The 126,785-nt window shown below is 47.4% G+C and overlaps 2 protein-coding genes and 1 non-coding gene across 6 annotated transcripts; 1 reads left to right on the top strand and 2 right to left on the bottom strand.

Annotated features, from left to right (window-relative positions):
* TRNAC-GCA lies at positions 5,444 to 5,515 on the top strand. Its single transcript has one exon. It is a non-coding gene; the product is annotated as a tRNA-Cys (tRNA).
* On the bottom strand, positions 25,360 to 92,250 carry HNF4A (hepatocyte nuclear factor 4 alpha). Of its 4 annotated transcripts, none has more exons than XM_013968895.2 (10): positions 91,769 to 92,250; positions 50,514 to 50,688; positions 49,343 to 49,437; positions 42,980 to 43,086; positions 41,948 to 42,103; positions 37,979 to 38,066; positions 36,943 to 37,098; positions 33,881 to 34,117; positions 29,603 to 29,755; positions 25,360 to 28,552 (listed from the first exon to the last, which is right to left on the bottom strand). In XM_013968895.2, exons 1-10 carry the CDS (start codon positions 91,815 to 91,817, stop codon positions 28,410 to 28,412), a joined length of 1,359 nt encoding a protein of 452 aa, XP_013824349.1. In that variant the 5' UTR covers positions 91,818 to 92,250; the 3' UTR covers positions 25,360 to 28,409. The 4 variants fall into 4 exon arrangements, with proteins under 4 accessions (XP_013824349.1, XP_005688631.1, XP_005688632.1 ...); XM_005688574.3 differs by lacking the exon at positions 91,769 to 92,250 and adding an exon at positions 54,870 to 55,149; XM_005688575.3 differs by lacking the exon at positions 91,769 to 92,250 and adding an exon at positions 54,870 to 55,149 and having other exon boundaries at positions 29,633 to 29,755.
* Positions 98,957 to 108,430, bottom strand: R3HDML (R3H domain containing like). The gene is made up of 5 exons (XM_018057899.1): positions 108,173 to 108,430; positions 105,002 to 105,120; positions 104,757 to 104,889; positions 103,433 to 103,548; positions 98,957 to 100,305 (listed from the first exon to the last, which is right to left on the bottom strand). Exons 1-5 carry the CDS (start codon positions 108,428 to 108,430, stop codon positions 100,173 to 100,175), a joined length of 759 nt encoding a protein of 252 aa, XP_017913388.1. The 3' UTR covers positions 98,957 to 100,172.

Genomic DNA, 126,785 nt, shown 5'->3' with positions numbered 1-126,785 from the left:
TTTATACTTTAGATTATACATAGAGATCAATGGGTAATACAAAATTATGTAGCCTTAGCAGCCCAGACTCTTTTTGTATATCTTTTTGTATACAAAAGGTCTCAGGTGATTTACATTATCTTCTGGCCAAGAGGCTTGCTAACACTTTTTGGTTCTCTTCCTTAATGAATGTTAATTTCGTTTCCCCTGAAGTGTTTTTCTTTAATCTGCATCTCCTTAAAGCATTAAAGTTACATCTCTATAGAATAAAGGCGCAGTGGGTTATAACAAAGAAGGTACTTAACTCAAAGATCTAATGTTGCTACTTGTTTTTCTATATACCAACTATATCAACAAGTAAAAGATATTAAAATTTGGCAGCAAGTATTGGCTCAACAAATGAAATCTTTAATCAGTCCTATTCTAATAATTTTGACTCCTCGGAAGCCCCTACATTCCTAGGATGTTTTAAGCTTCCTGTGCCTCCTGCGGTCAGAAGGCCTCAAACAATCACATGGGCAGGCAAGCTAGAAAGCCATCAGAGGGGTTTTTGGATTGAAACACTCTTTCAAATGCAGAAGACCAAAGCCTTGCGATGACTTTTTCCAGGCAAGCATATTCTTATTTTGGGGGGTACACGCTCAGGAAATACCAGGGGGAAAACCTGAGATCTGACTTAACCTTGCCCATCAGATCTCTGCCGCATGACCTTGTCATGGGTAGGATTCCTCACTCTGGCTCCCGGCAAAATTAGTTATTTATCAACAATTTTTTTTGATCGCCTGTTATGCATCAGGCCTTGAAGTAACACAATGAGCAAAAGAGCCAAAGCCCCTGAGGATGAAATATACATCCTCAGGGCTCTCCCGGTGCTGTCTGCCTGCTTTACATGGGCCTCTCATTAGTTATGTGGTATTGACGCTTTTGAACTGTGGTGTTGGAGAAGACTCTTGAGAGTCCCTTGGACTGCAAGGAGATCCAACCAATCCATCCTAAAGGAGATCAGTCATGGGTGTTCATTCCAAGGACTGATGCTAAAGCTGAAACTCCAAACTTTGGCCACCTGATGCGAAGAGCTGACTCATTGGAAAAGTCTCTGATGCTGGGAGGGATTGGGGGTAGAAGGAGAAGGGGACGACAGAGGATGAGATGGCTGGATGGCATCACCAACTCGATGGACATGAGTTTGAGTGAACTCCGGGAGTTGGTGATGGACAGGGAGGCCTGGCATGCTGCGATTCATGGGGTTGCAAAGAGTCGGACACGACTGAGTGACTGAACTATAACTATATAGTGTGAAAGGCACTTAGCATGGAGCCCCACAGGCATTACTGTTCCAGAAACAACAGCTATTATCCGGGTAGTAGCAATCTCTATGAGCCTTCCCAGGTGGTGCAGTGGTAAAGAATCCGCCTGCCAATACAGGAGATGCAAGAGACGTAGGTTTGATCCTTGGGTCTGGAAGATCCCCAGGAGTAGGAAATGGCAATCCACAACAGTATTCTTGCCTGGAAAATTCCATGGACAGAGGAGCCTGCGGGCTCCTCAACGGCTACAGTCCATGGGGTTGCAAAGAATCAGACGCGACTGAGCACAGCATTCTCTATGGCAACAGTGGCTCAGCAGCCCCATTTTACAGATGAGAAAACTGACGCTCAGGGAGGTTAAGAGACTGGCGCGAGGTGACGCAGCTGGTACTGGCAGAACAGGAATTCAGCGTCATATCCATTTGACTCTAAAACCCTCCTGGAGAATTTCTCTGTCTTGGGTTCTGCTTCTGGAGTCCAGATGTGAGAGATTCAAGTCCCAGCTTTGTGACCCTGGGCATGTTATTTGCTAGCTTCCATACTGCTACACAGAATTGCCTTGGGCGTCTGCAGAAAGCTCTCTGCAGATACAAACACCTCTGAAGGGATGTTGGTGGGGATCTGCAGTCAGAAAGGGGCTTTTGAATGTATAAGCTGTTCAGTGCTTAAATCAAAACCTGCCTTCCAGGGAATTCCCTAGCGGTCCAGTGGTTCCACTGCAGGGGGCATGGATTTGATCCCTGGTCGGGAAACCAAGATCCCACATGCTGCATGGTGTGGCCAATAAATTAATTAATAAGTCAATCTATTAATTTAAAAATTCTGATTATTGTAAAAAAACGGAAAGCCTTTCTTACATAAATGAACTTAAAGACGTAGAAAGATGCCTAGACTATCTTGTTGAGTATATTTAAAAATCCACTTCATGGGTGTAGCTGTATGTATGGAGCATGTGTCAGAAGGATTCAGTGAACAGTCACTTAGGTAGCAGCACTCATTCTGTGTGGGTGCTGTGCTAGGTCTTCTGGAAGTAGTGCTCCTAACAGCCTTGTGTGGCAGGTGCTGCCTTAGACGACCGTGCAGGCGGAGAGTTAACACTCTCTAGGCTGCCCAGGTAGCACAGAGCTGCCACCTGGATCAGGGCATTTTGGCCTCAGAGGCTGTGTGCTCTTGACCCCGTAGCTCTGCCAGTCTTGCCACTTTTTTTCCCTCTGGGTGGTAAAACGTCAGTGTTTTGAATTTTCTTCTTTATGCTTCTCTGCATTATCTGAGCTTTTGTGATATGTAGATTTTGTTTTCCGTAAAAACTAGATTTCTAATTTGGTGTCTTTAAGAGCTGTGGATGCTTCTAGGGATAAGCCACTCCCAGTCTTTTTTGTGGTGGAGAGACTGCAGTCCTTAGACCTGGAACCCACTGCCCAGTCCTGATGTCCCCCTGCAGGGCACTCTGACCCTGGGAAAATCAGTGTTTAGTCATCACCTTCCCCCTGGCCGCATTAGAGTAGGCACAGATGGGGACCGCAGTAAACGTCCTCTGATGCAGGAGGAACAGGTCACTGTGCCCTCAGGATCTCACTCCACCTCCAAAAGCTGTTCCCTACCTTCTCCCAGGACCCCAAGAATTAGTGACTGAACCAAGTCACTATAAAGTGCTAATAGTTTATAGGGTTTTTTCACACGGATCTTAGTTGCACCATGTGAGGTCTAGTTCCTGGACCAGGGATTGAACCCGGGCTCCTTGCGTTGAAAGTGAGGATCTTAGCCACTGGACCACCAGGGAAGTCCTCTAGTTTATAGGTTTTTAAAGAGGCAAGTGGCAAGAGACGCAAGCCACAACCAGATGGATGACTAACGGGGCCCATGGGCTGGGGGATGTGGCTGTCAGAGAGCCCCAGAAATCACTGCCCAGGATGGCAGGGGAGGGGCTCAGACCTCACCCCAAGAAGGGGCTGCTGGGAGTTTTCTGCCCATGACCCCACTCGTGACCCCAACTCCTATCACCCCCGCCTCAAAAAGGCTGGGCCCACAGAGCCATAAATTCCTGCTATCATTAGACCGTATCTCTCCGGCTCAGGCTATTTGCCAGGAGCCCTACAATTATTTTTTATCACTTAACAAGTCGTATAATTATTTTTATCACTTTTTTCTCACAGCAGGGCTACTTTTGCCTTCTTTCAGTTTGGAGTTGGGGGGAACCCGGCTCCCAGAGCATTTCACAGCGTTTCCTGGCTTTGTCCAAAGCTTTAGCGCAGGTCAGGGTTTGAACTCACAGCTCCTATGGGAGCTAAGTGGGGGCTTTTGTGAGGCCAGAGGCTTGGGAAGACTGGGAGGTGGAAACTGGGAGCCCTTGAGAGCCAGAGAAAGGCTTTAGGCTCAGCTACTTCCTGTGTGACCAAAGCAAGTCACTCAACCACCCTGTGCCCCAGTTTCTTCATCGGTTAAATGAGGAAGTGATAATAATACCCAACTCATAAGTCAGTACACATAAGTACTCAAACACTATGAGATTCAATTTAATCTTGAGTTGGGTCCTAGATTCCAAATTGAGACCCTGGCCTCCTGGATGACATAGGCAAGTCCCTTGCCCTCTCTGAGTCTTAGACTCCTCGTGTGTAAAATGGACATTATCTTGCCTGCCTCACTCTCTGCTCTCACATCTCCATCTATTGGCCTGAACTTCTTCAGGTCCTCAAGCCCCAACGCTCCCAGCTTTGCCTGGGTAACTCTATTATCATCCCAGGCATCCTTCCTTCTCCCCCTCCCTTCTCTTCTTATTCAATATATATTTTTTGAAGACCTACTGTCTGCGCAGACTGTGCCAAGTGGTAGAGAAGACAGGCAAAGTCCCTGTACTCATGACAGGGAGATAGAAATAAACTAAAAAGAGAGTCAAGGACCTCCCTGATGGTCCAGTGGTTAAGAATCCACCTGCCAATGCAGGAGACATGGGTTCCATCCCTGGTCCAGGAGGATCCCATGTGCAGTAAGGGCGACTAAGCCCGAGCACCACAACTGCTGAGCCTGAGTGCTAGTGCCTGCAAGCTGCAACTGCTAAAGCCTGTGTGCCCCAGAGCCCGGGCTCCACCACAAGGAGAGGCCACTGCAATGAGAATCCGGCAGATTGCAACTAGAGAGTCGCCCCCAATCGCCACAACTAGAGAACCCCTCCCAGTGCAGCCAAAAATAAAAAATTTTTAAAGAGTCAAAGTAAAACAAAACAAAACCCAAGGCAGTTACAAACGGTATTTAAACACTTCATAAAGGAGAATGAGAGCACCGTAAGAGGAAGTAAATGGGAAAGGTCACTTTCCAGAGAGGCCTCCCGAAGGAGACACTGCTGCTTAAAATTAAATAATCCTTGAATATGCACATGATATAAAATTCAAAGAGTACACAACATCACCCAGGATGGTTCTGCCCACCATCTTCCTGTCCCCAACTTTGCAGTCCTCCCCGGAGAGTCCCCTGTGTTGTCCATTGCTTGGGAGTGGCTGATTTGTGGTGATATCTGAATCGCAAGAACCAACAGATAGGGACTTCCCAGGTGGCCCCGTGGTTAAGAATCCACCTTGCAATGCAGGGGACGCAGGTTCTATCCCTGGTCAGGGAACTAAGACCCCACAGGCTTTGCAGCCAAAAATGCAAAACATAGAGGAGAAGCGATGTTGTTAACAAATTCAGTAAAACCTTAGAAAACGGTCCACATCTAAAAGTCTCAAAAAAAAAAAAAAAGAATCAGCAGACATTTGAAGAGGTAGGAGAAGAGATGTCCAAGCCGAGAGAACAGTGAGAGCAATGGCCCCAAACTGGACCTGCGTTACTGGAGAGAGGGGAGCAGATCAATGCGGGGCCTGCGAGCTGCAGAAGGAATTTGGATGTCACTCTCTGTGGCCTGGGTATAACTTTCGAGGTGGCTAAGATAGAAGTGAGCATCATCATCTTTTTTATTAATTTTAAATAAATAAATTTATTTAATTTATTTAAATAAATATCTTAAATAAATTTCTTTTTAAATTTTATTTGCTTATTTATCTATGGCTGTGCCGGATCTTTCTTGGGTCTTCACTGCTGCATGTGGGCTTTTAGTTGCAACAAGTGGGGGCTACCCTCTAGTTGCAGTTTGCGGGCTTCTCATTGCAGCGGCTTCTCTTGTGGCTTCCCTGGTAGCTCAGAGGTTAAAGCGTCTGCCTGCAATGCAGGAGACCCGGGTTCGATCCCTGGGTTGGGAAGATTCCCTTGGAGAAGGAAATGGCAACCCACTCCAGTATTCTTGCCTGGAGAATCCCATGGACAGAGGAGCCTGGTGGGCTACAGTCCACGGGGTCGCAAAGAGTCGGACATGACTGAGCGACTTCACTTCACTTCACTTCTCTTGTGGCAGAGTGTGGGCTCTAGGGTGCATGAGCTGGAGTAGTTGTGGCACACAGGTTTAGGTACCCCACGACAGGTGGAATCTTCCCACACCAAGGATTGAACCCATGTCCCTGGATTGGCAGGTGATTCCTTAATGGCTAGACCACCAGGGAACTCCAGGAGTGAGCATCTTCTGATTTGTGTTTCGTAGAAACACTCTGAGAAGAGCTGATTTAGGGGCCTGAGAGGGGCAGGGAGATGAGTGAGGTGGCGCCCATGGAGTTGGGGATGGTAAAGGTCAGGGCCAGGTTGGAGGGTGGAGGCAGTGAGGAGGGGTCCATCTGGGTTGTTTGGGAGGTCGGTGGAACCCAGCAAGGGTCCCAGTCATAGGCTCTGATGGTGTCTTGGCAGTGTTAGGAGTCCCCTTTGTGATTCTAAGATTAACTTGCACACTTATAACCTGGCATGGAGTGGGCACTTGGGACGTGTTTGCTGAAGAGATGATTAACGGAAAGAAAGGCCCTTTGTAAATGGAGACACGCCCTCTGAGAAATGGCTGCAGCCGCCCCTCCCCACTGCCTCCCTCCTTACATGGACACTCCCCTCCCATCATCCTTGTCCTTGAATCACCTCCAGACACATCCTGCTTCTGATAGGCAGGATTTTAGAAGCTCAACCTTCAGATTCTCGTATTTTCTTAGCCACGAAACCCCTTTCCCATGGAAGCCTGATATATAAATGAGACAGAAAGTTATTTTATAATTTCAAACATCCAAGAATCTGAGTAAAAGAAATGAAGGAAACCAACAGGATTCTCAGCAGTTATTGATATACAAATGATCCTTGAGAAAAATGGAGCCGTTTTATTGAATGCCATAATTTCAAATCAGTGCATTCCTGACAATGTGTTCTTTTTATATACCCAACAAAGAGCTCTCAGAGGCTTTCTGCAGGGAAACCCAGCCTCTGAAGTCAATTATTCCAGCATTTGGTTTCCTTTGTGTTCAAGCACAATCCTACTTCATCCATAGAAATATTTTCAAATGGCAAAAGTTTGTGTACATGTATGTTTCAAAATTTTTATATAATTAAAGTATACAGCATACATTTTTTAAAGAAAGCACCAAACCTAAGCGTACAGCTCAGTAATCCTCACGAGGAGAACACCACCATGTCCCTGGCACCCAGATGAAGACAGGGACCCTGGCCAGCCCCTCAAGCCCTCCTTGTGTCTCTTCCAGTCATTCACAGCTCACCTCTCTACAGAGTACCATGATCTTGAATCTTAATACCCTAGGTTATTTTGGTCTGTTGAACTTTCATAGACGTGGAATACGGGGCGTATTCGTTTGTATCTGGCTTGTGTTTGAGAGAGTCATCCGCATTTTTTACAGCTGGAGTGTATCTGTTCATTCTCATTGCTGTATAGCGTTCCATTGTGCGAATATACCACAATTTTAAACAGCGATTTTTAAAATGTTTAAATGTTTTTGCTGTATTATTATTTTTCTTTTTTTACTGGCGTTTAATTGCTTTACAATGTTGTATTTGTTTCTTCTGTACAACAAAGTGAGTCAGCTATATGTTACATATATCCCCTTCCCCAAATATGAAAGTTTCATGAATTTGCAAGTCATCCTTGCACAGGGGTCATGCTAATCTTCTCTGCCTTTTTCCAGTTTGGTATATGTGCTGCTGAAGCAAGCACCAAATAGTGATTAAAACAAAACAAAACAAAACAGGTCACTAGGGGTAGTGGGCAGGGACTGGGTCTGACCCACAGATAAGTTTTGGCTTATGCACCTAGTGTTTCTGTTTTGTTTTCACTGTCTTGGTTGCTGTTAAAAATCAATGTCTGGCCTCTCGTAGAACATCTGCAGTTGCTGGGCCCGGATCTCAAGTGCCTGGAGCTGAATCCCGGCTGCCCCTTGTCAACAATGCTTTCCGTTCCCATTTTGCCACAGTCCCCACCACCCCCTATTGCACAGGCCCGCCTTACCCACCGATATTGCCCGCCTGGCCCTGTAAGCATTTTATTTTTTTTTAGTTACATAGGACCTCTATTTTTTAAAAAATTATTTTATTGAAGTATAGTTGACTTACAATGTTATGCTAATTTCTACTATACAGCAAAGTGATTCAGTTATACCCATATGTATATACATTCTTTTTCATATTCTTTTCCACCATGGTTTACCACAGGATATTGAATATAGTTCCCTGTGCTATTCCGTAGGACCTCGTTGTTTGGTCCTGTAAACATCTGAGTCTTCCACTCCAGCTTTAATTTAGCGGAAGTGGCCCCCAGCATGCTTTATTCTGTGGTCTACACAACAGGCAAATCTGATCATTCAAGTTAGAATATAAATTGCCTCTACTGGGTTAGAATTTGGTGGTATACTTGAATGCTTAAAAAATTTAGGACTGCCCTGGCACTCAGCTGCTAAGACTACGCTTCTGCTGTAGGGGGCACAGATTCAATCCCTGGTCAGGGAACTAAGATCCCATAGGTCTCTTGGTGGTGCAGCCAAATATGTGTATGTGTATATGTATATATATACACATACATACACACACATATATATATTATCATTATTACTATTTTTTAAAGTTTTAAAATATATTTCATGATTATTGCTATTATCATTATTTCGTGCGTGCTGTTTCTTCAGTCGTGTCTGACTCTTTGAGACCCTCTGGACCATTAGCCGGCCAGGCTGCCTCTGTCCATGGGATTATCCAGCCAAGGATATTGGAGTGGGTTGCCAGGCCCTCCTCCAGGGATCTTCCTGACCCAGGGATTGAATCCGCATCTCTAACGTCTCCTGCATGGGCAGGCAGATTCTTTACCACGAGTGCCACCTGGTACACTCATTATCATTATTATTATTACTCAAAAGATCTTTTAAAATATACAGCTGACCCTTGAGCAACACGGATTTGAACTGCGTGGATCCACCTTTATGCAGATATTTTTCCACAGTAAATATTACAATACTATTATTGTATTCAACCCATGGATTCAACCAACCACAATCCATGGTTGGTTGAATCCATGGGTGCAGAACTGTGGATACTGGAGAAACCACTGCTATGAAGGAACCGCTTGGAAGGTGGGATGATCTAAGTTATACACAGATTTTCAACTGCACCAAGGATGGGTGCCTGTAACCCCGACTTTGTTCAGGATCAACTGTATTCAAATGTATAGCAAAGGCCATAATCATAAATATGATTCTGATGATTTGGAATCAAATCCTGGCTCTATTACTCAGGAGCTGTGTGACCTCAGTAATTGTGGTACCTCTCTGTGCCACAGTACAAAGGGGGATACTAATATTTACCTCACTGGGTTCTTATGAAGATTAAATGAACTAATACTTATAACAATGTTAAACAAGCATCTGACACATAATAAATATTCAACATATCTTAGCCTTTTATTATTTTTAAATTTTGTGGGCCGACCAATCATCTGGCCTGCTAAAGTGACAAACCATCTTAGTTTGCCCAAGACCTGAAAGGGCTTTCAGCAATCAGGACTTTCACTGCTAAAACAGGAAGGTGAAAGTCGCTCAGTCATGTCTGACTCTTTGTGACCCCATGGACTATATAGTCCATGGAATTCAAAAGTGGAAAAGTCCTGGGCAAAAAAGGATCAACTGGTCACCCTTGGTCTGCCTGACAGTGCCCCCTCACTGTAACATAACAGACTGGGGCTCTTACTTTAAAAAAACCCATTAACATAGCCATTTTATTTATTTATACTTATCTATTTGCGACTGTACTGGGTCTTCACTGCTGTGCGTGAGCTTTCTCTAGGGGCGAGCGGGGGCTACTCTTCTTTGCAGTGCTCAGGCCTCTCATTGTGGTGGCTTCTCTTGTTACAGAGCACGTGTTCTCTAGAGCACATGGGCTTCGGTAGTTATGGCACACGTGCTTAATTGCTGCATAGCATGTGAAGTCTTCCCAGACCAGTGACGGAACCCATCTTCCCAGACCAGTGACGGAACCCATTGGCAGGCGGACTCTTCACCACTGAACCACCAGGGAAGTCCCACCATTAGCATTTGGGGCTGAATAATTCTCTGTTGGGGAGAGGAGCTGCCTTGTTCATCGTGGGATGTTTAGCAGCATCCCTGGCCTGCACCCACTTGATGCCAGCAGCACCCTCAAAACCAGGCATGGCAACTGAAAATGTCTTCAGATGTTGCCAGATGTCTCCTGAGAAGCAAGATCTCCAGGTCTAGAACCACTGGCTCAACTGAGGCAAATTTAATGAATGGCGTGTTTACAGAGGTGTGGGCAGGCTAAGGGAAACCTCAAGGAGCAGTAAGGCACCCAAGGTCTAGAATGTGGGGAACTGATCTCACCCGCAGACCTACAGAATGAGAGAGGGAACAGTGTTGCTGCTCCTGGAAGTAGCTGGAACCGTGGAAGTGAAGCCGTGGAGAAATGCAGGCCCTGTCGAATGAGGGGCTCCATGGCACAGAGATCCATGCTTCTTGCTCATCCTGCCTGTTAATCTCCCCTTGATGGCTCTCTTTGGCAGAATCCAGTGAGAAGTCAGGAGGCATGGGGGCCTCCTGGTACACAAAACAGCTGATGAGGGTGTGTGGAGGTGCTGGATGGACAGACAGGAACCATCTCAGGGAGCAGCACCAGGCCTCAGACACTGGACATTTGAGTCCAGTCTTGTAAATTGCGTAGGAGTTTTCCAGGTAGAGCAAACCAGGAAAGGGTATTTCACCCAGAGGGAACAGCATGTACCAAGGCATGGAGTTACAAAAGAGCCTGGCTCCCACTTCATTGTTTATTTAATCATGATTGTTTGTTTGATCGATGGACTCTGTTCTAAAACACTTGAAAGGTACAAAGGCATAAAATTAAAAGTAGAGCTTCCTCCCACCCTTGACCCCAGCTGCCCAACTCACCTCCCAGAGGCCACCTTTCTCTCCAGGCTCCTCTCACTTCTAGAAATAGTCAGTGCAAATACCAGTTAGTAATGTATATGATGTGTGTCACAAACTCCTAATTTGACTTAATTTCACTGATGTTTGTGGAGCCCCTGCTGTGTGCAGAGAAACAACAGGTGGAGAGCTCTGGCCTTGAACTCCAAGCCAACCCTTCACAAAACACCATGCAGTTTTAGACACCTCACTCTCAGCTTCTAATATCCTCTTCCAGGAAAGGAGGGTCTCCAAGGGTCCTGTCAGCTCTGTGGGGTTTGCCCACAGTTGTGTAGTTCAACTGATGGTTTGTGAATTAAATGGAATTATAGCTGAACCTGGTAGCTCAGACAGTAAAGAATCTGCCTGCAATGGAGGAGATCCAGGTTCAATCCCTAGGTTGGGAAGATCCCCCCTGGAGAAGGGAATGGCAAGCGTGTTCAGTGTTCTTGCCTGGAGAATGCCATGGACAGAGGAGCCTGGGATCCATGGGTCCATGGGATCGCAAGCAGTCGGACAAGACTGAGCAACTAACACTTTCACTTTTTCAAAGCTGAACCACTGGCAAGAAGCAAATTGTAACGAAAGAGCCTTGGGTCTCTCTCAGGCCCACGTACGGTCATTTTGGGGAGATGAATGAGGTTTCTGTCTCCAAAGACATATTCCTGACTGAGCCAACAGAATCTTTGTCTAAGAAGAGAGTGCCTACAGTACTATAGCCTTGAGCATGGGCTGACTTGGAAGCTGGTTGGCTCCAACCATCTGGGTGGCACTTAGCCTGGCTCTGAGCTGCCCAGGAAAGACTAGACCCTGCTGGGCTACCCCTAGCTGGTGTGTGAAGCTCTCAGGGGAGTTTAAGATAAAAAGGAGGAACTGGGAAGGCCATCAGGCTACAGTTATAGGGAACCTGATGGCCAACTGGTATACCTGATGGTACCTGGAAGCAAGAAAACAAGTCTGGGCAACATTTGCCCAGCCAGAAGCCCAGAAACCAGAGCAATCCAGGTCACCAGGAGCAGACGAGAATAGGGCTATTCCCTACTTCTGTTTTTTCTTTCTGATCTGTCTTGTCACCATAAAACTCAGTTCTTTTCTGACAATACCTGTATTTGCAGCACATGGGGCAAAGTTGCCTACCACAGATGGACCACCTGCCTTGTTTTAGATGCTGACCACACACCAGCCCTCAGTTCCTGGCCACTTTGCAAGGAAGGTCTTAATGATCCCCCACTGTGCAAACAAGGAAAACTGAGGCTCGGAAAGGAGAGATACAGGGCACTGTGAGGTCAGGGATTGTAAATATATATAGTGATACCAACAGGCATTTTGTGTTGGAGAGGTATGGAGTTTTGAGCACAGAGTCAGAGAACCTTAGAAGTCCAGGAGGGCTGGGTTCATAGGTTACCAGTACAGTCCATACCCGCATCTGATCACCACACCACAGATTAAGTGTCTCTCTAGGGCCCATTTCCCTTGCATTCAGGCCTCTTCTTCTCTCACCTGGCATCTTGTTCCAGCCTCCTCCCTGGTCTCTCTTCTTTTCAAAGCTACAAGCAGCAGCCAGAGGCATTTTTCTAAACTCTAAGCAGACTGTGTCACTCTTTCTCTTAAAACCCTTCATTGGCTCCCTTTTGCCCTCGGGATAAAGTTCAAATTCCTTGACATGGCTTACTAAATCGTCTGTCATCTGGCCATAAGTCTCTTGCCACTCTGCCTCTCTCCAACACCCCCACCCCCAGCTCTGCACCAACTCGTACAAACCTCGGTTTAATTTACCAGATATGCCGCATACTCTCTCTCTCCCTAACCCCTGGACCTTTGCACTTGCTCTTCCACTCACTTGGAACACAGTGTACTCTAGCACTCCCTTTCTCTGGTTGAATACTCTCTCTCTTTTCCTAGCTCCTCTGGGAAGCTATTTCTGCTCACAGCCCTCCCAAGGAGGCTGGGTTGGTGCCTCCTTCCAACCCACAGTTGGAACGTCCACCCCCACCCACAGTTCTCGCCTACCTGTGTGACAGTTCACTGTGGGTCATATATGCCTACGTGCTTGCCTGTGTCCCCAGGAGCTCAAGAGGGAGGGCAGGAACAGGGATCATCTTTTCTCTGCCATGCCCCTGGCTCCTGACATTGTGCCTGGAAAAGAAGAGTCTCTGAACAAAAATACGTGTTGATGTTGTTCTGTTCTTAGTCATATCCAGCTGTTTGTGACCCCAGGGACTGAAGCATGCCAGGCTTCCCTGTCCTTCACTATCTTCTGGAGCCTTCTCAAACTCATGTTCACTGAGTCAGGAATGCCATCTAACCATCTCAGGAGGTGACTGAGGATGAGAGGATGAGATGTATTGATAGATGATTCATACTATGTCAGAATCAGAGAATCACAAAGTCTTAGAATCGTGGACTTGGTGAGACATAAACCTAAAGTCATATAATCACAGAATATTAGCAATACACAAACAGAATTCAAGAAGCTTAGCATCTCAATATTGGAAGAATTCTTGCATAGGCACCTTGCCCAAGGACTGCTAGTGAATTTGCTAACTGCTAAGTCACTTCAGTCATGTCCAACTCTGTGTGACCCCATAGATGGCAGCCCAGCAGGCTTCCCCATCCCTGGGACTCTCCAGGCAAGAACACCGGAGTGGGTTGCCATTTCCTTCTCCAGTGCATGAAAGTGAAAAGTGAAAGTGAAGTCGCTCAGTCCCATCCGACTCTTAGCGACCCCATGGACTGCAGCCTACCAGGCTCCTTTGCCCATGGGGTTTTCCAGGCAAGAGTACTGAAGTGGGCTGCCATTGCCTTCTGTTAGTGAATTTGGAAAGTCTTAATTGTGCCCTTCTATATTATTGAGTTTATATTCTTACATATGTTTATGTAATATTACATTTATACCTTTTGCATATTTATTTAAATGCATTCTTCTACAATATTTCTTAAGCACCTAGTTTTTTATTCATCAAAGTGTAGTAGACAGTTAAGGGCCTGTGCAAACCCTGCAAAAATAGTACTTCAGGTTCTGCTAATTAAAAATAAAAGGAGAAGAAAACAAAAGACAGTTTGCTATTTAGAAGGGATTCAATTCCAACTACCACAAAATATAAAGGACTGCAAAAGTCTATACCATTCCAACAACATATATAAGTTATTAAATAAAGATTTGATTTAAAAGAATATAAATGAAGCCTTTAAGCCTTTTCTACAGGCATATGATTTCTTATTAAAGAAAAAAATATGTAAAAAGCCCATTGGTAATTGCTTTGTTAGCATTTGTAGAAAATGCCAATTCTCTGGTGACAAACTCCACTAGGTTTAGCACTTAAGGTCTCTGCAGTTATAAACGTAATTTAAAATACTGTTAATTCTGTAACTCCATCGGTAAAATAATGTGACTTGGAATATGGCAGAAGAAGACACAAATTATCATGTTGTGTTTTAAAAGTAGCAGGTAGGTAGAACCAATGTATTTTTCAACTAATAAGTGTATACTCTTGGTATATATAAATTAAAAGTTGGTTTAAGATAGTCGTTAAAAAGGTATCCAAATATTTAAAGTATACAATCATAGTTTCTATAATGACAATGGGTATTCTGCTTTACACTGTGATTATAGAGGAAGATTATTGTTTTTAAAAATACGCATTTCACAATTTGGGGGTAAACAGTAATCTGAAGAGAAATAAGCAGTACATTATCATATGAAATATCTGAATTTCTTTGGTTCTGGGGATATCTTCTGAAAATAGCCTAAAGCTATGGCTATAACGGAGAAGGCAATGGCATCCCACTCCAGTACTCTTGCCTGGAAAATCCCACAGACGGAGGAGCCTGGTAAGCTGCAGTCCATGGGGTCGCTAAGAGTTGGACAGGACTGAGCAACTTCACTTTCACTTTCACTTTTTTATTAATCAATGCTTACTAAGCCAATCATTGTGCTGGGCAACTGTTTTTTTGTTTTTAATCTATGGCTGTATAATAAATTATCCTAGTTTGAAACAGCAAACATTTTTGACATCAAAATTTTTGCATGATAGGGCTTCAGGAGTGGCTTACCTCGATGGTCTGGGTCTTTCATGAGGTTGCAATCAAATTGGCAGCCAGGCCTTGACCGTGGCTGGAAGATCCACTTCTGAGATGGTGCACTCACATGGCTGGGAGCTGACAGGAGGCCTCAGCTCCTCTCCATGTGGACCCCACCACAAGGCTGCTTGAGCTTCCTTACAACATGGCTGCTGGCTTCCTCAGAGCCTGTCATCCAAGATGGCAAAATGAAGACCACCACGTCTCTTATAACCTCGCCTTCAATGTCACACTTTTAAATTTTCGCAATATCCGTACACAGGACAGTTCTATTCAGTCTGGGAGAGAACAACACACCAGTGTGCATACCAGGAAGTGGGGCTCGTTGGGGGCCATTTTGGAGACGGGCTTCCACAGCAGTGTTGAACAAGACTGACAGCAGACTAGAGCTGACAGTTTGGGCGGAAAGAATAGAGGAAGACAAATCGCTATACAAAGGAATAATTTCAGATCGTGGTAAGCACAATGACAAAAATAAACAAGATGATAAGTTAGAGCAAGGGTCAGCAAACTATGGTCACTGGCCCAATCTGACCTGCTGCCGACTTTTGTCAATAAAGTTTTATTGGAACTCAGCCATGCCCATTCACCTTCATACTGTTTATGGCTGCCTTCATTCTGTAACAGCAGATTTAAGTAGTTGCAACAGAGACCATCTGGCCTGCAATGCTTCGTCTATTTAGCTAACTTGGTCAGAGAAGGCCACTCCAAAAGGCAACATTTGAGCAGAGACCTGAATGGTTAAAAGGAACTGGCCAGGAGGAGAGTTGAGAGAATGTTCCAGAAAAATGGAACATCAGGGTAAACGCTGTGAAGCTATGAGATGAGAACAGTTTTGGTGTTTTGAGGAACAAAGGAGAGGCCAAGGGGTTGGAACAGAGTGAACAAGGGGCAGGGTGATAGGAGAGGATCTCAGATAAACAGTCAGGAGCCACTTTATGTAGGATGTTGGGGCCCAAGTGAGGAAGTTGGATTTGGTTCTAGGAATAATGGGAAGCCATTGGAGGGTTTTAAGAGGGAGAGGTTGGATCTGATGTGAATGGGAAGATGACAAGTATAATTTGGCCCCATCCTCTGAATAAGACAGCGCCTCTACTGCCCCTGTAAGCACAGCGGTCCCAGAACTTGTGGATCTTAGAAGATCCAGGTAAAGACCTTCAGTGTATTTTACCAACTACGTGCTCAGGGCTCGGCATCACTCTGGCCAGAAAGTCCTCTCCCTCGATCTGCTTGGGGTCTCTGATCTCTCATCCCAGCTTGCTTCTTCTGGATCTAGGACATCGGTGAAGTTGGAAAGGCCATTCAGTTTTGAGTCCTGGATTCCAGACTTTTCCTGACACAGGCTTACCTATGACCATGAGAGAATCAGGCAAACCCTCTGGACCTCAGTTTCCTCATCGGTAAAATAAGTGAGAGTCTGGTCTGCTTGGGGCAAGACAGGCGATTAAGGGTGGGGTTGTGCTGGACACATGTGCCATAGTTCTCGGTTGAGCCCAAAGGACGCGTATTGGCCGAGACTGGGGTGGGCTTGGCCAGGCTGAGGTTGCTGACTTGGGTGATGGGTAAAAAAGGCTATTGGTCCATTGGGCAAAAGGCTTCTGGCAAGCCCTCTCCTGATTAAATTTTGAACAACAGGGAAGCTTGCTGCCTCCCAGATCCCCTTAGGGATGGCAGACTTTGCCTGGGGGTGAGACTGTAGAGGGAGATGGGAAATCAGTGTCCATGTACAAGTCAGCTTTGGATATTAGACAGAACACAGGATCTGTTTATCAGAGAGAACCCCGCCCCGCCTCCCTTACTTAAACCATAACCTCTTTTATCCCTAGTTTTCTCACCTGTGAAATGGGTAGAGTCCAACCTAAGATGTTTTAAGGTTGTAAGGGACGCTAGCATTTTGTGTACTATTATGAAAGAAAACACAATGATGAGTAAGTTATGACATAATGCTTTCTCATCACTTAGAATTTTTATTTTATTTTTATTAAAGAGCTCTGAGACTTATTTAGATGTTATCTTTAAAAGCATACAACACCCTTGCACATAGATATAAAGGAGAATCTAAGTGAAATAAATTAGTTAAGAACTCCTAAAACTTCTTCCCAGTCAGCATCCAGCTCATCTAGATAGCTTTTCTGCACATCTTCTTTGTCCATATTTTTTCATGCAGTTTTGTCCTCTATTACTGTTGAAAGATTTGATCACCTATCACTCCTTGAAAGAATGCTCCACTATGGTCTTCAGGACTTTCTTCCAACCTGTTTAGTCCAACTCTGCAGGTTTGACCCTGGGGCTTTCTTGCTCTTATTGGAAGATGTCAGTGGAAAGTTTTTAGGACTCAAATGGTCCTTAAATCAGTGGTTTGTGAGGAATACACAGAGGGGGCAGTGGACCAGTCAGGACACCGGAAATGACGACCAGAACCAACCAAGTATGACCGCCACCTGATTTGACCAGCGTGATTGTCAGATATGATTGATTTAAAGACATATCCTAAAAAAATAAAAATAAAAAAAATATAAAGACATATCCTAACCTCAGAGATGTCATGTGAAAAAAAAGGTGCATTGAAGAATTAAAAAAAAAAAATTCACAGCCCCTGCTGCCTGTTGGGTTTCTGCAAGGATGAAGGGTGGAAAGCATGGGACCAGCTCTGCAGAAGCCATCCTTGGGCAGCTCTCAACTGTTCCCTGACTCTCCTGCCTGGGCCATCGCCCTAGCACGGCTGCTCAGGTTTATGGCGACAATCGCTGCTGCTGCCAGACGTGATCTCAAAGCCATAAAGGCCTTTAACAGTTTCACTCTCCCCTGAGATAAGCTCAGGGAGCCCTTCTCAAGGCCGGGGAGCAATTTCAGAGCCACAGGGGGAGGGGCCAGGGTTGCACAAGTCGGGGAAACGGAACAGGTTTTATGGCCCCGACTTCTCTAAAAACATTGTGTTCTCATATCCTCCGTTTGAACTTGCTGGTGACACCTCAGCACCTGGAGCACAGTGACATTCATTCATTCATTCATTCGACAAACAGAGAAGAGAGTGCAAGGCGTACCGCTGTGACGGTCTGTGTGGACCCAGGGCAAGTCACTTACTCTCATCTGTAAATCAAGTTCAGTGCACTGAACCTGCCTCCCAGCCCATTGAGCCAGCCACGTGAGACAGGGAGTAAGGCAGAACCCTCAGCACGCAGGAGGCCCGCAACCAACATTGCCTGAATTGCTTTCCCTCTCCATCGACATCTGTCTCACCAGTCCTTGGTCCCTTTTCCTCCTTCTTTTTTTCTTTTTTTTTAAAAAAAGTATTGAATTTGTTACAATACTACTTTTGCTTTATGTTTTGGTTTGGGGCTGCAAGACAGGTTAGAATCTTAGCTTCCTGACTAGGGATCGAACCCTATATTCTCTGCATTGGAAGGCTAAATCTTACCCACTGGACCACTGGGGAAGTCCTCCTTTTCCTCTTTCTGACCAGGATGGTGGAGGGACCCAGACTACAGTCACCCCTACAGCGCTTTGCCGCCTATACATCCTCTTTTAAACGAGTTCAAGCAACTCTGGCTTTTTTTCTTTCATCTTAAAAAAACTAAGGTATTAATTTCCATATTCTAAATCTGACTTCTTTTCATGCATGGCTCTGCAAGGTTTGGCGACTGTATATAGTGATGTTACCCCCACCACAGTCAAGATACAGGACATTTCCATCATCCCAAGACCCCGCCCCTATACTCCTTTGTATTTAAACCCCCAACCCAGCCCTAGCCCCTGGCAACCACAGTGTCTGCCCCAAGAGCTTTTGCCCTCACATCAAATCCCTCTCCTGCTTCTAATTTTATTTGCCAGAAAGAGCTCCCCAGGACCTTCTAACCCCAAGTGTTTGCCTGATTAGGGAAGGCCCAACAAGGATAATCTATACATCATAAAGTCAATGGCTTGGGACCTTCATTACGTCTGCAGAATCCCTTCACGGCAGCTCCTAGATTTGTGTCTGATTGAGAAGTATAGAGAAAGTGCGCAGAGACCAGGGGGCGGGAATCACCTTAGAATTTCGCCTACCCCACCAGCCTATCCGAGCTGTCATTGTCTCTCCCCTGAACCACCGCACAGACCACCGCTGGGCTTTTCTGCTTCCATTCTTGTTCCTTGGAGTCTGTGCGCTACGCAGCAAAGAGTGATCTTTTAAGAACGTGAAAGTGAAAGTGAAGTCGCTCAGTCGTGTCCGACTCTTTGCGACCCCATGGACCTATGTAGCCAACCAGGCTTCTCTGTCCATGGGATTCTCTAGGCAAGAATACTGGAGTGGGTTACCATTTCCTTCTCCAGGGGATCTTCCCAACCCAGTGGATCGAACCCGGGTCTCCCGCATCAGAGGCGGACGCTTTAACTTCTGAGCCACCAGGGAAGCATCAGATCACATCACTTCCCTATTGGAAAACGTCTGAGAGTTTTCATTCTCATGGCCCCACCTGGTCCTGCCCACCTCTCAGACTCCATTGCCTCCCACTCTGCTCCAGACCGGAGAAGGCAATGGCACCCCACTCCAGTGCTCTTACCTGGAAAATCCCATGGACAGAGGAGCCTGGTAGGATGCAGTCCATGGGGTCTCTAAGAGTCGGACACGACTGAGCGACTTCACTTTCACTTTTCACTTTCATGCATTGGAGAAGGAAATGGCAACTCACTCCAGTGTTCTTGCCTGGAGAATCCCAGGGACGGGGGAGCCTGGTGGGCTGCCGTCTATGGGTCACACAGAGTCAGACACGACTGAAGCGACTTAGCAGCAGCAGCAGCTGCTGCTCCAGACACATGGACCACAGTGCTCAGCCTCTAAGATGCTCAGCTGGCTCCTGCTGCCGGGCTTTTACACTTGCGGCTACCTGGCATTCCTTTCCCCCAGCCCCTCCTCAGCCTCCAGATCTCAGCCCAGATTCGCCTCTTTGGGGAGGCTCTCCCTGACCCCTAACATGATGTCATCGCATCCTCAGTACTTTCAATTGAACCCTTTTTATTTCCTGTTCACTCATTCACAATACCTTGTTTTATTTTCAAAGAACTTGACTGTTGGACTGTCTGACAGCTCTTGACTATTTCAAATTATCTTTTTAAAAGAGTAATTGCATTTTTCTATTTAAAAAATTATTTATGTATTTGGCTGTTCTGGGTCTTGGTTGCAGCATATGAACTCTAAGTTGTGGTATGTGGGATCTAGTTCCCTGACCAGGGATTGAACCTGGGCCCCCTGCATTGGAAGCACAGAGTCTTAGCCACAGGAACACGAGGGAAGTCCCTCAAATTACCTTTTTAAATGTATTCACTCAAGTACTGTCTGTCTGTTCCCTCTAGGAGGTAAATCTCATGAAGTCAGGGACTTTATCTGTCTTGCCCAACTGTGTACCTGGTGCCTAGAGAGCGACCCAGCACATAATGGGCACTCACTACATATTTGTTGAGTGAATGAATGAATCAACATTTCTTTTGGATTGGTCCCTTCCTCTACATCTCTTGCCTCCATATGGTACCAGCTTCACCATCTCTCACCTGGTCCAGCACCCGAGCATCTTCACTGGTCTTCTTGCTTACAGCTGCACCCCATCAAATCCATCCTTGACAAAGCTGCCAGAGTGATCCCTTAAAAAACACAGATCTGGCCACAACCTTCCCCCAGTCTCCTGTCTCCAGTGATTTTTCTATTTCTCCCAAAGAAATTCCAGTTTTCCAGTGTTTGAGGCCCCCACCCCCTGGCCCAGACCATCCAACGTGGCTTGCTTCCAGGTGTGGACTGAAGACTTAAGTGGGCATGCTGAATGACTTCAGGGTTACACAGAGATGGCATTCAATCCCATTGCCACCAAAGCCTGTCTCTTTACAAGTCTTCCTTCCTTTCAAAAACTTTACAGAGAACGTTTGGCTAGCACATCTCTCTAGATATTTGTCAGTTCCCCATTTGAAGAGGAAAGTGCAGAACTTTCCTTGGGTGATCCTCTCTGGCTCCACCTTGAAAATAAATCACTTTCTTTTTGCCCTAATTTTGCAATCATCGTCTATCTACACGGCAAAGTGGTACTGGTTTTCCATTTACATCAGTGATCAATGTAAAGACAATGCTTGTGAGTTGACTGAAAGAAAAAACAGGGGGAATTCCCTGGCACTCCAGTGGTTAGGACTCTGAGCTTTCACTGCCGAGGGCTGGGGTTCAATCCCTAGTCGGGAAGTAGGATCCTCCCGGCTTCGCCGTGTGGCCAAAAAATCATTAATTAAATAAAATCAGACTACCTTATTTAAAAAAAAAATAAAGAAAAATGGTAAGTAAGTAAGGTGCAGTGGTACTCGGGTGTGGAGGGGATGTGACGAGTACAGTGACTGCAGGCTGGGAAACACTGGTCTCCATCCTTCCTCCCATCCACGGGCTGCCTGCCAAAACTCGCTGCCCCATCTCTCTCCTCTGTGAACACACACCCATCTTTTCTCTGTCTCACCCCTGCCTCTAAATCTTCCAGCAAATGAGACTTCCCAGACTGCCGTCCTCCCCCCATTCAAAGGACCATCTCGCCTGCTGTCACTCTCTTTTGGCTCTTAATATTCAACTGCTTGTAATTTTTTTAAAAAATTGTTGACTGGTTTTCGCTGCACGGGGTCTTCATTGCTGTGCTCGCGCTTTCTCTAGCTGCCGCGAGAGGGCGCTACTCTTCGTTGCGCTGTTTAGGCTTTGGGCGCATGGGCTTGGCCGTTGTGGTGCATGGCAAGCATGCTCTGTTCATGCGGGGTCTTCCCACATCAGAGATGGAGCCCGTGTCCCTGTGTTGGCAGGTGGATTCTTAACCACCGGACCACCCGAGAAGTCCCTGCTTGTAATTTTCCCTTCTATAAGAGAAAATTGTAAACTAAGAGGGAGGCACCTCATGGTTCTAACCCTCTGTAAATCCCAGGATTCATTGGCACAAGTCTCTGCCCCTCAGTATTTGTCAAATAATGAACTTTTATCCGTTCACACTGCTTCTGTGCTCAGCATACAGTGACTGACTCATCGGCTTCCTCCCAGGTCCCATCATGGTGGTCCCTGGAGTCAGACAATGGACGTTTGAATCTCGGCATTGGGCCAGCTCTGAACCATGGACATATGCCATCCTCATTTGTAAAATAGAACAATAGGAACACCTGACTCAGGGTGTTGTCATGGGGATGAACATATGCCCAACAATGTTTGGCAGAGAGAAAGTGGTCAATAAATGTGGGTCTTGAAAGAGGATACGGTTGTAGCTTCTCCATCATTAGATAGTGGCAGAGAATCCGGTAAGACAGGTCTCTTGGATCTTGCCTTGGAATTTACAGATGACACGCTAATCCAAGAAGGGTAGGACAAAGGTGATCTGGGTTCCACAGAAGAGGAAGTAGGGTGGTCCCACCAGTTTGGGGTGATTGCATGGACATTCCTTTGGATGGTCACACAACCCATCACCCAGAGTCCCTCCCACTTCTTCCCATTTATTGAGGGATTCCATCTGGGATAAAGAGATCAAAGCACCCAGTGTCATGGCTGGGGAAGGAGCCTCTGTTGCTGGTAGGTGAATTCCCAATTCTTGAGGGGCCACGTGGGTTGGTTGAAGAAGGCTGGGTTTGAGTCCTGGCTCCACTGCTCCCTGGCTTCGTGCCTGGGACAAGTTCCTTCACCTCTCTGAACCTCAGTTTCATCACGTCTAAAATGATGATCATGGGATGTGGTGTTTGCCACCCGAGCTGATGTTTTGCAACGAAAATGGAAACCAAGCTTGCAGCTCGGGCTGCCCAGGCGGAGATTTGAGATTAACGGGGGCAAAGGGCTGATGAGGTTGGAGGAGCCAAGGCCAGAGGAATTTATGGCAGCCCAGGGTTTATGGTTTTGATATGGATTTATTAAGCACGCTCTAGGATTGCAATAGCCTGCTCTGTCCCCCACCCCCGCATCCATGCTGGCAGTGGCATGGATGAGGTTTCTGATGCAACATTCGAGAGATTACTTCCTGGTGCTCATGAGTGGAGGAAAGGCCCAGGGGATGGTAGGAGTGGCTCTGGTCAGGCTGCAGCGAAAGGGTGCTTTTGAAGCTGGAGAACTCAGTGGTTAGCTTCTCACTAGACAGGAGCTAAGTGAAGAGTCTACACTCACAAAGCCCCCCCTGAGCGGGCACTCTGTACACCTTATATACACAGCAGCTGTCGTAGCTCCTGTGATCTCATTCAGTTCAATCCTGACAACACCCCTGGAGGGAGGGATCATTTCCTTTTTACAGATGTGGCTCAGAGAGGAGTGACCTGAAAGTCAATCACTGAGATATGTGACTTCCAGGTCAGAGCTTTGGTCCCCTCCCTTTGTGAAACAGAAAGGGTCACCCTGCTCTACCGTCACCCTTGACCACACCTAGGCATCCACTGCCCAGCTATCAGCAAGCCTCCATCCCACCATCACTGAATGCTGTGTTGTGCTGGTGAATGGTGGACAATTGGCCGGCCAGGAAACGCCCTGAATTGCAATGTTTGCCATTTTTTGTGATGTAAATGCTTCCACCATTGCTATCCATGTGGCATTGCCCAACACAGAGTTGGAAAGAGCAGCTAAAAAATCAAATCTCCCAGGCCAGCTCCAGCGCACCGCTGAGCAAAGCAAGGCTGTGGTGGCCAAGGTGCAAGCCCAGCCTCCTGGGTTATCCAGGGACAAAGTGGGTTCAGAGCTGGCTGGGAATTCAAAGTTTTATATTGGAGTGCAGTTGATTGACAATGTTGTCTTAGCCTCAGGTGTACAGCAAAGTGATTGAGCTTAACATATACCTATTCTTTTTGAAGTTCTTTTCCCACTTAGGTCCCAAAGAAAGGCAATGCCAAAGAATGCTCAAACTACCGCACAATTGCACTCATCTCACATGCTAGTAAAGTAATGCTCAAAATTCTCCAAGCCAGGCTTCAACAGTACGTGAATACCAGATGTTCCATACTGTGAACTTCCAGATGTTCAAGCTGGGTTTAGAAAAGGCAGAGGAACCAGAGATCAAATTGCCAACATCTGCTGGATCATGGAAAAAGCAAGAGAGTTCCAGAAAAACATCTATTTCTGCTTTATTGACTATGCCAAAGCCTTTGACTGTGTGGATGACAATAAACTGTGGAAAATTCTGAAAGAGATGGGAATACCAGACCACCTGACCTGTCTCTTGAGAAACCTATATGCAGGTCAGGAATCAACAGTTAGAACTGGACATGGAACAACAGACTGATTCCAAATAGGAAAAGGAGTATATCAAGGCTGTGTATTGTCACCCTGCTTATTTAATTTCTATGCAGAGTACATCATGAGAAACCCTGGGCTGGAAGAAGTATAAGCTGGAATCAAGATTGCCGGGAGAAATATCAATAACCTCAGGTATGCAGATCACACCACCCTTATGGCAGAAAGGGAAGAAGAACTAAAGAGCCTCTTGATAAAAGTGAAAGAAGAGAGTGAAAAAGTTGGCTAAAGCTCAACATTCAGAAACATAAGATCATGGCACCCAGTCCCATCACTTCATGGCAAATAAATAGGGGAACAGTGGAAACAGTGTCAGACTTTATTTTTTTGGGCTCCAAAATCACTGCAGATGGTGATTGCAGCCATGAAATTAAAAGACGCTTACTCCTTGGAAGGAAAGTTATGAGCAACCTAGACAGCGTATTAAAAAGCAGAGACATTACTTTGCCAACAAAGGTCCATCTAGTCAAGGCTATGGTTTTTCCAGTAGTCATGTATGGATGTGAGAGTTGGACTATGAAGAAAACTGAGCACTGAATAATTGATGCTTTTGAACTGTGGTGTTGGAGAAGACTCTTGCAAGTCCCTTGGACTGCAAGGAGATCCAACCAGTCCATCCTAAAGGAGATCAGTTCTGAATATTCAATGGAAGGACTGATGTTGAAGCTGAAACTCCAATACTTTGGCCACCTGATGTGAAGAACTGACTCATTTGAAAAGACCCTGCTGCTGGGAAAGATTGAAGGCAGAAGGAGAAGGGGACAACAGAGGATGAGATGGTTGGATGGCATCACCAAGTCAATAGAAGTGAGTTTGAGTGAACTCTGGGAGTTGGACAGGGAGGCCTGGTGTGCTGCAGTCCATGGGGTCACAAAGAGTTGGACACGACTGGGCAACTGAACTGAATTGAATTTCCCATTTAGGCTATTACAGAATATCGAGTTGCGTTTCCTGTGCTATATGGTAGGGCCTTCTTATCTATTTTAAATACTTTGATTCTCTTTTGATAACAATGCTTACTTTTATGAGATTTCCTATGCCTGCTTGTTCCTCATTGCTGGCAGGTTGACCCAGGTCCCTGGAAGTGACCCGGAACAGGGCTCCATCTTAGAGCCTGATGGTCAGTGACAGACCCTGGAAACTGATGGTCAGTGACAGACCCTGGAAACTTCTTGCCATCACCTCCTCTCTTACCCCTCCCCTACTCTCTCTACATACTGAGCCGTCGGAATCAAGACACTGGATTCCAGCTCCCACCTCTCGAGGAAAATTGCTTCCCCTGAGCCTCATTTACCTCATTGATAAAGCAAGAGGTAATCATGTCTACCCTGCTTACCTTGAGAAGATGAAAAAACCATAACAGATATGAAAGCATTCTGCATATAGAAAAGAACTATCTGAATATTCTCATTCTTATTTCTAACACCTGAAAGGAAGACACTCATCCAAGGACTTAGAAAACATAGGCGCCATTTATTTCTTTTTATAAACTTTTGTTAAAATGCACAAGAGTAAGAAATCTTTTTTGCTTCTTTGCCCCGTTGGATGGCGGTGACAGGGGCTCTGGGGACAGCACAGGACCCGATGACATCCGCCATGGGAAGATGTTGATCAGTCTGGCGGGATGCCAGCCCACTCTCAGAACTGCTCAATGTGAATTTCTAACTTCATCACAATCAAGGCAAATCACAGAGCAATTTGGCAAAAGTAATTGGCTTGGTCATCACAAGAAATCGAGGAGCGTCCACTTCCAAGGCTCTGCTCCCATTTGTCCACCCTCAGGAGAGCCGTGTGGGTTCCAGAAGCTACTGAGAGACACCCAGAGAAGAGGTTGTCTCAGTGGAGGAATTACACGGTCCGTGCTTGCCCTCCAACCCTCTTTGAGTCCATGAGATCTTACGTTTTAGGATCACAACTCAGGTAGTGAAAATAAAGATTTTTCCAACGTGGTGGCCTCAGTTTAAAGTCAGAAAAGTAAATTCTCTTTGTGTTTCCTGCGTGGCAATAAAATTATTAAAGTGGCATGGATTTCTCCTCCAGGGAGGTTGATTTGGGGCCGGCAATTGGCCCCTGGCCCAGAAGATTGGCTACCGTTAAAAATCACAGCTACCCCACCCCACCCCACGGGAACTTCTTATCTCAGCTTTGTTCCCATGGCAGAAGTCTGGGCAACAGTGAGGCAGGGTGAGGGGGTCGGGGTGGCAAAGAGGGGCATGACAATGACCAGAAATGATCCCAGCTTCCCCACCTTGCCCCAGACCCATCTGAGTGCCCTGGATGGGGTTTCTGGGGGAACGCCCCCGGAATGAGGGGTGGCTGAGGGAGGCTGGGCTGCCCTGAGCAGGGAACAACCTTTCCTGGGACTGAGGACTTGGCTTGGTGGAAGGGGAAACCCCAGCTCTGACAGCACTGCAGATGTGATGATTGTTCTCGGACATCCCATCCCAATACCCTTCCTGCCTCTCTCACAAAAGGCAGTCCCTAATGGTAGAATTTGGGGGGCACTGGGGTGCTGCCTGCATCCACTCAGAAGCCTGCGTGGGGGGTAGGTAGTCAGTCTGACTGCTCACTCTCCTCTCTAAGCTCCAGTTCCAGGACACATCCCTTTAATTCCCACTAGCCAGTGGCACTTTCCAGAATTTTCACAAAGCCTCTAAAATTCTGCATGGATGAGTACTGGCTGCTCAATTCTGCGGTTTAATGGTTTCAGAAGGTACCCTGAGTGATGCTCCACAGAGCGGGTCTCAAACCCAGTTCCCCTTACCTCTCCCCCGCCCCTACTCACACCATCCCACGTCCGGAATGCCAGGTCACATTGGTCCCTCTCACAATGAACTGCTGAATGCCCCTTCCCCACACTTGGGGACTGAAAAGAAAAGGGGTCTAGGAACCACGACTTCTTGATGTTTATCAGCAAACAGGATTCTGGAAGCAACCTGGACTTTAGTGCAGCCTCAGGCCAATCTTAGGCCTGGGAGTGGGTAGGGCTTCTGGGGAGAATGAGGCTTCCAAGGCTGCTGAAGCAGGCAGGAAGGTTCTTAACTCAATCCCAGTAAGGACAGAGGGGGCCTTTTCAGAGATGTTCAACCTGAGGCTAAGAGTGCCTGAGCCTGGCAGATCTGGGATCAAATCTGGGTCACTTACTAGCTGTGTGAGTTCCAGAAAAATGATTTAACCACTGAGATCTCAATTCCTTCTTCAGTAATGATTTCTGGGTAATAAGGAGGATGAAAGGAGATGGGGCAGGTCAAGTGCCTTAAGACAGTACCGGGAGGAAGCGCTCGAGACAGGCCTGGTGGGATAATTCCTCCTCGTTGCTGCTCTCACCTGAGGTTCACCCATCTGTCTTCTCCATCCCCAGCTTCATCTCCCTCACCTGGATGACACCATCAGACCCCATCTGACCTTCCTGCTCTCTCCCAAACTTCTGACCTCTGGAGGACTGTGATCTTCCAGTTTCTGAAAGCTCGGCTCCTGCACATCCCTCTCCAGCTACTCACAGCCTGGGGACCCAAGTCGCCAAGCCTCCGTCTGGCGTTCAAGATCCCCAGGCTGTCCAGTGCACCCTCTCCCCTAGAGAGCCCCGTCTTTCAACACCTCCTTCCATGGCCTCCTTCTGACCTCCCCGCCTGGTCTAGGCTATCTGCTCTTCCTTAGAATGTTCTGGCTCACTTGTTCCACCAGCCAGAATCCAGCCCTTCCTTAAAGGCCTAATGGATGGTCTGCCCCTTCCTGCCTTCTCTGACCCCTCCCAGCCTCCCCATAGGTCCTGGCTGCAGTGTCCACTCTGGATTGTTCTTTCATGTTCAGCAGCCTATAGGGACCATCACTCTGACCCGAAGGACCCTCCTAAGTCCCGGAAGAAGGGAAGAGCCAGGGGTTAGAGGAGAAACGGCATCCACCTGCTCGAGAGCCTCCCACACTGCAGCGAGCTCGTCAGTGCTTTTCAAACGCTCCTGGGATGACTGCGGGTGTTGTTTGCACGTCTTCCTCAGCCTCTGGAGAGGTGGCTTTGGAGAAACGAGGATGACTAAGGAAGGGGGACAGTGGTGGCTGCGGCAGCAGAACAGGGATGTGGGAGGAGCCACCATGTGGCCCAGCCCAGAAGGGCTCTGTGTCCAACATTACACCAGTCTAAGCAGGGAGGGAGCCGTGCTTCAGCAAGGTCACGTGTCGTCTCCAGGTGGCAGCCCTTTGGGGGTGAAGAAGTGAGGCAAAGGATGAGGGGAAGGCAGTGGTTTCAGCAGGAGAAAAGCTGTCCAAGCAGCAGAGGATTTTCCAGCTGGGGTCTCCCCAAGTCACAGCCCCGATATCCAGAGCAAGTGGTGAAGGGGGGCAGTGAGATGCAACCCACAGCCCGAGTTCAAGCGCCCTCGCCTTTCCCATCACTGCTCTGGGACTGGCCCGTGGTCACAGCTTGCTTCACTGTGACCAAGTGACCATCAGGGGCTCTCGGAGGGGGCGAGGGGATCAGCAGAGCCCCCGGCCCCCAGTGACTTGCTAGATGACTTCCTGCTTGGTGATGGTCGGCTGCGGGATGGCGGAGGGGGGCTTGACGATGGTAGCAATAGCTCCGGGCAGAAGCTTGTAGGGCTCGGACCCTGAACCACCGGGCGGTGAAGGCTGTGGAGTCTCAGGGGTGGCTGGAGGGGCAAAGAGACAGACAGGGGCTGCTCAGAATTCCAGCCTTTCGTGGGTGGGGGTCAATGAAGAGCACTAGGGAAGTCCTCCCCACTCTCTGACACTTAATTTCCTCTTCTACAAAATGAGAGAATTAGACTAGATTATCTCTACTGCTACAGCCCAAACCTTCTGACTTCCAGATCACCAAGTCTAAGTTCCATCAGGGCTGGAAGGCTATAGCTGGGTGAGGTCCTGCAGTTAGGACCTTTTGCCCACGTCCCTACAACCCCCGTCTCCTCTGCCCTTTGATACGGAGTTGGATGCTTCTCCCAAACTGGGGTCTAGGTCTCCCTAAGGACCATGGGACATGTGACAGGATCAAGCTTTCTTGGAGAAAAGGAGGAGCAGTAGATGAGACCCAAGAGGCTGGCTAACTGGCTCAAAAAATACTCTCCCTTTGATAGTTAGGTAGATGAGTAGCAGAAACTGATGGCCCCACCCCCATAACAAGTTCAGAATGTAATTTTGACTATGACCCTCTTGGCCAACTTTATTCAAAGGCCAACTTTCCCAAAGAACAATTTCAATGAAATGCGATCTCATTTTAGCGGACCCTCTCATCCCAAAGATAATCTTCCTCTTTGAAGGACCCTGCCCGATGACAAACTAACTCTTGTGAGATTTCACCTGAGGACAGTCTAGCCCAGTGGAAGCCTTCACCCAGTGAAGAGTCTCACCTAGTTGTCTAACAGACTGGGAAGTCTAACTTCAGTGAACAATTTTACCTAGTGGACAACATCACCTAATGAAATCCTCACCGGAGTGGACATCCTCAACCGATCTACCCAGATGAGGACTGCCTCATCTAAGGACGGCTTCATTCAGTGGAAGCTGTCAATCACCTCACTGAATAAGCAGCCTTAACAAATGGACAGTCTTGCCCCTCGTTTCCTACCCTGGAGCACAGAGAACTGTTTTACCCTATTTCCCATCTTCTAGACCCAACCTTCTCCAGATTCCCTCTCAGGCCCCAACCTCACCCCTTCCAGGGGAGAGCCCCAGTTGCCCACCTGCCTGCCCCCTGGGCCGGGGCCACTCACACATCTGTCCGTTGCTGAGGTGAGCAGGCATCGTGTTGGCAACAATGACGTTGGTGCCCATGTGTTCCTGCATCAGGTGAGGGTGCAGGGGGTGGTGGGCATGAGGTGCTTCACTGGAGGACCCTGCAGGTAGAAGGTGCTCAGTGAGGATGGAGAGTCCAGGATAAAGACCACGGGTCTTGAGGCACCATCGTCCTCAAGGGTGGCCATCAACCTGCTCATCCAGTCTTCATGGGGCCTATTGGGCTCCTATTTGTGGGTTAGTAAACTGGGGCTTTCCCAGGTGGTGAAGTGGTAAAGAATCTGCCTGTCAATGCAGGAGACACAAGAGATGCAGGTTTGATCCCTAGGTTGGGAAGATCCCCTGGAGTAGGACATGGCAACCCACTCCAGTATTCTTGCCTGGGAAATCCCATGGACAGAGGAGCCTGGTGGGCTACAGTCTATGGGGTCGCAAAGAGTCGGACATGACGGAACATGCCCACACACAAACTCAGGTTTCCCTTCCTATTCACAGGCTTCATGAAGGTATTGAGAGGACTCACAAACCAAGAGGACAAAAGTGATTTGAAAGGAACAAGGGGTATGCAAGGAAGCCGCAATCATTTAGATATTGCAACGAGCAGTGTATTGATTGCATGTTAATATAATGGATTCAATCAATGTCTCTCAAAGCTCCGTGGTATGCGAGTCCTTAACCTTTTGGTCCCAACTCACCTTTCAGCCTCATCCCCCTCATCTGAAGCCCAACTAGCCTATTTATGGCATCTCCGCATCCTCTGGACTGACCTAGCTCTCTTATTTTTCTCCTGTGTCGTGAAAGATGCCTTCTACCCCACTTCCTCCAACCCCCACCAATATCCCCAAGTCCAAATTCCAACTCATACGTTCCCTCCTTTGGACCTCTCCTGATTCTCCCTACTTCAGTAGAAAGTAACCTCTCCTTTTTTGGAATTCACATAGTCACTGATTTGTAACCCATCTTTGAGGAACAATCGCTTCTGTCTATGAACATTACAATTACAGGTGTATCTTTCTTCTCTCTTTGAGATCCTAGCAGAGTGTTTGGAACACAGCAACTGCCTCAAGAAAATGCATCAAGAGAATGACGGTACCATATGTATAGCATATGGTCTAGTAATAGGCTATGGCACTAATACAACAACGGTGGAATTTTAGGGCTTGAAAGGGGTCTTTAAAATACACTGTTTCAGGGACTTCCCTGGTGGTCTAGTGGTTAAGAATCTGCCTTGCAATGCAGGAGACTTGGGTTCAATCCCTGGTCAGGGAACTAAGATCCCACTAAGAACCCACTGTTGCGCTCATTCACGTCCGACTCTTTGCCACGCCATGGACTGTAGCCTGCCAGGCTCCTCTGGCCATGGGATTCTCCAGGCAAGAATATTTGAGTGGGTTGCCATTTCCTTCTCCAGGGATCTTCCTGACTCAGGGATCAAACCTGCATCTCCTGAGGCTCCTGCACTGGCAGGCGGATTCTTTACCACTGAGCCACCTGGGAAGTGCAAATAAGTCCATACACCACAACTAGAGAGACTAAGTGCCAGAACAAAAGATCCCACAAGATGCAACGGAAGTCCTGCATACTGCAACTAAGACCCGATGCAGCCAAACAGATAAACAGAGAAAAAGACTTAAAAGTACACCTGTTTCAATGATAGCTATCAACATACTATGTGCCAGGTACTGTGTTACCGCGTTTTCCAGGTTTGACATAATTTAACCTTCACAACAGCCCTAAAGGCCAGCTATCATTATTAACCTCATTCTACAGATGAGATGACCAGGCCCAAAGAGATGAATTATTTTACCCAAAGTTTATCTGGCAATAGGACACAGGCTCCTTGCTGATCCTAGCCTCAGGACACCTGACTCACGGTGACCCTGCATTCACAGGGTCAAAGTGAGAAAGAAGTGAGTTACCATGTGACAGCAGTTCTCAGCGAGGGGTGATTTTGGCCCCTCGGGGGACCTTTGACAATATCTGAGTATCTGTCACCACTGAAGGGGTGTTACTGGCGTATCACGGGTAGAGGCCAGTCATGTGCCCAAAGAAGATACAGAAGAGCCCCCTCAGCAAAGCATGACTCAGACCCAAGAATCCACTGAGGTTGAGAGACCTTGCCCTTGGCCATCACCAGTGATCACGTCACCTCCAAAGTCTCACGTTCAAGCATCTTTATGTAGACCCTGCCTCCTATCCTTCCGGCTCGCTTCCTCTAGCACCATCACTGCAAACATTCTTCAGCCCCGTTGAGGCTGTCGTTTCACTGGCCCCCACTTTCCACTGACTGCCACCTGTCTTCATCCCTCTTAGTCCAGCCGAGATTCCACGGCACATCATCACAATCACTCCCCTGCGATCAGCCGTGGCTCCCTCCCAGCTCCCTTCTGAGCAAAACGTTTTCCAAAGGCAGTCGACTCTTGCTGTCTCCACTTCTCCACTTTCCAGCTCACTCCGTCTGCAACACCTCCCCTGCTTTCCTTTCCCACTGACACTGCTCTCAACACAATCGCCGAGAGCCCCCTTCCCACTCCTGTGGAGTTTAACACCATTAAATGCTCTGTCCCCACTAAAACACACTCTGCTCTTGGCTTCTGGGACTTCCCTTGGCTTTTCTCTTATCCTCCTGGCTAGGCTCTCCTCCATTTCCTTCTCTGGCACCTGGTTTCTGGGACACCACTAAGCTGACTCTTATCCCCAACTTTGGTCTTGTTTGAGCAACAAATATCCATCTGCCTCCTGGATAACTCAACGTGACTATTTAACAATCATTTCACACTTCACTAAATTCTACAATGGATCTTCACCCCCTACCCCCACCCTCAGTCTCAAATTAGTTTTTTTCCCCCCAGTCCTCTCCATCTCAATAAATTACTCCACCACCATTCCTGTTCCTCAAAGCAAACATGTAGGTTTCATCCTTGACTCTTACCCTTCCCCTTATTGCCCCTATCTGATCAATCAGCAACTTCTGTGAGTTCTTCCTCCAAATAGATGTTCAAGTGCATCTGTGTTGATCAATTTCCGGTCACGCCTTGGTCCAAGCCTCCCTGTCCTTCTCCTCATTGAAGACAGTGACATTTCTCAGGGGTTTCCAGTCTCCATTTTCCCTCTGATGTTCAGTTTCTACCCACCATTGGGATAGTTTGTTGAAAACATTAGTCTGATTTTCCACTTTTCTTCTAAGAGTTGCAATGAGAATATAATGCAAATCTCTAACCATAGCCTCTAAGACTATATTTATGATTTGGTTTCTTCCCAATCTCTGTCTTCGTTTCATACAGTTCCTCTTGCCTCACAAATTATCTTTCTCCAACACACAAACCTCTGCTGCTCTGGGGCCTTTTGCACTAGTTACTTGTGCTAGGAGTGTTTCTTGTTTGGCTTTTAAATGTTCTCTTTCCTTCCATCAGATCTGTGGCATAAAAGCCACCACTTTAGAGAGGTCTTCCTTGACCAACCTATCTAAAGAGGCCCCCTTTCAGTTATACTCTATTGTATTACTTGGTTATTTCAAAATCTGTAGTTGCCCTCTTTATTATATACTCAATTATCATCTGTTTCCCCAAGTGTTAATATACACTGGCACGCACACACACACACACACACAAACACACACACACACACACTCATATATACACTCATACACAACCTCCAGGAAAACTGACTCTTGTTCTCTGCTGAACCTCCAGCACTTAGAACAGCGACTGGAACATGGTAACGTCTCAGCACCTGAATTAACAGGCCACTGTCCCCATTTTCCTAATGAGTAAACTGAGACTCTGGTAGATAAAAGGATTTGGCCAAAGCTACAGAACAAAGAAGTCATGGAGCTGAGTGGAGAGCTCAGGTCTGCATGAGGTTTGTCTCTTAGAGAGGCTACCTCTCCCAGCCCCGCCCACTGGCTCAGATGGTAAAGAATCCTCCTGCAGTACAGGAGGCCTGGGTTCGATCCTTGGGTTGGGAAGATCACCTGGAGAAGGGCATGGCAACCTACTCCAGTATTCTTGCCTAGAGAATCCCATGGACAGAGGAGCCTAGTGGGCTACAGTACGTGGGGTTGCAAAGAGTCGGATATGATCGAGCAACGAACACTTTCACTTTTTCATGGAGTGAGGAAGTGATGGAGCTGAGAGGTGAACGCAGCTCTGCATGAGTGAGGCTGGTCTCGGAGAAGCGGCCTCCAGCCCCGCCCGCCTCCCGGCCCTCCCGGGCTGGACACCAACCTCCCAGCAGCATCTCCTGCAGCAGGTTGTCGATCTTGGCCATGCCGAAGAGCTTGATGAACTGGATCTGCTCAATCATCTGCCAGGTGATGCTCTGCAGGGTGGGCAGCAGCAGCAGCAGCTCGCCGAAGCGGCCACGCGAGTCATACTGGCGGTCGTTGATGTAGTCTTCTAGGCTCACCTGCACCTGGGAACGCAGCCTCTTGATCTTGCCTGGGTCACTCAGCCCCTTGGCATCTGCAATGGGAGGGGTCATGCCAGGAAGGCAGAGGGCCAACCTGGAGCGCCTGGGGAGGTGGGACCCAATGTCCCGTTGCTCCGGGGGCTCTTGCTAGGAGGCCTAGTGTCCTGAGGGCACCTAGAGAATCCTAACAGTGCTGGGGCAAGACTTCAGGAACACTCCCAAGAGGGCACCTTGTAACCTTTTCATCGTACAGATGGGGAAACCAAGGCACACAAAAAGGAGAGGACTTGGCCCAGACCACAGAACCACTTGTTGGCAGATCCATGATGTGGAATTAGGGCTCCTGACTCCCAGGTAAGGCCCCACTGGCAGTCCAGTGGTCAAGACTCCATCTTCCAGTGCAGGGGATGCTGGTTCAATCCCTGGTCGGGGAGTTAAGATTCCACATGTCTCACAATTCAGCCAAAAAGAAAAAAAAAAAAGCCCCACCCTCCAGGCCTCAGGACTTGCTTCTTCTCCTGCCTCATTAGTCTCCCCACTTGCCTGCTCCCTTGCCTGTGTGGTCTTGGGGTCTCAGCTTAGATCACACTTCCTCCGGGAAACCTTCTCCATTCCATCCTACCAGGTCTGCACTCTGAGTGTTCATATTGTCCCCAAACCTCTGTGGCTCTTTTGTCACTACTGAGCACACAGGGTGGAATGTCTCTTCCATTAGACTGTGATCTCTATACAGGCATACATACATCTTTTAAACCCACCACCTTGTACCATGCATTGTCAACATGTGTTGAACAGATAACTAGATGAAAGGATGGGTACATGGACGGAAGGGTGAATGAATGAAAAAAAAAAAAGCAATGGATACATTTATATTCTTAACCAGGAAAGTGATTGAAGTGGTTATTCAATAGTTAATCTCAACCTTCATGGAAGACATCTATTGTCTCTTATGGATAAAGTAAGCAGCAGAAAGAGAATTTCACCCACATTTCCAACGCAGGGTTTTCTCTCTCCTGGGCCACATTTGTGCATTCTATCATTCATTCAATAAACATTTATTGAGCACCACCCACATGCCTGGCCCTGACCTAGGTCACCAGCCCCTCCAGGCCAGGCTGCTGACCCTGACTCAGCATCAGTAATCCTGCACATTTTGCTGAGCAGTTACTATCATCCAGGCCCATGCCAACCACCACAGGGTGCACAGCTTGGGCCAGCCTCTGGAGGAAACTGGAACTAGAAATCTTATCCCCTCAAGAAACCAGGAATAGTGTGTGATAGGTAGGAACATGGGCTTGAGAGCTGAAGAGTCTGAAGTTCAAATCCAAGCTCTGCCATTTCCTAGTTATGTGACCTGGGCAAGTCTATCAATTTCCCTGTGACTCAATTTTCTTATCTGTAAAATGGAGATAATAGCAGTTCCTATCTCACAGATACCAGGTTGCAAGTAACAGGTGAGATCAACAAGAGCCTTAGTGAGTGCTCAATACACAGTGTTCATTTCTGCTTCCTCGCTATGCTTACTAGACTCAATCTTCACCCAGAAAGGGCTTGGCACTAAGGACAGTGCCTGGCACGAGGCAGGACCTCTCCAACATGGAAGGACAGAAGGAAGCAAGGAAGCTTTGGAGCCCAGGCGTCCATCTTGACATTATGAGATGAAAACAGGTTTTGCACAAAATCACAACTACAGAAATGTGGTACAGGGACTTCCTTGGTGGCCCAGTGGTGGGGACTTCCTCCTTCAAGGCAGGGGGTGTGGGTTTGATCTCTGTTCTGGGAGTAAGATCCCACGTGCCTCACAGCCAAAATACCAAAACAGAGAACAGAAGCAATAGTGTAACGAATTCAATAAAGACTTTATAAATGGTCCACATGGAAAAAAAAAAAAAACGAAAAAAAAAAAAAGATGTTGTGTGAAAATGGAAGTGGAGGGTTGGTAGACGGAAGAGGGAGAATGCAAATACATTCTCTTTATCCTGCTAATGAAAGGTTAGGAGATACTGCCAACAGTTGATGGAACAAAAAATAAAAGCATAAGCGCAGAACATTATAGAGGCAATCAGTAGAGACACTGAAATAGTAAGAAAAATGTATTAGGATGATGGGAGAGAAAAGATGGAGTGGTGATGGGGAAAAATACATTTCTCAACTATCATAGGAGGAAAAAATATGTTCTAAAATGGATAAATCAAGAAGTAGAAGGGTTAGCATTTTATTTAGAGCTGGAGAGATGGCAATAAAAAGAAACAGTACAAAGAATCAGAAATGGTTCCTCCTGGGGAGTGGGCTTTGGACAGGAAAAGCAGAGTGGGGAGGACTATTTCCATTTTAAGTATGTGCAGATATTATTTTGATAAAAAAAAATTCTGAGGGAAAGAAAAGGAGGATGGGAGGAGGTAAGGAACAGAAAGCAGACAGGAAAGGAGAGAAAGATAAAAGTGAAGCTGCTCAGTCGTGTCCGACTCTTTGCCACCCCGTGGACTGTAGGCCACCAGGCTCCTCCGTCCATGGGATTCTCCAGGCAAGTATACTGGAGTGGGCTGCCATTTCCTTCTCCAGGGGAATTTCCCGACCCAGGGACCGAACCCGAGTCTCCCGCATTGCGGTCAGACGCTTTAACCTCTGAGCCACCAGGGAAGCCCAAGAAAGGTAAGATGGGAAAGAAAAAAACCAGGCCTCTGGAGTCAGCGTGCCCCGTTGTCACATCAGTCATTTGAGCCTTGATTTTCCTCATCTGTTAAATGGAGCTGATAAAGATGTCTTCTGATTGTTGTACTAGAGAGATGGAGTGGTAAACTCAGGGTTCGCAGCTCAGTGGGAGCAGTTCGACAGAGGGTCTGGAGCATCAGGGGAGGGTGGGAGGTGTGGGCTGTACCTGGGTCAAAGAAGATGATGGCTTTGAGGCAGGCGTACTCATTGTCATCAATCTGCAGCTCTTGAAAGGGCAGCACCAACTCATCAAGGATGCGCACGGACACTCGGCTCATCTCTGCCAGCTCCGGGCAGTGCCGAGGGACGATGTAGTCATTGCCTGGATGGGTTAGGAAGGAGAGGGGATGGGAAGCCACCGGGGTGTGCCTCTCTCCTCTAGCTTTTGCTGTTTGCAGTTATAATGCAGAAGCTGCTCACGGAAGGAGGGGCTGGTGGGGACTGTCACACCCATCTTACAGATGAGGAAGCCAAGGCCCAGATTAAAGGAATGAGTGACTTGCAGGCATTGGAGTGGGCCCAGAGCCTGACTTCTTAGCACCCCTTTCGTATCACCCAAGCTCCATTCTTCAATGGCAACAACAGACTACAAGACTGATGACAATCAAGGGCTGTTTGGGAGGCATAAAAGCACCACGCATAAGGGCTCAGGTTCTGGAATTAGACCACCTGGGCTGAATCTTGCTTTTTCCACTGACTAGCCAGATCTATCTGGATAAATTACTTTCTGTGCCTCGGTTTTTCCATCTGTAAAATGGGAATAAATTATAGTGCTTATCTCATTGGGTTATCATACTCGAGGAGTTAGTATTTGTAAAGTACTCAGACTAGGGCCCACGGTGTGCCCTATGTAAGAAGTTAGAGTAATAAACAAACACGTTATGAAGGCATCGGTGACACAGACTGGGGGTTTGTGCCATTCCTGGCTGTCTTTTGCTCCCTCTTCAGAAAGTACATCTGAATGCACAGGTTATCCCAGGGCTAAGCCTGACTGCTGTAACGTGAATGCTGGGGAATTTAATTCCACGAGTCCACATTTCCTTGCATCTGAATCTGGTATCCAGCTGAGAATACTGAGGACAGGACCGTTCTGATCTGACTCCCTCACTCTGCATACCACCAGGGAAATCTCCCATGCCCAGGTGCGCTCCACGCTGGGCATGCCTCCTGCAGAGCCCTGACTGGGCAGAAAGCATCCTCACCTAGAAGCAGAACATCCTTGAACACCATGGAGCGCTTGGTGGCTCCGAGAAGCAGGTGCTCACCGGCGTGGGCTCTGAGCAGGGCCACCTGGAAGAGAGAGGGGATGGCGTCCGGTGTCCGCACGCCTGGGAAGGCATCTACACCCCTGGGGAGGCTGTTCCCCGCCAACTCAATGACCCGGAGCAAGTCAGCATTAGTGTTCTGCTTGCCTTTACCTGCCTGAATGATAAGATGGGCATCAGAAAGCTGCTTCCTTCCTCTCATAACTGATAAAACTAGAAACCGGGAAAAGCTTCAGCTGACCGCTGAAAGGGGAAACAACCTGTGCTTGAGCCGGGACACCAAATGCCAACTCTGCCCTTGAACTGCTGTGTTTGGGGTAAGCTGCTGCTCCACTCTGGGCCTCGTCTGTCTGTCTGTGTGCCTGGTAAAACTGTAACACCACTCTGTGTGTGTGTTAGCAGAGACTTAAAGGCTTTCATCAGATTCTCAAGAGGGTCCACAAACCCAAAAAGTTCTAAAACTTTTAGAGCTTTTTTGGGGGTTCTGAATTCCTAGTCATGGATCAGCTATGTAACACGATGAAGGGTGTTTTGTAAAACACAGATTCTTAGGCCTTACTACCCAAGGCACTGATTCTCTTTATCTGGGGTGGGCCCAAGGGATCTGAAATTAACAAACTCCTCAGTTGATTCTGATGCATGGTTGTGTTCGGGAAATCACTGCTCCAAGAGATCTCTAGAGCATCCACCCACTTGAAGCTGGAAGATTCTAGATTCTGTTGTAAGAATCTGGATATGGATGCTGGTTTCCGAGGCAAAGGGTGTGAGCAACGGTCCTTGGCCAGAGATCCGCTTGACCGACCCCTTCCCTGCAGAGAGGACAGAGAGGCCTTGGAAGTCTGAGTCTGAAGTCTGGCAGGTGGGAGCCCTGCCAGCCCACAGGAGGGCATTGCCTGCCTTTTCAGAACCACCTGCTTCAGTGCTTGCATGTGGACCAAGGATGGGGCTGGTCAAATGGTAGCAGGCTGGTGGCCTCCAGGATCTTATCTGCAAGGTAGGGTAGGGAATTTGGAAATTCTTTAGCAGACTAAACTAGGAAGCAAAAAATGCTTTTATTCATTAATGCATTGGATTGCTCATTCTTGAAGTCATCAGATGTTAGTGCCTACTAAGTGCCAGACATCACTTTGCCAATACAAATCTGTACGGTCAAAACTATGGTTTTTCCAGTAGTCATGTACAGACGTGACAGTTGAACCATAAAGAAGGCTGAGCACTGAAGAACTGATGCTTTCGAACTGTGGTGTTGGAAAAGACTCTTGAGAGTACCTTGGATAGCAAGGAGATCAAACCAGTCCATCCTAAAGGAGATCAGTCCTGAATATTCATTGGAAGGACTAACGCTAAAGCTTCAGCTTCAATACTCTGGCCACCTGATGAAAAGAACCGACTAATTGGAAAAGACCCTGATGCTGGGAAAGACTGAGGGCAGGACAAGAAGGGGGTGACAGAGGATCAGACGGTTGGATGGCATCACTGACTCAATGGACATGAGTTTGAGCAAACTCCAGGAGTTAGCAAAGGACAAGGAAGCCTTGTGCGCTGTAGTCCACGGGGTCTCACACCAGACTGGGACACGACCGAGAGACTGAATGACAACCACAAGTGCCAGACGCTTGTTTGGGGACACAATAGTGAAAAGAAGGGAGGGAGGGAGGAGGAGAAGGAAGGAGAGAGGAAGGGAGGGAGAAAGAAAGAAGAGATAGATGGATGGACCGAAGGAGGGAAGCAGAAAGGAAGATGAGGCTCATGTGATGAAGAGCAATGGGGCAAATCATGAAAGGCCCTGCTGAGGATGTGAGGTAGTTCTAAGGTATGGAGGACACCTGGCACAGAGTAGGCATTCGATAAATATTTGTTTGGATGAAAGAGGAAGGGACAGGTGAAAGGATGAGCCGCTCTACTTAACATCCTCCCAGATTGAGCCCCTGTTGCAGCCATGTCCTTACCACGTCTCTGAACCCCCAAGGTGAAGCCTGGTGAGGATGACAGGAAAAGAGGGGGAATGGCAAACAGCCTTGGAGGAGGGCGAGAACGCCCTTTCCATGACCAGGACAAAAGGAGACCAAAGCCTGCTGATTATCAAGCACTTCCTACACGCCAGGCACCATGCAGGACTTTCGTCACTTACTCCAGTGTCTTTGCGATCGAGAGACAGAAGACCTAGAGTCGAACCCTGTGGCTGTCTTGCTCTGTGACCTTGGGCAAATTGCTCTTTCTCTCCAAGCCTCCATCCCCTTATCCAATGCTACCCAGCCTGCTAGGTTTCAATGGGTCGATGCCCAAAACAAACCACGAAGCAAGCACGCTTGGTTCCTGGGGCAATGTTGACAGACAACATCCCCCAGTTCTCCCAGCTGTGCCCCAACCATCACAGGCAAGATAAGCTCCTTATACACTATGAATGGGGAGGTGGGAACCCTCCTGGCCCTGGGGTCCAGCCCCCTAACATGGCTGTTCTGGGGGTGGGCAGGTGGTGGGTGGTGATGTTAATGATTATTCTGTGTTACTGGCCACCCATCACTGCTCTCTGAGAATGCTCTGAGCCCCAGCCAGGGAGGTTTGGGTGGGAAATGGAGGTTAACAATTGCTCAGCTTGGGGGGGAATCTTGTTGTCCTGCTGAGCCCCTGGGAAGGAACAGGAGGGATTAAACATTAATGGAGCCTCTCCAGCAGAGGGGACCGGGGCCAGAACACGAGGAGCAGGGAAGAAGGCCAGGGCAGCCTGGCCAAGATCCCTGCCTTGTCATCCCTCCCGAAGCAGTGAGGAATCCGTGTAAGAGGGCATCCGATCTGGCCCCCGTGTGAGGGTGAGGACCAGCAAAGCCAGGGTTTTCACAGCCTGTTTCACCACGTGATGCAAATGCATTCCAGGAGCGCCTGGGCACCAGAGGACTTTGAGAAGCCCTGGGCTTCCTAAGGTTCAACAGCTGCCTTGCCTGAGGACTTCTGAGAAACTTCAAGAGACCGAGACACGTTGCCAATTTTCTGTGCAGAATTGCAAAACCGAGAAGCAAATGTACCAGGAGCCGGTATCTGGAACACTGTCCACTGGTGCCGCCCCGCTTCCATCGGAGCTGAGTCGATGACCCAGTTCAGCCCCTTTTCCAAACAAAGAAAATGTCTGCAGTGGCCTCGGGGGCACCCTGAGCAGGTGCTCAGGAACTCAACTGTCCTCGGGGCCCCATCCCTCAGCCCCACCTTCTCCCCCTAAGACATTTTTGGTATTCCGAAGAAGGTAGTTTGGGAAATAAAATTGCTGAATGAAAATCCATCTTGGTGGGATACAAGGAAGAAACTGACATTTAGGGAGGCCAGGACTGTGTAGGTGTCCCGTTACACCACTGACGCTTTTCAAAGGGTAATGTTCTCCATCCTCCCAACAGCTTTCTGATGGGGATATTACGATTCATACTTTACAGATGAGAAAACGGAGGCTCAAGGAGAGGAAGCAATTTGTCCAAGATCACAGAGAGAAGCTTTCTTAGAGCCAAGGCTTAGGCCCTGCCCCTGAGCCCCTACCCACATCCTACCTGGGAGAGCTGTCGGATACAGCAGTGCAGTCAGTGGCTGTGGGCCTGGACTTTGAAGCCTGCCTGCTTGTTCTAGCACCGCCTGTGTTGGATACTAGCTGTGCGACCTTGAGCAAATTATTCAACCTTTCTGTGTCCCCAGTTTCCTCTCCTATATGATGGTCATAATAGCACTTACCTTACCTAGGGTTGTCGGAAGGATTAAATGAGCTAATATTTGTAAAGTGATTTAAACAGCTCCATGCACACATGAGCACTATGTGTTTGTGAAATAAATTGAATCAGTCCAAGGCCATATCCAGGGGGAGGGGGGCAGGCAGCAGGACCCACCTACCCAGGGCCCGGACCACCCGCAGACCGTGTCCACCCTCACCTGGTCGTCCAGAGGGAGCTCACAGAAGGCTGGGATGTACTTGGCCCACTCGACGAGCACCAGCAGCTGCTCTTTCATGGACTCACACACATCCGCGATGCTGGCGATCTTTTTCGCCCGAATGTCGCCATTGATTCCGGAGACAGGGGAGGTGATCTAGGGGAGGCGAAGGAAAATGCTGGGGTGGCAGGGGCCCCCCTCCATATACTCTGTCCCCTGCACAAAGCCCCCACCCCCCCCAGAGAGCTTCCCTGCCTGGGAAAGAGGAGCTGGACTGTGGGTGCCTTCTCAGCTCTGAAGGAAGCTGTGGGGAAACTGGAAAGGGAGGATGCCAAGGAGGCAGTTATGGGGGAAGACGGCTCTCTCTGGGCCTTCATCTGCCGCTTTCCCCCTACCTCCTCTTCCACCAGCTCCTTTGAAGCCTAAAACACCCGAGAAGCAGGGCAAAAGTCCCCATCCTCATCGGAAGGTGCAGATACCACTGCCCAGAGAGGTACTGCAACTCGCCTAAGGTCACACAGCAAGGGGGGCTGGCTGAGCCCCAGTGCGCTACAGTGTCCGCTCCTCTTTTCTCTTGGGGCTAAGCCAATCTCAGACCCTCGGTGAGCACAGAGACTCCTTGTGCAGGCCCTACAGGGCCGCTAGGTGCCAGCAGTGGTTTATGCTGTGCTTAGTCACTCAGTTGCGCTCGGCTGTCTGCAACCCGCTGGACTGTAGCCCACCAGGCTCCTCTCTCCATGGGAATTCTCCAGGCAAGAATACTGGAGTGGGTTGCCATCCGATCCTCCAGGGGATCCAACCCAGGGATGGAACCCAGGCAACTGTAGGCGGATTCTTTACCGTCTGAGACACCAGGGTTTGAGTCTTTGCTACTAAATGGGCTGTGTGACCCTGGACTCAGTTTCCCTTCGTGATGTCCGAGGGCACTTCCGTCTGCTGCTCTAAGGCCCGGGTGGGAAGGAAAGGGGTGGAGTTGAGATTCCTCTTTAGGATGAGGGGGGCCCAGGTGGGTGGGGGAGGCTCCCCTGGTACCTGCTGGGACAGGACCTCAGCCTGCAGGAGCGCATTGATGGAGGGCAGGCTGCTGTCCTCGTAGCTGGACCGGCGAGTGCTGATCCGGTCCCGTTCATTCTGTACAGCTGTGAGGAGGCAGAAGGAGGTGAGAGGGAGGAGAGGGGTCCCATGGCAGGAGGGGTGGCTGAAGGACAAGGGGAGAGAGGTGAACCTGGAGGGCTGTCCAGGAACAAAGGGAACACACTTGGAGGTGGGAGTTGGGGGCGGAGGGAGAGTGTCCAGGCCAGAGCCCAGGTCAGGGTGTGGGGATAGGGGCCAATGGTTCCTCGCCCAGCTTGTGGGAGAACCTTCCCAGTGCCACTACTGCTCTTCACAAAACAGGGTGGCTTGAGGAGTGATCTACCCGTCATGGGAGGCATGCAAGGCTGTGATGACTTGGCAGAGGACTTCAGGCAGGTCTTAAATTTTGAGCAGGAGATCTGTCTCAATGACAGGCTGTCAAGCTGTGTTTAGAAAAGGGTCCCTTCCTTTCCAGGTGCAAGTGGATAAGACAAGCAAAATGAATTGCTCTGGGTGATGGAGATGGCCCAAGGACTCCTGAGTACAGAGGCAGAAGCCTGGACAAGGGGGTCTGGAGGCCCCACCTGCCCTGGGGTCTGTACCAGTAGGAAGCACATGTGCTCTAGGCTAACCTTCTCAGAGACAGCTCGTGAAAGCTCTGGCTCCCTCCTGCCCCACCACGGGGCTCCCGTCCCAGGAACTCAGAGATCCGGGGCCTCTGTCCACCTGGGCCCCACACCCCCTTGCTTCTCCACTTGGGTCAGTCTTGGCCTAAGATGTGGGCTGGTCCTTCTGCCACCCTGACAGGCCCTCAGAACCTGGGAGGCCTTTGTTGAAGCTGTAAGAAGGGAGGAAAAGGCTACAGGAGACCTGGGCTCCTGGTGGGATTCGCTGCTCAGTCTCCGTGCGCTGGTGGGGGCCACACCCTCTCTCTGGGCCTCAGTTTCCCCATCTACGGGCTTTTCTTTCCCAGACCCGCTCCTCTCGGTCTTTCCCATCTCAGGAACAGGCAGCTTTATTCTTCCTCCGAGCCTGGGGGCCTCGCTATATGTCCCTTTCTCTCACCTGGCCACCACCACCCCACCACCACACACATACTCCAAATGCTGTCAGTAATCTGTGCAAACCCACCTGCAGCTTCCACTCTGGGCTGGGTCCTGGGGAAGTCCAGACCCTCCTCTCTGGCCGCTTTGTTTCCAGCCTTACCCCTGCAGTCTGTGCACCTCTCGGAAGACAAAGGGATCCCCTGAAACCCGACTCGGGTCACATCCCTCCACAGCGGAAACCCAGGACCTCCCCATCATACCTGGAGTCAGGTCACCCTTTCTCACAGTGGTCCTATCTCCCCCATCTCACTTTTTACTCTATCAAACCTGCCTCCCAGCCTTTCCTGGGACTCACTCAGCCACTCTCCATCAAAGTCTTCACCACTGCTGTTCCCACTGCCTGGAACTCTCCTCCTACTCACACCCCATCCCCCACAACTCAGCTTCTTCCTCTCCGTTTGCTCACGTCTCCTTGCACGTAACACCTCTCAGAAACACCCTCTCTGACCACCCTGTCTAGTGGGGATATCCCTCCCGCAGGTTCTGCCACTTTCTCCTGTTTTATTTTTCTTCTTGGTACTTGTCTGTGTCCTTTCTTCACTCTCTAAGAGAAAGAAAGCTCCAGAAAGCCAGAGTATCTTCCCTTTCATCCACTGCTGTAGCCCCAGCAACTAGAACAGAGCCTGGCACGCGGTGGGTGCTCAATAAATATCCACTGAGTGGCCGAAAGAAGGTGCAGGGGAGACCAGCTTTGATTCTCGGGTGCAATTTACACCCCATTTCTCAATGGAACATTGACATTCCCCTCGTCAGCTCTCTCTTGATTTCAAACATTGTTGAAATCAGAGGAGGGAAGCCAGCTGTAGGACTTTCCTGGAAGTCCAGTGGCTAAGACTGCAGTTCCAATGCAGGGGGCGTCAGTTCGATCCCTGGTCAGGGAACTAAAGATCCCACAAGCCACGTGGTATGGCCACAAAAAAAAAAAAAAAAAAAAAAGCCAGATTGTGTAAAGGGAACCCAGAGTTAGTGAGATGTAACAGAGGTCCCAAGGTAAGAAAACTCCTCTTCTCAGACCCACCACCCTGGACGGGGGGCCAGCTTCCAGCAGTGCTCCCCTCCTCAGGTCCCACCCCGCCTGCGACACCCCTCCCACGGCTGCCAGCCCGCACCCACCAGGGCGCCAAGTGGCGGCAGGCCTAAGAAAAGGGCTGCTGTCAGCAGCTGGGGATTGGGCTCCTCAAGGTTAGGCTGGCGTTATCAGTGCCCGGCGCGAGCTCAGTCACGGAATGATGTTTTCCAAATGTTTGCTCAGTATTAGCAGGGTCGGGGACCTAATGTAACTTCTATTGAATATTAACCAGCCCGGGCAGAGGCGGAGAGGACGAGCCTGTCTTCCGAGAGAACCCCTGAGTGGGGGTGTGGGAAGGGGGGCTGGGCGGGGGATCCCAGGTAGGGCCCATCCGTGGGCCCCTGGCCTACCGCCAGCTTGTACCTCCTGCATCCCTGGCCCTGCTTCCTGGGCTGAATTTCTGAAGCCGGGCATCAGACATTTGTCCTGGGTCTGACAGCTCAGGCTCAGGGAGGTGTAGGTTTATAGGAAAGAATCTGGGACCTGCCATTGGACCCACTGGCCCCCACATTTCTTCCCAGAGTCTCCGTTCTTTAACCCACTTGATCACCATGGAATATCCTCTGGCCAAACTTACAAGACTTTGAGATTCAGAGCCCTTCTCTGTGGTTGAGAGGAAGTTTCAGAAGACTTGACCAAATCCAGGTGCCTCCCAAGGCCATCAGTCCTAGTTCTCATCCAGGGAATTTGGTGTCTGCTCAGTTCTGGGGAGCCTGTGGTCTAGTCCTGACTTCCTCTGCCCTTGACCTTGACCCAATCATATCACCTCTCTGGTCTCAACTTCCCCATCTGTAAAGTGGAAAGATTTGATGACCTCCTATACACCCAAGTGGTCTATGAGTGCTACATTTACAATCCATGCTTTGCTGTCCTCATGGACAACTTTGGAGTTCTCATTTCTAGATTCTCCTAAGGCCATCGAGGAAGGGAAATAAAAACTGGTCCCAACTCTCCCAGTCCCTGGGGCTTCCATTGAGAATTTCTCTTGGCTCTGAGAACCTCCCACCAAGCCAAGGAGGGGTATTGGGACTATAAGACTTAAGTAGAGCTAGTCAAATCAGTCAATCCTAAAGGAAATCAACTCTGAATATTCATTGGAAGGACTGATACTGAAGTTCCAATACTTTGGCCACCTGATGTGAAGAGCTGACTCATTGGAAGAGACCCTGATGCTGGGAAAGACTGAGGGCAGAAGGAGAAGGGGATTACAGAGGATGAGATGGTTGGACGGCATCACCAACTCAATGGACATGAGTTTGAGGAAACTTCAGGAGACAGTGAAGGACAGGGAAGCCTAGCATGTTGCAATCCATGGGGTCACAAAGAGTTGGACATGACTTAACAAATGAACAATAACGACAAGAGCTAGTCATGCCCTTACTTCCCAGAACTTGACCACAGTGGCAGTGGAACACTTTGCTACCCTGGCCGTGTTCTCAAAGCAGCTGAGCCCACCGCATGTGTCAGGATCTTCTGGCTAACCCAAGCATGCAAACAACCACCAGCCTTTACTATAGCCCACACGCACCTGCCATTAGCCGATCCTCCTCTCCTCCTGGCATAATGCCACCTTCTCCAAGATAAGAAGCAACTGGCTGTTTTCAAGGCTCAGCCAAGGTAGAACGGCTGGGGACTCTCCCTCCTCGGGGCCTGCCGTCTCTGTGGCAGTCCAGTGGGAGGACCAGGGAACAAACACACAAGTCCTGGTGGGCCGTGTGTGCTTCCACAGGTAGATCAGTGGGCATATAGCAAGACTCACAGAGCTGGAAGGGTTCATTATCCACCCCTGTGATTTTACAGATGTGAACACTGAAGCCCAAATGGGGCAGAAACTTCACTGAAGTAACACACATGAAAGTGACTCTGAGTGTTTAATAAGAGACACCTATAAAGACCAGTGAGATGCAGGAACAGGCTACCTACAAGCTAGGAAGGTAGCCGTCCGCTCAGGTGAGCTGCCAGCCTTTCTCCCTCCCGCCTGTCACAAGGCTTGGAATTTTAACACAAGAGATTTACTCTCTCAAACATAAAATCTTAGGCTGTCGAGCTGATAGAAACACTGGCTCTTAGAACCCTAAACTGTTCGGCTCTTAGACTGTAGCTCTCAATCTTTTCCTTGACTCTAGCTATTCACGTGTGCATGATCAGTTGCTTCAGTCGTGTCCAACTTTGTGACCCCATGGGCTATAAGCTCGTCAGGCACCTCTGTCCATGGGATTCTCCAAGCAAGAATACTGGAATAGGTCGCCATGCCCTCCTCCAAGGGATCTTCCCAACCCAGGGATAGAACCCGGGTCTCCTGCGTCTTCCGCATTACAGGCAGACACTTTACCACTGAGGTACCAGGAAAGCCCCTAGCTGTTCACACATGCCTCATATTCCCACTCATGGCATTTCTTTTACTTATTTGTTTTCTTTGTTTGGTGGCCATGGCCTGTCGAATGTGGGATAGTAGTTGCCTGAGGAGGGATTGAACCCTCGCTTCCTGCAGTGGAAGCACAGAGTCCTAACCACTAGACAGCCAGGAAAGTCCCTCATTCATAACATTTCTCATTTGACAAAGTTGTGCTCAAGTTCAAGGTGAGAGCAGTGTGATCCCACTGAAAACTGGGTGGGGGGGAGCTGGGGGCATCTGCCCTTTGAAAAAGGTTCTCCTTGCTCTTGAGAACCACTGAGGTCCAGATGAGAGAATTGTGGTGTTGTGAGCATCACGGTGTGTTCCTGAGGGTCATAGCCCAGGTTTCACAGCAGGAGCCATAAACTCTCAGAGTCCTATGGGGATGAGGCCCAGAGAATATTTCCCAGGAGGCGGGCAGAGAAACAGGGGCTCAGAGGCAGAGTCACGGAAGGGAGACTGCCAAAGCCAAGCTCCCCCCCTTCCCAGTTGGCCAGGAGAAGGCTGCGTCCCAGGATCCTGCTGGGGGTAGAGTGGAGCAGGTGTGTGTTTGTGCAGAACTAGACCAAGGGTTTTGGTTAGTGTGCCACAGCTGCGGGCTGGAAGTGAAGGTCTGGGAGCCAGTCTCAGGGCTGGGAAAGGTGCGTTGAGCAGAGAAGGAGACAGAGAGATTTGAAAACGGACTCAAGTTACTCAGAGAAGCAGTTAAAAGATATTTGTTTCCTGAGCTTGGGCTAGAAAACTTTCAAACGTTCCTAGAGTCTGGAGGGCATAGCAGGCAGCATCGAGGTATCATCCAAACCGCATTGAGCTCAAGACCAAAGCTTGGGGTTCAACCTCGGAGTTTGCTTCGACCAACTTGGAGGGGCCTTGGGCAAGTTGTTGACCCATTCTGGGCCTCAGTTCCCTCGTCTGTGAAAAGCAGGGGTGATAACAGTGCCCCGCAGGGCTGTCATGATAATGAAAAGAACTATGAATTGTGGGAAAGCCCAGGCAGGTAGAAAAGCCCAGCTTCTGTTGGCAGGAGATACCTTAATAAATGCTGTGCCCCAGCACTCCCAGCCTCCCCCACCCAGGACGAGTCTGGCGCCTTGTTCCCTTTCTCTGGAGCCTGAGGACGCTGCATCATCTGATCCCCAAGAACGAAGACTAAGGAACTGGGGCACCTGACCCCGGAACAGGAAGATGGGAGACAGAGCCCCGCCCCATTCCTGTTCACATATGCTGAGTCTAGTCGTGGGGCCATGGAAGTTCATCATCCCATTCTCTACGTTTTTCCTGATGCTTGAAATAGTGTATGAAGCAAAAACACCCAGGGACTTCTGAGGTGGTCCAGTGGTTAAGACTTTGTGTCTCCACTGCAAGGGGTGTGGGTTCAATCCCTGGTCAAGGAACTAAGATTCCACATGCCAAGGAGTGCGGCCAAAAAACAAGAAAATAAAATCACAGTAAAAAAAAAAAAGAAAAAACACCCAACCTGGCTGCCTTGCGGTGGCGAAGGCAGGCAGGGGTGGTGGCGCTGGGAACCCGAGTAGCTGAAAGTAGGAGCTTATCTCTCGGAATCTTTCTCAAGACCAAGCCCAGCCCCTCCCTATGGTCAGATCTTCAGGCCCTCCCTCCTCTCAGCCATTAGCCAGTCACCCTGGGGCCTGTCACCGAGTCATAAAGTTGTGGCCACAGTTGTAAATGGCCGTCAGGAGCTTGTGGGCATGGGTGGGGCAGGGAGGTGGCAGGCGGGGGCCGAGGCTCACCTTCCTTCTTCATGCCAGCCCGGAAGCACTTCTTGAGCCTGCAATAACGGCACTGGTTCCTCTTGTCTTTGTCCACCACGCACTGCCGGCTAAACCTGGGGAGGGCTTGGGGTGGTTGGAGGAAGAAAGGACAGCCCTCCTCCCCCCAGGGCTCAACTAGGATCCTGGCCATCTGGTTGACCTCCAGGCTCCTTGCTCAAACCTTCCATCCCAGGAGTCCTCCAGCTAACCAACCAGAAGCTGGAAAGGCCCTGTGGACTCTCTGAGAGCCCAACCCTGTCCCCCTAACATGAGGAAACTGAGGCTCAGAGAGCGGACACATGGCCTCAGATCACTCAGCTATGAGTAGAAGGCACTGCTATTTCCCACGTATCTTATTAAAAGCCCAGAGCCCAGAACGGGCTATTGGCTGTGAATCAGTTTCAGTACTTGGTCCACATAAAGCCACTTTCTGGAAGGGCATATGGAGTAGAGGCAGGCAGGCGCCACCGTGGTTCTGGGTGGTGCCCTGTCAACCCCAGGCTCTGCCGTTGATTCAAGCTGGGTGACCTTGGGCAAATTCCCAGTCCTCTCCAAGCCACAGCTTCCTCATCTATAAAATGAGATAATAATAGTAACCTCTGCAGAGGGGTGTTGACAGGCGAAAATGAGATAATTACCCAAATGGGGCTCAGTGCAGTGTCTGTTCATAGTAAGAGCTTGTAACTACAGAAGCTATTATTTTATTATTGTTGTTACCCAGCAGGGGAGATGCTTCTGAAGGACGACTCTCCAAGGCCCTGAGAGAGGTGGAAAGGCCTGGCGCCAACCCCCTATTCACCACAGAAAAAGTGCCAGGTTGGGGGATGGGCCTCATCCTCTGCGGTTTCAGAGGAGACTTGATCTTAAGCCTCAGAGGTCCCCATTTGCTAAATGGGAAAAATCATGATGAGCTTCCGGGAGCAGTTAATACAGGCAAAAACTTAGTATGGTGCCCAGCACATAGTAAGTGTTCAATAAAGGGATGACTAGAATAGACACTCCCATCTGACCTGCAAGGGTGAAGAAATCAGAGGCTTGAAGGCCTTGAAGGGCAGATGGCTCCGAGACCTACCCAGGGAGAAGACAGACCCCAGGGGAGCATCAGCCCAAGTGCACCCATTTCCCAGATGGAGAAATCGAGGCTCCTCACCTGCAGGAGTACATGTGGTTCTTCCTCACGCTTCTCCGGAAGAAGCCCTTGCAGCCATCACAGCTCGAGGCACCGTAGTGCTTGCCCGTGGCCCGGTCCCCGCAGATGGCGCACAGGGCGCTGACACCCAGGCTGTTGGGTGCATTGAGGTTGGCACCCTCTGATGGGGATGTGTCTGCACCGGAAAAGCAAAGAGTGAGGACTCAGGTGGGGCAGGAAGTCACCTCTCAGAGGCCCTGCTGTCCTGGTGGTTTATATTCAGAAAAGGATGTGAGCCTTGTAGGGATCTTTCCAGAGCTTCAGCCTCAGCTAGATCCAGGTGCTACTGACCCCCCTCAAAGAACTTGGGCAAGTTCCTTGCTGTTTTGGAACTCCCATTCTGCATCCATAACTTAGGGATGGTTGTGACACTGACTTCGTAGAGTTGTTAACGAGGGTCTGCTCCTCCCCATGGTGGCGATCGCTAGCCTCAGCTTTCTCTGGGAAGGAATGAAGAAACTGGCTGTCTCCTAGGATGCGTCCAACAGTTATGGACCCTGATTGGCTGGGCAGAGGGGGCTATGAGAGGGGTAAATATTCCCCCATCATCTCCAGAACCAAGTCCTATTTCTTACTGAGTGACCAAGGCTGGGTGAGTCTCAGCTTGGTACTCAGGGGCCTTGCAAATTCTGCCAGGAAACAGGAAGACATACATCAAGGACAGTGGCTCATTTGCCCTCCTGGGAGGATCATAGCAAGGATATGGGCACCCCACAGCAAAAGCTACTGCACTGGGACTTCCCTGGTGGTCCAGTGGTTAAGACTCTGCACGTCCAGTGCAAGGTGAGTGGGTTTGAGTCCTGGTCAGGGAAGTAAGATTCCCACACACAGTGGGGTAAAAAAAAACCAAAAAGCACCTGCTGAATCTATGTGAGGAGGGGGATAAGAGGTAGATGGCTGTGGTCTTGGTGACTAGTGCTGCCTCTTAAGTCGTCTGTGACCTTGGGAAAGTTCCTTTTCCTTGCTTCAGTTTCCCTAATTGCAAAAGATGGCAGGTTGACTGGTTCAGTCGTTTTCAATTTTATCTTATATTTCCGCAACTGAACCCTCATTTTCATAAGCAACTCTTCCACCGAGGATAGACCTCTTAGAGAAGATGACACTGTGAACCATCTCCCCAGGAAAATGCTTGCAGACACACACCACACAAAGTCATACACACACACACACACACAACACACGTGTTTTCACCCTGAATCCGATCTTGGGCTCCTAGGGAACATCTAGCTAAGCACTGGACAGGGATATAGTGCTGTGGTTAAGAGCATAATCTCTCTAGCCCTTCTGCCCAGTTTAAATCCGAGCCTGCCCACTTCTTAGCCATGGGACCTTGGCCACATTAATGTATTTCTCAGTGCCTTCATTTCCTCACTTGTGAAATGCTGTTGCTGCTAAGTCGCTTCAGTTGTGTCCGACTCTGTGTGACCCCCATAGACGGCAGCCCACAAGGCTCCCCCGTCCCTGGGATTCTCCAGGGAGTGGGTTGCCATTGCCTTCTCTGCTTGTGAAATGGGGCACATAATAATCTCTAGGGCTGTTATGAAGGTTCAGTGAATCAATATGTGTGAAGTGCTTGGCAGGTAAGAAGCACTATATCAGTGTTTGTAAAATAAAAACTTTTCTGCAAAAGACGACTCTGGGAGCAGATGATTTCCAGCCTCTGTGCACAAGCGGACACACTGCCACATCTCATTTCTGTCATGTCCTGGCTGAACATCTAGTCGCCTCTGAGGGTGCCCAGGAGCACGGCCCCCTCCACTTGGTGAATTATTCCTGGAGATGAGGATAATTGTTAAGCTGCATTGGTGCCCTTTCTCCTCCAGCCTTGCCTCCTCCAACCACCAGGAGAGCTGACCCTACAACTCAGGCGGAGACTGGGGGAAGGGTTCACACATCCTGGGCAGGATAAGCTGGGTGCTGCCAAGTAGCTCATCCTACTCCCCAGGGTCAGGGGATGGTGCCCATTCTCCAGGTGAGAACATCAAAGCTCAGAAAGGACAGGACCTGCCCAGAGATCACGCTGCTGCTAAGTAGAGGAGTCGGATTTACGGTCCAGGCATGCAGGCTGGTGCTAATCTGGCCAGTGCTGTCCTGTTGGCGTGTCTGCTGGAGCCTCTGATAAACAAGGACCCCCTGGTCCTTCTGAATCAGGGATGGGATGTGGGTAGGGAGCTTAGAACCTTTGAGCTACCAACCCAGCACATATGCAAAACATCACCCCAACTTTCTGGCCCACTTCAAACTCCAATGCAGAATGTAGACCTTTCTTAAAGATGCTCAGAGTTCCTGACCTGACTCATGGAGGGCACAGGACCAGTTTCCAGTGCTAAGCCCTCAGGTGCCTTATCACATGGGATCCTCGGGTTAGCCCTGGGAGGCAGGCACTATGATTTATTCTCATTTTACAGGTAAGAAAATTGAGGCTCAGAGAGGAAAATGGCTTCATAAGTTTACACTGGTAGGAAGGATGGACGCCAGAATTGGAGCCCTGATCTTTCTGGCTCCAGAGCTAGAGCTGTCCTGTCCTTAGGACATCCTGTAAGGAGCTTAGCCCCTGCCTCGGGGACACACACTTCCTGGGAGCTGGAGGCACCCACTCTGAAGGGGTGATGGGGCAGTCCAGGGCTAGACGGTGGTCGGTGTCTCGCACGCTGTCTCTGGGGTCACACACACCCCACCGAGTGCAGCAGCTTCCTGTTTACTGTGTCCTACATGTTTTCCCCTCAGCTCCCTCACGTGATCCCTGGACACTCCTGAAAGCCAGCAGGCCTGGAGTGACTAAGCCCATTCTGCAGAAGGAGCCAGGAGAGGGGAGGTGACATGCCCAAGGTCACACAGTGAGTGAATGGCAGGGGGAGGCGAGCAAATGGTGAGAGCGACCATACATCACGCCCACTGACCACGGGCAGGGCGAATACCTCCCTCTGGCTGAGCTGAGCTGACCCAAGTGCTACAGAGCTTGGCTAAAGCTGCGGAGCCATGGAAGGAAGGCAGGTGGGCTGCCCCCCTCCTCAGGCTGGCTTGCGACTGGTCAGGTCCCCGCGTCCTGGCTTCCAAGCCTCCTCCCTTCCCCCACCTCCTTGTGGAGGAGATGCGCTCTCAGTGATAACGGGAGCGGATGTACAAACCTGGGGAGACACACAGGCAACGCAATCTGGTCTGAGACAGATGGATGTGTTGCTGATGTGACTCGCGTGTGTGAATGGCAACGGCATATCACATGAGCGCTGAAGAGAGCTGACCCCCCAGGACGGGGGTGTGCACACGTTCACAAGCAGGTACAAATAGGGGCACGAGACAGGATGCCCAAACTGGATATATGTCCAGGAAACCCAGGACACACAAACCAATCCACGTCCAGAGCTCATACGTGCAAACGTCATGGACACACATACACACACTCATCACTGCTTACCGTATACACACTCATTGCCGCTTACTGTACACACACTCATTGCCACTTATGGACATAAGCAAGATAAACACAGATATCCCTAGAGATAACAACAAACACGGACCCACTCAGAGAAGAAATGCAACTAGAAACAGATGCAGAACACGTGCACACACAGACCAGTGAACACAAACATGCAAATGGGTTCCTGCAGACATACATTTGCAACAAAGTCCACCGCTTGCCCACGTGTGTACATGGAAATTCAAGCACCCATGCCAACAGGAGGTTACAATCGCACACCAGTGAGCTTGTGTGTGTGTGCACATACACACACACAAACACGCAATGCGCGTGCGCATGTGCACTGTCGATCCCCGTCTCATTTAGCAAAACCTCCCTGAGAACTCCATTTTCTCTAAGCGGGGCGTTCACCCCAGGAAAGTCCCAAAGACACCCTGAAACACAGTCATGTCTCCATCCACCGTCTCCAGGGACGGGACATAACCTTTCCATCTCTCTGGACCTCAGCCCAAGGGGTTCAAGCAGAGGTCATGCTGGGCCCAATGACTGGGGCTGGATGCCGAGAGGACACTCACCATGAAGTCCCCGCTCCCAGTGACATGCTGCACAGCGACAGCTTTGGTCACAGGGACCACGAAGGCCTGGCAGGAACACCCAGGGCCTACTTTTGCTGCAGATGGCCCTGGCAGACCACCCCCCCGCCACCACCCCGAAGGCTTCTGGTCACTGTACCTGGGAACATTGACTTCACCTGGCAACACCCGTGCCCTCACTGACGGGACCACCGTGCTCAGCTACCGCTGTCCCCCCAGCCCCAAACCCAGTGCGTCAGACTCGCTCCGGTACCTGGGTACACCTGCCCCCACCTGGCACACCTGGGCACACCTGCCCCCACCTACCATTGCCCATCGTCAACACCTGCACATTCTCAAACTCCAGGGTGGTGTAGGCTGGGTCCAGCGCGGCACTGTAGTCGGCCATGTCCATGTCGACGAGGGTTTTGGAGAGGCGCATCCTCCCTCTCCCCGCCTCGGCCGCCTGCCCTGCCCAGGATGCCCACCCCGAAGGCTCTGGGCTGAGCCCTGGCCTCTGCGCTCCGCCCTCCCACCGCCTCCTCCCAGCCGCCCTCTCTGCCTTCCTGCGTTTCAAACCGTCCTCTGGGAGGGTCTGCCGGGAGTCTGGGCCTAGCCTCTGCGCAGGGGTGGAGGCTCTGCTGGGGAGGGGTGGGGGTTAATGGTTAATCGGCTCCCCCCTGGTGGACTGGCTGGGCGGGGCCCCGGGGATTTGGCTGTCTGTTGGTTTCTGGCTGACACCGGGGTGCTCTTACAACAGATGGGGGGCCCTAAGACCCCAATACCGTGTTACCAGTCCTGTGAGACGACGGACACATGCTGCTTCTCCAGCACTCACTGGACCCTGACTCAGCCACCTTCTGAGTCACTGTCACCCCAAGTCATGCTGATACTGACATGCTCACACGCGCCCCCAGGCACTGACAGCCCACCTCCAAGACGCCCTAACTCAGGAACTTCCCAAATCATTGACTTCAACCCTCTTATAGAGATAACGCCGTCTCATGGCTCATGAATCAGAAGCGTCGGTCCCAGGCCCCACAAACCAGGTTTCTAGATCCTCGTTCTAGGAGGCCCCTTCCGGTTTCTTGCCTTCCCTAGGGGCAGGAAGGACTGAGAGGCCCAGACTCCTGTCTAGGTCCCCTCCCCTGCTCCCCAGGACCACACTCTGGCCACCACCAGCCACCGCAGCGCCCAGGTGCTCAGGCCCAGACAGATTCTATCACCCCTTTCCTTGTCACCTCCTCCAGCTCCCCCGCCTCCACCCCGTGCCTCCCCCACCCCCCAGGGAAGAAGGGAGGCTTATAGCCCCTTAGACCCGGATTAACATTCAGGAGCCTACCACCTACTAATCATGACTCTGGGTAAATGATTCTCCTCTCTGAGCCTCAGTTTCCTCTTCTAGAAAAATGCACAATCAACTTCAAAGGGTGGTCTGAGTATTAAATGAGTTGGCGTTAGGAAAACACCAAGCAAGTATCCATTTCCCTCCACCCCCACCCTCTTGGCCCCCCTTTCGAATCTCCCTTGTTTCTCTCCTCCCTCCAGAGCGGGGTTCGCGGGCAAGCCACCTGAGCAGTGCACTCTGGGGCAAAGGAGCTCCCCTCTCACACTCCTGTGTTTGCTTTCATGCTCGGCTATTCTGAGCAAGGGGCCTGCATTTTCATTTGGGACTGGGCCCTGCTAATCTTGTGGCCTTCAATTCACGGCTAACGTTTTTCTTCTCATCCCCTCTAGCCCTCACTGCCCGCTACACAGACAGGGGCAAGAGCTCCCGATCTAGCTGGGCAGATAAGGTCTCGAGGTAGAGGTGGAAAGTGCAGGTCTGGGGAGAAGGACCTACGATTCTGGAGGCCTGGGAGCTTGTCCTCCTTTGTTGGCAGGAAGGGCCAGGCAGGGGGATTTGGTGATAAGGGCAAAGTGGGGGTGAATTAGTGAAAGAGGGCATTAATGAGTGAGTGGGTGGGTGAATTAATGAAGGAGTGAATTAACGAGTGGGTGAGGGACTTCCCTGGTGGTCCAGTGGTTAAAAATCCACCTTGCAAAGCAGGAGACTCAGGCCCAAGCCCCGCTTGGGGCACTAAAATCCCATATGCTTCGAAACAACTAAGCCTGCACCTAAACTGCTGAGCCGGAGTGCCATAATGAGAGAGTCCAGGCACCAAAACAAAAGATCCTGCCTGATGCCACTAAGACCCCACGCAGCTAAATCAACATGAAAAGAAAAAAGAGTGGGTGAATTATAGACAGGGTGCATTCATACACGAACGAGTGAACTGAGTGGGTGAATTACTGAAAGACTGAAAGGAATCAGAGTGAAATGGTGGACTAGTGAGCAAAGGCCCGCACGAGTGAAAAGGTGAGTGAATGAATGAATGGGCACATTGGAGGGAGAGGCGGCTTGCGTTTGAGGGGTGTGTAGAAGCACCCTCCTCACATTCTTCCAACTATTAGAAGCCCTTTTTCAGGCTTGTGTAAGCCTTGTTCTCCTCCCTCCATTTTCCCCCTGGGGTTTAGATAATTAGGGTGGGAAGTTGGGGGCAGCAATTGTTCCGGAGAAGAGAGGCTGGATTTGGCATTAGGAGACGAGATTTAGGGCTTCCTTGGTGCCTCAGACAGTAAAGAATCTTCCTGCCATGTGGGAGACCTGGGTTCGATCCGTGTGTGGGCAAGATCCCCTGGAAAAGGGAATGACAACCCACTCCAGTATTCTTGCCTGGAGAATCCCATTGATGGCAGAGCCTGGTGATTTACGGACTAGCTCTGTCACTATTGGGATAACTTTGCTTAAATCATGTCTCTCTAAGGGCCTCAATTTTCCCATCTGTAAAGTGGGGTGAAGATGCTGGCCCAGTTGTTTGTTGATAAGTACAAGACCTTGAGGGAGGGAAGAAGGGACAGAGATTCTAAAAGGGCTGATGGAAAAGACTTCAGCTTCTGGTGGATTCCTCCCATGTTCCTCCAAGGACATCTGAGCCTGGTTCCAAGAGCCTTGGGCAGGAGACCCGACTAAGGGATAAATGTGGAGGAGAAGGAGGGACATTCCTGGGAGGGGCTACCTAGGGCTGGTTCCCGGTCTTGTCACCTGTCTGACACCTCTGACACAGACCACACACAGCTACTCCTCTCACAAACCTATACACAGGGTGTCTCATCCAGCCTAAGGGGAGCAGTTCCCTATTTCCAAAAGTAGGCTGGGATCACTGAATGTCAAAGTTTAATCCGTAATAAAAATAACAAATCTTTGATCTCGATAGACAGCAATTTAGATTAAATTAAATAAAGTCTATAATCAATAGAGTCAGCCATGCCACACGCAAGAACTTCCAGGTGGGCAGCCTGGACACCCTAAGTTACTTCATACACAGGGACACAGATGCTTTGCCAAACACACAACACAGGTGATCCACTGCCTATGAGATACATTCCAGAAAACGATTTCATACCCATCCATGTCCCACCAATCACGACCTACCACATAAGTAAATCTACCCACCCATGAACTGGAATTTGCGTAACCTATTACACACACGATTCACCCCATCCTTGAAAAGGTGAAAGTGAAAGTCACTCAGTCATGTCCGAGTCTTTGTGACCCCATGGACTATACAGCCCATGGAATTCTCCAGACCAGAATACTGGAGTGGGTAGCCATTCCCCTCTCCAGGAGATCTTCCCAAGCCAGGGATTGAACCCAGGTCTCCCACATTGCAGGCAGATTCTTTACCAGCTGAGCTACCAGGGAAGCCCAAGAATACTGGAGTGGGTAGCCTATCCTTTCTCCAGTGGATCTCCTCGACCCAGAAATCGAACCGGAGTCTCCCGCATTGCAGGTAGATTCTTTACCAGCTGAGCTACCAGGGAACCCCATCCTTAGTTGATCCCAAACAATATCTTCTAGATGCACATCCCTCATATAAACAACTGGCCGCCTCTAAGATCCACCAACTCTGTGGTCTTGGGCAAGTCATTATTTCCAAGCCTCAGTTTCTTCTCCTGTAAAATGGGCCAAACTTGAAATTTGTTATGAAGATGAGACGGGATAATACTATAAAGTTCTTAGTCCTTCCCTCACCCCCACCCCACCCCTACAGGATAAACCGTGGACCTTGAAATCAGAAAGAGCTGGGTCAAAAGTCAGGCACTGCCACAGCCGTGCTGCACTGAAGATCGAAGATCCCACGTGCCACCACTAAGACTGGGCACAGCCAAACAAAAACAAAAACAAAAACACTCAGGCACTGCCAACTTCCCAAACTCTGCGACCTCGGGTTCCAGCTTTCTCAACCTTATTTTTGGCACCAGACGGCTTGCACCTTTTCCCTGGGGGATGGCGTGGGCATGAAATGGCCAAGTGTAGGCATATAGGGCAGTAGCAGTGACTGCTGGGACTGACTCCTTGACCTTGGCTACACAGTCAGCTGGAATCGGGACCCCTGCACAGGAGAACTCCGGGGACAGCTGGCCCGGCCCTGAGCTGACCCCGGCCTCTTTGCCATCAACTCTGCAGCCCTTCTTTATCTCGGCACTGCCTCCCGGGGCTCTCAGACCCCAGCTCAACATGTTCCAGATCCCAGGGGAAAACAGGCCTTAGAGCTCACTTGGAGGTCCCACTCCTTGTCCTAGATGGAGAAGCAGGAGCCTCAGGAAGGGGAAAGAGGGGCATTTTGAGAGCAATGCCCTGAGCAGCCAGGGGTTGGGGAGGAGGGGCGGTGGGCAGGGTGCTCAAGCCTATGGTGTGGACAGAAGGTAAGGGAGCTGCCATTCTGGACCACAGCATTTTTCTTTTCAATGACAATAATGTTTCCAGGAAGACTCTGCGCTAGGCCTGGTGCTAGGACCCTTCCACTCTTCTTAGCTGATCTGTCCCGCGTTGTAGCAGACACAACTGAGGCTCAAAGAGGTGAAGCCTCTTGCTGAAGGCCAACCTGATGTAAGAGGAGGGGCTGTAACTGGAACCCCAGTCTGACTCCAGAGCTTGAGGGTTTCACCTACTCCTTGCTGCCTCCCAGAAAGAACCTCGGACTTCTGAGCGCTGGTGGCTGTTCCGTCGTCACGTTACTGCTGAAGCACTCAGGGGTCTGAGAAGCCAAGGAGCCTGTCCTGGTGCATGTGCAAGTTCAGAGGCATCCTCCAGACACCGGCTACCCCAGGGCCACCAGGCATCTTCATGTGCCCTGGGTGCTCACGTCCCCACTGTCTCCAGCCTCTCCTCCCCCACCCATCACCCAGGGAGCGGTGCAGGGAACCAGGGACTTATCAAGACAGAGAACAAAAGTCGTGGGGGAAAGAAGCCAAGAGCCATCTCCACTCTGGGGTAGGGCCCTTCAGTTTCGCCCCTTTGAAATTTCAAATTCCAGTTTGTGGACAAAGTCCTAACTTTCTCACAATATAGGTCCCCAAACACTGACCAAACTCCAGTCTGGGCAGCCAGCAGGGCCCCGTGTGGCCTTTCGGCTTCCTTTGGCAGCTCTCAAGGTCTCGGGGCACCAGCTGGGGTCTGTCAGGTCATCCCTGCAGCCCCAGCCCACCCCTCAGGGACCCATGCCTCCCACCTGAGAGGACAGCCCTCTTCCTGGAGCTGGGATCTGTCACTGGCTGGTACCAACAGCAGATACCAGGTAGGCCCCCTCCCTGTTCTGGGCTTCTTTTCTCCCCCTAACACAGCTCATCCCACTCTCCTTGTCCTGAGTACAGGCCATGTTGGTTTAAGCCAGTCATGGAACTTCAAGACTGGACAGGGTGGCTCAGCCAACCCACCCATTTGGCAGATGGAGAAACTGAGGCCCCCAGGGGCGTGGCAGCCGTCGAACCAGGGACACAGGCCCAGGACCCCTCAGTGAGCCCTGAGGATGGAGGACTCATGCTCAAGCTCATGCAGAGGCAGTGGGGTGGGGGGAGCACAGTCTTAACAAGAAGACCACAAGCCCCATGAGGAGCCCTTTGCTTCACTACAGTCCTCAAGGGCCCTGGCAGTGCCTCCTACGGACCCCAGAGGGTGACCTGTCTAATCACTCAAGGACTGATGACCACTCGCTCAGATGCCATGGAAGTATCGGGTGGGCAGAAAAGTTCATTTGGGTTTTTCTGTCAGATGTTATGGAAAAAGCCAAATGAACTTTTTGGTCAACTCAATATTTCCGAGAGGAAGAGGAGGAAGCTGAGGGCTGAAGGCCAGTGGGCTTGGAAGGAAACATTTATGTGGTTAACTGATAACTAAGCCCCATCCTTGGGCCCCTGGAAGCCTCCTTCCTCCTTCTCCTCAGCATGATTAAGACCAACTTACCTGCTCGCTAATCATTGCTGAGCCTGTTGATTTTGCCTTAAAAAATTAACTGGGCATGAGTTTGCGGTTTGCCTCACCCCTAACCCTGCAAAGCAAAAGGCCTGGGTGGGCAGGAGGCCGCTGGGTTATGCAAGAGGCCATCAGCCTCCCCACGCACAGCCAGAGCCACCTCTTGCTCTCCAAAGGGTAGGTTTTGCTCAAGAGTCAACAGTCTGCTTGTTCCCCCTGCTCTGGGTCCTGAGCAAATTTGCTGTGTTACCAAACAGAGATAAAAGCAGCTGGGGGTGAGGGGCGGGGGGCAAGGTGAGGGGGAGAGCTTTCCAAACAGGGATGCGAAGCGGCGGCTTTGAGCTGCCATTCTAGAATCCTGCAGTGTCAGAGCCAGGGGAGCCCTTAGGAGGATGCGGCCTGGGGCCTTTCAGATGGGTTCTCATGTCCTAGGAGCCAAGGGGGTCTGCGCCCAGGCCCTACTTCACCCCGTGTCTGCCTTTTACGGACACTGGTCCTTAATATTTTATCTCAAAATAGAGCCAGCTGCTAATAATGAGAATCAGAAAACCACCGGTTCAGCCTCATCATACAGATGGGGAGATGGAGGCCAAGTAGGAAAGTGACTCGTCCAGGAACAGAAAGTCATCCAGGGTCTCCAGCTAGGCTAGGGCAGGCAGGAGCTCTCTCTGGTACTCAGGGATGTATCCTGGATGTTAGCGAACAAAATGGCACTGAAAGGCCCTTCTTTGCTGTTTACCCTCCCTCCCAGGGCTGGCTGTAAGCACAGTGGCGCCTGAGAGCCACCGGGAAGGTCTGAGTCAGGGAGGAAGGGTGGGGATGAGGGTGTCACCTGGCCCAGAGTCCTGTGGGCCCTCTGAGAAGCAGTCATGAGCTGCAAACCAGAGGTTCAAAGTTATAACCTGTCCCAGCCACATCCTCTCTCTGAAGGCACTGGGCCACAGAAAAAGACGCAGAGCCCTGCCCTGACTCTCTCGACCTCGCTGAGTCTCAGTTTTCTCACCTATAAATTGGGAATAATGGTACCTAACTCATAAGGTTGTCGTGAGGATGAAACGGAGTGGGATCTACGCAATGATAACCATGGCCAATGCTTACAAAGCTGTTTTGCAGGCATTCACGTATTAACAGGCTTCCCAGGTGGCTCTAGTGGTATAGAATCTGCCTGCCAATGCAGGAGACAGACGAGACACAGGTTCAGTCCCTGAGTTGGAAAGAGCCCCTGAAGGAGGGCATGGCAACCCACTCCAGCATTCATGTCTGGAGAAGCCCATGGACTGAGGAGCATGGCTGGCTGCAGTCCATAGGGTCACGCTGAGTTGGACATGACCAAAGCAACTTAGCACACATACGTGCACATAATAACTCATCAATCCTCATAACCACTTTGCAATGTAAAGCCAAGTTTTTAATCACCGTCTTATAGACCCAGGGCACAGAGAGACTGAATCATGTGCCGGAGCTCACACAGCTTCTAAGAAGCTGGGATTCCAATCCAAGTAGTCTGGCTCCAGAGTCTGTGCTCCTAATCTCCAAGCCACCCTGCCCTTCCAGGGCTGGCATATGGTAAATGATCAATGAAAAGTGGTCAGTGTGATGATAAAATAAGCTCCATCCCAAGGCACATGTGGGCTGTGTGTATGGATTGTGAGGGCTGGAAGGAGGCAGAAAGAAGACCTATCTCTGGGCTGGAGTGGTCAGAGAGGGCTTCCTGGAGGAGGTGGCATCCTAGGCAGAGGAAACTTCCAGAACTGAAGAACATGGTGGGTGAGGATGAAAGGGCATGGAAGCCACTCTGGCTGGAGAGCAGGGCATTAGGGGAAATGCTGTCCGAAAGGCCCAAGAGGTAGTATAGAGAGTGTGGTCTAGAGAATGATCAGGAAGGAAGCCAGGAGGACTTGGGTCTGTGTAGGAGGAGCCTCCCTACAGGCTGCCTTCTACCAGGTGGCTTGTGACTTCTAGGCTGCGGCTGTTTCTGTCCTCCTGTGTACGTTCCTCCCTCCCGGGTATGTTCCTGACTTTATCTGCAGAAGTGACTTTAGGAGTTGGATGGGGCCTGCCCAGCTCTTGTTGGGTCTGAAGGGTGCAGGTCCTGGTATTCAGGTGAGGGATGAACTCACATCCCAGGAACCACCCTTGGTCTCCCACATCCTTATTCTGAAGAGCTCCAGGGATCTGCCTGGAGGCCACTGGGTTGAAATGTTTGGGACCCTGAGACTTAGGCCACAGTTGCTGTGTACAGTTGTACAGATGGCTCACTGCACAAAGGTTCTCTGGGAAAGGGAGCAAGTGGAGGTGGAAATCCAACCTTGTTCCACTTACCAAGCCAACTGCCCGTGGAGATCTGTCTGCCCAGGGGTGGGGCACCACTCACTTCTTTTCACAAAATATCCATTGTAAGCCCTGTTGTAGTTCTGTGTCCAGCTACTATGTGACCTTGGGCAAGGTCATTTCCCTCCTGGGCCTTGGTTTCCCATTTGAAAAGCTGTCTAGCATAAAGCAGAGATTCAACCTTGATGGTGAATTAGAATCACCTGGAACCTTTAAAAAATACTGATGCTCAGGTCCTGTCACAGTCCAGTGACTGAATCTAGGGGTGAGTGTGTGCTGGCTCTGAGTATTTTTTAAAGTTCTCAGGTGATCCTAATATGCAGCCAAGATTGACAGCCATCGTAGGAGGGCTTAAAATTCTGGAGATGGAAAAGCCTCGATGTGTATCCAAGTTCTACAACCTCCTGGTTGCAATTGCAATAAGGCTCCATTCCCCCGTCTGTAGAATGGGAACATGATAGCTTCCTCATAAAGTCAGAATGCCAGTTCAATGAGATGCTGTTCAGACAGTGCTTTGGCACTGTGGTGGGCCTGTAGGAAGCTCCTGATTCTTGGTACTGTTGACTATTAATTTGCTATTGGCAAAATGAAATTGGCTTAAAATTCAAGGGCCTTTCTAGGTCAAGGATTCAGAGACTCAGGGTCTGGTCCTAGATCATGGGTCTTCATATTGTCAATAATATGACATTAGCCAAGATGTCATTGAAGTATGAGCGATTGTTCTTACGGTTTGCTATTTTCCCCAATCTGCTAAAAAAAAAAAAGTAAATTTCTTTTTTAATTGGTACTATATTCACATGACTCAAAAATCAAAACAAAATAAAAAGTGCAGGGACCTCTCTGGTGGTCCAGTGGCTAAGACACCTCACTCCCAAAGCACAAGGCCCAGGTTCGAGCCTTAGTGGGGGAACTAGACTCCAACATGCCACAACTAAGATTTGGTGCAGCCAGATAAATAAATAAATCCATAATTTTGTTTGATGGTGCACTTGAGGAAACTTGTGTCCTCCCCTGCCTCCTGTCCACCAGTAGCTAACATATAAGATCATAAGATATCACCTCCCACTTCTTAAACTGTTCTGCATCTCACTTTGTTCATTTACCAGTATAACCTGGAGATTTTCCCACAGCAAATGAGAATGAGCTTTGAGGATGGAAGGGTTGTTGCCCCCTTTCACAGGTGAGGAAACTGAGGCTCACAATGCTGAGTCAAGAGTGTTTGACCTATGGCTACTTGGCTTCAGAGTCAGTGTTTGTTTTCCTGCCCCAGTGTGGCCTTCCAGGAAGCCTGGCCAGCAGCTTTGGAGCCAGGCCTAAATTTCTCCAACCCAGGCCTGGCAAGGGGAGATGGCATGGGGATGGGTTCTCATGGCCCCCCACCTTGTCCAGGTCCTGAAGTCACAGAAGGGCTGGAGCGTGGAACAAAAAATGTCCAAGGTCATCCAGATAGTGACCCAGTGTGGGGATGTCCCCTGGAAGGGACAGTTAGGGCCTGGTGGCCGTGCCCTCCAGTAGAGTGGAGCCTGCCAGGGACATTCTGGCAGCCTCAGACTGTGCAGGTGGTGGGGGAGGGAAGGAGGAGGTGGGGGAGGTGGGGAGAGAAGGGAAGCCTGGCTGATGGGACAGGCCCAAGGGAGAGGAGGCTGAGGGGACGTCATGCCTGGAGGTCAGGAAGGAGGATCTGGGATTCATGGTAGAGGGGGCAATGACATTTGAACCAAATATTTTCTTCCCAGGCAACCCCAGGGCTGCCTCTGGATTCCTGACCTGCTTCAGTTCACTGCCTGACTTTGGACAAGTCACTTTCCTGTTCTGTGCCTCAGTTTCCCTAAAGCAAAATGAAGCAGATGAGGAAGCTGGTCTTCAGGTAGCCTTAAAACACCCCTAAAAGACTCTGTGAGGTGGACTTCCTTTAGTGGTCCAGTGGCTAAGACTCTGGGCTTCCACTGCAGGGGCTGTGGGTTCAATCCCTAGCTGGAGAGGTTCCACATACCTCGAGGTGCAGCCAAAAAATAAAACTAAAAATAAATAAAATTAAAATAAAATAATGACTGTAGACTGCAAGGTATTACAAAAAAAAAAAAAAAAAAGACTCTGTGAGGCTCCCCTTGCCTTGTTAAGGAAGTCTGGGTCTTGCCTTGATCAGAATAGGGTCTGCCTGTCAAGGCCCTGGGCCTTCCTGGGATGGGGACTGAGGTGACAGCATCTCTGCTGCTGCTGCTGAGTCGCTTCAGTCGTGTCCGACTCTGTGCGACCCCATAGACAGCAGCCCACCAGGCTCCCTCATCCCTGGGATTCTCCAGGCAAGAACACTGGAGTGGGTGGCCATTTCCTTCTCCAATGCATGAAAGTAAAAAGTGAAAGTGAAGTTGCTCAGTCACGTCCGACTCTTAGCGACCCCATGGACTGCCGCCTACCAGGCTCCTCTGTCCATGGATTTTCCAGGCAAGAGTACTGGAGTGGTGTGCCATTGCCTTCTCTGACAGTATCTCTACCCTGCTCCAAAATCTATACTCCTCCCTTTGGCCCTGTGTCTCTCTCCCACCATCTCAGCCTCCTCTCCAGGTAGATGTGGAGTCAGGATCATACCTGAGGGGTCCCGGGGGAAGCCCTGGCCCCAGTCTGACATCCTCCTCCTGATGTTATGGGGTCGCACACAGCAGGCAACCTCTTCATCCTTAAGGGAGCTCCCGCAGCCACTCTGGCACCCAAGACCCTGTGAGGGCTGCCGGGCAGAGTTAATCTCTTAATACTGGTCACAATGAGATTTCAGGGATGGATGGAGGCAGTCTCCATGGAAACTGCAGACCAGCCCAGGACCCATGCAAGGAATTAGCCAAGGGCTCAGTCAAGGATTCCTAGAGACTCAACCCAAACAGAAACGGGAGACACAGCAGCCTGAACTCCCTTTTCCTGTTCCATACCCCTCGCTGTACTGTCTCAGCGCTCTCTCGTTAAATTGGATGGAGCCACCTTCACAGGGACAGCCCTGTCACCTTTCTGGGCCTCAGTTTCTTCGTTCCCCAATTGGACTTATAATCCTTAACCCTGAGCCTTTTCTAGAAGAGTCAGGCTTCAGAATCTGCCAGACCTGAGCTTGAAGCTAGGCCTTTCCCACTCAGACTATAAACCCAGACCAGGCATTTCCCCTCTCCTAGCCTCAGTTTCCTTATCTATATAATGGGTACAATCACTGTGGTACCTGACTGGTGGGTACTGATGCTCAGTGACTGAGTCTCCTTCTCACCTCTTTCTGACTGCTCCTTCCACACTGCACTTCTGCCCTGCACTCCAGCCATTGCAGTTTTCAGAATCTCATAGCCCCTAACTTATCTCTGGCCTTTGCACACGCCACACCTTCTGCCCAGAGCAGCTGTCACACCACTCTCTTCACCTCCTCATCCTCCAAGTCCCACCTAGGTCATCTTCCTCCAGGCAGTCCTGCTGGCTTAGGCAAGTCAGGGCTCCCCTTGGTGCTCCCACAGCCCCTATTACTTTATACCATCACAGTTCAATCACACGGTGGTTACTGTTTATTTGTCTGCCTCCTCCATTGGACTATGTCTCATTTTGCCCTTATAGTCCCAGAACCCAGCTGGCAGTTAATATAATGGGTTGGATGGATAGATGAGTGGATGAAGAAATTTGTCCATCCAATCATTCGACATTTATTCAGTGCATTCTATGTGCACTATCGTGGGTGCTAGAGGTGACACAGTGAACAGTTAAGATCCCTCCCCGACAGGGCTGCCGTATTAACAAATAAAAGCACAGGAGGCCCAGTTAAATCTGAATTTCAGATAAACAGTGAATAACTCGTTTAGTACAAGTATGTACCAACTAACACCATTTCAGTTCAGTTCAATCACTCAGTCATGTCCGACTCTGCGACCCCATGAATCGCAGCACGCCAGGCCTCCCTGTCCATCACCAACTCCCGGAGTTCACTCAGACTCACGTCCATCGAGTCGGTGATGCCATCCAGCCATCTCATCCTCTGTCGTCCCCTTTTCCTCCTGCCTCCAATCCCTCCCAGCATGTCTTTTCCAATGAGTCAACTCTTCGCATGAGGTGGCCAAAGTTTCGAGTTTCAGCTTTAACATCATTCCTTCCAAAGAACACTCAGGACTGGTCTCCTTTAGGATGGACTGGTTGGATCTCCTTGCAGTCCAAGGGACTCTCAAGAGTCTTCTCCAACACCACAGTTCAAAAGCATCAATTCTTCGGCGTTCAGCTTTCTTCACATTCCAACTCTCACATCCATACATGACCACTGGAAAAACCATAGCCTTGACTAGAGGGATCTTTGTTGGCAAAGTGATGTGTCTGCTTTTCAATATGCTATCTAGGTTGGTCATAACTTTTCTTCCAAAGAGTAAGCGTACATATATATATATTTTTTTTTTCATACTTTAAAACTTCAGTTGTTTTATCTTCCATTTCAAACGTAACTGTGCATTCTACATTGGATCTGGCCACCTTATTTTCTCCCTCACGGAACTTACATCCTGGTGGGGAGGTGCAGTGGAATCAGGAGGAAGTAAACAAAAAAAAAAGAATTTCAAACATGAGTTAAGTACGGTGAAGATAATGAAACAGCACAATGTGGATAGCGCCTGGGGATGGTAGGGGCCATCTGTGTACTGGGTGATCGCCAAGCTAGTGACCTTGACCTTTAAGGGACAATTCTAAGCTCCAGTGAGAGGCGACCTAGGAAAAGCCCTCTGAGGGTCATAAAGGAAGTGGAGGCCGGTAAACTTGAGAGAAGAGCTCTGAGGAGAGCTAACAGCGCAGCCAGGGCTCACCTGACAAGACTCAATTTTGCAATTTGGATCTGGGCCCTCACAAACCTTCGCGACCCCGCAGCCCCACCCCCTCGGCCAGTCAAGGTCCTCTGCGGGGCTGAGACAGGGGAAGGCGCCAAAGGGCTGTACGAGAAGCGTGGCCACCTGGGCCGGAGCGGGGAGCCCTGACGCCATCCTCCCACCTCCGTCCCAGGGTGGCCCTTGGGGCGCAGGGTAGAACATGCGCGGCGCTGAGCCCGGGGTCCTCCTGGAGGAAGTCGGTTAGACGCTTCGCAGCGCCGCACTTTGCGTGTCCCGGGCTCCTCCTAGTGGCCAACGCAAGGACTAGCGAACAGAAACTTCAAATAACGCACGGGCTTCACCAATCACAGCCGACGTCGTACGACTCGCCAAACGGCGAAAGACAGTTGGACACAATTCCCTGAGGTTCTATTTACGAGGCCAGCAAACTTTCCTCCAGTCACACACCAGCACGTGGTCACTGGACCAATCAGAACGCAGTATTTAAAAACTGGTTCCCCAAGGCCGGTTTCGCGCTCCCATTGCACTATCTCCCAAATTTGTATTCTCAATATCCGGTCCCAACAGGGTCCTAGACTTTGTGCGGGAGAAGGCAATGGCACCCCACTCCAGTACTCTTGCCTGGAAAATCCCATGGACGGAGGAGCCTGGTAGGCTGCAGTCCATGGGGTCGCTAAGAGTTGGACACGACTGAGCGACTTCACTTTCACACATTGGAGAAGGAAATGGCAACCCACTCCAGAGTTCTTGCCTGGAGAATCTCAGGGACGGTGGGGGAGTGGGGGGAGTGGGGGGTGTGGGCTGACGGGCTGCTGTCTATGGGGTCGCACAGAGTCGGACACGACTGAAGTGACTTAGCAGCTTAGCAGCAGACTTTGTGTAGGCTCTATGTGGAAGCCCATGTTTGCTTTCAGGGATATTTCTTTATCTTAATATTTAACGATAATGTATCATTAATTATCCTACCCCCATTATAAAAATTAATATGTGGAGAGTGGGGAAAGCATGACCTTTGGAGTTAAATACACCCGAATTGGATGTTTCCTAGCTTTGTGAAGTAGGTCAATTCACTTCACCTTCCTCAATCTTTAAAAAAGAACTCATCAGAAAATCCAGTTCTTCCCACCTCCAATAGTATCTCAAATTTTATCATCTTTTCATCTTCACCACAGTCAACCTTGTCCCCACAATTGTCATGTGGAAGTGTGGAAGGGAGGGAGCTCCCTTAGCAACAAGCAACATGACAAAGCTTTAGTGGTTTTACTTGGCTGCAGCAGCCCAAACCTCTAACCTGTCTCATGTGCCATTAGTTAATCTATAGTGCTCTGGTGAAATGAGCTAAGAAGCCCTCCATATACACCAACCATACACAAACAATTGTGTTTGACTTCAATTTTAATAGAAACACAATATTTTCCTAAGATGGGACAGGGTGAGAAAACCAATAATTGACTATCCAAAAGTGAACTTTTTTGGGACTTCCCCGTGGTTCAGTGGTTAAGACTCTGCACTTCCGCTGCAGGGAAGTGGGTTGGATCCCTGGTCTGGGAACTAAGATCCCAGAGTGAATGCTGGGTGGTGCAGTCAACACCCCACTACCCCAAGCAAAAAGAAAACAAATAAGACCAAAAAAGTTCTGGGCTGACTGTTGGGGAAGAGGAGAGGGGCAGTGTAGCAGAGTGGTCAAGGCTACTGCTTTTGAAATATTAATGGTTCTGTTTACATAACTGTTCTACCCTGTGAAAATAAGTTCTTCAAACCTTATTTGTTTCATCTGTGAAACAGGAATCAATAAGAGGACCTCTTCATAGATGGTTTTGTGGAATAAATGTGATAAACCACATAAACCGAGTACATGGTTGCCCATCACGTTACTGTGTTAGTTCAGTTCAGTTCAGTTCAGTCGCTCAGCTGTGTCCGACTCTTTGCGACCCCATGAATCGCAGTACACCAGGCCTCCCTGTCCATCACCATCTCCCGGAGTTCACTCAGACTCACGTCCATCAGGTCCGTGATGCCATCCAGCCATCTCATCCTCTGTCGTCCCCTTCTCCTCCTGCCCCCAATCCCTCCCAGCATCAGAGTCTTTTCTAATGAGTCAGCTCTTCACATGAGGTGGCCAAAGTACTGGAGTTTCAGCTTTAGCATCATTCCTTCCAAAGAAATCCCAGGGTTGATCTCCTTCAGAATGGACTGGTTAGATCTCCTTGCAGTCCAAGGGACTTTTAAGAGTCTTCACCAACACCACAATTCAAAAGCATCAATTCTTTGGCGCTCAGCCTTCACAGTCCAACTCTCACATCCATACATGACCACTGGAAAAACCATAGCCTTGACTAGACGGACCTTAGTCGGCAAAGTAATGTCTCTGCTTTTGAATATACTGTCTAGGTTGGTCATAACTTTTCTTCCAAGGAGTAAGCGTCTTTTAATTCATGGCTGCAGTCACCATCTGCAGTGATTTTGGAGCCCCCCAAAATAAAGTCTGACACTGTTTCCACTGTTTCCCCATCTATTTCCCATGAAGTGATGGGACCAGATGCCATGATCTTCGTTTTCTGAATGTTGAGCTTTAAGCCAACTTTTTCCCTCTCCTCTTTCACTTTCATCAAGAGGCTTTTTAGCTCCTCTTCACTTTCTGCCATAAGGGTGGTGTCATCTGCATATCTGAGGTGATTGATATTTCTCCCAGCAATCTTGATTCCAGCTTGTGTTTCTTCCAGTCCAGCGTTTCTCATGATGTACTCTGAATAGAAGTTAAATAAGCAGGGTGACAATATACAGCCTTGACGTACTCCTTTTCCTATTTGGAACCAGTCTGTTGTTCCATGTCCAGGTCTAACTGTTGCTTCCTGACCTGCATACAGATTTCTCAAGAGGCAGGTCAGGTGGTGTCGTATTCCCATCTCTTTCAGAATTTTCCACAGTTTATTGTGATCCACACAGTCAAAGGCTTCGGCATAGTCAACAAAGCAGAAATAGATGTTTTTCTGGAACTCTCTTGCTTTTTCCATGATCCAGCAGATGTTGGCAATTTGATCTCTGGTTCCTCTGCCTTTTCTAAAACCAGCTTGAACATCAGGGAGTTCACGGTTCACGTATTGCTGAAGCCTGGGTTAGAGAATTTTGAGCATTACTTTACTAGCACGTGAGATGAGTGCAATTGTGCGGTAGTTTGAGCATTCTTTGGCATTGCCTTTCTTTGGGATGGGAATGAAAACTGACCTTTTCCAGTCCTGTGGCCATTGCTGAGTTTTCCAAATTTGCTGGCATATTGAGTGCAGCACTTTCACAGCATCATCTTTCAGGATTTGATACAGCTCAACTGGAATTCCATCACCTCCACTAGCTTTGTTCGTAGTGATGATTTCTAAGGCCCACTTGACGTCACATTCCAAGACGTCTGGCTCTACAAAGTACTTTTCTTTGGAAAAGGATGCTCACTGTTCTTAGAGCTTCACAGGACAAGTTAGGACCAACAGTGGATTGTACAGGAGGAAGATTTGTGCTTAAAATGAAGAACATTTTTCTACTGGATACAATGGCACTACCCGGGGAAAAGTTGCTTCATTAAGTAATGAGGGTTCTGTTGCTAAAAGTGACAAGCCCAAGCTGAATGACCATCAGGGAGGATGGTGAGAGGATTCTTCCAATGGATCAAAGGTTGAATCAAAGTAGCATTTCCTAGGTGCAAAAGCCTTAAACTAGGATCAAAACCAAATTCATGTTGGAAAAACTGGATATTCACATGTGAAAAAAATGAAGCTGGACTCTTAGTTTACATGTATAAAATAATTAACACAAAATGGGTTAAAGACTTAAGTGCTTTTAGAAGAAAACAGGAGGAAATATTCATGATGTTGGATTTAGCAATGATTTCTTGGAGATAACACCAAAAGCACCGGTAACAAAAGAAAAAAAACAGATAAACTGGACCGCATTGAAATGAAGAATTTTGTGCACCAAAGGACATTATTAAGAAAGTGAAAAGGCAACCCATGAAATGAGAGAAAATATTTGTAAGTCATGTCTGATAAGAGGTTAATATTCAGAATATATAAAGAATTCCTATAGCGCAACAACAACAAAACTTGATTTTAAAATAGGCAAAGGATTTAAATAGATATTATTCGGAAAAGGATGTACGAATGACCAAGAACCACATGAAAATATGCTCGACATCACTAATCATTGCTTGCTTGCTTGCTTAGTTGTGTCCAGCTCTTTATGACCCCATGGACTGCAGCCCACCAGGCTTCTCTGTCCATGGGATTATCCAGGCAAGAATACTGGAGTGGGTGGCCATTATGTCCTCCAGGGGATCTTCCCAATCCAGGGACTGAGCCCTCATCTCCTGCTTCTCGTGCACTGCAGAATTCTTTACCTGCTGAGTCATCTGGGAATTCTAAATATTAGTGAAATGCAGATCAAAACTAAGATAAGATACCACTTCACACCTATTAGGATGGATATAAGAAAAAAAAAGATAATAAGCATTGTTAAGGATGTGGAGAAATTGGAGCCCTTTCTCACTGCTGGTGAGAATATAAAATAACACAGCCACTTAGAAAAGCACTATAACAGTGCCTTTAAAAATTAAAAATAGAATTACCATATAATCCAGCAGTACAACTTCTGGGTATAGACCCAAAATAATTGAAAGCAGAGCCTGGAAGACGTATTTTTATACCATTTCACAGCAACACTATTTACAATAGGCTTCTCTGGTGGCTCGAATTATAAAGAATCTGCCTGCAATGCAAAAGACCTGGGTTGGGAAGATCTCCTGGGAAAGGCAATGGCAACCCACTCCAGTATTCTTGCCTGGAGAATTCCATGGACAGAGAAGCCTGGAAAGTACAGTCCATGGGGTTGTTGCAAAGGAAAAACTAACACACGCACACACAAAGGCAGAAGCAACACAAGTGTCAATGAAAACCAGAATTTATATATACGATGGAATATTATTCATCCTTAAAGATGAAGGAAATCCTGATAAATGCTACAACACGGATGAACCTTGAGAATTCTTTGTAAAGTGAAGTAAGCCAATCACAAAAAGACAAATGCTGTATAATTGCATTTCTAAGGGCACTTTGAGTAGTCAAGTTCATAGAGTAGAATAGCAATTGCCAGGAGTTGGGGGGAGGAAGGTCAGCTCAGGTCAGTTCAGTCGCTCAGTCGTGTCCGACTATTTGCAACCCCATGGACTGCAGCACTCCAGGCTTCCCTGTCCATCACCAACTCCTGCAGCTTGTTCAAACTCATGTCCATCGCGCTGGTGGTGCCATCAAACCATCTCATCCTCTGCCGTCCCCTTCTCCTCCCACCTTCAATCTTTCCCAGCATCAGGGTCTTTTCCAATGAGTTGGTTCTTCACATCAGGTGACCCAAGTATTGGAGCTTCAACTTCAGCATCAGTCCTTCCAATGAGTATTCAGGACTGATTTCCTTTAGGATTGACTGGTTGGATCGTGCAGTCCCATGAACTGTAATCTGCCAGGCTCCTCTGTCCATAGGATTCTCTAGGTGAGAATACTGGAGTGGGTTGCCATTTCCTTCTCCCAGGGAACTTCCCAAACCAGGAATTGAACCCAGGTCTCCCATATTGCAGGCAGATGCTTTACCAACTGAACTATGGGGGAAGGCCCCTGGGAGGGGGTTATGGAGAGTTATTTTCTAATGGAGACAGATTAAACAATTCTAGAGATGGATGGTGGTAAAGGTTGTATAATAATGTGAATGGACTTGATGCCTCAGAATTGTACATTTAAAAATGGCCAAAATAGCAAATTTTATGTTGTAAATATTTTACCACAATTTAAAAAAATTTCATCAATGTATAAAATATATGTATTTCATCCTGACAAATTTAGGTTTAATTCCAGGAATGCAAGAATGGCTTAACATTAGAATATTAATAAATCAACAGACTAAAAGAGAAAAAAAAAAGTGATTATCTCAGTAGATGCCAAAAAGCAATTAAGACAATTCAACATTGTGATTAAAAAACGGGCAAAATGTTTAGCTTATTTAGAACAAACTTAAAAAAAAAGGTAAAGCTTACCTACCAAAACCCTAAAGCAGATATACTTAAAAGGGGCAAAGTGTCCCTGATAAATGTCAAGAATAAAACAAGGTTGTCCACCGCGGCAGAGGCTGCAAGTTAACTGGCCTGTGCTATACTGTCTCCTTGTCTTCCTTTGTAGCATAACCTTCAATTTTCATTTGAATATAGGGTTACCCCTCGGAAAAACTTACCTCAAACTTTCCTTAAAGCTAGGGGAGATGTGAATATGTTCTGGCTGATGAAGTATAATCAGAAATGTAATGAGGGAGCTTCCAGTAAAGTTGTGGGGAAAGGGGACGCGTGAAACCTGCTTCTACTTCTTTTCCTTGTCTGTCTCTTGCCCATCTTTCTGCCTGTAACATGGCTGTGTGGTTGGATCTCTGGCAGCCATTCTGGACCATGAGGATGAAGACTTCCTGCGGATGAAAGGAACACGGGTTCCTGAGGACTGCTATGGGGAAGAGCCACCATACTAACCTTAAACTGCCTACCTCTGGACTTTCATAACCTGAGGAACAATCTTCTGCTGCTATTTTGTGGCTCAGCTACTCATAGACAAAGTAAACCCTATTTGAAATACTCTATTTCTATTTGATATTTTACTAGAAGTCCAAGAGATGCGATAAGCAGGAAATTAAATCAGCTACTAAGAGAATTTAATACAATTGCTGGCTACATTTTCAGTGTGTCAAAAGCAGCTGGTTTGTATACACTAATATCAGCAAACAAGAAGATTCAATTTTAAAAGTATTCATGATAGCAATTATTGCTAAGATTAATCTAACAAAAGATCTTTATGTATTAAAATTATTAAACTTTATTAAAAAAAATAAAAGCACACGTATATAAATGTATCATGGTCAGAAGGATTTTTAAAAATGAGTTAAGGGAAACTTCATCAAAATGAAGTCAGAAGGCCAGAAGGGGGAGCTCTCATATACATACTGTCACACTACAGATCCCAACAGAAAGAGATATACCTTACATTTCCAGAAGGAAGTGACACTACTTTACTACAGGAGGAAAAAAGATTTTCCCCTTGCCTGTCAACGGTGTAGCCAATCAGAAACTGTCACAACTCAGCCAATGAAAAGCCATTATACTTCCAATTTCCCCTTTCCTCTAATGGACTATATATAACAGCCCATCCCAACTTCCCCTTCTTCTCTATAGAAGACTTTCTTCTTTGCTTTATGAGACTTCCACGTGGTTTGCCATAGTTGCATGTCTCAATTGCACTTCTTTGCTGCTCCCAAAGAAAACTCATTTTGCTGGTAAAAATAACTGACTAGTTTTATTGTCTTAGGTTAATAGCTTCATTATGCAGAGATGTCGGTTCTTCCCAAATTAACCAATAAGTTCAATGTAATTTCAATTAGAAGGCCAAAAGGACAAAGACCTTTAGCCCTGCACTTGGAAAATTGCAAACTCTCAAACTACAGTAGTTGGCTTTATTGAAATCCAGTGGAGACAAATAAGCCATTGGTCTCCAAACTTTGTTCTGTCCTGTTCAGTCTCATCTTCAAATTTATATGAACGAGCAAAGAGAATAGACAAGATCACTTTTTAAAAAACAATTATAATATGAGGAGAGTATGCTCTTTGTAGGGATTCACAACCTCCAGCCCAAAGGCCAGTACCTCCTGTCAGATCAACAGTGGCATTAGATTAGAAATTAAATTCACGATAAAGGTAACACATATGAATCATCCTGAAGCCATCCCCCCCACCCCAAGTCATGGAAAAATTGTCTTCCATGAAACCGGTTGCTAGTGCCAAAAAGGTTGGGAACTGTTGCTACATAAAGCCAGAGCTTCACTGTCCAATATGATAACCGCTAGCCACATGTGGCCACTGAACATTTGAAATCTGGTTAGTTCAAACTGAGATATGCTGTATGTGTAAAATACGGGTTGTATTTGGAAGACCTAGTACATGAAACAAGAAAAATACCTCGTTAATTATGTTTGATTGATTAGACCATTGAAATAACATTTTAGCTATACTGGAGTGAATAAAATAGTATTAAATAATTTTAACTATTTCTTTTTTTTGACTTTTAAGAAAAATGAAGTGTTTTGTTTTAGTATAATTGTAGATTCACATATCTTTTTTTTTTCTCATTGTTTGAAAGTGACTACTAGAGATAAGTGGAACAGTATAGAGAGCCTAGAAATGGAGCTACGTGTGTTCAAAAATGAAAGACAAAAACAATGGCATTGTATAACCAACAAGGACCTACTATATAGCACAGGTAACTCTGCTCAGTATTCTGCGATAACCTAAATGGGAAAAGAATTTGAAAAAGAATAGATATATACATTGTACAGCAGAAACCAGCACAACATCGTAAAGGAATTATCCTCCAATTAAAAAATAAATTTAAAAAAGATACATGATGTATAACTGACTCACTTTGCGGTACACCTGAAAGTAATACACATTGATAATCAGCTACACTTCACTATTAAAAAAAATTTAATGTAAAAAAATTAATACTTAAAAAGCAGTGGCATTGCAGAGCAGTCAAGAAAGGGTGTACCAGTCAATAAATGGTCTGAACCAACTGGTTATCCATATGAAGAAAAATATAATGGCATCTCTATTTCATATAGCTCACAAAATCAATTCCTAAGGAATAAAGACCTACATATAAGAAATGAATTTAAAAATGATAGAAAACATATAGCAGAATATCTTAATGATCTCAAGGCAGTGCAAAAAAACAAAAAAGCACACAGCATAAAGGAAACGATTAGTAAATGTACTAACTTTACTTATATTTAACTAAAATTAACTGCAACTGTAAACTTCTGTACAACAAAGATACTCTAAAGAGAGTGAAAAGATGAGCGATAGACAGATTAAAGGCAGTTTCCACTAATACAACTGGAAAAAGCGTTTGCATCAAGAATTCATAATCCCTTAAAATAGTTAAGTTAGATAATGCAATAGGAAAATGGGCAAGGGGTAGAAACAGGCACATTCAAATGGCAAAAGGAACTTTTGCCTCTCCAGCCATATGGGAAATGCAAATTCTCATTTTCCATCCGTCGTCGTTCAGAGTCAGTGCAGATGAAGATGCCAAGCAACTAAAACGCCTAGCTGCCACGGTCCGGAAGCGGTAGTTGGCAGGCAAGACTGACCAGTTTATCAACATCTCGTCAAAGTAAAGATGCTTATTGCCTGAAATCCAGAGATTCCACTCCTACACATAATCTTAGAGAAAATTTCACCCACACATATAAGGATGCTCTCTGTAGCATTGCTTAAAATAGCGAAAAACTGGAAACAACTCCGTCATCCAAAACTGGAATAAATATGCTTTGGGATATTCATTCACAGCATTTTCAGTGAGTGCTCTAGTGCTGCGTGTAGAAGCATAGGAAGATCCAGAAAAAAAAGGAAGTTGTTGAAGGATATGGACAACATTTGAATAACTTTTCCAGATAGGCAAAATAATGTCATCTATCTATATATATATATATAGTATTGTAGCCATGTAGAGTAAAAGTATTAAAACTTGTCTATGGTACTTCCCTGGTAGCTCAGTGGTTGAAGACTCTGTGCTCCCAATACAGGAGCATGGGTTTGACCCCTTGCCAGGGAACTAAAGATCCCCTGTGTGCAAAGCAGTGTGGCCAAAAGTAGAAAAAGAAAAAAGAAAAATCATGCCTAGCAATGATGCACAGTGAAAGTTGACAGGGGTCAACTCTGTCAACAAGCAAGGGTTCAGGGAGGCATACAGGTGGCAGGGGACAGGGGGGTTCATATCATTAAAACAAAAAAAAAAAATGAATCTCATGAAAATATGGTCATGTGCGTAGGATTTGACAAAACTGAGTGATGGGTACATCCATGTTCACAGTATTATTCTACTTTTTTTGCAACATTAGGAAATATTACAAATTTTTTTAAAGGAGAAAGATAGTGAAAAAGATTAACGATCTTTCAAGGGAATTCCCTGGCAGTCAAGTGGTTAGGATGCTGCGTTCCCACTATAGGGGGCGTGGGTTCAATCCCTGCTTGGGGAACTAAGATCCCACATGCCATGGGGCACGGTCCAAAAAAAAAACTTAACTGTCTTTCTATATACCAACAACAATCAGTAATGTACTTGTTAAAATCACAATATTTCAATACAAAATATCAATACATTTTTTCTTAAATCTAGGAATGTATTAAGCTATAAAATGTCTCTGTGGTGGGGCAGAGAGAGCTTTCTGGGTGTTGATGTTTTCAAGGGGGCTCTGTGATGAATTAACGTGCACAGATTGGAAGCTTCTCTTGGAGTGCCCAAGGCATTCATTTTCTTGTGTTAAGGGCTCTGAGACGTTCTCTGATACTGAAATTTATACAGCTTCTAAGTCAGTCCTGGTGGTTCAGACAGTAAAGAATCTGCCTGCAATTCGGGAGACCCAGGTTCGATCCCTGGGTTGGGGAGATCCCCTGAAGAAGGGAATAGCTGCCTACTCCAGTATTCTTGCTTGGGAAATCCCATGGGCAGAGGAAGCTGGTAGGCTACAGTTCATGGGGGGCCGCAAAGAGTTGGACATGATTGAGCAACAGTTCTGAGCTGGTATTTTTTCAAACATCTCAAGATAGAATACTATCAGTCTGAATGGTTTCACCTTGGGAAAGGCTGACCTAGTTACCTCCCAGTTTCCTTCCAATCCTCAGCATCACTGTTCTGCCACTGACTTGCCAAATCACCTTTCGTCTTGCGATCTCAGTTTACTAAAATAGTAAAGGGTGTGTGAAGTTTAGACTCTAAGATTCTCTTCCCTGTTCCCAGCTCTAAAACCTCACACTGGAGCCCAGCCTTATAGAATGACATTTCCACTCAATTTTATTCCTTTTTGCTCAATTAACTTTTTTATGACTTAACTGAATCAAGTTCATGGTAGAAGAATTTTTAAAATGCACAGAAGTGAAATAAAAAGGAATTAAATCTATTACACATACCAACATGGGCCCTTCTGCAAAAGGTATGATGATCGCTAGCATTTATGGAATGTTTGTCCAAAGCATTGTGCTAGAATAGAACTATTCTTATCCTCATTTTATACAGGCGGAGACTGAGGGTCAGAATGTAAAGTCGCGTGTCCAATATCACACAGCTTAGAGAGCTCTCACCCAAATCTTCCTAAATCTGCAGCACAAGTTCTCAGCCACTACCAAATAAGACCTCCTACAGTGATGAAGGGGGTCTTCATCACTGTGAGATTCCTTTTCCTCCCGGCCCCCTAAGTCCTTCCAAATTCTCTCATCTCAGAGGCGTCCTGGGAGGAAATTATCTCCTCCAAAAACAAAAGCAGAGCCTTCCCAGTAGAAGGCCACGTGTCCCTCCCCCATATTCAGTCCACCTTATCTCTAGAAAAACTGTGAATTGCTGTTGAGAGGGGGAAAAAATCATCCTCTCCCCTCCCTAATTCTACCCCCCAAATCACAGGATTTGGAGGTAAATTCACAGGCTGGAGAGAGAAGAATGGGTGTATAATTAAGTTTTAAATTGACTATTGTTTTATGTGAAAGTCTGATAAAGAGAACACAATGGCTGCCCATGGGGGATGGGAGATGAGATTTCCCACGTGTAGAATTCTAGAAGACAAGTTTTGAGTTCTAGAGCCTGGGTCCCCCCCACCACCACCCCACCCCCGACAGGCAAGCAACAAGGTTGAGGACACCAGAGAAAACTGTGAAGCGGGGAGAAGACCCAGCCAGGGATGGTTGGCTTGAACTGGTCTATTCAGAACGGGAAACGGAGGCAGGATGAGTTAGCTGCTGTATTAACAGAAACTGAGGGGCTAGAGCTGCAGTGTCCAAGAGAAATGGAATGTGGACCACAAATTACAAATTGTAGTTATATATAGTTGCATATATACAATAATTATAATTGCAAATTATATGTAGTTTACAGTGTTCTAGTAGTCACATTTAAAAATGGTAAATCTATGAAACAGGAAATTGCGCTCACAAATGCCGGGTTGCCCCTTAGTCGCAGCAATCGGGGGTCCCAAACTCAAGTATCCTCAATGTCCAGTAGAGATTTATGGAGCAGATAGAGAATAAGCAAATTTCACACTTTCCTATAAGAAAACACAGGAAATATAATGGCTCGTGTTTATTAATATAATTTTAATGTAGAGACACTAAGGAATAGTGGGGACTGTGGCAAACTACTGGAAGCCTAAATTAGCTTCAGTGGACTTTTGTCTTGTGGTTACGGGGGTTTCAGTGTTGCTAGAGCTTCCAAGTTTTTGAAAGAGGCTGGAAGTTAGGGTTTTTAAAGGTTAGCAGTTAACTGAAGTTTTATATAAACACAAAACAAAATTGGGTGGTCTGGATCTCAATCTCTGATATCCTTTAAACTTTTGGCTACATTTTACAGAGGAGGAAACTGAGGTTCAGAAGGGTTACATTTTTTCCCAGCACACAGTAGAGACAAAGAACTGGCCCTTTGGGTCATTCCTGGTATTTCTGCTAATAATCAACTTTGGTTTTTCACTCTTCCTATTGAGAATTCACTTCTATCAGCCTAGATAGCATATTGAAAAGCAGAGACATTACTTTGCCAGCAAAGGTGGTTTTTCCAGTGGTCATGTATGGATGCGAGAGTTGGAATGTGAAGAAAGCTGAGTGCTGAAGAATTGATGCTTTTGAACTGTGGTGTTGGAGAAGACTCTTGAGAGTCCCTTGGACTGCAAGGAGATCCAACCAGTCCATTCTGGGGGAGATCAGCCCTGGGATTTCTTTGGAAGGAATGATGCTAAAGCTGAAACTCCAGTACTTTGGCCACCTCATGTGAAGAGTTGACTCATTGGAAAAGACTCTGATGCTGGGAGGGATTGGGGGCAGGAGGAGAAGGGGATGACAGAGGATGAGATGGCTGGGTGGCACCACTGACTCGATGGATGTGTCTGAGTGAACTCTGGGAGATGGTGATGGACAGGGAGGCCTGGTGTGCTGCGATTCATGGGGTCGCAAAGAGTCAGACATGACTGAGCAACTGAACTGAACTGAACCGATTGAGAATTCACTAGGTGCCAGGTTCTGGGCTGACCATTGATACTGTGAGGGAGGTACTGTTTAAGACACCAGATTTAGAGAAAGAAACCAAGGCCCAGAAAGGTGGAGTAGATTACCTAAGATGCCAGTGTCAGGCTTGAACCTGGAGGTGGTTTTAATGACAAGACTCTTGCTGTGAACCTCAGTCAGAGACCAAGGAGGCTTGGTGGTTTCCACCCTGGGGCCGCTTTGAAGCGCCAGGGGATGTGGGCTAGCAGCATCCTGCAGCCCCACACTTTAAACCGAGGGCTTCCTTTGTATGATTCCTGCAAACTGGCTTCCAGTAAGATTTTGCTTAAAGAAAGAATGCCGCTGCCGTGTTTTGTTTTTTTTTTTGAAGCTTGAAAACCACTGACCAGCCCACAGTCTCTTATTTACAGGAGAGGAAATCGAGGCCCAGAGGTGGCAAATGTCTGAAGTCCTTCTGCAAGTCAGGACCAGAGCCACGATCAGAACTGGGTTCCAGTGGCCAGGCCCTGCCCGGGAAGCTGCCCACAGGGTGTGCCAGGGCCTCCCTCCCGCTCCTCCTGGCTCTGCCCAGGGAAGGGCCAACTGTTCTCTGTCCCACCACCTCCTCTGACTTTTCTCGTGCCTGTTTGGGTAACTTTTTGACCTGTTTCTTCACACAAGCTCTCCCTGAGGCGTGGCTGCCTCTATTGCTAGTCCCGGGGAATCCTGGGGCCTTGGCTGTGTGATGGCCCTGGCTTGGCCAGCCTGGTGGCAGACAGTTGTCAAACAGGCGGCTGTCTGGGCGGAGGGGGGACTGTTTACCCAGGGCCTGGCCCAGGCAGGGGCTTGCAGCTTCCTGGCCCATCCGGCCCCCTCAGCACACTGACTCAGCTGTCCCCTTCTGACTCTGTTCATTCCACAAATATTTATGGAGCGCCTACTGTGTGCCAAGTGCTGTTCTACATGCTGAGGACGTCGCAAGGCAGCCAGATTCCCTGTCCTGATGGACCTTCCATTGTAGTGGAGGAGACAGATGATAAACACAGCGGTGAATCCACAATTCCAGGGCCGTAGAGGATCACAAGATTGATAATGATGACTGGAGGAGGGGCCATCTGCGATGGGGGTGGTCAAGGAAGCCCACTCTGAGTAGGGGACATTGAGCTAAGAACCAAACTTGGGGAGTTCCCTGGCCATCCAGTGGTTAAGAATCCACCTTCCAACGCAGGGGACGTGGGTTCGATTCTTGGTTGGGAAACTAAGATTCTACACGCCTCAGGGCAACTAAGCCCGTGCGCCAGGACAAGAGAAGCCCCCACGGGCTGTAGCTAGAGAAACTCCAAGTGTCACAACAGAGATCTTGCCCAGCGGGGTGGGCGGGGGGGAGAAAAACAAGGAGAAGACATCAATTTGGGGAAGATCTGGAGAAAGGGTGTTCCTGCCAGTTGTTGCTGTTGTCGTTAGTCACCAAATCGTGTCTGACTCTTTGTGACCCCATGGACTGTACCCCACCAGACTCTGTCCAAGGGATTTCTCAGGCAAGAATACTGGAGTGAGTTGCCCATTCCCTTCTCCAGGGGGCCTTCCCAACCTGGGGATCGAACCCATGACTCCTGTTTGGCAGATTACCACTGAGCCACCTGGGAAGCCCTGGCAGAAGGAACAGCAAGTACAAAGGCCCTGGGGAAGGAATGTGCTTGGTGTAACTGAAGGATCCTACGAGGGCCCAAGGGGGCTGCAGTGGAGTGAACAAAAGGGAGAAAGACAGGAGAGGCCAACAGAAGGGCAGATGGCATTTAGGGGGCCCTTTAGGTGAGAGAAAAGCGCTTAGCTTTTCTTTTCAGCGTGACACAAAACAATTAGAAGGTGTTCAGCAGAGATTTTAAATGCAACTGGATCCTGAACTTCTAACTTTAACTCTGCCATTTCCTTCTGTGGCTTTCTGTCCCAGGACTCTTGTTTTAAAGTACAGTTGAGGATGTTTGAAATAGTGTTTAATTATTCCCTTTCTTTCTTTAATTTAAAAATTGTTCTGGGACTTCCCTGGCAGTCCAGTGGTTAAGATTCCATGCTTCTGCTGCAGCTGGCATGGGTTTGAACCCTCTTTGGGGAATAAAGATCTCACATGCAGCATGGTCAAGCAAAAAAAAAAATTAATTAAATTAAATTTTAAAATAGTTTCAAAAAATTTATTAACACAGTATAGGTACACAACTGAATAAATCAAACACTTCTAAAAAGTATTTGATATAATTAGCAGTAGTTACCCACCCACTCTCTCCTGAACCTGATTCCCACACCACAAGGGTAACCACTTGCAACTATTGGGTTGGCCAAAAAGTTCAGATTTTCCTGTAAGATGTTATGGAAAAACCTGAACGAATATTTTAGCCAACACAATATTTTAGCTCGGTTTTCCCTGCTCCTGGGGTTCTCCTTTGTACTTCTAAATATCGTGGCTATACTTTTTGAGTTTTCACTCCCAGATGTTGTGGGTTAATTTGCTAATAGGAAAGATGCTATAAACTATTTCCAAGTTTGGAGGTAAGTTAATATGCCATTATTTCATTTGCCAGGCCTGGCAAGCTGCAATCCATAGGGTCACAAAGAGTTGGACACGACTTGGCAACTGAACAGCTAACTACCTATTATTACTACTATTCACAGCTGACGGAGTCCATATATGAACAAAGGCCTTTACATGCAATATCTCAATTAATCTTTATAATAACACTGAAAGGTAGGTGTTGGCCAACTTAGTAACATTACTAACACTTAAATCCACTGGAATTGGTTGCAGTTTGCAGAAGACCCTTGGACCCATCCCCTGATCTACAGAGCTGTCCTGAGAGGTAAGCAGAAACAGCATTACTAATCTTATTTTTTGGAGGAGGACCTGGAGGCCAGAATGACAAAGGAAATTCTACCTATCACAGTAGGATAGTTAAAATAAAATCCATCTTCCAAACAAGGAAGGACCCTGGGTCCCTGCATGAAAGAGACAAATTCTTCTATCTGACATTTTGGTTTTGTTTATTATACCAGCTGGTGTTGTCTTTACTAATGTAATGCCCAGGTTTGAATCGTAGCTCTGCTTCCGATAGTCTGGGCGGGTAGGTTATTTAACCTCTTTGAGCTTTGGTTGCCTCTTCTGAGAAATGGATATGATGACAGTACCTACTCAGTGGGCGGTTGTAAGGATTAAAGGAAGTAATTTTTATGAAGTGTTTAAAACAGTGCCTGGTCCATCCTAAATACTATATGTGAGATAAAATAATCAACAAAGCCCTACTGTATAGCACAGGGAATTCTTCTCAATCATATCCTATTTTATATATATATATATATATATACATATATACATATATACATATAACTGAATTTCTTTGCTAGAGAAGAGAACCAGAGCTAGAATAGACCAAGACCCATATCCAGGCCTTCTGATACCAAGTTCAGAATTTGACCCCAAAGCCCCAAACATTTTCATTCCTTTTATGATTTTTATTATAATCTGCCCATCACGTCTATTTTGTTTATCTATAATTATTTACTTGATAATTTTCTTTCTTTTGAAGATGTACATTAATCTTTTAAATAATATTTTATAGTAGTGCTTTAATAAGCTAGTTATACATTTTTCTAACATGTGGTTAAATTAGTAACATTTAAAAGTGTTTGTCCATGTACTACCCAAAATCAGCCCCTGTTCCCTGTGGGGACACTTAAGGAAAAAATATGCTATTTTTAGATCTATAAAGAACATTTGGGAACATTCTGTCCAGTGGCTTTAAACCCTTTTGACCATGACTCTTAGAAGTAACACATTTTACATCGCATACTTTATATACAGTGGCAATAAAGGTGGTAGTCAAAACACAGACTCCCTGGGCTGGAACCTCAATCAACGTCACCTCTTAAGGCATCTGTCACTTCCAGTGAGTGACTCAGCCTCTCTGTGCCTCCATTTACTCATCCATAAAAGGGGAAGGACAATAAAAGCCCCTCCCTCACAGAGTTATTGTGAAGATAAGGTGTTAATATGCGGAAAGCCCTAGTTTGTGATCTATGAATGGTTGGTATTATCATGGCCACACACACATATCCATAAGCATGTAGAAAAGAACAAAAGTTTCACACACACAAAATCTACACATGAGATACATGAGGCTGTTTTCTATTCTACTTTACTTCATTTTTAAAAAAAGGAGTCATCCTTGTTAAATTTCATTAGTCTATTCGTGATTTATTATTCATGCTCTTTGCTGCATGAACACTATACTTCAATAAACATATTTTAAATAGTACATTTTTACTCAGAGAAAAAGAAATGAAAATGAAAGAAATCAGTTAATTATGTGAACATCAAAGGTCTGAAATGACTCTATCTTGCACAGCTAAGGTGTATGAACAGATTCAGTGTCCCTAACAGCACAGATACTGCTGGTCTGTACTTTCTTTCAAAAAAATTTTTTTTTAATTTTAATTTTTTGCAGTTTAATATTGAAATAATCAATTCTAATAAACATGAAATATTAGATACATAAAACTCATAAATACTTTAGGATTTTTAATATCACAGAACAAAAAGGTTTTGTATGATTTGAAAGGGCATATTTTATATTCAAATTCCAAAAACCATCTGAACATTTCTTTCTAAACTACAAATAGATTTGTTCTGCTCATCCGTAATGTCTAATAAAGACTATTGAATTGTACTCTAGGAATTATATATGTGGGGCTTCCCAAGTGGCGCAGTGGTAAAGAATCTGCCTGCCAATGCAGGAGACACGAAAGACTTGGGTTCGATCCCTGGGTGGGGAAGATGCCCTGGAGGAGAGAATGGCTACCCACTCCAGTATTCTTGCCTAGAGAGTTCCATGGACAGAGGAGCCTGGCAAGCTACAGTCCACAGAGTCACTAAGAGTTGGACACGACTGAGCATGCATTCCTGAATCTTTTTAGGAACAACAAAAATAATTCATGAAACAATCAGAAAAACCCCAAGATGCTGTGAAGAAAGGGTGGAATTAGCTGCTGTCAAATGTTAGGTAAAATCAGTGCTGTGTATGGCCAGGCTCTGGGTCTGCGCATCTGCTGTGCCCCTGCCTCTTTCCTCCCGGCTGACTCCCGCTAAACCTTCAGGTTTCAGCTTAGATCTCAGCTCCCTCCTCCAGGGTCAGGAGGCCTCTGACCCCTTCCCCTCTTCCTAAGCCCCTCTGTGCTCCCACGGTGCCCTATTCCCACCTGTTATGGCACTCTGTTTTTGATTGCTGCCGGTCCCTCTGTTTACCACCGCCACCCCCCAAACTGGACCCTCCCCATGATCTGAAGCCACACTTTATAGTCTCCTACATTCCCTCAGTGCTGAGCAGAATGCCTTGCATACCATAAGCCCGAGGAGTCATTTGTTGAAGGAACGAACACGTGAGCAGGAGCCTTCTAGATGGAGACAGAATGCTGAGTATCCATTTCTTCTCTTTATAAAAGGGGACAAAACAAGGCCACGGTTTCCAAACTCTAGCTGACCCAACACCCAAAATCACTTAAGGAACTTAACAAACATTTAAAGGCTCTTGGAACTCTTTCCAGGAGATTCTGGTTTACCAGGTCTGAAATGGAGCCCCAAGGTGTCAGCTTAAGTAATTTTCCCAGGGCCTTCCCTGGTAGTCCAGTGGTTAGGGCTCCGCACTTCCACTGCAGGGGGCGCGGGTTCAGTCCCTGGTCAGGGAACTAAGGTCCCTCTGGCCGCACTGCATGGCAAAGAAAAAGAAAAGAAAGTGTCCCATAAGCAGGAAGATTTGCAAACCACTGAACCAGAGGGGCTGAAATCAAATTGAGGTGGGACAGGAAGATACCATGGGAAGAAAAGAGGAAGGGAGGGGAGACTATATTTAGGGAATGAAGGGTGGAAACAGCCACGCCTGGTATCAGATATAGTCCTGTAGCCAGCCAGCAACTGGGGTTCTACCCAACTCTGGGCTCATTAACCATTCAGGGAGACAAAGCATTTTATAGTTTATGATACCTTTTCTTCTTCACAAGCTCATGGAGTCTTCACAACAACCAAAATTCACTTGGTTGATGAAATTGATGATCAGAGTTGGGGGCAAAGTGTCTGGCACCACACAGCTTTAAGTGGGAGAGCCACTTAACCAAATGTTGTCTTCTCTGACAACAGCCTCTAATCTAGTCTGAGACTGATGCCATTAGTCAAAGGAACTAGACCAGTGGACAGTCACCATCAATCTCTTTACTTGCAGATACTGCTATCCCAATACAGCCCACCTTGTCCATCTATATATCCATCTATCTTTTCATCTACCCACTCACCCATCACCTCCTTCATCCATCCATCCATGCACATTTCTAGTTATTTATTCATCTACTTACATATCCACCCACATATCTCTTCATTCTTTCCATTCATCCACCATCCACCATACCCATTTACCCATCCATCACATCTATTCATTATTCCATCCATCCACCTACCCACCTGCCCATATTCCCTGTTATTTATTTATTCATTTGTCCTATGCATCTGTCTCTCCATATCATGCCCATCCATCCATCCATCCGTCCATTCACTAGCCCATCACATTGGTTCATCAAAGCATCTACCTACCTACCCATCCAGGTATCCATTTATTCATTTATCTATTCATTCATCCACGTTCTCATTCACTTATTCATTAAGTAAACATCTATCATAATCTACTTGGGGCCCCGGTCCTGTGGTAACCTGGGGTATAACAAGATCAGAGAAATATAGACCTGGCCCTCGAGGAGATTGGAGATGCTTTCAAGAATGACAAAGTCCCAAAGGGCCAAAATAAATCATTAAGGGAAGCTTGCTGAAAGCAAAACAAGGGTAGGAAAATAATGAAGCCAGGAGTGAGGTTAGCACAGAGACATAGCATCTTATCCTCACAGTTGCTAAGGGCAGCCCCAAATTTGGTGCTGAGCTAGATGCTGACACCCAAAACAAATACTACCACACGAGTCGCAGAACATTCATCTCTGGCAGATCCGACTCAGCTGCTACGCCTGCTTCCTTGTAACAGTGGTGTTACATGTGCCCAGGATACATTTAGAAATGGCAGGAGACATTTTTGGTTGGTACAACTGACAGGCAGTATGCTACTAGCATCTAGTGAGTTGAAGCCAGGAAAGCTGCTAAACATCCTACAGTGCACAAGCCAGTCTCTTTACAACAAAGAATTACCCAAGCCAAAATATCAGTAGTGTCAAAGCTGAGAAACCCATCACAAGGGAACTCCAATTTGGTTTGCAGCAATATTGTGTCAGACCCCAAGAGAAGACCATGGTTGGTCTAAGCCTGTGTTGGCTTTCTCATTTCTTTCCACTAGACACTTCCCAAAAGCCAACAGCGAGGAAGGCAGGGAAGAGGGAAGGGAGCAGCATGGACCTGGTTGACATTGCTGATCACTGTCCTTAGATTCTGCATCAGTTCATTCATCCAACGAACGATCACTTGTGCGTGCATGAGTGCTAAGTTGCTTCAGTCGTGTCCAGCTCTTTGTGACCCCATGGGCTGTAGCCTGCCAGGCTCCTGTCCATGGGATTCTCCGGGCAAGAATACTGGAGTGGGTTGCCATGCCCTTCTCCAGGGATCTTCCTGACCCAGGGATTGAACCCGTGTCTCCTGAGGCTCCTGCACTGCAGACAGATTCTTAAACGCTGAGCCATCGGGGAAGCCCAACTGATTACTTACTGAGCACTTATTCTGTGCCAGTCACCATGTGAGACAAGGAAGGCTGAACAAAGCACTGAGGTCCAGGGCCTCATGGAGTTTATAGTCTAGTTGGGGAGACAGATGCCACAGTGCACACAGTGACTTGACCAGTAATGAGAACTACAGAACAGAACTCAGTGTGCCGTGGATGCATTTCAAGACCAGCGAAGGGTCAAGTTTGCTTAGGACCACCACCCGGAAGACAGTCCATTAAAGACTCTCCTACTGGGACTTCCCTGCTGGTCCAACGGTTAAGAATTCGCTTGCCAATGCAAGGGACATGGGTTCAATCCTTGGTCCAGGTAGATTCCACATACCTCGGAGTAACTAAGCCACAGTGACTGAAGCCTGTGTTCCACAACAAAAGAAGCCACCTCAATGAGAAGACTGCACATTGTAATGAAGAGTAGCCCCTGCTTGCTGCAACTAGAGAAAGCCCACACACAGCAAAGAAGACCCAGCATAGCCAAAAATAAATCAACAAAATTAGAAGAAAAAAAGAAGACTATCTTTATCCTACTAAGGTTTAAAAATGTGAGACAGCATTTGGGATTGATTTCACGCTTATTCTGGGTCAGGCGCTATTCTAAGCACTTGCAGATTCATTCATTCCTGTGATCCTAACCACAGCCTTGCCCTCCATCACCTCTCCCAGGGCTCTGCTGTGAACAATGTTGCTTACCCAGCAATTTACCTTGGTGATTGCAACCTTTAGAGACTATTATTATCCCCAATGGAGAATTTCAAAAGAAAGGATTTTATTCAAAGTACTTTTTTGTTTTTAAAATCAGTAAGTGCATCTTTCCCAGAGCCTCGCAGCAGACTGCTCTCGTTTATTTTACAAATGAAATGTCTGAGACTCAGAAAAAGGTAGGTTACACAGCTTGGGGGGGCGGGGGTGGGAGGCAGATCCAGAATCTAACCCAGATTTATTTTATCTAAAAAGCAAGGTCTTTTGGTCAATGTCACACACACACAAATACACAGACCCGCAAATGCCCATTCGTTTCCAGGACAGCAGTGTTCTCTTGTTGATGCGTGCTGCAAACCCGAACATGAGAGCCCTCCTTTCTCTGCCCAGCCATACCTGTAGCTGAGCCAAGAGGGGTCAGTACAGATGGACAACTGAGTCAGATGATTTTTTAAAAACAATCGTAAACATTAGTTTTCTCTTCTATCCTTAGAGATAATAGTGTTATTTATCTGAGACAAGCGTTTTGAAAATTAAATTCAGTAATTGGAGTAGAATATTCATCCATCCATCCATCCATCCATCCATCCATCCATCCATCCATCCATCCCTGTCTGATCAACTGGGAGACGATGAGTCTTCCTCCAGCTACAGGATCAGCCAGGTCTCACACCTGTGTTTTAACCTTGGATTAAGCCCCTCAGGCATGCCCAGACCTTTAGCTATGCAATCTCTTCTAGCCACCACCCCCTGTGAGATAGGTCTTGTTCTCTCCATTTTGCAGATGAGGAAATAGATTGAAAGTTGGGAAGTCACTTGCCCAAGGTCACACAGACCTACAGGATAGGGCCCCAGGCGGTTTTTTGGTTTTGTTTTTTTTTTTTTTGGTTCCTCAGCCTCAGCTATTTCCACTGCATCTCACACTGCTCCTGGATGCTGGGTCAAAGGGCGAAGATTCCCCTGGACCAGGTTGATTCCTTGAGGCCATCTTCTCTCAGCCCCTGATGATATCAAGTAACACGAACTGTCCTTAGGATATGCGAGGAGCTGAGGGCTTAGCGGGAGGGTTCACACTCTCGTCTTCCTTTAGACCTGCAGGGTGTCCCTAAAACACCCTCTGTCCCCTTCAGAGAGAAGGCAGCCAAGGCCCGCAAATGATGAGCAATTTGTATAAAGTCACGGAACAAGAGCCAAGATTTACTGGATTTTCAGAGGCCAAGCTCTGCACATGCGTGTGAATGAATCAGTTTATAAAATTCACCTACTTTTTGAAAATCCAAAATGTGCAAAAAAAGTGAAACCAAACGTTTACCTGAACTTCCTCCCTCTGAAACAAAGGTCTGTTATCGGTTTCTTTGTATCCTTCCGCTAATTTTCAACGCAAACACAAACGTGTGGGTATATACATATGCCTATATCTGTTTTGTTATCAGAAATGTCATATGCTATAGGCTCTTCAGCTTACTTTTTTTTTTTCACGTAATGCACTTGAAGGTCCTTCCCTATCTGTACACAATTTTTTTTTTTTTTCAACAACGGGATAATATTCCATCTTAAAGAGGCATCATGTTTTATTTACCCATCCGCTACTGCCGGACGTTTGGGGTTACCTCCAATTTTGGAGTTACACGCCGAACATCAAAGCCACCTGCGCTTCACCATCAGCGGACACACTCTTCCCTTATCCCGCATCTAAGTTACACACTTACAGCAAAGATGGTTTTCTTTTTCCAGTGCCCCGCTCTGTGCGTTGCTTTCTACGGCTTTCCCTTGCAGAATGATCCAGAGCTGACGGGCCTCGGGGCCAGCCAACTCTCCCCTTGGGTCGCATCCCACCTAGACCCGAAGCCAGCTCGGAGGCCGAGGCCCCGCAAGCCTCTCTGCGTGCTTCAAAGTCGGAACGATGCTTCAGCCCCACGTTTAGTGGAATTTCAGAAATACTTCGCGATGCATCCCTAGGAAGGCAGTCTCTCTGGGCGGGCTAAATGAGCCGAGCCCCTTCCCCTGGGCTCCCGCGGCCCCTCGGAGCGCCTCCCACACTTGGATACGCCAGGCCTCAGTTTAGGAGCTTAGTCAAGAGGTCACTCGCCTCCCGGAGGCTTCCTGCCATTCTGGAGAAGCCCTTAAGGGTCTTCGGAGCCCTAGGAAACACACGGAGGGCCATCCCATGCTCTCCCAAACTTAACGGTGGTCCCACCACGTCCAGGCTTCCCTAAGCCCCAGCTACAGACCCCACTCACCATAGGGACTGTCCACCGGAGCCCCGAGGGGCGCGTTCACGCTGACCATGGCGGAGCCCACCCAGCCGGAGACCCGGGGGCATGGAGGAGCCGGGGCCCCAGGCACACAGCGGCAGCAGCGGGAGCCAGTCCACCAGGAAGGCAGTGAGTGCAGCCAGCTGCCACCGCCCGGTTATCTTATTGATTCTTCTAATCACCCAAGGTGGGTGGATACGTTAAAGAGTAACCAGTCACTTAGGGAACCTGCGGCTGGGGACTGTCATTGTTGCCATGGCAACGACAACCTGGCCAGACCAGAGGTCCACTAGGGCCCCAGTCTTGCCCTTTGGGGTTGGGAGGCTCTTGGAGCCAGAATATAGGGGATACCAGCCCCTTCACCCCCAACGTTAGGGAAAGGACTGACCAGGACGGGATGAGGAGGTGAGAGTCCAACCTGGGTTGGGTTTTATGGCTCCAAACAATGGGTGTGGCAAGAGGCCAGGAGGGAGGGGTAGAGGAGAAAAGGAGGAGGCTGGGGGGAGTGTATTTATTGAGCACCTACTGGATGCTGAGAGTTGCATACAGGCATTGCCACATTTAAAATTTAGGATGAGGAAATTGAGGCGAAGGAAGAAGTTACTTGCCCGGAGTCTCCCAGCTGGTACAAAGAGGAGTTAGAATGACAACCCACGATCTCTCCATTATCTAACGTATATTTTTTGAGTGCCTACTGTATACTGAGCTCTGTGCTAGACTCCAGTGATATAGAAATGAGCAAAGAGACGTCACCCCTGAGCCTGTGGAATTGTGGACTAATGGAGGAGATGGGCATCAATTGGATAACTTTTAAAGATATACTGTTCAGGGACTTTCCTGGTGGTCCAGTGGTGAAGACGCCACATTCCCAATGCATGGTGCCTGAGTTCAATCCCAGGTCAGGGAACCAGTGCCCACATGCCGCAACTAAGACTCAGCACAGCCAAATAAATAATAACTAAATAAATACATTTAAAAAAGATATTATTCAAAGATACTATTACAGATGGTGAGTGCTAAGAGGAATGGGGAAACACAGGTCTGCCTCCAGGCCTGTGGGGCAGAGGCACTCTGCCTGCTCCTTCCACTGGTCCATGGGTCTCCTTTGCCTCACAAAACGCAATCTCCTGCCCAAATCTGCATTCTGGTCTCAGAATGCAGAACCATCTTACATCTTAGCTGTTCTATACAGTAGGCTACCATCTGGCTTTTGGGGGATTAGCCCCATTTCTTTTATTACAATGTTGGGGTTCACAGCTTGACTTGGGATCCTGAGCTCAAGGTCTTCATCATATTGGGGATGCTCAAATGAGAGGCAGGAAAACGTGGGACTTAAGATCAGAAAACCCCAGCTCCATCATCATTATCTTGCTGTATGGATTTGGGTACAGTATTTCATTTTCCCATAGTAACACCTACCTCACATGTTGCTTCACTTCTAAAATAGCTAATTGAGGTCCAGTGGCTAAAATCCATTCTCCTATTGCAGGGGTCCTGGGTTTGATCCCTGGACAGGGAACTAGATCCCATATGCAGCAACTAAGAGGTCACATGCTCCAAGTAAAAAATGATCACGCATGCCACAACTAAGACCTGACCCAGCCAAGGAGATAAATACATAAATAAATTTTTGAAAATATTGAATAAATAAATAAAACAGCTAATTGATCTATTTCTCTCTGTCCGCAGTCTCTTTTTTCCAGTATGCTCACTCAGTCACCTCAGCGGGACCTCCCATCCCCTCTTGATGGACACTGGTGTGTATCCAGCCTTTCCTTCCTTCCGTTTCCTCCCTCCCTTCATTTCCCCCTGTCAAGTTTGTAGCCCACAGTCCATCTTAGTTTCTCTCTTACTTCTAACCATCTGACAAAAACCCAACCCTGGATGAACCTATGTATATTGCTTTCTTTATGCCTACACGCCAGCTGCCAATCACTGTTGAAAAAATTAAAAATCATGTAGACAGACAGCTGGCGGCCACCAGAGATTCATAATCACAAACTTCGATGGGTTCTTCCACAATGCCCGGAACCTCTACCCTGTTTCTCTTCTCCTAGCTTTTCCATTTTCTACCCCTACTTCAGATCTTTTCTTACTCCAGAAATTGTCCATCTCATTCTCGGGAGGCTGAGGCTTTCCCTTCTTCATAGAGAAAACAGGAGCCTTCAACCTGGACCAGCCTCAAGTCCCCACAAAAATTCACCTGCATTTGCACTTTGCTCACCTCTTTCCCTCCTGATCCACATGGGTCCACACCCTCCCTCTTCCCACTGCCCAGGAGCCCCACATGACCATGTAAGTTCCCTTATATATTCAACCTCTCCCTCTTTAGGCTTTAAAAATCAACTTCATTGAGGTATAATCTGTATATAATAAAATTTTAGGTGTACACTTTTATGATTTTGACAGACGTATATTCTTATGTAACTATAACCTTAATCAAGACACAGAACATTTCCATCATCCCCTAAAGTTCCTTTTTTTTCCTCTGCAATTAATCCCCCCAGCACCTCCCACTCTAAGCAACTGCTGATCTGCTTTCTGTCACACTACATTAGATTTGTCTTTTCTAGGATGGCATTTGTCTGTTCTAGAAGGGCATTTACTCTTGTGTCTGGCTTTTTTGCTCAGTATATTTGTGAGTTTCACTTGTGTCCTGGTACTTTTTTCTTGCTAAGTAGTATTCCATTGAGTAGATAGACTGAAATTTGTTCACCCAGTCACTTGGTAATGGACTTTGGGGTTATCTCCTGTTTGAGACAATTGTGAATTAAGCAGTGATGTGCCTTCATGGACAAGTCTTCTTCTACACATATGTTTTCATTCCTCTTGGTTAAATTTCTAGAAGAATTGCTGGTTGTTATGATATATATATATGTGTATGTATGTATGTTTAGTTTATAAGAAATTCCAAACCTATTATCTATAGTGGTCATACAGTTTTTCATTACTGCCGGTGGGGGGGGCGGGGAAGAGAGCTCCCTTTTTACTCCATATCCTTATCACCATTTGTCGCTGTCAATTTTACTTATTTTTTTTGGCAACACCCTAAATGGTATGTGGGATCTTAGTTCCCTGACCAGGGATTGAACCCATGCCCCTGCACTGGAAGCTCAGAGTCTTAACCATTGAACCACCAGGGAAGTCCCAGCTGTTGTCAGTCTTTTTTAATTTAAGCAAGTGATATGAGCTTTCTTTTGCCTTTTGTTTGCTTTACACTAGTTTTATAAATGAAGCCATTAGTACATTCATGTGTTAAAAATGAAAATTTTATGAACAGCATATAATGAAAAATAAAAGCTTTTCTCTTACCTTACTCCCGCATCTCACTCTATTGAACTTTTTTTTTTAAAGAGTCAGATATGACTAATTGACTTTCACTTTATTATTTATTTGACTACACTGGGTTTGGGTTAGGTCTTAGGTGAGGCATGTGGGATCTAGTTCCCTGACCAGGGATTGAACCCCAGGCCCTCGGCATTGGAAGCGTAGAATCATAACCACTGGACCACTGGGGAAGTCCCACTATTGAACTTTTAAACAAATTCTTGTATATATATCCAGAAATTATACACATAGACACTGCTCTGCACAGAAAAGTGTTCCCCCAAATTCATATGTTGAAGATCTAACCCCCAATGTGATTGTATTTGAAGCCTTTATGGATGTTCAGTTCAGTTCAGTTCAGTCGCTCAGTTGTGTCCAACTCCTTATGACCCGATGGACTGCAGCACACCAGGCTTCCCTGTCCATCACCAACTCCCGGAGCTTACTCAAACTCATGTCCATCAAGTAGGTGATGCCATCCAACCATCTCATCTTCTGTCGGCCCCTTCTCCTCCCACCTTCAATCTTTCCCAGCATCAGGGTCTTTTCCAATGAGTCAGTTCTTCACATCAGGTGGCCAAAGTATTGGAGTTTCAGCTTTAGCATCAGTCCTTCCAATGAATATTCATGAATGTAATTAAGGTTAAATTAGTGGGGTCCTGATTCAATAGGGTTAATGTCCTTATAAGAAGAGACATGAGAGGACTTCCCTGGAAGTCCAGTAGTTAAGACTCTGTGCTTCCAAAGCAGGGGGTGCAGGTGTGATCCCTGGTCGGGGAACTAAGATCCCACACACTGTGCAGCTCGGCCAAAAAATTTTTTTTTTTTTTAAAAAGAAGAGACATGAGAGTACACCCCTCTCCTCCCCTACCTACTCAGATAGCTGAGAAGGTAGCTGTCTGCAAGTCAAGAAGGGAAATCTCACCAGAATCCAACTATACTGGCATCCTGAATTCATACTTCTAGCCTCTAGAACTGGGGAAAATTTTTTCTCTTGGTTGAGTCACCCAGTCCATGGTATTTTGTTATGGCAACCCAAGCCCATTTGGATATACACACATGTAAATGCACATAAACACATGGGAACATGTGAAACACACCCTTCTGTCACCTCCTCGGTCTCTAAGAGCCATCTCCACACCAGCATACCCACCTCATTCTTTGAGTGGCTATGTACTGTGTGGATGTCCCATAAATGATTTTTCTAGTCTTTTCTTGCTGGACACTTAGGTTGTCTCCAGGCTTTTGTCACTACAGTGAATGTCTTCATAAACTTCAAGTGTCCTGTGTCAGATGTGGGAGTTTATCTGTAGGTCAAATTTCTAGAGGCAGAATCCTATCAATATGTAAATATGCTATGATATGTCTTTTATTAAAGGAAAAAAAACAACCTCCCTCCGTAGTTTACTTTCCCATCTCAGTGACAACATCTCCTTCCTAGTTGTGGCATGCAGGGTTTTTGATCTCTAGTTGTGGCATGTGGGATCTAGTTCCCTGACCAGGTATCGAACTGGGGCCCCCTGCACTGTGACCAGGGAATCTTAGCCACTGAACCACCAAGGAAGTCCCTTGACATCGAACTTTTAAAGCAACTGTCTACACTAGTGCCAGGTACTGTCCCAGATGCTTTCTACGTATTGATTCATTTCATGTTTTGAAGGACCTCATGAGGCAGATACAATTTATGTCCCCATTTACAGGTGAGACTGAGGCGTTAAGATCTTGACTTACCCAAGCACACTTGGCCACTTTGTGTTAAATTTGTACAGGCATTCTGGTTTCAGAGTCCATGCTCTTAACTCTCTTGGCTGGTGAATGTATGAGCAAATGAATGATCTTCAAGAAGCATAAAATATTACGGAGGTTTAAGAACTGTTTCAGATTTCTTGCAGCAAAGGTTCCCAACTTCAAGAGGGGAGGAGAGGGTGAGATGTATGGAAAAAGTAACATGGAAACTTACATTACCATATGTAAAATAGATAGCCAATGGGAATTTGCTGTATGGCTCAGGAAACTCAAACAGGGGCTCTGTATCAATCTAGAGGGGTGGGATGGGGCAGGAGATGGGAGAGAGGTTCAAAAGGGAGCGGATATATGTATACCTCTGGCTGATACATGTTGAGGTGTGACAGAAAACAACAAAATTCTGTAAAACAATTATCCTTCAATTTAAAAAAAGTTACCAGCTTCAGTTGGAACAGCGGCTTAGCCAGGCTAGAGTACTACTGGAGTTCTCACTGCCGCATCTGTAGGGGCCAAGGCTTGATAAACACAAGCAAGCCCACTTGGTTGATTCCTTCTTTGACCTGGGGTCTTCTCAGAGACAGTTTCAGAAATGGGGGATCCAGGAGGTCTTCTGTAATTCCCAATGGCACTTTATGCTTCATTTTCTCTGTTATTGTTTAGTCACTAAGTCGTATCTGACTCTTTACGACCACATGGACTATAGCCACCAGGCTCCTCTATCCGTGGGCTTTCCCAAGCAAGAATACTGGAATGGGTAGCCATTTCCTTCTCCAAGGGATCCTCCCAACCCAGGGGTCGAACCTGGGTCTCCTGCATTGCAGGTGGATTCCTTACCCACTGAGTCACCAGGGAAACCCCTCATCATTTCTACCTTTGTCCAGTCCCTGGTTTCTCCCTTCTTAGCTGAGAACCAGGATTCCCTGCCTTGGGAGCTCGGAGGCTTAGCCGCTGGACCATCAAGGAAGCCCTTTCGGCCTTCTTCCTGAGCTGGTTTCCCCGCAGCCCATCTCCTCTGCTCCGCTTCCTTCTCTCCTCTTTGACCCCCCTGAGGACCTAGATGGGGACCAGGAGAGTGACTCTGGACATTGGAGTCATACAGAGCATATTCAGACCCAACTTCTATGGCCTCAGTTTTTATGTCCATAAAACGGGAATAAGATCAATACATAGCAGGATAATTTAATGAGATTAAGAGTGTCCTCAGCATCTCATAAATGCCAACGGTGATTACTCTGGTTATCCTGTTAACTCAGGACATAGGAAGGCAAATCAGGGGCCTCCGAAGAGCATAGTCATTGGGATCGGAGGGAGCTGAATTCAAATCCCGTATCTGCTCCTTACTAGCTCTCTGAACTTATACATGTCATGGAATCCAGAGGGTCACCTGCCACTTAAATTTCCAAAACAAGGTTTTCCCTGGTAGTGCAGTGGCTAAGATTCCACACTTCCAATGCCGGGGGCCTGTTCGACTCCTGGTCAGGGAACTAGATCCCAGATAACTCAACTAAAGAGCTCACATGCCACAACTAAGAGCTGGTGCAGCTAAATATATAAATAAACTTCTTTAAATCTAAAAAAAAATTTCCAGAACATTTTGGGAATTTGACAAAGGGTTGGCAAGTCATTCCCCCACCTGCCACATAAGGATATTAATAATTTTTAAGGAAATCTAACATTCATTATCACCATTGTGTGATACATGAAAGGACATTTTAATACTCCTCCTTCCAAAAAAACTAGGAAGAATATAATCTGAGAATAATGAATTCAGAACTACGTCCTTGTTTTTCTTATTTCATGCATCTCCAGCATTTGGAAATGGGCACTGCTGATAAGTCTCATTTTTCTTAGTTGTAAAGTGGAGTGAGAAGTCAGACACCTGCACCTGTGATCCAGCTGATGTACTTGGTGCAAAGCAGGAGCTGAGGGACTGTTAGCACCTGGTCTTCTTTATTTATTTGGCTGTGCCAGGTGTTGGTTGCAGTATACAGGCTCTTCACTGAAGCATGCAGGATCTAGTTCCCTGACCAGGGATCGAACCAGGATTCCCTGCCTTGGGAGCTCGGAGGCTTAGCCGCTGGACCATCAAGGAAGCCCTTTCGGCCTTCTTCCTGAGCTGGTTTCCCCACAGCCCATGTCCTCTGCTCCGCTTCCTTCTCTCCTCTTTGACCCTCCTGAGGACCAAGACGGGGACCAGAAAGAGCCACTGCATGAGATGTCAGAGAACTTTATTGAGGGCGGAGGAAGGTGATATTGGAGACACAGCTACAGGTCGTAGACTAGGTGGGAATGTCCAAGAGGGAAGAATACTCATTCCATCCAGGATCATGTAGGGACTCTGTGAAAAGGGGCTTGTTTTCCATCCGGGTCTTTGAATGAAGCTCTCTTCAGCCAGGCAGGGAGGGGGCCCCAGCTGGAGGGCAAGGTCTGAGGGAGAGATTTTACTATCTCTAAAGACAAAAGGTCTTTTGTGTGTTTTGATAACTGGGTGGGGTGGGGAGAGGGGAGGTTTCTGGGAATGAGAATGAGATTCTGTGGGAGAAATAAAGAAAGGAGAGAGAGACAGAGAGAGCCACAGGAAGAAAAAAAAAAAAAAGCCTTAAAAGAGAGAATTCCCTCAGGTGAGCTTTGCTTTTAGCTTGTCAGTTCTGAGCATTCAGAGAGGTGTCTAGAACAGACTGAAGGAGCTGTCAGAGCCTGGGCTTCAACCTGGGTACCTTCCCAGACAAGCCATGCAGCTCTCAGTAAGTCATGCCCTTTCGCTAAGCCTCAGTGTGCCCACCTGTAAAAAAGGTGCCTGGACCCTGCAGTGGCTTCAGCAACGTACACTAGGGGTGGGCTGTCCACAAGCTAACTACAGTTATTTTGTAAAAGCTTGCAACTGAAATGGTCCCAAATCAGAGAGGGAGACCACTGGCTCACCAAGACGGCCCAGAAGCTGGTTGGCTATTACTGAATGAATGAAGGTAGTTTATTGGATACACAAAGACTTGCGGGTTGGAGGCCTGAGAGTCCAAAAGCTGCTGCCACTGCTTCTTCCAGCCCTGGCTCTCTGAGAACTGAGTCAATTGAGGATGCAGGCCTCTTTCCCGGAGGCCGGAGGAGAAAAAGATGTAACAGGTAAGAAGGAAAGCAAGGAGGCTGTTTTCTCCTGGTACATGCTGGACGCTTAGGAAATGGAAACAGGAGGGAAGATTCAGGTAGGTGAAGTGAGCCCAACTCACATCCTTAAAAAAGTATTCCTTGACCCTGTCTTGGGGAAGGGACTCTTGGAGCGTCAGGCCCAGCCGGAGGCCTGCCAGAGCCCATGGAAAATTCAGAACCACAGAAGCTTGTTGGACTTGCGTCTCAAGAAGCACAGGTTGCTGCTGCAGCTGCCTTGGTAGATGGGTGGGCAGGCGGAACACGGCCTCCCCGTCTTGTACGGTGCCTCTCCGATCCAGTTACCCCTAGAAGAGAAGAGGGCCCAGGGAGGCGGGGTGGGGGGGTACAGATACATGAGCCACCTTCACACAGGTTTTCAAATATCAGCAGGGCCGCTGACTGGCCCTGTAACGTCACGACTGCAAGCCTCAGTTTCTTCACCTCTAAAACCAAGAGAAGACATTCCTCCCGCACAGGAATGAGCATATCCAAGCACCTGGCTTGGCAGATAAGCAGCTCCCCACGAAGTGTGATTTTTTTGATTCCTTCCACACAACCACCCCACCCCAGCCACCTCCCCAAAGAAATCCCTCCCTCCCCTCTCCAACAAGCAGATCTGAGCTCTGATCCTGGTTCTGCCAGCTGGTGACAGAATAAACCATCTCATTTCTTTCTTTCTTTCTTTCTTTTTTTTTTTGATGTGGGGCATTTTTAAAGTCTTTATTGAATTTATTACACTATTGCTTCTATTTTATGTTTCGGTATTTGGCCCTGACCAGGGATCAAATCCACACCCACTGCGTTGGAAGATGAAGTCTTAACCACTGGACCACTTAGCCACTTACCCAGGGACCACCAGGGTAGTTTAGTCCCTAAACTACCTCATTTCTTGAGCCTTGATTTTATCCTCTGAATAAGTTAATGAAATGGTATCCATAAAAATTATGCGAAAACACTTTGTAACTTACAAAGAAAGAAAGATAGCACTAAGCCGTGTGCAACTCTTGCGATCCCATGAACTGGAGCCTGCCAGGCTCCTCTGTCCATAGAATTCTCCAAGCAAGAATATTGGAGTAGGTTGCCATTTCCTTCTCTAGGGGAACTTCCCGACCCAAGAACTGAATCCAGGTCTCCCACATTGCAGGCAGATTCTTTACCAACTGAGCTATGTGGGAAGCCCCTGTAACTTACAAGGTGATATGCAAATAAGAACTGGAATAATTAGATACTGGGTGTAATTCAAACATGGGGGACATGCCCGTGAAACTTCTTTGTGGCCTCTGCTGTACATTTATTTTTTGTGGACAGTCTTATCCAAAAACCATCCTACCTACTATGGAGTTAATCTTCTCAATGGATTTTAGGAGGTGGGGGGATAGGGAGCCATTGCTTAAAGGTAACAGTTTCTCTTTGGGGTGATGAAAACATTTTGGAAATAGAGGTGATGCTTGTACAACACTATGAATGCAATTGATGCCACAAAATAGTGTACAGTTCTTAAAAATGGCTAAATGGCAAGTTTTATGTTTTATATATATATTTTACCTAGATTGAAAAAAATGAATAATGTAATACACCAAAAACCCATTGAGTTGTACACTTCAAATGGATAAATTGTATGGTATGTGAATTATATCTCAATTAAGCAGTTTTTTAAAAAAGAAGAAACCAGGAATTCCCTGGCCATCCAGTGGTTAAGATTTGGTGCTTTCAGGGGCCATGTTTGATTCCTGGTCAGGGAACTAAAATCCCACAAGCCTCAAGGCATGGCCAAACAAACAGAAAAAACTTTCATCCCATCATTCTCCTGCTCAAGAATTTTAGTGGTTTCCCACTGCCTGTGCAGGAGTTTGCAAACTTTTTATATAAAGGGCCAGACAGTAAATATTTTAGGCTTTGGGGGCCAAATGTCTTTATTGTATGAAAGCAGCCCTAGGGATATGTGAACAAATGTCGTGGTCATGTTTCAATAAAAGTTTATTTATAAAAATAGGCAGCAGGTTGGATTTTGGGCTGTAGGCTGTAGTTTGCTGGCCTCTAGCTTATGAATCACAACTACAGTTTTGGTCAGGCCTTCCAGACTGCTTGGGCTTCCCTGATAACTCAGCTGGTAAAAAATCCGCCTGCAGTGCAAGGGACCTGGGTTCAATCCCTAGGTTGGGAAGATCCCCTGGAGAAGGGAAAGGCTACCCACTCACTCCAGTATTCTGGCCTGGAGAATTCCATGGACTGTATAGTCCATGGGGTGGCAAAGAGTTGGACACAACTGAGCGACTTTCACTTTCCAGACTGCCCTAGTGGCACATGGATCCAGGTTACACACGGATCTTCCCACAGCTCTTTTCTCCATCCAACCCACAGAGTTCTTTTTTCTCCCTCTTTATCCACCTCAAGGCCTAAAATCAGCCCCCCAGGATCTTGCTCGGGGCGGCCTAATAATCTCACCACTAGCTTGTAGTGTTCGTGATCTCTCAAATTCCAGTGCCTTATTTTCTCAAACATCAAACACTCTTTGTAGGCAGAAATGGAATCTTTTTCCTCCAAAAGTGATGGCTGAATAACAATAAGTAAAGTCAGCCAAAGTGCTTAGAAAAGTGTGGATTTCTGGTTTCATATGGGTTTGTTCACTCATTCATTCAACCAAGACTTCTAGTGGGCATCAGGATTTATGTCAGATGCTGTGAGTCCACAGTTTTCCAAAGGGAAAGTTTAGGGGCAGGGAATGTGGGTGGTAGAGACACCAGGGGATGATGGAATAAAAGTTATCCTTTTTTTGTTTAATTTAACCACTTGAGGGAAAGTTCTGCTTTAAGAAAAACCAACAGTTTGAAATCACTGTAATAAAAGGATATAAAAATGAATCAGGTCTATTTCCTGCTCTCAAAGACTTCTCTTGACCTCTCTCCCACCTAGCTGATTGGAGAGTCTGGAAGAAGCAGCTGAGCATACTCACTGCATCCTCCCTTTCTTTCCTATGGGATCTGCCTGTTGCAGGAAGCATGTGTCCTTGGTTGCTCTGTTTCTTGTGGGAAGCTTGAAGGGGCCAGCACTATTCTTAGAAGAGGCCTCTGATTGTCCAGTGTTGCTTGTTAATGGATGTGAAGGTCTAGTTCAACAGCGAGCTATTTGCAAGCCCACTTAGCTGGCAAAGCTAAAACACATTCTCCACAACTGGCTTCATCAGGGAGACTGCCTATCCACTATCCACCTGCCTTGGTCTCTGTCTATCACCCAATTGACTGTGAAGCTGGGGTAAAGAAAAAGGATTCTCGATCAACTCTCTAACAGTACCAAACTGTATGGTGTGTGGTTATTTAGAACAGAGGAAGGCAAGATGTCCTGTGTGTCTTCCTTTTCTGAGACTCCTGCCCACTCCACCTTGTGATCCACCCTCCTGCCCCAGAGTCCCCTCGACCTCAAAGCTGCACTCACTTAATGGCATAGTTGCAGACCAGGTACACAGCCTGGCGCCAGGTGCTGCCCCAGACGCGGATGCTGCCACAGGTGTGGATGGCACAGCCCAGCCGATTGGAAGATGCCCACACCATCTGAGAAGGGAGGACAAGGCAAGGGAGGCTGTGAGAAGGACTTGGGCCTGGAAGGTTCCTGCACTTGCTCAGGTCAGGGTGGATGCATTAGCTGAGGTTTTCCTGGGGGACGCAACTGTCTCAAAAGTGAGAGGATGGAGGCATATGGTACTATTGATATAATGTTTCCCAAACTTTATTTTTTACTACAATCAACAGTAGCGAGAACAGTTTTATATTGTTACCCAGTGCACCAACACACACACACACACACACACACACACACACGCCTACTCCTCTTGCACAAAAGTTTTATGAACTAATATTTAATCTTATCATATAGAATGATATATGCTAATGTTTTCTATAGTGTTCAATTAGATTTCCTTCTTTCCCCCCTTGTGAACAATGCTTGAAAATCATTGTTGTGTTGGAGATTAGAACACAAACTTTGAAGATAAACAGCCTTGGATCAGTTTCTCAGTATCAGAAGCTGTGTGACTTTGACCAAGTCACTTAACCGCTCTGTGCCCGGTTTCTCCTTTGGTAAAATGGAGGTAATAATATCTCATGGATGTCAGGAGGGACATTTGGCTTAAGCCTCACATTTCCTAGGGGAATTTTCTCTAGTGTTTGACATTTACTGCAGATAAGTCACAGAGAAATTGGCAGGTCTCCAAAAGAAGACATTGGTCCTACCATTGGTCTTGTTTCTTATAACACTATACTGCCTTGTATTTTTATGTACAATAAGTGGTACCATCTCAATATGAGCACTCAAAATACACTATTATTTTTGGGTAATCTTATTTGGCATTTCCTTGGAGAAGGAAATGGCAACCCACTCCAGTTCTCTTGCCTGGAAAATTCCATGGATGGAGGAGTCTCGTAGGCTACAGTCCACGGGGTCAGAAAGAGTGGGATGCAACTGAGTGACTTCTTCACTTTTCTTTCACTTTTAAGATAGCATAGCCTTGGAAAATAGATAATACTGGGAAACGTTTGGACCTATTGATAGCAAAGGCACTCTTGAACTTGTCAGACCACACATCTCCATTTTGGGGTCAAACAACATGGTCCACTGACCTAAGACACTCAATATAAGATCCAGTTCAGTTCAGTTCAATGTATATACAGGAAAAGGCTCATTATGTAAAAGGAAGTCCGTACAGGTTGCTGTCCACCACATTCTATTTCTCCCACCAGCCCTTCAGCCCTACAAAGGGTACCTGGGTATAGTGGGAGCAGACAGGGCCACGGCAGCGCCAGGGGCAATGCGGGGTACAGTCCTTTGGGGCAGGAAACAAGTAATGCCGCTTCTCCTCTGACCAAGACCTCACAAGATCCACCACCGAGCGGTACCTGGGAAGGTGGAGGCGATGGAAGAAACTCAGACTGTGTGCTCAGCGAGCTGTTGAGTGATGGAGTGGAAGAAGGGTAGTGAAGTGACGGGGTGAAGGGAGGGCTCACTCACCGGCCGGAATGGACAGACAGGTTCTGGCCCACGTATCTCATCAGCTGTGAGGGCCCGTGGGCCCAAATGCACTGGGAGGCCCAGGCCTCAGCCGACCTGGCCAGCCGCTCGTCCCAGACCTGGGAAAGCAGAAAGGCCATGAAATTCCCCGAGGGAGGAAAACCACCACCATCTCAGTAGTGTCTAGAAATGCAAATACACATGGTATCATGACTCCTCCATCTCCTGGGAACACTGCAATAAATCCACTTAATTAAGAAAACTGAGCCTTAGAGAAGGCCTGTGACTTCAAGGTCAATAGCAAGTCCACACAAGGGCTGAGATCCACACCTAGCCTCTGACTCTTAGCCCGATGCCCTTTTTCCTTCACTGGACTTCAAGCTTGGGGTTCCCTGCTCTGAGGGGGGGGGTCCCAGGGATTGGCCTGGGAGTTCTCAGCTATCCCTAGAAGTGACTGAGCCCAGGATAATAGGAAGAGAATGGATTTTTTATTTATTAAAATTTGAAAATGTGTTTAACATTAAATTTTTAAAATTCAAAATGTGTTTGTTTTTAATAGTGAAAGGATGCCCATGTTTACTATGTAAGCTGTTGAAAGGAGAAGTGGAGAGTCTTTCATCTTCATCTTATACTAGTCCCTCCAGCCACCCAGACCCTGGAGGTAACCATCATCGTGAGTTTCTTGTGTCCAGTTGCAGAAATATTCCACACCCATAAGCATATAATATATATATATATATATAATGTATATATGATTATATGTAGAAATATATGTAATTATATATAATATAATGTATGCAATATATATAATTATATATCATTGTGTTAATATATAAATAAAAATGTATTATGTAAATATAATAATTACATATATATATACACACACATATAATCCTTCCTAGAGAAGGAACTAGCAACCCACTTCAATATTCTTGCCTGGAAAATCCCATGGACAGTAGAGCCTGGTGGGCTACAGTCCATGGGGTCACAAGAGAGTCAGACATGACTCAGCAACTAAAGTGTTAGTCACTCAGTCATGTCCGACTCTTTGTGACCCCATGGACTATAGCCTGCCAGGATCCTCTGTCCATGGAATTCTCCAGGCACGAATACTGGAGTGGGTTGCCATTTCCTTCTCCAGGGGATTTTTCCTAACCCAGGGATTGAACCCGGGTCTCCTGAATTGCAGATAGATTCTTTACCAACTGAGCCATCAGGGAAAAACAGCATATACATACATATGTATATATATATGTGAAGTTTTTTGACCGATGGCAGGATGCCAGACATTCTATTTGGCACCTTGCTGTTTTCATTTAACCAGATAGGTTTGTCTTAGCGATGATTCTCCATCAGCGCATAGAGAATACCCTCCTCCTCCTCTGTAACGGCTTCTTAATTTTCCAATCTGTGAATGCCCCAAGTTTTATATCTCGAAAAAGGATCACTTTAAAAAAAAATACTAGTTCCCTTCCACTCTGACTTCCTGAGATTCTGAGATATTATTTGTTCCTTCATTTCATCTGTCATTTAGCAAATATTGAACAAGGACTCACAGTCTAGCAAGGAAATGAGACGTTAAGCAATCATTACAGTTGGCTGGTGTGAGAATGTGAAACGGAATCTGGTCTTTTTTGGAGCCATAGAGAGAAAGGGTTCCTTGAGCAAGGGATGTTTAGCCAGATACCTGTCCTGTGGGCTGAAGCCAGCTAGTGAAGCAATGGGGAGGCCCAAAGAAGGGTCCAGACATCTCCCCGGAGTTGTGAGACTCATCCATTCTTAAAGAAAGCAGAGGAATGTTTTCTTCATGCTGCAAAGGGGTGAGCTGAGGTAGGGGCATGCAAACCTCTAACCCACACTCACTGACCCTCCCTGGGACCCCTCCTGGTGGAACTGTCTAGCTCTCTTTCTTCCACAATACATGCAACAATCAAACACCTGTTGCAGGGAGGGCTTTGCACGCAGGGCTGGTGCTCAATAAATGTGTCATTGTTTGAAAACTGGAGGGCCTTCTACGTGCCAGCCACTGTGTTAATCAATGGATGAGTCAGTTAGTGAACAAATAAATGGCTCCCCCACCTTTAGCTGCCTGCCATTTGGGCTCCCATCCCCACCCCTCCCAACACCTTATTGCACCTGATGTTGTATTCTACATAAATGTTATGGTTGATCTTTGTTTTTTATCATGCCCACTGAAATGGGAGCTCTGTGAAGGACAGGACCTTGTCCATCCTGTTCTCTGCAGTGTCCACAGGGCTTAGCAGTGGTGCCTAGCTCCAAGCAGGAGATGCTACATAAGTGAATGAGCACATTTCAAAAGTACAAGTGTTTGCAGGCAGTTAAGGGAGCAGGTATCCGTCTTAAAGGGGGCAGCTGACAATCCTTTTCCCTAAAGAAATCTGTAGGTGAGCTGGAGGCCTATCTCTCTACAGGCTAGTTTGGGACAATGGTCCTGGGGGAGGGGCTGCGATAATGAAAAAGGTTCCCTCCTCCCCTTCGGAGTCAGGCTGGTAGGGGGCTGGGGTGAGACACCCTCTTCTCCCCTGATCCCCCATTCTGCCTCTTTGAAGGAAGACATCCCAGCGTCCTTTGCTGGTCAGCTGCTGTTTCTCCCCCAGCCTGTGCCCTCCACCCCCACCCCAGAAACCAATCCCCATCTCTCCCAATTGTACTTCCAGAGACTTGTGGACAGACTGGGAGTGTCATCAAACCCCTGGGGCAAAGAGACAATGGCAGGGAAATCTCCAGCCACCCACCCACTGCGGATCCCCAGCAGGAAGCCAGAATTCTTAGAAAAGGCATTGTGTTAGTTAAGACAACAGCTTTAGCAGCTGGCAGATCTGGGGTGTGATCCCAAGTGGGTGACCTTCAACAAATTAATTCTCTGCTTCTTGATTTCTTTAAAATGCAGATAAATCCCACCTTGAAGGAAGAGGGTTCAGTGTAAGTGCCTGGCGCACAGAGGATGCGCCATAAATTGCAGTCCTTTGCTCCTGCCTGCAGAAAGGACCCATATAAAGCCTTAGTTTTCTCATCTGTAAAATGGGCAGACTTCACAGGGCCCAGATACCGGCTAGAAAGGCTAGACTCGTGAATGGTCCAGCCCTTCCAGGGCACACTGAGTCAACTGGCATTTGCCAGAGAGGGCACTGGCAGAGTGTGAGGACTCACCATATACTCCATGTTGGCAGCAGGTGGGTGCACGCTGGCCCGGATGTGGTTGTGATAATCCAATAAGGCACTCATGTCCCGGGCAGAGATGTGGCGCTTCCGCCGGTACCGAGGCACCCCCAGGCCACTCAGGGGCCTCACAGCTGTGCCCTTGGTCTGGGCCAGTGCCAGGGTGGCGTTGGGCATCAAGGCGTTCATTGTCTGGCCTGCCCAGAAGAGCAGGCCTGCCAGGCCCACAGTGCCGGGCAGCGGGGGCATAGCTGGCTGGAAGGGGTCCCACGTCTGGCCTCGTGCAGTCAGAGCTGGCTGCCTGGAGGGGACGGTCATGAGGGCACCAAACCCTGAGTGCTCCCCAGCCTTCCCACCCCAGAGGATGCTAACTACTGGGAGCTTGACACAGACCTTCCAACACAGCTCTGGTGGCGGGGAGCAACACTCCATCCTTCCCACCCCATGGACTGAGCGGATGGTGCAGTGGGAAGAAATGCCCAGACAGGGACTTCCCTGGGGGTCCAGTGGCTAAGACTCCATGATCCCAGTGCAGGGGCCCCAGGTTCAATCCCTGGTCAGGGAACTAGATCCCACATGCCACAACCAAGAGTTTGCAGGCCACAGCTAAAGACCCTGTGTGCCTCAACTAAGATCCGGTGCAGCCAAATAAATATTATTTTTTTTTTAAGATAGGAAGAAAAAGTAAAGAAATGCCCAGAGAGTAGCTGAATTCGGACCAGGCCCTGGAGTGAGACAACACTTCAAAGCCGGAGTTCCATCCTACCAGCCCAGGAAGCAGACCCCACACCTCCCCAGACTGGATATCCTCTGCACCAATCTCACTCCACACGGGCTTTGTCGGTGCCCTCAGAGGGGCAGCGCCCACCTCCCCTGAGGCATCGACCAGGGCCCTCTTGTCCCCAAGTTGCTGCAATTTCAGGGTGGAGTTCAGTTCAGTTCAGCTGCTCAGTCGTGTCCGACTTTTTGCGACCCCATGGACTGCAGCATACCAGGCTTCCCTGTCCGTCACCAGCTCCCCGAGCTTGCCCAAACTCTTGCAAGACACAGAAAGAAGAGATTGAAAGAGGCAGACAGAAAGAAAGAAACAGAGAAAAAGAAAATGAGGGAGACAAAAAGATTACTGACATAAAAAGATCCTGAAAAGAGCTATGAGACAAAAAAGGCAGAAAGAGAGAGAAAGAGAGACGACATTGGGGCAAAAAGAGAAGGAACATGGGAGAGACAAAGAGAGAGAGAAAGAGGCGGGGAAAGAACAGACAAGATGGAGAAAGAAATACTGAGAAGAGAACCAGAGAGAGGGGTCCGGGAGACAAGGCGGCAGGCTCCCCAGGGGCGCGTACCCAGGATGGGCAGCCCAGGCTGGCGGCAGGAGGCGGCCCAGGAGGCAGGGGACCTCTGCAGACGCCCAGCCCGCCTGCCGCACAGCGACTTAAACGTTCCGCCAAGAGCTGATGGCATCTGACGTCCCAGCCCCCCAGCCCCCTCCCCTTCCAGCCGGGCCAGGCTCGAAGCTCCGCCTGCCGGTCCGTGGGCTTCTCTCTCCTCCCTCTCTCCGCTGTTCCACCTGAAGTGCAAGGGGGCCGGGGCTGAGCTGCCGGTCAGGATGGGGGTGTGGTCAAGGCAGGGATTCCCGGACGAAATACCACCTCTCCTCAAGAGACCTCAAATCCCGAGCCTTTTCTCTGCCTTCCAGACTCCGCATATTACGGCCATCTCGCATCCAGAAAGTGTTTTTCTGTTTTCTCCACAAAGCCCTCCAGCCCCAGAGTTGGCAGTTTTCATATGGCCCCCATCTAATAAGCCTGGCTGAACTTGGATGCTGAGCTCGACGTATACAAGCTCAGCCAAACCCTCAGAAGCAGATACGATCCCTCCCTATTTTAGACGAAAAACCGGTCTCCAAAGAGGTGAAGGAACAGTCCAAAATCAAGCCAGCCTGTCTGCTGTGGGGCCAGGATTCACATCCAAGTCTGACCCCAGGGAGGACCCTACTAGCATGTAAAAAGGATGTCATTTCTGTAACCAAATCAAATATAGATGCATGGGGGGGAAAGCCCAATGAGAATATTAGAATATTTGCTTCGAGGCCACTCAAACATAGGACCATGCAGCCTAATTAATTAAGCCAGTGGATCTGGATTCAAATCTCCATTATTTTGTATTTGAGGTTTTTTTGTTTGTTTGTTTTTCTTTCTTGAAAAAAAAAAAAAAGCCTTTTTATGCTAACTGGTGTCCTTGGGCAGATTACTTAACCATTTGTGCTTTATCTGGAAAATGGGAGAAATAAAGGTTCTTTCCAACACTGATGCCAGGATTAAATGAATTCACATCTAATTGAGTGCGTGCTCTTTAGGTGTGTGTGCCTGTGCTTATGAGAGTATATGTGTTTGTTATAGGTGTACAAGCACACGCAGACACACATGTGAGGGCTTGTGTGTCATATACAGGTGTACGCATGCGTACATGATCATGCAGATGTCTGTACCTGCGTGTGTACTCGCATGAGTATGCATGTGCTTGTATGTTATGAATGTGCAAACACACGCATACAAGCACGTCCTTCTGATGATTTCTGTGTCATATGCATGTGTTAATGTATAAGTATTCGAGGGTGTGTGTGTGTGTGTGTGTGTGTGTGTGTGTGTGTTGACAGAACTCCTTTGATCTCTGAGTTGCTGTACTTTGTTGTTGACAAAGAATTTCATTTTCTCTTCTCTGATTCCTTGTATTCTTCACAAATAACAAGCGATGCCTTTGCAACGGGAAGGGACAGACTTACAAGAAAGGTGTTCCATTAAAAAAAACCAAAGTTGAAGCACTTGTAATCTTCAGCCTCCACTTCCAGAGACCTTTCTGAGAAGTTCCAGGCAGAACCCAGTCCCCGGTGCCAAGCTGAGCCCTGGCCCAGGTGACGATGCAGAGCTGGGAACTGGGACGGGGCTACCCAAGTGCGGTCCTCCCCAGACGCATGGAATTCCAGCCCCAGGCAGCCGCCCAGCCTCAGCCTCAGCGGCCCAGACAGTGCGGCTGCCAAAGCACACACCTTTTCCCCCGGAGCAGCTTCCCCCAGCCCAGGCTGACTGCTGGATGCTGGGGGAGGCGGGGCACACAGAGGCAGTGGGGGTTGGGGGCTGCTGACTCTGACCTCTACGTGGCTTTCTCATCACACAAGAAGGGCAAGAGGCACTGGCTCCGATCTAGTTCCATTCTCTGCCTCCAGTAGTCTGGGTTTCCTGGGGCAAGTCTTTATCCTTCTCCGGGCCACTGGAGCAATTGGACTTAGGGCTTTTCTGCCTACAGTGAGCTGAGATCCGTGACATACCAGGCAGCAGAGGAGGCAGACACAAACAGCTTTGGCACTGATGACCCAGGAGTGTGTGCCCCACTCTCTCTGAGCACTAAATACCGACCTCTCCCATGTCCTGGCCACTTGCAATGGTCCAGAGCATTACATCCATGACTCACTTGGTCCTTGCAGCAGCCTTTGAGGCAGCAACCCCGCCCGTGGACAGATGGGGACACAGAGCTTCAGTGACTTGTCCTAGGGCCTGTTTGTTTGCTAATCGGGGTTCTGGCAGTGAACATTCTCGCCCATTTTATAGAATGCACATGCATCCACTCTGCACACACCACACACACATGCACGTATACACACACACATACCCTTCTCCCACAAATATGCGACAGCCGGTTCCCCCAGTCCCTTAAATTCTTGCTGTCAGATGCCCTCAGGTGCTTTTCCATAAATACACAGAAACCCACCCTTTACACACTTGATCATGTTAACACATATAAGTGGCAAGTATTTGTTCTTTTCTCAGGGCTCAGAACCATTTCAAGCACTTGACCTGGATGAGACCATTCAGTCTTCAGACCCACCCTATCAGGTCAGTATTATTATTGTCATCATAACCATTTTTCTATACGTGAGGGAACAGGCACACAGAAGTGAGTCACTGGCTTGGGGTCTCACAGCAGGTGGGGGGCAGAGGTGGGATGGGCCAGGCTAGTCCCACTGCCTCTCCAGAGAGAGAGACAGACAGACATCTGAGGAAGGCACAGCCTCATAGTCCAACCATGTGGACAAAATCACCATCTCCTGGGACTTCCCTGATGGTCCAGTGCTTAAAACTGTGCTTCCAATGCAGGGGATGTAGGTTTGATCCCTGGTCGGGGAACTAAGTTTCCACGTGCCTCGTAGTGTGGCAAAAAGAAAAAAAAAATCACTGTCTCCTACCTGACATGTTCACACATCCAGAACAACCTAGAAAATCGCACTGGTAGCAAACATACGGAAACACCCCCGGCCAGTCTACCAGGTAGGACCTTGCCTGCTGTCCTTGTTGACTAAGCCTGCCCCAGGTTCACTTTGACAGGTTGGTGTTGTTTAGTTACCAAGCCATGTCTAACTCTTTGTGAGCTCATGGACTGCAGCACGCTAGGCTCCTCTTTCCTTCATCGTCTCCCAGAGTTTGCTCAAATTCATGTTCATTGAGTCGGTAATGCCACCGAACCATCTCATCCTCTGCCACCCTTTTCTCCTTTTGCCTTCAATCCTTCCCAGCATCAGGGTTTTTTTTCTGACAAGTCGGCTGTTTGCTTCAGGTGGCTAAAGTATTGGAGCTTCAGTTCAGCAACTGTCCTTCTGGTGAATATTCAGGGTTGATTTCCTGTAGGATTGACTGGTTTGATCTCCTTTCTGTCCAGGGGATTCTCAAGAATCTTCTGTAGCACCGGAACTCAAAAGCATCAATTCTTTGGCACTCAGCCTTCTTTATGATCCAACTTTCCCATCTGTACATGACTGCAGCAGGTTGCCAGGGGACAAAAATGTTAGGGGTGAAGGCAGGAAATAATCAGGGGTGGCCCTGATCAATGTCCTGGGCTGGGATCTCACTTCAGGGTAAGGGCTTTACTTACCCTGATTTTGTCACACTGGATTCAGCTATTGCTTCATCTTCACTCCTACCAGAATTTTCTCTGGTCTTGGGCAAGTGAAGGGGAAATTCTTCTAGATAGCAGTAGTATTTGAGGCAGTACATCTCAGTGACTAACACTGCTGACTCTGGATCCAGACAGCCTGGGTTCGTGGCTTACTAGCTGTGTGTCCATGGGCAAGTTACTTAACCTATCTGTGCCTTGGTGTCTCACCTATAAAATAAAGCTGCCTCGTGGAGTTGTTGTGAGGATTAAATGAACTGATACAAGTGACACAAGGCCTGAGTAAGCAGTCAATAAATGTTAGCTATAATTGATGATAATAATAACAACAACAATAACAGTCAACACTTATTTAGCACACACTAGATGGGCGTCCCTGGTGGCTCAGACGGTAAAGAATCTGCCTGCAATGCAGGAGACCAGGGTTCAATCCCTGAGTCGGGAAGATCCCCTGGAGAAGGGAATGGCTACCCACTCCAATATTTTTGCCTGGAGAATCCCACGGACAGAGGAGCCCCGCAGTCTGCGGGGTCACAAAGAGTTGGACACAACCGAGCGACTAACACTTTCACTTTTTTTCAGGTGCCAAGCACTAAGTGCTATAGGGGTCCGATATAAGTTTTGCTCCAGTTTTATGGATTAGGGTTCAGAATCTCCATTCAACAGCTGAAGAAGTGGAAATTCAGAGAGGTTAAGTACCTTGTCCAAGGTCACACAGCTAGTCCCAGTGGAAACTGGATTCCAGTGCCAGGTCTCTGATTCTTAACCCCAGTGTTCTTTTTAGACAATAAAGTTGCTTTTAAGAAGAGTCTGTGTAGGGACTTCCCCGGTGGTCCAGTGGTTAAGACTCCACACTCCCAATGCAGGGGCTCAATGAAAAAAAGCCCGTGTTGTACAACACAAGGAATATAGCCCAAATTTTCAAATAACTGTATATGGAGTATAACCTTTAAAAACTGTGAATCACTATATTGTCCATGAATTTATATGATATGGTACATCAATATTGTACATCAAGAGTCGTGCCCGACTCTTTGCGACCCCATGGACTGCAGTTCACCAGGCTCCACTGTCCATGAGATTTTCCAGGCAAGGATACTGGAGTGGTTTGCCACTTCCTTCTCCAGGGGATCTTCCCAACCCAGGGTTTGAACCCGGGTCTCCTGCACTGCAAGCAGATTCTTTATGGACTGAGCTACAAGGGAAGCTTATTTCACATTAACTATAATTTTAAAAGACAGATTAAAAAGAAGAGACTGTGGAACAGGAGCCTGGTGCTTGAGAGAGGAGACTAAGAAAGTTGGAATGTCCTTAGAGATCTTCCAGATCACCCCTTCATTTGCCAGTTGAGGAAATAGGTTCAGAGTAGGTGAGTGACTTGTCCAAGGACACACAGCAATTGGCAGACTCAAAACTTCAACCCAGATCTGTGTCACTCCAAATCCAAACAAGGGAAAGAGGGAGCTGGGAAGGAGGAGAGTACACGTGAAAGATAGGAATGATGATCCACACTCTTCAAAACTCTGGTCAAATGTTCCAAGTTCTTCTAAAAGACAACTGAGAAAATGAAAGAGATGGAGGTGGAAATCAGTAGAGACTCAAAAGATACACATTTTTTTAAAACGTTTATTCTTATTGATTTATTTGCCTCCATGTGGGATCTTCAAAGTTCCTTGTGGCATGGGAACTCTTGGTTGCAGCCTATGGGATCTAATTCCCTGACCAGGGATCAAACCCAGACCTCCTGCACTTGGGGGCGTGGAATCTTAGCAACTGGACCACCAGGGAAGTCCCTACATTATTTTATATGGGCAAATTTTTTATGGACTCCACTGTTGAGGTATGTGAACTTGAGTGCGGACAAAGAAATATTATAGAAGTCAAGCTGTAATTGAGGTGGGACATTTAAGGGGCTCCTATTTCTTGATCTGACTGGTGGTTACAAGAGCTTCACTCTATTGGGTCCCACATTGCTTTTATGTGACTTTCTGTACTTAGGTTTTATTTTTCAGTACAAAGTCTTAAAAAAAAATGACCATGGTAATTTATATAATGACACCTTCCATCTGTCACTGTCCTAACCCTGCATGAGGATTTTAGCCTTCTTTCAACAGTTGAGGATGTGAGGTTCAAAAAAGGAGGCAGCTTCCTCATAGTCATACAGCAAGTAACTCTGGGAGCCGGGACTCAACCCTGGTGGTTGGTGTGTCTCTGCAGCCCTGCTGTGGCTGGGCTGCCAGTGGCAGGTGGTACCCGACCCCGCAGTGGGGGGTGTTGGGGAGACCTGAAACAGATTCAGAAACACCGACTTCTCAGAAAATAAATAAAGCACGCCCAGAAGCACCTCTGGGCTCCCAGGCGTTCTGCTCTCTCTGTCCCCAATAAGTCTTGTCACCTCTTCGATGGGTTATCCAGAGGGAGGCAGCATGGTCTAGGAGTGGCAAGGACCAGAGCTGTGACCTCAGATGAGTGACCTTGGTCTGGATGACCCGAGGCAATTCTCTGAGTTTCAGCTTCCTCATCTGTATAATGGGAACAGTAAACAAGCACTACGTTATTTGGCTCTTATGATAAATTCAGTGAGATACAGGAAGTGTCAACACACAAAGCAAGTTTGTTCAGTGTTAGCTATTAACCTGCCCAAGCAAACACCACGTGACTCCATTGAGAAGATGCTCAAGAACGGGCAAAACTCGAAGACTTCGCTGGTGGTCCAGTGGTTAAGGATCTGCCTGCCAATGCAGGGGGCACATGGGTTCAGTCCCTGGTCTTGGAAGATTCCACTTGCCACAGAGCAACTCAGCCCGTGCTCTACCCTGAGATGCGGTCACTGAAGCCTGCACGCTTTAGAGTGATGCTCTGCAGCAAGAGAGACTGCAAAAAGAAAGTAGCCCCAGCTCACTCTCTTTCCCCAGCTCCAGGAAGCTTGGTGGCATGTATATAAAAATTCATCCAAAAAAAAAAAAATTTCATCCAGCTGTACACTTAAGATCTGAATATCATAAGTTATACCTTAGTCTTTCCAGTCATAAAGAATCCACCTGCCAATGCAGGAGACGCAGGTTTGATCCCTGGGTGGGGAAGAAGCCCTGGAGAAGGAAATGGCAACCCACTCCACTATTCTTGCCTGGAAAATTCCATGGAGAGAGGAGCCTGGCGGGCTACAGTCCAGGGGGTTGTGAAGAGTCAGGCAGGACTGAGCAGCTGAACATACACACAAGTTACACCTTAAATGAAAACTGAGTTATAGATGGTTTGAAAAGCCTTTGTTTAATTTCAAAGAGTTCTTTAAACAAGTTTCAGATTAAAATCCAATATAAGAACACACACACACATACCAACAGAAGTATCCCAATTTTGTCTTCCCAACATACACTTCCTACCCAGTACACAGACATATCCTTCCCAGTACACCCACCAAAACCCCCAACTCTTTACACACATAGCCAAAGACCCCAACACCCACACAAAGAGAAGTCACAGCCCAACAGAGCAGACATACCTGCACTCCCACTCAACCTCACAGCACATCCATCTTTAAATAGATGGTTTTCAACTCTGGGTGTGTGTGAAAACACACCTTACTTTTATACACACAGAGACACACACAAACCAAACCCATAGACCAAATTGGCTTGGGTAGATTTGTGAGTCAGACAGACTGGGTTGGGGGTCTTGGCTCCACCAATTCCACACCGCAGGACCTAGGGCAGCTCATGCAATTTCTCTGAGCCTCAGTTTTCTGATCTGCAAAATGGGCCCAATAAGATCTTCTCTCATGAGATGAAATAAAATAGAAAGGAAGACCAGGAGTAAAAAAAGCTTATTGAGGGAAGGAGTTGCATGCTTTGTCTCTGTATCCTCGATGACTTACAACACGTCATTACAGTAGACTCTTAGCTGTTGTCAGTTCTCACCAGATTAAATTTGCTACAATTCCAGTGGAAATTCCAGCAAGGTTGTTGGAGGAAATTGGCAAGTCGATTCTGAACTTCGTGTAGGAAAGCCGTGGCCCTGGAATTCTCAAGACACTCCCTTAGTCATAATCTTAGTAATATGTGGTGATTAAGCAGACAATAGAAAAATGAAAAATGAGGGGAGGGTGAGCCTGGGACATAGAGGTGAGCCAAGGGGGACAGCATGGGCAAAGGCTCTGAGGCTGGAGGGCATTTGGTTCATTTGAGGAACTGAGAAAGGCAGGTTAGGGAGGATTAGAGGGGGCACTAGTGGCAAAGAACCTGCCTGCCAATGCAGGAGACGGAAGACACAGGTTCGATCCCTGGCTGGGAAAATCCTCTGGAGGGCATAGCAACCCACTCTAGTATTCTTGCCTGGAGAATTCCATGGACAGAGGAGCCTGGCAGGCTACAGTCCATGGGGTTGGCAAAGAGTTGAACATAACTGAAGCGACTTAGCAGGCACGCACACAGAGGGGACAGAAGGGTACTAGGTGGCCCAGAGATGGGGGCAGAGGTGAGCAGAGACTATTTGTGCTGTTGGGAGGCCTTGAATGCCACCCCAGCTGCAGAACTGAGGACCTCAGTTTCACCTTGGCTTTGCCCTGTGCCCAGTCCTGGTGCCCCACTGGGGACAGGGGTTGGGGGGACACGGAGAGGAGAGGATGGCTTAGGTTTCAGGGAAACAGGAGCACGTCATCCCACTATGATCTCTTAGGATCTGACTTCCCACGGACCCCCAGAATCCTGAAACCAGAGGGGTGCCCCTAAGGGGTCCTCCATCCTCCTCTTCCGAGTCAGCATTCTGAGCAGGGTGTTTTCAGGGGCTCCGCCGGGAAGCCCCTCATCCTCCCCGGTGTCAGGGAGGACTAGCCTCCTTCCATAAAGGCCAGGTGAAGAGTAGCTGGAGAATGGGGCTGGTCCAGCGCGTTTAACCCAGCGGGAGTGTTCGGCTTTCCCCACACCAGCCATGATCGCCAGGGGTCAAGACCGTGCCCTCGGGGGCCTGCGGCAGGAGGACTGGGGAATCCTCCTCCCGGCCCAGCGTGGACAGCTGCACGGCCAGGTGTGGCCGCGGAATTTGCTGTGTCGCCCGTCCGCGCAGCCGGAGCGGAAAAGCCTCAGCGTCAGCGCCCCCTCCTCGCCACCAGCGCTCGGGCCCCACATTCCTGCGGAGCGGGGCGGGGGCCAGGCGGTCACATCAGACGCCAGACCCGGAGAATTCTACTGGGCGGGGCGGTAAGGGACCAGTGGACCCTCTGGGACTCCTCACCTCCTGGTGCTACCGGAACTGAGCCGGATCTCCCATCTGATAAATGCGGACAGCGACACTTCGCCTTGTCTATTTCCTAAGTGGTGAGTATCTTAATTTTAGAGGTGATCATCTATTGTGTGCCTACTGTGTACCTCACACCTGGCAAATAAGTTTTCACTTACTTGTCCTGGCAACAAAGTTGGCTGAATACCGTCCTCATTTTTCATGTGAGTTTAGATTTGAACCCATGTCTGTCTGACTGTATTCTTTAAAAAAAAAAAAAAATTTCTTTATTTGGCCACACCTGGTCTTCCTTGAGGTGGGTGGGATCTAGTTCTCTGAACAGGGACGAACCCAGGTCCCCTGTGTTGGAAACAGGGAGTCTTAGCCATTGGACCATCATGACCTCTAAACTCTACCAACTGGAAGTATTGTGACTATGTGGCTGTCATTTTAGCAGTCAGGTAAGGTCAGATCTGGGAGGCAGTATGGGCCAGAGGTTAAGCTCTTTGCCCCTTGAGCACACTGACCCTAGTTTGAATCCCAGCTCTTCAGCACTGCTAGCTGTGTGACCTTGGCTAAATTACTGAGGCTCTCTGGCCCTTGGTGTTTCCGTCTGTAGACTGGAGTGATCACAGTAACCACCAGCCGTGTGAAGGAAGAGTGTTAAGTCCAGTAAAGCACTTAGCACCATGCCTGGCACCAGGTTAAGGCTCAGTATGTTATAAATCAATGTCACTTCCATAAAAAACAAAAATAAAACAACTAGCTAAATCTTTAAACTAGTAAAGGAGACAATTTAATTCATGTTTAACTCAACTTTAAGAATAGAGGCATTAAAATATGACGTAGGTACATCTGAATTCTATGCTGTACTTTGGATGGGAAGACTGGAGGAAAAAAAAGTTTCAAAAAACTCATTCGCAGAACCTAGGCATTTTATTCCCAGTTTGGTGTCCGCCCCTCCTTTTTTTTTAAAATACCATTTCTTAAATTGTGAAATATAACAAATATATAAGATTTATAACATATAAACATATAGTTAAATGAATATTTTTAAGTCAAATATCTCTGTGACTCTCCCCAGGTAAAGAACCAGAACTCTGTCTACACCCCGAAAACCCTCTGATCCCAATGGCCTCCCTCAGTCCTACAGGTAACTGCTATGCTGACACTGACAGAGTCATTTCCTTGCCTTTCCCCCATCCCCTTATTTTACCAATGCTCTTTCCAGCAAAAATAAATAAAAAACCAAACCAAATCAAACCAATCAAAAAACTCTCCTTCCAAAACTTGGGATTCCCTGGTGGTTCAGATACGAACGAATCCTCCTGCCGATCCCTGGGTTGATCCCCTGGAAAAGGAAATGGCAACCCACTCCAGTGTTCTTGCCCGGAGAATCCCATGGACAGAGGAGCCTGGTGGGCTACCGTCCATGGGGTTGCAAAGAGTTGGACACGACTGAGCGACTAACACTCTCCAAGCCTCAGCCCCATGACTGTTTCAGAGAGGAGGGTCCTGGGGTCTGCAGGATGCAGTGGCCAGAGAGAAAGCAGGCATGTACTCAAGGCTGCTGGGGCTGCTGGCTGGCCCTCCTGCCTCTCTCCCTTTGGCCGGAAGATGAGCAAATCCAGATCCCTGCCCTGCGGTGCCAGCTCTCCTGATCCTGTTCCCAAGTGGTCCCAGAGGCTGGGCATGTGTGTGCTGGGGCCGCAGCCAGTGGATCCAACCCCCTCCCCGTTTGGCAGTCAGGCAGTCTGGCCTCTGGCAGCTGCTGGCTTTGCTCAGCTGCCTCATCCAAGGGAGCAGCTAGCTGTCCCCTCTGGCCAGAAACAGAGGTGGCCAGAGGTTCAGAATGAGGGAGGCATTGCAGAGAAGGGAAGGGCTGGCTGCTGGGGAGGAATACTTATGCCCTCTGGCCAGGAGCTGTGGACAGAGGGCTGCCCGCTGGGAGAATTATTGGGCTGTCTACTGCCCTCCCTGCCACACCAGGAATGAATTATTTCGGGCACACCAGCCAACAAAAAAGCACCTGCTGGTTGCTCTTCCTGGAATGACTGCTTCCCACTGTTCCTCTGGCCACCCTCTGGCCAGTCCTTCCAACCCCAGCTTGGACAGAAATCCTCTCTTCTAAGAATTCTTCCCTGACCCTTCCCTGACTCTACAGGGTCTTCTCCTCATGCCCCAAGCATCCTCTGCTTAACCCCTTCTCATTTTTTCACTACATCTTTCAAGCCTTAATGGACCAGAAACCCTTCTCACAGTGATTTATCATCTTGGGAACCCTTATTAGTAAAAACAAAAATTAAAAATTCATAATTATTACTTTCTGCTGTTTCTCTTCTGTTTATAAGGAAACAATTTAAATTTTAAAATAATTTCCTTCACATCCACGTAATTATTCTTTAATTTATGTAACCAAATACAATTTTTTGAGTGCTTAGTAGGGGCCAGATATGGTTTTAATGCTTGGGATGCATTAGTGAACAAAATAGGCAATGCTCCCTACTTTCTAGGGATGATAAGCAAGTAGAAAAGACAGAAAATAATTAAGTAAATTATAAAATACTTTTTTTTATAACGTACATTTTTAAAAGACTCTGACAATGCTCCTAATCCATAAAAACCTCCTGCTTTTTGCATTAAATCAAGTGATACAGGACAATTTACTTTTAAAACTGACCAAGATCATTGTCAAAATAAATTTCTCTTTTCCAGTGGAAACACTCACTTTTTGTTGTTATTCTACCCCAGTAGAATTTAACTTTATGAGTCTGTGGCATTATAATGTAATATGGTTATAAAGAAGAAAAATTCTGTAGAGGAAGGCAATCAAAGCTTACATTTACTTATTTATTTGGCCATGCCAGGTCTTGGTTACGGCATGCAGGATCTTTCATTGCTGCCCATGAACTCTTAGTTGTGGCTGCTGCTGCTGCTGCTGCTGCTAAGTCGCTTCAGTCGTGTCCGACTCTGTGCGACCCCGTAGACAGCAGCCCACCAGGCTCCCCCCGTCCCTGGGATTCTCCAGGCAAGAACGCTGGAGTGGGTTGCCATTTCCTTCTTCAATGCATGAAAGTGAAAAGTGAAAGTGAAGTCACTGAGTCGTGTCCGACTCATAGCAACCCCATGGACTGCAGCCTCCCAGGCTCCTCCATTCATGGGATTTTCCAGGCAAGAGTACTGGAGTGGGGTGCCATCGCCTTCTCCGCTTAGTTGCGGCACGTGGGATCTAGTTCCCTGACCAGAGAGTGAACCTGGGCCCCCTGCATTGGGAGTATGGAGTCTTAGCCACTGGACCACCAGGAAGGTCCCACACTTTCTCTTTTGCGGTCGTGCTGGGTCTTCACTGCTGCATGAGGGCTTTCTCTAGTTGTGGAGAGCCAGGCTACTCCCTAGCTGGAGTGCCTGGGCTTCTCACTTCGATGGCTTCTCTCATTGCAGACCTCAGGCTTCACAGGCTCAGTAGTGGTGACCCTCCAGCTCTAGAGCAAAGACTCAGTAGTCGTGGTACATAGACTTAGTTGCTCTGCTGAATGTGGAATCTTCTTGGACCAGGGCCCGAACCTGTATCCCCTGCACTGGCAGGCAGATTCTTAACCACTGGACCATCAGGGAAGTCCCCACATTTCCTTTAATTTAATCTTTAGTGTATATATATTCATGTTCAGCCTGGCCAAAGCCCAGTCATAGCCTCAGAAGATTCTCACACAACCATTCATAGATTTAGTAATTTTACATTTTTCAAAGAGCACAAACTGCCATCAAAATAAAAAGACAAATAAACATGATTTTCAAAAAATTCAAAGAGCAGACTGTCTGTCCAAGGGAGACTTAGACGCCAAGATAAATTCTATAATCTCCAAACTCTTACAGCAAGTGACGTACATGTGGAGCTTGCTTATGAAATTGCATTTTGCATTCAGCAAGAAAAAGCTACTTTTTTTGTAGCAGACATATTGTTGATTCTAGTTCTCCATTTCTATAGTAAACATGAAGCCATGTGCTTGTAAAATCTGACAGCAAGAAACCTAAAATATAAAATTCTGAGCAAAGGTCACAATTATGATAATCTGATTTTAAATTTTGAAACCTTATGGGATGGATTTGTAGAGATTTAGTTGAAAGTGCTTTCAAGTATGCATTAACCTTTTCTTTTTATGAATATCCGCAAACTGATTTTTTAAAAAGAATGAATCTGGCTCACCAACATTTCAAATGAACATTTTAAACTTTCATGTCTGATTCTGTTGTTCCTTCATTTACTCGCTGAGATATTTCTTTAACAAGAAATTCACTGGCTCCCTGGTTATTCAGTGACTTTGTTCCCATAAGAGTGGCAGGAAAAATGCTTGATTATTTCCCTTTATTTAATAGCTGTCAAAATAATGAGAGCTGATTTCTCCAAAGGTAGCCATTACTTTTTTTTTTGGTAGCTACTACTTTTAAAGCACATTATGAACCTCTGGGACATCCCTGAAGGTTCAGCGGTTACAACTTCATGCTTCCAATGCAGGGGGTGCAGGTTCCAGGTTCGATCCCTGGACAGGGAACTAAGATTTCACATGCTTCACAGCACAACCTGAAAAAAAGCTACTAAACAAATGTGTGTGTTTCCATCCATTGCAGTTAATACTTTTATTTAGGCTCAAGTTGTCCCATCTTTGGCCTGTGGGAGCTTTTCTAATTGGCTTCTGCGTCCTCCTGAAATGACCTTAGCAGTCCTTGGTAGGTTATGGCTTCCTTACTTTCTGGTTTTGACAAGATGGCCCAGCTTCATCTTGCCTCAGGCTTGAAAAATGTTGTTTTTTAAGAGAGGAATCTATAGTTATTAAGGACACTCGTCCATCCAAAACATCAGAGATCTTAACATCTGGCCCAATGCTTGGTGCATGGCAAATAGTTCATAAGTGTTGGTTTGCTGAATAAATTAATGATGATCACCTTCACTAGGGGAAGTTGCTTGAGGTCAGAGGCTATATAATTCAAAAAAGTATTTATTTATTCTTGAATAAATAAGTGGAGGAATGAAACCCAACAAATTAGGGGATACCACTCAGTCTCAGGCAGGGCAAAGCCGTGATGTTTGTAGTTTTCCATCCCCTCCTGGTGGGGAAGGGTAGGGCATGGTCCTCCAAATGCCTTAGAATCTTCTAGAGAAACGTTTCTCAAATTACAGATCCATACCTGTTAGTGAGTGGGTCATGACCAGCATGTTTTAAAAATTCAATTTATAATTGAGTAGAAACTATCAGAGTGCCTCATACAGTAGAAGCAAACTCTGTTGTGAACTGTCATGAAGCTCTATTTACAGCTATGTCTATATGCTTATTAACAAACTTAGTCACTTGTGATACATATGTGTGTACTGGATCACAACCAGTGATTTGTTGATAAGTGTTTAACAACTCTCTCTCTAAGGGAAAATGTGTAAGTATTGTGAATGTTGTTGAGCTTAATCACTTCAGTCATGTCCAGTTCTTTGTGATCCCCATGGACTGCAGCCCACCAGGATCCTCTGTCCATGGGGATTCTCCAGGCAGGAATACTGGAGTGGGTTGCCATTCTCTCTTTCAGGAGATCTTCCCCACCCAGGGATCAAACCCGCGCCTCCTGCGTTGCCTGCCTTTCGGGCAGATTCTTTACTGCTGAGCCACTGGGGAAGTTTGTACATACATAAAAGTATAATACATTTCTCTTAATATAAAGAATGTAGCACATAGTTTTAAAATAATAAAATATGCAAACACTCTTCACTCTGAATCCCATATAGAGAATTGGTTCTTCTAGAATGCTTTCATTGATGTTTAATTTACTGGTCTCTTGTCTCCACAGCCAACCTCATGTTTCAGTTTAACCATGTTTTGACAAATGGAGTTTCATCTCAGTGCAGACAATCAATAAACACTCAATAAACCAAATAAAGCCCTGATTTACAGTACTTGCCATTTCTCTTAATGTAAATACTCCCACCAGAGCTGGTTTCAAGCTACAAATTGATTCCGACAAACACACAGTTGGCGAATTTGCGCCATAACATACAATAGATACAAGCAACCCGAGGGGCATGGATAATAGGGTAAAATAATTAGGGAATGATGACTTTTGAATATTTATTTTGCATTTAATTGTTCATGTATACATTGTGATTTTTAATGGTGGCTTTAACAATCAACTTGCAAAAGTCCTGAAAATTTAACCATTTGTTCTCACAGGCACACAGCTGGACTTACAACGTGAATATGTATTTCTTAATGTAGGTTGAAGTTTAACCGAAACAAGAAAAATTCTCTAGAAACCTACCATTTTTCAGGTCTGGATTTAACCCTGTCTTTGAAAATCTTCAGGGATGAAGCTGCAAAGTCTCAATTGGAACAAACCCATTTCCTTTCTAGAGGAATACAAATCCTGAAATTCACAGGCGGTAAATTTTTTGCTAGTTCCTCTGGGTGATGTCTACAGTTCTTGCCACCCAGAAGAACACTTTCCCTTTCTCTTGGGATGGGGGATCAACATTTGGATTTTCACGAGGAGGGACCACTTAGCTTATAATGTCTAGCATACCTCTCTGTTCCTAACCATCATGCAGCTTGCTCTAGAAAGTGACAATAATTGAGCAACTGACAGTCTGCAGGAGACAGAGAGAGTTTCAGATACTATTTACAAGCTGCCTTCACAATTAACATCTTTCTGGCTGTGTGGTTTTCATCCCCAGTTATGAAAAGCCAAATTAGTGACTATATAATCAGTACTGTTGTTGTTCTGTTGCTAAGTTGTGTCCGACTCTTTGCAACCCCATGAACTGCAGCATGTCAGGCTTCCCTGTCCTTCACTATCTCTCAGAGTTTGCGCAAACTCATGTCCATTGAGTTGGTGATGTCATCCAACCATCTCATCCTCTGTCATCCCCTTCTCCTCATGCCCTCAATCTTTCCCAGCATCAGGGTCTTTTCCAATGAGTCGGCTCTTCGCATCAGGTGGCCAAAGTACTGGGGCTTCAGCTTCAGCATCCATCTTTCCAGTGACTGTTGATTCAATCCTGAAATCCAGGGTTGATTTCCTTTAGAATTGACTGGTTTGATCTCCTTGCTGTCCAAGGGACTCTCAAGAGTCTTCTCTAGTACCACAGTTTGAAAGCATCAATTTTTTTGACGTTCAGCCTTCTCTCACATCCATCCCTGACTACTGGATGTAAACATCTGCTTTTTTATGAAAGTATGTATTCATTTTAGGCCCATGTTGGGTCTTAGCTATGGCATTTGGGGATCTTTCATTGCAGCGTGAGGACTTTTCTCTAGCTGTAGCACGGGACTTAGTTACCTCGGGGCATGTGGGATCTTAGTTCCCAGACCAGAGATTGAACCCATGTCCCCTGCGTTGGAAGGTGGATTCTTAACCATTGGACCACCGGGGAAGTCCCACATTTGCTTTCTTAAATCTAGTTTTTTAAAGACCCAGAGATATCTTGATATATAAAAACTATTATCAGATCAATGCACTTTACAGATGGAAGATCATCTTGAGATAATTTTAAGGAATTAATATTTTTATTATTTTGTTGACTCTTTGCATGAGAGATTTTAAATATCAGTCTATTATAGGCATAAATCAGACAGGTGTTCCCCAAAGTGCAGTAGCTACCCTTGGTTTAGGGACAGAGGATTATTTTAGGCAGATAGAAAAAAGTGTCAGTTGCTCAGTTGTATCCAACTCTTTGTGATCCCCTGGACTACAGCATGCTAGGCTCCTCTGTTCATGGAAATTTCCAGGCAAGAATATTGGAGTGGGTTGCCATTCCCTTCTCTAGGGGATCTTCCCAACCCAGGGATCGAACCCTGATCTCCTGCATTGCAGGCAGATTCTTTACCATTTGAGCCAACAGGGAAGCCCATAGAGATAATGAATATTTCAACAGAAACATTATTTTTGTCATAGAAGAAATATAACTGGAACACAGAATCTGTTATTCCATGGATATTTCTGCTTGGGAGGTGGTCCTGTCAGCAGGTTGATTGCAGACTTCTGGCCTCCAGAATTGTCAGAGAATTAATTTCTGTTTGTTTAAGCCAATACATCGTCGTAATTTGTTATGGCAGCCCTAGGAAACTAATATAGCAGCAAAGAAATGCTTTGAGTTTGGGAAACTCTGAATCAGATACCCAGCCATGACAGGGGAGGAGAGGGTTTTGCTGTTGTTTAGTTGCTAGGTCGTGTCTGACTCTTTTGCGACCCCATGGACTGTAGCCCTCTAGACTCCTCTGCCCACGAAACAGTTTAACTCTGTGTTAAATGAGTGACTGACTCATTAACACGTTCATTGGATTGCCATTAACTCCCAGGGTCCAGCATTTTCACTCAATACAAATACGTAGTTGTTTTAAAAGGGAAAATATAGTATTTTAAAATGTAAATATAATAACAATTTCAAGCAGTTATTTCATTTTCTTAC

This window comes from Capra hircus, chromosome 13 (genome assembly GCF_001704415.2).
Source record: "Capra hircus breed San Clemente chromosome 13, ASM170441v1, whole genome shotgun sequence".
In the NCBI taxonomy this organism is placed as follows: Eukaryota; Metazoa; Chordata; class Mammalia; order Artiodactyla; family Bovidae; genus Capra; species Capra hircus.
The sequence above is the reverse complement of the archived record's forward strand: the minus strand, read 5'-3'. Positions and strand labels throughout refer to the sequence as shown.

Coding starts and splice junctions, on each gene's coding strand:
- HNF4A (XM_013968896.2), bottom strand. CDS start 54,984: ATGCGCCTCTCCAAAACCCTCGTCGACATGGACATGGCCGACTACAGT. Junction 43,087..49,342: donor GGCTGGCATGAAGAAGGAAG/GTGAGCCTCGGC, acceptor GCCTCCTCACAG/CTGTACAGAATGAACGGGAC. Junction 38,067..41,947: donor AGCTCCCTCTGGACGACCAG/GTGAGGGTGGAC, acceptor TCTCTCTTCCAG/GTGGCCCTGCTCAGAGCCCA.
- R3HDML (XM_018057899.1), bottom strand. CDS start 108,430: ATGCCCCCGCTGCCCGGCACTGTGGGCCTGGCAGGCCTGCTCTTCTGG. Junction 104,890..105,001: donor CTGTCTGTCCATTCCGGCCG/GTGAGTGAGCCC, acceptor CCACCTTCCCAG/GTACCGCTCGGTGGTGGATC. Junction 103,549..104,756: donor TCTGCTCCCACTATACCCAG/GTACCCTTTGTA, acceptor CTCCCTTCTCAG/ATGGTGTGGGCATCTTCCAA.